A 143,573-nucleotide genomic window follows, 5' to 3' on the forward strand; every position below is an offset into this window, starting at 1 on the left:
AGTTCAGACTCCTTAGGATGGTGTTTGAGGAGGTCCTTTCCAACCACCCAGTCTTCCCCCCCAAGCATGTCATGACCTCCCCTTCCTCTGCCCATGTGACTTTCCTTCTAGGCCCTTCCCCCATCTCTTCAAGACCAAGCTCATCCTCTCTGAAGCCTTCACAGCCATTCCAGGGAGGGTTAGTTGCTCCACCCTCCGAAATTACAACGAATTATGCCGTGTTGTAATTGTGGGGTTATAGCCCTTCCCTTTACTGAATTTTGAGCCCTTCCAGGACAGGAACCACATGACTTACTGGCTTTACCCTAAACCCTCAACATGGTGCCTGGGATACAGTAGAGGGACAAAACTGTGTTGATTGAATGACTCAGTGACTGAATTTGTAAAAAGCAAAAGAGGAAATGCAAGTCAAGGGCTTTTAGTACAGTGCCTGACACATATACTAAGGATTCAAAAAAAAAAAAAGAAAGCTAACAAGGCACCATGGTTAAATCATCATTAGAGCCTAGTTCTTTCATGTAAACATCTTTTTTTGCATCCTCTGTTTTTTTTCAACCTGAGACTTTGACCACAGCTGAAATGTGCTTACATTTATGCAGAAGGATGAAGAAGGGATCGTGGAAGAGCAAATTTATCACTTCTCCTAGGTTTTTGTTTTCTGTCCCCTCTTCCAGGACCTCCCACATGGGATAGTGGCAGAGCTTACACAGGTTAGGAACATGTGTAGGGCTGATAAGGAGAAAGGTGTCTCTGAAAAAAGCAGTCTATGCTCCTCTTGGGACTCATCCTCTATTTTACAGTTATCACTCATCAAATGGATTGTTTTCTCTGCTGGTCTGTAAGCTCCTCCAGGCCAGCATCATGTCTATGTCACTTTCCAGAAATAAAATTTGGACCAATGAATGACAGTTGATGGGCATCAGATTTCTGATCAGTGTAAAAGAAGAGGCTCCTAGGACTTCGCTCGTGGTCCAGTGGTCCCTGCTTCCACTGCAGGAGTGAAGGTACAGTCCGCATTTGAGAAAATTCCACATGCTGTGGAGTGAGGCCAAAATAATTAATTAGAAAAAGAGGCTCCTCACAATTAGAGGATAATGAGCTCCACATAATTGGAGATACTTGAGCTAAACTGGATGTTCACATGTTGAGGATGTTACAGACAAGATTCCTCCTGCTCTCCATGGGAGACTCGGTTCCGGGTGTGTGGTTGCTGGCAGCTCGACTGAGCAGGTGTAAGAATTCTTTCTCTGGTTCAAACAGAGGACAGTGGGTCGATATGGACCAGAGTTATTTAAGAGTAGGTGTCCGTGTATCAGACAAATGGATCAGAGTTCTTGGATTGTGGAGATTGTTCTGTTAGCATCAGTGTTTGCAAAACATCAGCGTCCTGTGTTCCATTGAAATTGATGAAGATTATAATGGATACAGTGTAAGACCCCCAAATCATCCTTAAATATGATAATTAGGGTAAAAGTCTGAGGCCTAGGACTCTTGCCCTTAGTGTGTGCCTTGATAAAGCCACCTGCTCTCTCCTGACACTCTTAACCACATTTCTTTGTAATATGGCCAATATCACTTGGTCTCCATGTAACTCAAGAGCAAGACGGAGAGCTACATAAGGTTAAGTGCTGCCTTCTGGATCTGGGGCAAGGAGTGTTTGCTTGGCTGCCTATGGTAAGGCCCAGATCACTACTGGGATCTTACCTATTTGACTAGAATAGGGGTTCATAATCAGGGTTTCATAGATAAGCTTCCTGGATCCAAAGATTTCCTGAAATTGTGTGCAGTTCATGTGCCTGTATGCATTAACCTGGAGAGAAAAGTGCATCCTTTTATAGGATTTTCAATAGGGATCTTGACCTCAAAATGTTTAGGACCATTTACCTTCATAGTTACTATCTGCTTAGCAGTCAAACTGCAAATATCCCTGGGAGATGCGATCATTATTTACACTTTGGCATTAATGAAAAAAATCTGAGAGTTTCATAACGGGGTTAGGATGAGCTAACTAGATGGGATGTTCTTGTTTTCTAAGTAAAGAGGGAACCTTTATGTTCAGAGTGAAAGGGGAATTTGGGGAAAATGAAGAAGCTGCGCCCTCTACCACATCCAACTTCTCTGTCCATCAGATAGCGTTACCCAGACCAGACCCCAGAGCAGAGTCTCATTGATCTGAAAGTGCTATGTGTAGCACCATGCAAGTCTCCAGTGGCGCCTGATTTCTGTTCTCAGACTGATTATTTAACACCTCCCAAGGGCGTCTCCACGATACCATCGCAGGCGATAACGGTGTACCTCTCGGCTCTGGGGAGCCTGCCAAGGGCATCTGCAGTATCTGGGAGTTTGAGACTCAATCAGCACCTGGCGGAGAGGGAAAGGCGTGCCCGACTTTGATGGGTTCAGCAGAGTCCAGATCTGCGAGTCTCGAGTTCCAATTTCTGCCATTTCTGAGCTTACTGACCTGAGGCAGGTCACTGTCACCTCTGAGCCTCAGTTTCTCCATCTGTAAAATGAGAAGGCTGCAAGACGCGGGTCCACCCAGAAGCCATCTCGGCCTTTAAGGTTCTGCCCCTTTAAGGAGGGCGGGGTAGCGGAGAAGGTAGCCGCGCCCCCTTCCTCTCCTCGCGGAGCCCTCCCGACCACCTGTCTCCGGCCTCGCCCCGCCCCCTAGGGGAGGGGCTGGAGCCAAGGGGGCGGGGAAGGAAGACTGGGTTTACCTTGCGGGGCGGGCGCGCGGCGCATGCGCACGGCCGGACAGGTCCGCGGCGCCCTCACTTCCTGGCATTCCCCCTTCCCCCTCCTTGCCGTTACCCTGTACATCCGGGTCATTTGCCCTCCCCGCTCGGAGGAGCCGCCACCGCCGCTGCCGCCGCCGTCTGGCTCGTCGCGGCTCCGCCACAGGGGCAGGTGCGGAGGGGCTCCCGGTCCGGCCGCCGCCGCCGCTGCCCCGCTCCGGGCCCGGGGCTCCCCCTAGCGCCGCTGAGGAGCCGCCGCCGCGGCTCGAGGAGGGCGGAGGAACGGGGCTGAGAGAGAGCGCCTGGAGGCTCGCGCGGAGGGTGAGTGGTTTATTTTTTCCCCTTTTCTCCGCTTCCCTCACACCCCTGGCTCGCCTGCTCCGCGACCCCATTTTGGCGGAGAGGCGGGCGCGGTGGGGCCGGCGCGGGGCTTCCTCATCCCCCTCCCCACCACCGTTGCCGGGGGCCCGCCCCGGCGCCCACCCCCGGCGCTGCGGCGGCATCTCCGCGGGCGCCCCGGGCCCTTCCTCCGCGCGCCCCGGCGGTCATTCATTCGGCTCTGCCTTTCTCCGCCCCTGCCTCCTTCCACTCGCGTCTCCCCGCGCGTGCTCGCCGCCCCCTCCCGTGCCCAGTTCTGCCTCCGCCCGTGACCTTTGGCTCCTGGGCGCTTTCCCCTCCCACGTCGATAGTCGCCCCCCGACCCGGAGCTCCCACCTTCCTTTTCTATCAGCGGCCGCCTTCCCTCCCTCCTTCTCTCCCAGTGCTGGTCCCCGGATCCACACCCCCTTTTCTCGGACTCCGCCACGCCTCGCCCGGACACGCGGCCCTCCTGGTCACCTGCCTTGAAGTTGGTGCCCCGATCCCTTACACCTGTGCCACAAGACCGTCCGACTCAGGTGCTGCGTGGACCTCTGATCCTTAGCATTTAAAGTCCCGGTTCTCAGTCCTAGGGTGTGGTCTTAGCTGTGTTTCCAAAACACACGTTTCTACTATAATTATCCAAATGCATGACCATCAAACTGTAGTGGAAGTGGCACTTGCTGTGTGTGTGTGTGTACATCTTGGTTATTCTGGGTCACACCAAATACTTTCCCCCCGACCCCCGCCGCCGGAGGAGCGTGTGACTGATTTGCTCTAAATGTAAAATTTGGCCGAAGATTGTTACTCTTTCAACTCCTCCACATTCCTTCTCCCGCTGTTCCATGACTTATTTGCAACATTACCTGTTAATACTGTTTGTTGGTGAGGCTTCTTCTCGGCTCATCTGTCACCAGCAGTTACTGAATGTCCCCCAGTGTGCGGAATACTAATGAAATAAATGCCTGAATTCTTGCACTGCTACAAAATGCCATTCTGGTTGAAGACAGATTTGGGACATTTGTTTCCACTTTTTCTCCCCCCACCCCCCGTAAATTTATTGAGTTTGAAATCTTTTTACTCCTTCATGTGTAATGTGGAGAATGTGTATCATTTGTGTGTACTTATAGTCTTGCCATTTGGAAGACTGGCATTCCAGAGGAGTGTTTTGTATAGCTCAAGGAATTTCAGTCACTTGGGTGTTCAGAGACTTATTGCAGATCGTTTTAGACTAATGTATCAAGAAAAATAAACTGATCCTTTTAATTCTTTAATTATACTTAATAATAGAAACACAAGTTCTGTGTCTGGAACAACTTGGTAATTGGGGCTTATTTGATAGCCTGCTTGTAAAGTGTTGCAGTTAACTAAAACTGCCTGATTCAGCATTCATAGAATGAAATGACAGCAGTTTTTCTAATGCGACATTCATAGTTCATAATAATGAACTCCAAGGAAGGTACTTAGTCCTGAAGTGCACCTTCCTGCGTGTCAGTTTGATACAATTGCTGTCAATATTAATAGCATTTGTCTAACAGCCCTTTCTCCTGGAGAGGTGAGTACTAAAAATGTGGTTGGCTGTTTGTCCCCTTTCAGGTTTTGGATGACCACTTTAAGCACTAAGATTACTTTACTTGGGGTCAAGATTGTATTTTTTTTGCAGAGCAATTTTGCTGGGTAATATATATATTTTAAATTCTTTAAAGCTTTAACAGTTATGTAGCTACTTGAGAAAACTCTCGTTTTGTAAAATGTAGGATAAAAATTGATTTGATAATTGCATCAAGGGTAGATTTTTCTCGCCTAAGAAAAAATGGTTGATCAAAGGAAGGCATGATTAGTAAATTGACCCTAGTCGCCCCAGCAAAAAATACAGTTTCAGATGCTGAGTAAAACTGAGTGAATGTAGTTTATTTCTGATAGATTCCAAGTGACATTTAACAGCAAACTTAAGATTTATTTCTCTAAACTTTACCCTTCAAATGGGTGAAAAATAGTGTCATTCTTGAGGTTATTTGACTCATTTAAAGTGGTCATTTACCTTTACTTAGTAAGTAATTGAGCAGTAGAGACGGATGCTTTATTTCATTTAATCCTCATCTCCTTGGGGAAAATATTGTACTGTCACTTTTATGAGGTTACTTAACTCATTAATTATTGATGCATTCAACTGTTAGAACATATAATTTGCTCTTTTCACTGTTTAAGGAAAACAAAATTTCAAAATACTTAATTATATTAGTGGCATGCCCACTGTTACTTTTGGTCTCTCCTTTTCTGTTACTATAACAGGGTTTAGCACAGTGCCTGCCTGGTGCACAGTGGATACGCAATAAATGTTCTGACTAATTGAGTGAATGGTATGTTTGGAACAGTTAGACTGTAACATCATTTTGTAATTATGTAGCAAAAGTTTTAGAGAAAGATGTTGATTGCTCTCAGATGCAATTTTCTCAGGTAGCTTGTACATTTTGAGGATTGCTATATATAATTATTTTAACATGCTTTGAAATCTTTGGGGAGAAACTACAATAGACATATCAGTTTGTGATATGCTTTAGTTCAGTGAAGGGATATGTTCACTGAAAATGGATATTTGATGTATGTATCTTGTCAATATTCACGACCAATGGTAATTCAGATAATTTCTAGTATATTTGAAGTTTCTAAAAATCAGCGTAAAAATTGAGTGTGTGAGCTCATCCTATATTATTATCAGTTCACTAAATAAGGTTAATTTTTAAAGGAACATTTTTTCATATAGTAGAAAAGTAACGAATCTGATAATGTGGCAACGTTGACTTAAAGTTTCAGTGGTGGTGATGATAATGATGTTAATAGTAACTAACACGTACCTAGTGTGTGCTACTTGCCAGGCAGTGTTGTAAGACATTTAGTCTTTACAACACCCTAAATCTAATAGGTGGTAGTATCACAGACTAGGAAACTAAGGTTAGGTAACTGAAGGGACACAGAGATAGAGGACTGGGTCTGTGCCCTTCATTATTACTCTGTAATAGTGAACACCTCTGTGCCACATTCTCCATAAAACCCTGCAAGGTGTAGGTTAATTCCTAGTTGATTCTTAAGTAGCATTAGGAAAGTAAGGCTCAAACTGCTTAGGTAACTTGTCCAAGTAGGATCAAGAAGGCTGGCATTTCAACCCAGGCCTCTGTGACTTGTAGTCTTCACTAAAATTATTTCAAAGTACTAATTTGAGGTCCTGTATTTTCTGTTGTATATTTAGAAGGCATACTTACTTAAAACAGTGAGTCTCCAAACGTTTTCACCTGCCACACAGGATGGATAATGTTCATTCTTCTCTACTGTCTGTGAGCATATGTGTTAACGTGTCAGTTGCTCAGTCGTGTCTGACTCTTTTCAACCCCATGGACTATATAGCCCACCAGGCTCCTCTGTCCATGGGATTCTCCAGGCAAGAATACTGGAGTGGGTTGCCATTCCCTTCTCCAAGGGATCTTCCTGACTTAGGGATCCAACCCAGGTCTCCTGCAATGCAGGCAGATTCTTTATGGTCTGAGCTACTGTGATCATATACAGGATTATAATTTCCTGTCCACTGGCTGTAACTTCACCCCTTTCCCACTCACACAAGTATACTGGAATGCAAATGAGTGACATTTGTAAAATTTTTTAAACAAGGAAATCATTCTTAGAATTTTGATCCTTTAACTGTACGCCATTTCTTGTGACATGCCCCACATCCTGATTGTGGTACTTACCATGGGTGAGAATGGCTGTTTTCAAAGACTCTGGGTGATTTTATTTCAGTAGAAGACCTAATGCAAAGATATATTTCTGTAGTTATTTTAGTTTATTTTGAAAAGATGATGTTCTGGTACTATTGTATACAGCATTCAGAAGCTTTCAGTCCTGTACAGTCATTTTCTGCCTTGTGAGTAATCTCTGTTTGATGTGTTCTAGTTGGTGCATTATGTCAGCTCTGTGCTAAATCTAAACTGATAGACACCTTTCACTGTGTCTATCTACACTGTGCCCCCAAATCTTTCTCTCAGTCATAAATTGGCATGTTCTCAGATAATCCAAATTACACTGAATACTGAGGTCAGTTTCAGAAAACATCAGAAAAAAAAGTCATATTCCCAGATATTATTACTTGGGATTGTTGTTGTTCAGTTGCTGAGTTGTGTCTTACTCTTTGTGGCCCCTTGGACTGCAGCTCGCCAGACTTCCCTGTTCTTCACTGTGTCCTGCAGTTTGCTTAGATTCATGTCCATTGGGTTGGTGATACCATTCAACCATCTCATCCTCTGCTGTCCCCTTCTCCCCCTGGATTCAGTCTCTCCCAGCATCAGGGTCTTTTTCAGTGAATCAGCTCTTTGCGTCAGATGGCCAGTGTATTGGAGCTTCCAGTAGGTTAACCCTAACCCTATTAAGCTTCAGTCATTCCAATGAATATTCATGGTTGATTTTCTTTAGGATTGACTGATTTGATCTCTTTACTTTCCAAGGGATTCTCAAGAGTCTTCTCCAGCACCACAATTCCAAAGCATCAATTCTCCGGCACTCAGCTTTATTTATGGGCCATCTCTCACATCCATGCAATTACTACTGGAAAAACCATAACTTTGACTGTATGGACCTTTGTTGGCAAAGTGATATCTCTGCTTTTTAATATGCTGTCTAGGTTTGTCATAGTTTTCCTTCAGGAAGTGTCTTTAATTTCATGACTGCAGTTACCATCTGCAGTGATTTTGGAGCCCAGAAAAATAAAATATCTGTCACTGTTTGCACTTTTCCCCCTTCTATTTGCCATAAAGTGATGGGACTGGATGCCATGATCTTAGTTTTTTGAATGTTGAGTTTTAACCCAGCCTTTTCACTCTTCTCTTTCAACCTTATCAGTAGGCTCTTCAGTTCCTCTTTGCTTTCTATCATTAGAATGGTATCATCTGCATGTGAGATTATTGATATTTCTCTCTGCAATCTTGATTCCAGCTTGTAATTCATCCAGCCCAGCATTTCATGTGATGTAGTCTGCATATAAGTTAAATAAGCAGGGTGATAATATATAGCCTTGACATACTCCTTTCCCAATTTGGAACCAGTCTGTTGTTCCATGTCTGGTTCTAAATTACTTCTTGACCTGCATACAGGTTTCTCAGGAGACAGGTAAGGTGGTCTGGTATTCCCATCTCTAAGAATTTTCCACAGTTTGTTGTGATCCACACAGTCAAAGGCTTTAGCATAGTTAGTGAAGCAGAAGTAGATGTTTTTCTGGAGCTCTCTTGCTTTTTCTGTGATCCAGTGAATGTTGGCAGTTTGATCTCTGATTTCTTTGCCTTTTCTAAATCCAGCTTGAGCATTTGGAAGTTCTTGGTTAATGTACTGCTAAAGCCTAACTTGAAGGATTTTGAGCATTGCCTTGCTAGCAGTGTGAAATGAGCACAATTGTACAGTAGTCTGAACATTCCTTGGCATTGCCCTTCTTTGGGATTGGAATGTAAACTGACCTTTTTCAGTCCTGTGGCCACTGATGAGTTTTCCAAATTTTCTGGCATATTGAGTGCAGCACTGTAATAGTGTATCTTTTAGGATTTGAAATAGCTCAGCTGGAGTTCCATCACCTGCACTAGCTTTGTTTATAGTAATGCTTCCTATATTTCTATATTTGGGATTATTTATGCCATTTTTCTGTTCTTAATGTGGGTAGTGGAGAATTAAAGGCACTAATTTAAATGAAAACGGAGATTGGCTACATCTTGAAGTGGACTTTTGTAGTTTGTTGACTTGTACTCTTCTTTTTGGCTACACCATAGGGCTTGTGGGATCTGAGTTCCCCAATCAGGGATCAAACCCAGGCCATCAGCAGTGAAAGCCTGGAGTCCCAACCACTGGACGCCAGGGAGTTCTTGACTTGTGCTCTTATTGGTAGTCTCCATGCAAAATTTTAGTATGTATGGACAAAAACATTTAAGTCCTGATTTGCTCTTTCCTGATAGTGTTAATATTCTCAGATTATCTGTAAGATATGAATAATACTATCTTTGCTACATGCCTCCCAACACTGTTGTGAGATTTTTGTATTTATTTCAGTGCTGCATAATAGGGGAGGAAGAATGTAATTTTATTGAAGTGATGCATTTTTAAGTTGAATGATCATTAAAATTTTTTTGTTTTGATATATTTCTTTTACACGTGGCACAATATGTGGTATATGATTGCTATTGATTTACTCAAATAGTTATTGATCACATAAGCAGGGTTATACAACAGTGAATAAAATGTTAGTGGTCCCTTTTTAACAGTAGAAGCAAAGACAGGAGAATAGACAGTATGAATTTAGCAGGTACCTCATCTTATGAGTGTTCTTGCCTGGAGAATCCCAGGGACAGGGGAGCCTGGTGGGCTGCCCTGTATGGGGTCGCACAGAGTCAGACACGACGGAAGCAACTTAGCAGCAGCAGCAGCAATGTTATGAGCCAGGATAAACACCCATCTTGTAATGCCATCTAAACTGAGATCTGAAGAGTGGACCATTAGTCAGTCTGGCAAAAGGAGAAATGCATGGACATAGGAAGGAGAGGCCACAGCCTGGAGATGAAAAAAATCCTGTGCATCTTACAAACAGTTACTGGTTCTGTGTGGCAGTACTGCAGGGTATGAAGGAGATGTGGGAAAGAGGTGGACAGGAAGTGTGCTCTGAGGCTGGCTGGCTGAGTCATGTTAACAGGTTCAGGGCAGTTTGGACCAAAGGCCACAGGAAGCCATTATAGGACTGTAAAGGGGGTGAAAAATGCTCATTTATCTTTTCAAAAGATTGTTCTCAAAGCTTTTGGGGAATGGATTGAAGGTAAAGTAAGACCGAATACAGTTGAGCAAGTTCAGAGGCTTTTGCTAGAGTCCATGAAAGAACTGATAGTAATCAGTGCTCAAGTACTGACAGTGGATGGTCTGGCAATACAGGGTTTATAGATGTGGGCTCCACTGAGCCCATAACTTTGTGTCCAGTGGTAAAGTAGAGGATGAGTTTCCCCAGAGGGCTCTCCAGCTCTTGTTCATATAAAGTTGAGATGTTGTGGAGCTAAGGCTATCCAGATATATTCTCAAATATGCATTTTCAGTTGACTCTCCATCTTGTTAGTCATTGAGTATGAGCTGACCCACCCCAAAGTAGAAGCATCAGACTGGAACTCATGAAGCCTCTCTGAGTCAGGCTTTCTGTTTCCTCAGGAGCCCAGTAGCCAGCTGCTTAACAAAAGCAGTTGGCCTGATAGCTGTGTCAGGGAGGCAGAAGAGTCCATCCTCCCAGGGGCACCTCCAGGTAGCACCTTTATCAGAGTCTCCAGTCAATAAAATCATGAGTCACATAGACTTGTCACCAGAAATGGTTCTTAGGGCTGTGAAGCCCGAAAGGTCCTAGCACTTTCCTGCATGCAACCCTTCCTGATTGGGAGAGCCCCCCTGGGACGTAGGATGGGGAAGTTCATCCTATACCATAGGATGGATGTAGAGGCAACAATAGGAGGACTTTGAATTGGCCCAGAGAGCCTCAGCCATAAGTCACTGCATTTCCCGTCCCTACTGTAAATGCTGCCCACACCCTACTCACTGAATTGGTATGGGACGAGATCAGAGAGTGACCACGTGGGTGTCTGTATCCAAGAGAGCCGTAAAACTTGAGTTATTCTCTAAAGTTTCCTGGCCAGCTTTTGAGGGGTATGTGTGGTTTTCTGGGGGTCAGGGAGACCTCAGCCCTATCCCTTATTATTTTCCTCTGTAAAGTAGAGTTTGGGAGGAGGAGTAGAGAGGGAGAGAGAGAAGGGGGCATGTAGCGGAGAGCAACTCTGTACCAGTAGTCAAGGCTTTGCATTCACTTTTAATCATTCCCTTGTAATTCCGCCAAAGGAACTTCTTTCTAGTCCATCATCCAAAGCTCTTTATTTTCAGCAAGGTAGTCTTTACTTAACGCAGTCTATTTTAGCTTTGGGGACTCTGGCTCAGCAGTCACAGCTATTCACCTGGAGACTCAGGACTTGTTTGCCCATTGTCATGACACATCCCTTCCTCTGCCAGCCCAGGGTAGAATTGAGTAACAACCAAGTCATCATTTCAGTGCCCAATTTTGACCCTACTTCTCACTGCTCAGTTTTTAAACATGAATTCAACTCTTTTCATTAACAGGACAGTGGATTCTTATTCCTGCCTTCTCTCCACCCACCACTAGAATAACTCTGAGATTCCAGTGTGTCTTCTCATTTCCCAGAACTCTCCCCTCAGGGACCTTTATCCCCTCTCCTTAAGTGCTGGCTCTGTCAGTATCCCATTCATGTTGCCAAAACTGCCCAGAATCATGACCACCTGAGATCTTATCCTGCTTGCAAGCTAGTAAGTTTCGCTGTCACATTTTCATGGATGCTGGCAGAAGACAGGAGTCTCTTGGGTAAGAGCTGAAGGATAGTGGATTCCTCTCTGTTATTAATAGCAGTAGGCAGAGTATCGGCCTTTGTAATAGTGTAATTCCCTGATCCTCGGGTACCCATAGTGGCCTATGTTATTGGAGAGAAGCCCTTCATTGAGGGAACCCAAATCTTTTCTAATGAGCAGTAAGCATGCCTGTCCTTTGCTCTAGAGGGAGTCATTGTTTTTATCTCTCAAGGCTATTTGTTCCACAGATGTCCTTGAAAATATAGTCCAGAGCAAAAAGACAGTCATTACCTCTGCTTGCAGCATGTTAGAAACACAGAACTATAGAAAGTTGTTTCCCAACATATGTAAATTGTATTTCAGTAAATCTGACTTTAGAGAGGTAGCTAACATTTAGTAAGAACACAATATGTATATTTGTTGGTGTTCATTTGGTTGACCTGTTTTTGAGGGCAAACCTCTATGCAATGACTTCCTTGAATTTTGGGATTAATTTTCCCCAAGGTAAGTTGCTAACTAATAACGTTTACTTAAAAAGTAATGTGTAACATGTTCAGATACCTTTTGATTTTGGGGAAAAAATTACTTGTGATCTTTAAGGATTTCAGGAATGTTTAAGTGAAATGTGAGAAAACTGTTGTAGATTGATGCAAGGAGTGGGGTTACTTTGCTTTTGTTTATATTTAATTGTATTACAGTTCAGTTCAGTCACTCAGTTGTGTCCGACTCTTTGCGACCCCATGGACTGCAGCATGCCAGGCTTCCTTGTCCATCACCAACTCCCAGAGCTTGCTCAAACTCATGTGCATAGAGTTGGTGATGCCATCCAACCATCTCATCCTCTGTCGTCCCCTTCTCCTCCTGCCTGGAATCTTTCCCAGCATCAGGATCTTTTCCAACGAGCCAGTTCTTCACATCAGGTGGCCAAAGTATTGGAGTTTCAGCTTTAGCATCAGTCATTCCAGTGAATATTCAGGACTGATTTCCTTTAGGATGGCCTGGTTGGATCTCCTTGCTGTCCCAGGGATTCTCAAGAGTCTTCTCCAACTCCACAGTTCAAAAACATCAATTCTTCAGGGCTCAGCTTTCTTTATGGCCCAACTCTCACATCCATACATGACTACTGGAACAACCATAGCTGTGACTAGATAGGCCTTTGTCGGCAAAGTAATATTTCTTCTTTTTGATATGCTGTCTAGGTTTGTCATAGCTTTTCTTCCAAGGAGTAAGGTCTTTTAATTTCATGGCTGCAGTTACCATCTGCAGTGATTTTGGAGCCCGAGAAAATAAAGTCTGTCACTGTTTCCATTGTTTCCCCATCTATTTGCCATGAAGTGATGGGATGCCATGATCTTAGTTTTATGAATGTTGAGTTGTAAGCCAACTTTTTCACTCTCCTCTTTTACTTTCATCAAGAGGCGCTTTAGTTCTTTTTCACTTTCTGCCATAAGGGTGGTGTATTTATTTTTTGTTTGTTTTTGTTAATATGTTTGATTTTTGAAAGGGGAAACCTTCCCTACACCCTCAACTGTATATGCTACTTCCACCCCCTGGATATCCTATATGTGACAAATGCTGATGGCATTTCCATCGCTGATAGGGTTAGACAAAGTGGTATCACTACCACTGATGTTATTTCGTGCTTCTAGTGTGACAGAATTTTTGCTAAGAGCTTCACAAAATACTTGGAGCCCAAAGAATCTGTCCACAATGGGGGAGACCTGGGTTCGATCCCTGGGCTGGGAAGATCCCCTGGAGAAGGGAGAGGTTACCCACTCCAGTATCCTGGCCTGGAGAATTCTTGCACACACGGTCACAAATATTATTAAGTGAAAGTGAAAGTTGCTCAGTCATGTCCGGCTCTTTGCGACCCCAAGGACTGTATAGTCCATGGAATTCTCCAGGCCAGAACACTGGAGTGGGTAGCCTTTACCTTCTCCAGAGGATCTTCCCAACCCAGGGATCGAACCCAGGTCTCATTTCAGACGGATTCTTTACCAGCTGAGCCACAAGGGAAGCCCAAATATTATTAAACTTAATTTAAAAACTTGCCCCAAAACCATGAGTCGTAGGTGATCTTCATTATCACGGATGAAGAAACTGAGGACTGAGAGGTAGATATGATTGCTTAAGAAGATACAGCTAGAAAAAGTTGAAGTTTGGCTTGAAGCGCAGCCCTGTAATTACTCCCTGCCAGCTTGGGTCGCAAACACACTGTTTGTAAGTGAGGCTTCTTTTTCTTTAGATTTTGAGATAGTGTAGTTATAGGAGAGTGAGAGGCCAGTGTAGTTAGTTGGAGAGAGGCTTAAACTTGCAGTTTTCATATTTGTTTTGTTGTTAAGTGGTAGGGCTCCATTTTATCAACTTGTAATTTCTAAATCGTCCTTTTCAGTTATTTTCTGTCAACAAGCATTCTTGTGGAGTATTGAAAGCTGACTTTCCTTGCTGAAGATTGTTACGTTTGAACTTCTTTTAACTTAAGTATTTAATGTGTTCTGATATTAACTAAGTATATTTACCAAGTTGTTTTTGAAAGTACAGAGAAATCGGCTTCATATATTCCATTCGTTTGTCTTAAAGTGTACATGAATTTAGACTTGGAAATGTGGAATGATCCGCTAGGCATGTTGGCACTAGTTCTGAGTTGGTACTGGGTAAAAGTAGGTTGATGCCTAAAACTGAGAAGCTGAAGCCTTTTGGAAATAGGCTTTGGTAAGTGGGACTTCCTATATTAAAATGTGAATATAGTTAAACTAAAACTTCTTCTCTTTATTTATAGAACAGTATGTTGAAGCAATAGTCAAAATATGTAGCCTGGGGTTGGCAGCCCTCTGAAATGGGTGTGCCGAAGTTCCACTGCAGTGTGTGTCGTGGTGACAACTGGCCAGTGCTCTGGCTTTGGTATGCGTCCCTGACCCCTTCTGAGCAGTCCATTAGCATAGTTAATGTGTGCTTTTTAACAACTTCATTTTAGCTGATTTTCAGTGTTCTTTCTTTACAAGCAACTTTTTAAAAACAATAGTGTATCTTAGTTTTATTAAAATCAAATTTAACTTTTCAAACCATTCTCAATTTGCCTAGCTTGGGTAGGTGGACAGTTTATGCATTTAAATAATTTTTTAAAATATTTAAGCACTTCAAAATTTCTTCCTAGTTTAGGTATACAAGCAATGCTTTTTGTGAAGTCCTTTTACGGCCTCTGGTCTCTCAGACCCCTTCTAAGGTCTTATTTGGGCCTCACAAGTGAGAGATGGAAAAACAGTTTTCCAAAAAGTTTGACTGGTTTATGGCATTACAGGAAACTGTCCTCAAGTTATGAAATATGGGTTAAACAGGTGCCCTAAGACAGTCTATCGTAGGTACTTGTTCCCCCCTTGTAGCAAGGTCACATTTTTTGTACATCAGGGCTTCTTAACTAATTCGCTGTGCCTAATCTTTGTATACACTTTTTTCCTTCATCTCTGTAAAATGGGAACTCTTAAGTAACCTTGTCATGAGTTAGTTGAGGATACTGGAAAAGACTGCTTGAAATTATTTGGTGAAAGTTCTTGACTTAATAAGGGAAGAAAAAAAAAAAACTTGTCTTCTGAGGTTGCTAAAGATCTAAGGTAAGAGCAGATCTGTCTGTGAAATTGTGAAGAAGGAAAAAGAAGTTTATGCTGTTTTGCTGTCACACCTCAAACTGCAAAAGTTATGGCCACAGCGTATAAGTTCTTAGGGAAGATGGGAAAAGGGTTAAATTTATACAATAAGATACTCTGAGAGAGACAATATTCACATAACTTTTATTACAGTATGTCGTTCAGTTCAGTCGCTCAGTCGTGTCCGACTCTGCGACCCCATGAATTGCAGCATGCCTGGCCTCCCTGTCCATCACCAACTCCCGGAGTTCACTCAAACTCATGTCCATCGAGTTGGTGATGCTATCCAGCCATCTCATCCTCTGTCATCCCCTTTTCCTCCTGCCCCCCATCCCTCCCAGCATCAGAGTCTTTTCCAATGAGTCAACTCTTCGCATGAGGTGGCCAGAGTATTGGAGTTTCAGCTCCAGCATCATTCCTTCCAGTGAATACCCAGGACTTATCTCCTTTAGAATGGATTGGTTGGATCTCCTTGCAGTCCAAGGGACTCTAAAGAGTCTTCTCCAACACCACATTTCAAAAGCATCAATTCTTCTGCGCTCAGCTTTCTTCACAGTCCAACTCTCACATCCATACATGACCACAGGAAAAACCATAGCCTTGACTAGATGGACCTTTGTTGGCAAAGTAATGTCTCTGCTTTTGAATATGCTATCTAGCTTGGTCATAACTTGTCGTTATGATTGTTTTATTATTGTTAATCTCTTACTGTGCCTAATTTATAAATTAAGCTTTATCATCAGTATGTGTATATAGGAAAAGCCATGGGTGTGTGTAGGTATTAGTACTATCTGAGGTTCCAGGCCTCTCTTGGGAGTCTTCGAGCATCTCCCCTTTGGATAAGGGGGACTGCTGTACCTACTTTTTATCTCTATAGATTTTCCTCTTCTGGACATTTCTTATAAGTGAAACCATATAATACATGCTTTTTTGTGTGTCTGACTTTGTTCACTTAACATAATGCTTTTGAAGATCATTCATGTTTTTGAGTATAGCTAACTTTTGAACTATGTAGCTGACTGTCTGCACAATTGAGAATCTGTAGCGTTACAGTCTGCCCTCTGTATCTTCAGTTCTGCATTCTTAGGTTCAGCCAACCTCATTGTGTAGTACTTACTGCATTGCATATTTAGAAAAAAATCCACATGTAAGTGGATCTGTGCAGTTCAAACTCATGTTATTCAGGTGTCAGCTGTATACACCAATAATTCGTTCCTTTTTGTTGCTGTGTAGTATTCCATTATATGGATACACTACATTTTTTAAAAATCCATTTACAAGTTGATGGACATTTGGATTGTTTCTACTTTTTGGTCACTGTGAATAATGCTGCTATGAACATCTGTGTGACTGTATGTTTTCATGTCTTTTGGGTAGATACCTAGGAATGGAGTTGCTGGGTCATAGTAAATTTGTGTTTGTTTATTTATTTTTGAAACTTCTAACTAGACTACCATATGAGAGTTTCAGTTTCTCCAAATCCTCCCAGCACTTTTCATTGTCTTTTTGGATTATAACAATTTTATTAGTTGGTGTGAAGTGATACTTTACAGTGGTTTGGATTTCCATTTCCTTAATGACTAATCTTGAATATCTTTTAAAGCCATTTTTATATCTTTCCTGTGAGATGCTTATCAAATCTTTTGCCCATTTTTTAATTGGGTTGTCTGAGTTGGAAGGATTCTTTACATAGTCTGGATCCAGGTTCTTCATTGGATACATGATTTGTAAGTATTTTCTCCTAGTCAGTGGGACAAAAAGACAAAGAAAAATTGTCTTTTTATTTTTTTCATTGTCTCTTTTGAGTTGCAAGGCTTATGAGTTTTAACAGGGTCAGTTTCTCTTTTCTTTTTAGATTTGTGTTTATGGGGCTGCGCCCAAGAAATCTTTGCCCAATCCAGGGTCATGAGATTTACTCCTCTGTTTTCTTCTAAAAGTTTTTTTATAGTTTTAGCTCTTACATTTAGGTCTTTGATCCATTTTAAACTAACTTTTGTGTATAGTGTGAGGAAGATGTCTAAATTCATCTTTTTGTATATCATCCAGTTGTCTCAGCACTATTTGTTGATGAGACTGTCCCTTCCCCCTGTTGAATTGCCTTGGCGTTTTTGTTGGTAATTAATTGACCATAGATATATGGCTTTATTTCTGGACTCTCATTTCTGTTTCATTGGTCTGCATGTCTCTCCTTTTGCCAATACCACATATTTTGATTATTGTAGCTTTTCATACCATAATAATATAGCATTCTTCTTTTCTTGTAAAAAAAATACACACTCTTAAATAAAGAAACTATATAGAAAAGTCAAAGAAGAAAGTAGAAATCACTATCTAAGTGGTCACTGTTCTGGTGAACGTGTTTGCAGACACCTCTGCGCATATAGGCATGGTGCGTGAGTGCACGCACCCTCCGCAGTTGCACAGAGACATGTCAGTATTTGCCCACACTCCTTGTTCTGGTGCACTTCTTGAGTGAATGCCTCTATTGCCAACTTTAGGAGAGAAATGATGATTTTTCTTTCTTCAGGCACTTTTTAAATTCTGTGAGTTTTTACTGACATAAACTTTTGAGAAGAGTGAAGATGCTTTGGGGTGAGAACTGTGAGTGTTGTTTTCTTGGTCTCATGTTAAATGGAATGTATTTCTCACTCATCTGCCAAAAGATGGCCTTCAGACAAAATTTTAAGTGTGTGCTCTGTGAATGGATGGCAAATTATGTGTGAAACTTTGAAAAATTAATCCCCAGATCCAGTTTTAAATAAATTTAGTTTGCAGAAATCTCCTGTTAAGTATTAGGTAAACTTTTTGGCAGTTGTGACAGTGAGTGTAGAGCCAATAAATTACATATGTATGTGCAATGATAGTTGTATTTACAATCATGTGGGGGCTGATCCCTGCTGCAAGCTTGGTTTTTACTGAGTTATAAAGGAGTAGCATATTTGTGCTTTTGTCCTTGGTGATTTCAGCCTCATAGACTTGATGAAACTGGGTCCTTTGCTACTTTCAGTAGCCACCAGGGAGCTGACCAAATTCATCTGAGTGTAGATCCACTTCCATGATCAGAAACTCCTCTGACATTCACATTTTTCTTGCAGTATGATTTTTCTGTGATGAATACATGGTTTAAAGTCACATTTAGAGGTGTTACAGATGTAGGAGACCATACAGATTATGCTTCATTTAAACAGATTGTAATTTAATTTTGGCAATAGGGAGCCATTAAAGAGGTTTTGACTTTGGAGAGTGACATAGATAGACAAGTTTCAAAAAGCCACCCTGCACGTTGGTTGGTTCAGTGGAAACTTGGTGCTGGAAAATGTCATGCTTAGTCTATGGCCATATGACCCTGAATGTGCCCAATCTCGTCTGAGAATGTCATGCTTAGGTTATGTGGGAAACTCAATGAAATTATATAAATGAGTGCTTTTTTTTCATGATTTTTAAAAGTTAAAACTTGAAATAAGAAATTTTCAGATGACAAATAGACTCTACAGAATGAAAACCAGTCAGCAGTGACTAACTGGTGGGATTATAGATTTTTCTTCCTGCTTTTCGTGGAAATTTTAGAAAAAAAATATTAAATATATTATGTAATAAGATGTTAAAATGAAGCTGTTTTGTTCTGAGTTTATCTCTTAAGTCAGTAGATGCACATTTCTGAAATGAGTTGTAAGAACACAATGCAGGTCCTGCAAGAGAAAGAGCCAGAAAATGGATCTTGTGACTTCTAACACCTATCCCATCTGTTGGTATATAAAGATTCAGGAAGTTAGAAATTGGAAGAGTTTTTGAACCAAAGATTTAATGTGAGTTTCTTCTGACTCCCCGTCCCATCTCAGTGTTCCCCTCACCCCAAGTATGGGTAGTGACTTGGAGAGCTTACTCAGCAATTGATTCGGTTCGGGGGACACAGTGGGTTGATGTCTGTCTCTCTCATGCCTGGGTGAAGGAGAGGCTGTTTGCTCTGGCAGCACATGAAAAGGACCTGTGTGGGTTCTTGTTCTTTGGGGCAAGGGTTACGTGATTCCTGTGGATCCTATGAGGGCCACTAGTGAGAGAGAGCCCATTGGAGCAAAGTGGTGTGGAGTGGAGCAGGGAATAGACAACTGGATGCCCAGAGCAGATACAGGTTCTTCATCAAGGGAACGCAGTGAGAGATCTCAAAGGGCTAGAGTGGCTGAGAGCGTGCCAGGACCCTGGAAGCAGTTTCTCACAGGTTGGCTCTATGCACTTGTGAGCTAAGAGAGTGCCCATGTCCTACGGGGACCCTTAATTGCCTCACCCAGGGTTACTAAGGTGGAAGGAAGAGGGGTAAAGCGCAGTCCTCTAATAATGCCTGCTAGCCTGGTTTTGGGGGACGGCGGAGCCTGGTGGGCTGCCGTCTCTGGGGTCGCACAGTCGGACAGGACTGAAGCAACTTAGCAGCAGCAGCAGCCTGCTTTTGGAGAAGGAAATGGCAGCCCACTCCAGTATTCTTGCCTGGGAAATCCATTGGGGTCTCAAAGAGTAAGAAACGACTTAGCGACTAAACAGCAGCCTGCCTTAGGCAGAGCCGGGCATAGGGGAGAAACTGTAACCTTGGATGAAAATTTTGACAATTATATAGTGCTGAACAGGGTCTGTCAGTTTCTAAGCTCAGTTTTTAAAACTTGACCAAAATCATCATAAAAGTTCAGGGGCAGTATCAGCAAAGATAGTGAACAGAAAGTTGCTTTTGTGGTTACATCGCACAGGTTCTACTTGTTCGGGGTAATGGTTATTGTTGTTGTTCTAATAAGAAAAATAATCAGTGAAAACAAACTTTTATAGGAAGAATGAGACATTTGTTATGGGTAAAACACTGCCTGTATGGCCAGGCAGATCTGTGCTTGAGTCAAACCAATGCCTTGTTAGCACTTACATGAGGTAAGTAAACCAGTTTTTGAGGTTAATTTTCATCATTTACTTTTTATAAAAGGGGTAGAATCATCTGTTTTCCAGTGTTTTCCAAAGAGACGATCTATAGCAAAATTCATGGTACACATAAGTACTCACAGATACTACTAGCGCTCTTTCCTCTCTGAAGCAGATGTTTCCTATAGCTTTAAATGTTCTTACTCCCCTTCACATATGTTTTACTTCCTCTAAATGTACTTCTTTAGCATACCAAATGGATTAGAGGATTTAAATGACTACTGGATACTACTATCAAGGATGTAAGAAGTATGAGCTTTTAATATAGCTAAAAATTCAGTTTTGAGTTGAATCGTGAAAGGTTTTCAGAAACAGTGAAAAGTAGTTTTACTTATGTGTTAGTTTTTAGTGAGGAAATGTATGAAGTAGGGATCTAGAGAAAAGGTAGACCCAGCTGGAGAATTGTTTTCATTACTGTTCTTGGAGCTTTTTTTTGGGGGGGGGGTGCACCGACTTAGTTGCTCCTTGGCATGTGGGATCTTCCCAGGTCAGGTGTTGAACCCGTGTCTCCAGTATTGGCAGGCAGATTCTTTACTACTGAACCACCAGGGAAACCCACGGTTTGGTTTTCATAAAGCAAAAAGAAGACTTCTTACCCCAGCGAAAAAACTTTGTAAAAACCAGTATCATTCTAGTGTTCCTATTTCCTCAAAACATGCATCAGTGTTTTCTTTTTCTGGAAAGCTATTTTAGTTTTTTATTTGATTGATACAGTTTAAAATGTTCCTTGTGTTTTGTCATCTCTTCTTTCTGGATGTTCCTATACTTTAGTGTTCAAATTTTGTACTTTGAAACTTAAAGGGTTATTTTTAGTAATACAGGCACCTCTTAAATGTCTCAAAAAGCTGATTTATGTCACTTTTAATTTCATAATATCTTTATAGTCTGCATCTCAGAGTTCCATTTGTAACATAGTTAAGATTTGTTTATTTATAGGAATGGCTTTAAATTAGGAGGGAAGTTATAGTTAGCTTTGTATTTGAGTCCAGAATATTCATTATAATTCATTCAAGCATCTTTGGTCGCAGCGTGCAGAAATTGACAGGGCAGTTTGGATGGAAAAGGAATGTATTGGGAGGCTGGCAAATAACTCACAAAACTTGCAGAGAGACTAGGAATGCAGCCTCAAAAAACTGACCAGCAGTGCAAGGAGGGCGAGCCCCAGGAAAGCCCAGCCCAGGTGGTGGTCGTCTGGTTGAGCCACTGGCACTGGGCTTTTTTGCTGCTGCCAGCACGAGTGACTCCTCAAGTGTCCCTCTCTGGATCAGTCGGGAGCCACGGGGGTGGAGGTGCAGTGTTTGTGGGCTGGCCTTCCGTGACCTGCATACTTGTGCTCGCGTGACTTTCTGAGTTTTTCTTTGGAGGCCCTTGACCTGGCACATTTAACATGAATGGAACTCTTGCTTTTTTTGTGACCTCAGTGGTAAAGAATCCACCTGCCAATGCAGGAGACACAGGCTTGATCCCTCATTTGGGAAGATCCCCTGGAGGAGGAAATGGCAACCCACTCCAGTATTCTTGCCTAGGAAATCCCATGGATGGAGGAGACTGGTGGGCTACAGTCTGTGGGGTCCCAAAGAGTCGGGCATGACTGGGTAGCTGGGCATGCACGCACGCACCTGCTCCTTCCCACCCAGGCAGGTGGTCTTAGAGGTTGTTCTGTAATTTGAATTTTTCTGTTTTATGTCTCCTTATAGATAGATTGAGGTACAGCAAATTTGACAAGTATTTTACAGAGGGTAGTATTGAGGATGTCCCCATGTATCACATCAGGAGGCATACAATGATTGTCACATTTCTTGATGATAACTGAGTTTGATCCCTCATTTGAAGTAGTGCCTACCAGCTTTTTCTGTTTGTTTTTTCAGTCTAAAGTACGTATGTAAAAATGACTAATGATACGAAAGTATGAATTACGGCAGTTAGTTTTGTGTTGCAATGATACATTCATTTGGTTTGTGGATATTAACCTGTTAAATTATTTAAACTAAGTTGTTTAAGTCTAGAAAATAAAGATAAAACAGTACTAGCTTTTTTTTTCTCTGCATAGGCTGGAAAAGTTTTATTGATTTGTCTTCTTGTGTTTATACTAATGGTTGAGAGCAACACTCAGATACACTGCTGTTAGCATGTACCACAAAATGGTATGTGTAAATGTTGACAGGAATTTCAGGCTATGACAGTTCCTCTCTACTGCATAATAGGCAACAGGAGGTAATATACTATGTATGCCAAAATGTGGAAATATTGATTATTTTCCACTTACATATCTCTGCAAAGCCTCTTGAAGTTAGGAAAAACAGAATTCCATTAAGAAATTACCAGCTGTTTTGAGAAATTAAACTGTATGATGCGACGCTTTTGTATTTGTGTGTATTGATGTTTTGTATCTGTTAAATCCATTAGATATCATATGACTGCTTTCATTCCTAAGAGAAAAGCTATAAGATATGTAAGGTTTTTTTTGTTTTTTTTTTTTTAAGAGACAATAGACACAGAAAAAAAATCAGTTTTATCTTAGGATGTGTAGCATGTTTGGACAGTGTTTTAAACGTAAAGCTTTAACACACACACACACTTTGGTCATTAAAGACTAATTTTTAGAATAGTACATTTTTTTTCCTTATTCTTTGTTTATTCCAGTTTTCCAGTTTTATTGAGGAATAATTGCCATACATCACTGTGTAAGTTTAAAGCATATACCATGATGATTAGATTTCCATATATTGTGAAATAATTACAATAAAAGGTATGTGTCCTTTTTTGATATGTTTCCCCCTTGTTGTAAATTCAGACTTGAAGAGCCAATATCTGAAATTAACTAAACTCTCCAATAAGTGGAAATAAAAGACAAAGTTTAAACATGCATAGCAAATGGGATAATAATTGTTGAAAAAATTGGCGTAATTTTTGTTATTTAGTGTGACTGAAAAATCTTATCTGTTGTTCTGTGGGATTCTTGATGTTGCCTCAGTCTCAGTTTAACAAAGCTTTTTCTTAAGGACTTCTGCATTAATCTTTTCTTTGCCCCTTGTTAGGAATCAGGTGGATAGCATTTAAAATGCCTCTTTTAGACACAGATGTATAGAACAATCTTTTGGACTCTGTGGGAGAAGGCGAGGGTGGGATAATTTGAGAGATGGCATTGAAACATGTATGTTACCATATGTGAAATAGATTGCCAGTCCAGGTTTGATGCATGAGACAGGGTGCTCAGGGCTGGTACACTGGGATGACCCAGAGGGATGGGATGGGGAGGGAGGTGGGAGGGGGGTACAGGATGGGGAACACATGTACACCCATGGCTGATTCATGTCAATGTATGGCAAAAACCACTACAATATTGTAAAGTAATTAGCCTCCAATTAACATAAGTTAATTAAAAAAATAAAATGACTCTTTTAGGAGGAAAGAATATTCTCCTTTTCTAGGTTACTGGGTATGCTCAAAGAAATCCTGTAAAAATGTTTTAATTTAAACTATCTAAAAAATATCTTCAGAAGTTGTTAGTGGTGGTGGTGGTGTTTTTAAACATAAAAGGCAAAATCAAAGGTCATCACTTCTCTAGGTTTCTCTAACACTGTCCTCTAGGCATAATTCAATTACTTCTTCATCTGTTTTCCTAAAGGATTTTATCCACAGAACTCTAGCACTGTACTTAATTACACTGTATGGTCGTAATTTATTTACCTGTCTTCTCAGATTGTGAGCTGCTTGAGGACAGGTCTTATATTACTCAGTGTTTTATACTCTGCCTTTGCATGTGACATCCGGTGTTGGAAGTCCTTTTCTAATCTTTGTCAAATTGCCATTACTAAACAGGTTAGCATTATTTTTTAAAGAAGGTTGTGTGACAAAGCATTTTTTAATGATTTTGAAAAAAAATCTATTTGATGATTGCTTAAACAGTTGTGAAGTAATATTACATATCAGGTATACAGTAGATCTTCTAAGTGGTTATTTGCTTGCTGCAATTGAATTATTTTGTTAGCTTGGACGAACCATTATCTATAAAACCATGGTGCCCACTTGAGAGTATTTTAAGTCTTTTTTATTAGTTTAAATAGGGGAAATAACACGTTTTTCTAAATTTTACTAGTTAGCCCATTCCTTTTTTTTTTAATGACCTCTCCTTATCTCTCATTTTTCTAAAGAAATCTTTTTGGCAGAACGGCCAATCTTCTGAGGCCATAACTCTAAATAAGCCACACTTACTCTGGTACCCTTAAATCATTTATCATGTTGTTTGCTTAATTGACACACTCTCTCAGCCAGCATATACACATTGGAAACTACAATGTATCAGGCATTATGCTTAGTGCAGGAGATACGATAACAGTAAACAGGCTTGCAGTTCTGGAAAAGAGCCAGACGTTATGATTAGTGATATGATGTGTCATGGGGCCCATGAAAAAAAGAGTATTTCGGAATTTTCTCCAAATTTCTATTATAATTGTGATCTGTAACCGTGATCTAGTATGGACAGAATTGTTAAGGACTTGTTACTTTTTACATATGCGAGTATCGTTCCCACAGGAAGTCGTTAGCCTCTTTCAGGATAAAGATTGGCTTATTTCTTTGTGTCCCCAGGATGGCTGGGGACAGATGTTGAAGGGACAAACAGAAACTCTCTAACCTGTGGTGCTGCTTAAACTCTTTGGGCCTTGAAAACTACAAGAACAGCAGTGACCGCATCTCTGCACAGGGAGTGCTCTTGGCCTAATGTGACAGGTTAAGCCCTGGGAAAAGAGCCAGACAGTGGAATAAGTGCCCCTCGAACTTTATTTCTAGGTCGCTCAATTTTATGAATACATATTATAGTACTTTCTATAGATGAAGAAATGGAATCTGAGGGATTTAAGATTCTTGCTTCAAGTTTAAAAGCTGAGGTTTTCTTTCTGTCAAATTACCTTACAGGTGGATCTGTATTTCTGTCGGGAAGATGATTAAATGTTTGTTTTGGCCATAGAACTCTCTGGAATTAGGAGAGCACAGTGTGGCATCCCAGGCACAGACCTCTCTGACGCTCACAGGCCCAGCATGAACAGGTCTTTAGTGTGCTGCTGCAGCCCACGATGAATGGCGCACTGGCTTATGTTGTTTGTAAGCAACACAAATTACCTTTTACAACAGCCAGAATTTGCCAGTTACTTCACTTAATTTTTAATGTTATGTAAGGATTAAGCAATTTTAAGAGTGAGTTGTGTACATTTGATTTTATTAGTGGTTCCTAGTTTTATTTTGCATAGATTGTTTTTTTAATTCTAGTGTATGGAATAAAGGTTCTTTTAAAAATTGCATAGATGACTCAGTATAACCATCGGTATTTTGAAACGTATGGTATTGCAATTCAGACCCAGAAGTTTGAGAACACACTGCACTTAAGTACATACTTTTGTAGAGCATTATCTCAATATTTGGCACTCTGGGGATATTGCTGCTAAACACTTGCTTATGTTGTATATTTCCAGCAGTAGGAAAAATGGTTAGAGAAAATTAAGAAGTGGACTTAGCCTTGGGACTTTGGATTTTCCAGTGGTGGACTTGTCTCTGATTCTGTTACTGTGAAGTGTGGTTTTCAGAGGTACTCGGTGAACAGCCAGTTGTAGAAAGGGACATGAGTGGATGGACGTTGTGTTCTTTGCTTCCGAAAGACCATTTTTTTTTTTTGCTAATGTCGGTTGTCGGTTCAGTCGCTCAGTCGTGTCTGACTCTTTGCGACCCCATGAATAGCAGCACGCCAGGCCTCCCTGTTCATCACGAACTCCCAGAGTTCACTCAGACTCACGTCCATCGAGTCAGTGATGCCATCCAGCCATCTCACCCTCTGTCGTCCCCTTCTCCTCCTGCCTGCAATCCCTCCCAGCATCAGTCTTTTCCAGTGAGTCAACTCTTCGCATGAGGTGGCCAAAGTACTGGAGTTTCAGCTGTAGCATCATTCCTTCCAAAGAAATCCCAGGGCTAATGTAGGTTAGCCCTTTTGATATTTATGTGTTTTTACATGGATTAGATCTATAATATTTGCTGTAACTGAAAGTGTGAAATCACATGCCTTCCCTCCCCCTTGTGGTATAGCTTGCAATATGGAGTATCGTTTTTATGCCTTGGCCAAATTGTCATACTTGTAGGTCTGGGTCAGCTTCCAGCATTTCATCCGTTGCCTTCTTGGTGTCATAAGACACACCCGTGAGTTCTTTCAATGAGAATTTTTTTGCTGGCATCACTTCCTGTGGGACATCTTCATCCTTTTCTTCACGACCACTTTCCTCACTCTCGTTGATACATTTGTCTCCACAGAGTTCCTCTGACTACATATTAGTCTCCTTAATGGTGACAAGTGTCAGCATTCTTGGCAGTCAGCTATTTTTTTCTATAACCCCACTTACGTTCTATTAGAATTTGACTTCTGACATTATCACTCCCGTTTCTTTAATTTTATCTTTGTTGGCAAGTTCTCTTGTTTGGGTGTCCATTTTTGTAAAATGTCCCATGGGTTTGTCCCTGGGAGACAAGGAGGAAACACTGCTCTGTGCTTTGCAGTCTTTGTGTGACCTGGATGGCAGACGGTCACAGTGACCAACCACTGATGGGCTGTGCGAGAAGTGTTGTGATCGGGCACTGATAATGATGTGAAAGATGGGCACAAAGTCATGAAACTAAAAATATAAAGCATTCTGTTTCCATTGTCTTCATTTCTCATTACATTTTAAAGAGGCAACCAGATGTTTTAGAAAACATCTCTTTGTGGGTATGGTTTATACAATAACAGCAACAGCATCAGCTTACACTTATAGGTTACTTATATGTCAGGGACTGTTTTAAGTGCTAAGCATATATTCATTTACTCCTCACAATAACCCATTGAAGTAGGTATTACTGTTCGTTATCCCCTCTACAGATGAACAAACAAAGTCAGAGAGAGATTAACTTGTCTGGACCTCAGGCTGACAGTTTGGCTCCAAAGTTCATGCTTTATATGTTATACTTTGTAAACCAACACTAGTTCATAAACTGTTGCCAATCTGCAGAAAATTGGGATTTGTATTTTGTAAATCTTGTAAAAACTTTATTTTTTTAAATTTTTTTAGTATTTTTTTTTTTTTTTTTTTTTTACCTCTAGCGTGCTAGTATTCTGGGTTTTTTCCCTTTTGACAATGATGGGTGGAAAATTTAAAAATGAAACAGCTGTCCTTCACCACAGAGAGCTTGAAAAATCTCAGTAGGCTATGCTGGCAATCTTGTTCAGTACTCTAGAAATGACCTGTATTCAAAGAACGTGTCTTGGTCTTCATAACAGGATTAGCTGATGAATGTGCATATATATTATATCTATCTGAAGAATTTTTCTGAATTTAACAACTTCTGACTCTGATTATTCTTGATGGAGAAAAGAGGGATTTTTACTGTAAACACCTTAGAAGGAGGCAAGACTTATCTCAAAAACTTCTGCTATTTTGAAAGTGGAGCAGGTTCCTGAGAGAATAGTAAATTGTACCATTTTGGCTTTGCGTGTAGATTTGTTGTTTTAACACCGATCGGAGAAAACATGCTTGTTTCCTCTCACCATAAGCGTGTGACATGCAGATTAAGAATTCACAGGATCATTTTACCTGAACTATCTTACGTTGTGCTTCAACACTTCATATGTGAAAGATAAATAAGTTATAAATTGTTAATAAGCATAAAGTGAAAGTTCATGAAGTCACCACTGATGAAGATAGAGGAAGCAACTTTGTTCCTTCCCTATACAGTCTCCCTGCTGCCCCCTAAAGGAAAATACTTTTCCTGAATTATGTGTTTATCACTTTTATAGCTTAAAAAAAAATCACAATTGTCGGTGTCCCTAAATAATATGTATTTTAATTGTGCCGTTTTTGAGCTGTGTAAAAACCATTATGTAGTCTTAAGACTTATGATGAGTTCATCAGTTCTGAAATCCATTCATATCCTTCTGGGTGACTGTGGCTCCTTTGTACTGCTCTGTAAATTTTCATTGTGTGAAAAAGCTACAGTATATTCATGTTCCTATCATTGAACATGTAGGTTGTTTCCAACGTTTCGTTATTTTTTTTCCTTGGTAACAAATAGTGCTTCTCTGAGCATGCTTGTACATTTCTCCTGGCATACATATACAAGAGTTTCTTTAGGTATATACCTGAGAGTAGGATTGTTCACTTTAACAAGATAATGCCAAATGTTTCCTAAAGTAATTGACAATCACTTAATTATCGCCTAAAGTGATTATCAATTGAGAATCCCACATTCTGGGTATCTGAGTACCTGTTGATAAACATTTTTATCAACATTCTTATTAAAGCTCTTAATTTTTACTAATCAAGTGGGTGTAAAATGGTATTTTATGTGGTTTTAGCTTATAAATGTCAAGACTGAGGATTCAACTTTCGTGTTTCTTTTGATTGAAACGCCTCTTTATGACTGTGGTCCATTGTTTGATTGATTTCTTTGTCTTGCTCTTACGAGTTTAACAGTTCTTTACATATTAGATACTGATCCTTTCTCTGTTATATATGTCATCAATAGCTTTCTGTAGCTTAGTGGTTTGTATATTCAGTTTCTTTAAAGTGTCAATAAGCAGAAGTTTTTGATGCTAATATAATAAAATTTATCAGTCTTTTCATTTGTGGTTAATACTTTCAATATTTTATCTAAATTGAGCTCTCCTTCCCTACCTTGGGATTATAAAGAACCACTTTTGTGTTTTCTTCTAAAGTTTGAATTTTTGCCTTTCAAATTAAAGTCTTTAATTCCATGAGAGTTGATTTATGTGTGATATAGGATGGAGATTTTACTTTCTTCATGAGCAGTCAATTACCCTAGCCCCACTTATGCAGCAGTCTCTCCCCAGTGATCTGCAGTGCAGTCCCTCAGGATTTGCTTCCTCTTCATAAAGGTCTGTATGTATTCCTGGGCTGTGCATTCTGCTTTTCAGCTGCACTGTCATTTGCCAGTTTGTCTTTGTTTAATTTCATTCTGTCTTAATTACTGTTGTTTCATTTTATATCTTGATGTCTGAGCAGGTTGTCTTGCTTTGAGTCCTTGAGCATTTTAACTGTTTTGATTTTTGCTTTTTTATGTAAAGTTTAGCATGAACATATTAAGTTTTATAAAAGAATACTTTGGGGATTGGGGTTGGAAATGCATTGACTATTAATGTGGATTTTAGAGAGGATTGACATTTCTTATAGTATTGTCTTCTTATTTAGGAACATGATGTCTTTACATTTGTTTATGGCTTTCTTAAAGTTTTATGATTGTTTTCCATGCAGAAATTAAAAAGCTTTTGTTAGGTTTATTCCTAGTTACTGATTGCTTTATGCTATTATGAATTGTGTCTGTGGGGAAAATTCTCTTTTGTTCTTTTTACTGGAAAATAGAAATGCAGTTGCGATTTTCATGTTGATAAAAATATTGTTACCTTGCCAAACTCATGAATTGTTTTTTCCTTAAAATTTTTTTAACCTTTAATCTCTTTCTCTTAACTTATCAAGTTGGCTAGGACCTGCATACAGTGTTGAGTAGAAGTATTGATCGTGGACATGTTTGTCTCATTTTGATTCTAAAGGGAATATTTTAACAGTTCTTCATTAAGGACTATTTATTATAGGCTTTGGTAAGGGTAGATATCTTTTATTCTTTCTATTATTATTTTGCTAAGGCTTTTTTTTTTTAATCACAAATATTGCTTCATGAAAAGCTGTTTCTGAATCTTTGACCTGATCATGCGTCAGTCCTTTTTGCTTACATCTTTTAATGTGGTGAAAAGCAGTTCTAGGTTTTCTGACCCAACTTTGCTTTTCTGAGATGAGCCAATTTTTTTTTTTAACATTTTAGTTCAGACTAGGGCTAGGAATGGAAAGAGGGGTGGTAGTGAGAGGGGTGGAGGTGATGAAGCAAGGAAGAAGCTGGAAAGGATGGTCATTTCAGTACTAATACAGTGACTGATTATTTTGGAGCCTGTATATTCTTAGGAGGATGTGTACTTAAATGAGTAGATATTTATTTGATCTTTTCCAAAATTGGCCATGGGGAAAATGGTATTTTCTTTATATATAGAATTGTAATTTTTTATTTTGCCTGTATTATCACTCTTATTTATAATTCCTTTAAAATTTAATCATATGTGTAAATTTTATAATGGATTTTGGATATATGAAGTAGATAAAATAAACCACACTAAAAATTCATATCTTTTCTTTGAAACAAACATTTATTTTAAAGAATTTGAGTTTTTGCAACTGCAAAATAGGTTATGTATTTGTTTTGCAGAATGTACTTAAGCCTGTAGAATCTTTAGGTTGGCATGATCACAGTGCCTGTTGCCCACAAATCCATCTTACAGTATGTTTATTGCTGTGTGTTCCAAAGCATACCTGAGTTTAGGTCTTAGAGAAATCCCATTGTAGGAAGTCCAGTCATCAGGACTTGGTGATGACAGCAGCCAGATCAGTAAGAAGGTTCTGGACAACATTCCTAAAGCCTAGTGATCATCTTTATGAAGCTACTGCCTCAGGCTTTCCAGTTATGCTGCTGTGGTTTATTCTTTAAGGAATCGTTGTAATTTTACAGAGGACGTTAATGGGAAAGTAACATTGGGTTGCCCAAAAAGTTTGTTCAAGTTTTTCCAGAAGATGTTACAGGAAAACTTGAATGAACTTTTTGGCCAACCCAATATTTACTTTACAGAAAGTCACAGTTACACAGAGGAATATTATAACTGTTACTACTTGTACAGTTTCCTGAAAAATAATTTTCCCACTCATTCCCTGCCTCCCTTCCCTTCTCCCTCTCATGTGACTCTGGGCAAGCTACTTCACCCTTTAAAGCTTCAACAAGGAAAAGAGGCTAATAGTTTTAATCTGATTTGATTGTTAGTCTTCAGTGAAATAAATCATGCACAGTGTGTCTCAAAGACAGTAAGTGCTTATGAAATGGCAGCCGAGTAGATCGTTTTTGAAGACATTGTCTAACTTTATCGTATGCATTTTTACAGTGTCTGATCTAGGAGTTCAAAAGTGACAGTGATCCTCTTAAAAATAAGTAAGACCTTGATAGAAAAATGAGAAAGGACTAGTTTTACAAATACAGAGTAAAAAGAGTCAACATTATTTAGTAGTTCAATAAAAACACTGAAAGAAGGCACCGTATTGCATGTGTATGTGCAGAAACACACCGCAGTGCACACCTTATACTTTTTAAACAATGAGGTTCCTGTCCAGGATGCATGGTTCTGATGGCATTATAGATTGAGACATATCTTTGTAAAGCAATTTGGCATTAGGTTTCAAGACCTCTACATATCATAAAAAATTTTAACTTATATCAACAAAGATTTGTGTTGGATATAGCCAGGATAATTCTTCAGATTGTCCTCTGCAGAGAGGGGCCACATCTGTATGTCAGGCACAGCACAGAAACGTCACTCTTGGGATCACAGGTGGGTGTAGGGATCAGGGTCTTCTCGCCACAGTGGAGCAGCGGCAGTCTGGTGTATAAACACATAGCAGCCCCGGTGGCCCGTCTGGACCCAAGTGCTCAGGCTCCACAGCCACACTAGTGTATGCAGCAGTGTCTTTTTCTTTAAGAGGTTAAACTCTTCTCTGTCTAGTCTATGTGGGCTGAGAAGGTTGTATCTTAGTTTAGTGTGGAGTGACTTCATCACGATTTATTAAAGTTTTCTTTTTTCATTGCCCTGTGATGATTATACATTCCTCACATGGAATGTTCTCTTTGTACCTTCTACCTTTTCCTTCTTGTCCAGATTGTATTCATTTTCCACAATCTGCTTCAGCTACCAGAGCTCTATAGGTTCATAAAATCTTTCCTAATACCTGATTTCCAGGCTCTACTCCGAGCTGGAATTCCGTGATTGCCGCAGCACTCTGTGTAGCTATTTCTCATGGTACTCGTTTTCACCTTAAATATTTTAATTGCTATGCTAAGACTAGACATTTTTAGAGTGCACAGTCTTTTTCATCATAGTATCTCCTGCTGCTACTGCGGCTAAGTCGTTTCAGTCATGGCCGACTCTGTGCAACCCCATAGACGGCAGCCCATCAGGCTCCACCGTCCCTGGGATTCTCCAGGCAAAAACACTGGAGTGGGTTGCCATTTCCTTCTCCAGTGCGTGAAAGTGAAGCCACTCAGTCATGTCCGACTCTTTGCGACCCCATGGGCTGCAGCCTACCAAGCTCCTCCATCCATGGGATTTTCCCAGCAAGAGTACTGGAGTGGGGTGCCATTGCCTTCTCTGATATTATCTCCTAGGGTATCTCTTTTAGTGGTATATACATAAACAGACTTTGTGATAAATATTTGGTGTTGGGTTTTTTCTTTTTTCAACATGTATATACAGTTGGACCTATTCTAATTTCTAATCTCTTCCCCTCACTGTATATCTATCCCAGGGCCAAAATATTTTAATTACTGATGAGTAAGTAGGATGGATCCATCTCATCTGTTCTTCTGTCTCTCAAAAAATTTTTACAGACTTGCATGTTTCCTTTTTCTCAAATAGACACAGAATACCTTGTCCAGTTCTCAGATTTAAAACTTATCAGATATTTGTTGGAATTATGTAATAATGTACTTTCTGTAATATTGTCTGATCTGTGAGTATAATCAGTAGGCCCTTTATTTCAAGTGCTCTTTTCTAAGAGAGCTTTTTAAATTGCTCTGTGTATGTTCAGGGGAACTTAAAAAAATCGAATTCAGTTAGGTTTTATCATATACCCAAGTGGAGGAGAACTGCAACCTAAGTGGAAAAGGTTGGACTTTTCCATGGGATTATTTCAACACCATTTATTAATGCAATTAGATATATGTACCATCATTTGAAATACTGTAAAGCTGTAAATGTGGCTGACAATGCTCTGAAGTCATAATTCTTCTATTTTATGTTTTGTTGGAGGCAAAGAAATTTTAACACTTATTTGAAGAACCTCTAGGTTTATAGATATAAGATGCTGGATTGTCTAATTTACATATTATCTAATATTCACTACTTATGACTTGATGTTTGATTTCAAAGGGTGAAAACAATTACAGATGTTTTGTTATTTCTTGATTTATTAAGAATTAAACAGAATCAATAGAGCTTTTCCCCCATGGTGTTATGTAAGTGGCACTGGTCTTCCTTCTGTGGTTTATGCAAGTGGCCAGCCAAGCCGCTTGTTTTATTTCTGGGTGGCTGCAGTGGGTCTTAAGGAAGGAGTTTTCCTTTGGCAGGAAAAGCAAAAATGTGTTTATTCATTCCATTTGTAGTAGCATTGATCCACAAGGAGCTTGTGAGGAAAACCAGAGTGGTTAGGCTTTGAACATAAGTAGCTCCCATTCATCTCCTATCTGATCGAGGAAAATATAACAACAGATTAAGGATTAGTAGTATGGCAGCAATTAGAAACAGTACGAAGTTCTGAAGCAGAAGTTGCAAACTGATGGTTCATCAACCAAATACAGCCCTCAGACTCTTTATTTTGGCCTACTGAGTGTTTCCAAAACTTACTCAATTACTTCATAACATCTCAAAATGGTTTCATATGAGTACCTAGTAGTGGATCACCTGCATTTTTAGCCTGACCTGTTAGTAACTGTGGCACTCTATAGATGAAGCCCCAGCTAGCACTTCCAACATGATGTCAGCATCTCACTTTGCACCACCTGTTCTGGAGGCTCTTGAATACAGAAGTAATAGTAGATCTGATGCTGTTAATGCAGCTCAGCCTTCAACAGTGAGTAAATAGGAGGTAGAATAGAAAGCATGAAGATTTTAGGTAGTGAGAGTTTTAGTTGAAAAGGGATATATGAGAAAGAATAATTGCAGAGAAATCCAAGGTTTTTAACTGAGCAACTGTAAGGATAGAAGTGTCATCAAATGATGGGGGAGACTACGGGTAGGTCAGGCATGGGGAGTGAGATGAGAAGTTCAGTTTTGAACATGTTAAGTTTGAGCTATCTGTTAAAACATCCTAGTGGAGATACTGGGTGGGCAATGCTGTGAAAGTGCAGAGATGGAGAAAAGTGTCTGGACTGGATAAATAAATTTGAGCAAGTTTTAGATTTTGCTAAATTTATATTCAGAAAGTTATGAGATAGGATGAGGTCACAAAGAGAGTGGAGGAATTGCATCTGGGTCCTGGGACATGTCACGTTCAGGGATTTCAGAGGAGTTCAGCACAGGAGATGAAGAGGGAGCATCCAGTGAGGTGGGACAGAAAGGAAAGGAGGTGTGGTGTCCTGAAGGACAAGTGTCTAGACCTGTTTTCACCTCCTAAAGCAGAGCCTGAGACATGGCCTCTTCAGACAAGTGATTTCTTGGGGGAAGTGTTAACAAGAAACAAGTTGGAGAACTGGGGCAAGTGAAACAGAAAAGGAAAGTCAATTTAAGGTGTTATTGACCTGGTCACTTCTGTGAGCATTTGGGCTTTATCTTGAAGAAGTCCCCTGAGAAGTATGAAGAGTATGCCTACTGGTGGGAGGAAGAGGGTGTTTGTCTACCAGACTTCATCTCCCCAGTGGCCAGTGATTGCCCAGGCTCTTGGTATTAACACCTTCATACTTCCAGGTTCATTATGACTCAGGATGGCCTAAGAGTTCCTGTAGGCGTCTCTTATTGCAAAGCCTCTGAGCAGGAAGTGAGCCCCACCAGTGCAGGAAGCAGCTAAGGGGAGGCGCCTCAGCTGGAGTGAAAGCGAGAGGCGGGGCATGAGGGTGTCCTGTACAAACCACCACTAAGTGCTTGCAATTTAGTTCCACCTATTATGAAGCTTTCAAGATGGTGGCTGACCACAGTTTTTACATTAGACTTAGGACGGAAGGGTTAGTGGAATAATGTTCATTAGTTCAGCAACTACTAATTTTAGATTGTCCTCACCTTCAGCCAGCACCCTTCAACAGTCTGAGGCATTTTCCTAGTAGAGTGACCCAGACTTCCTTCCCCCAGGATCAGTACCTGTGGTTACTTTATCCTTTCTGGGCTGTGGTTGCTATAGCTGTCTATTTGCAGTTGTCAGTGGGCAGGGCTGCCTCAGTCCCATCCCATGGGGTCTCTGTCTGCTGCCCCTTATGTAGAAGCTGCCATAACTCCTCATGGTTAGGGGTCAGTTTACAGGACCCTCCCCTATTATTCTCCTGTTGGGTATTGCTTCAGAATTCTTCCTGCATCTCCTGACAGAAGTGCCTTCCCTTTTCCCCTAGAATCAGAACTTTTAATTCAGTGGACCCTAAGGTTGCCAATCTACTGTTCATCTTTTGGTTCCTATATATGTATAATTTTTTTTTTCCTCTGTCAAAGATAGCACCACATTTCCACTTTGGGAAGAGTGTGTCAGATCACATACCGCTTGGAAAACTGTGTGTGATTCCCTCAAGATGTTACCGGTGTTTTATACATAGAAAGTTTTGTTATATTGGTTACTCTCAGACTCTTGGGTTATACCAGATAAATAGGGAAAGGAATCTTCTCATAAAAGTTATTAGTCACATTAGTCAAATGTTTCCCCTCATTCTATGTGAATTCAGCTAGTCATATGGCTACAGTTGTTCTTAGTTACAAAGTTAAACTCGTTCTGCAAACTTTATTTCACCTAAAATTACTTAATAAGGCTTTGAAATAGTAAAACCAGTCCTCGAGAGGACTTTGTGGTTCAGTGAGTTTTGTCAGATGTGCTTCTGGCATTATTGTCATGGAATATAAGGATCTTAGTATTCGTAGTAAAACTGATTTTCTAATACATTGAAACTGAACTTAAACTGTGCTAAGAATATAAAAACATGCCTATTTTGATAATTTTACAAGAATAAAGAGGAATTCCTAGTTTTTTCTCTTGTCATCTGAATAAAGAATTTATTTTTTTTCTCGTTACCTCCTGCTTCATAAGCTGTGATGAGAACTGAGTACTTGGCACACCTGTTTGTCTTTGAATATCTTGATGGTGACAACTAGAGTATACCACTTACTAATATTTCTGAGGGCTTAAGATAACGCCTTAGTAAGTCCTCCATAAATAGTTGTTGAGTTAACTCAAGAGGGGAAAAACATGGCTTATGCATGTGATATATGATAGCATTGATGAACTTTGTGGTTAAAGTTAGTTTTAATAAAATTAAACTTTGTTTTAAATTATAATAATGTTTTAGACTGTCTTCCTTTTTCCTTTTTTTAAACAGATAAGAGGGACACGAACAGAATCACCAGCACTGGCTGAAGGTAAATATGTCTTTGGGGGAAATGATTATTCAAATACATGTGAAAAGTTATGGTTTAAATGAAAAATGATATCTGCTAAACATAATTTAAGGAAAAGGTTCTGTGCATATTATTGAACTGCTAAAAATGTCTGTAGGAAAAACCCTATATTGTTTAGTTTCTGGCTTAGAATGGGAAGTAATGTAGATTAATTGGAACTTTTTTTTACAGCTTCCTTTCAATAGGAGAGGTATGTGTTTTTCCTTGAATTCCTTTCTAAGTCATTTTAGCTATCACCAGTATAGCTGAGTAGGAAAACTCTAAGGCATAGTTCTAGTAGTTAGAAATAAAATGTATGCGTATATTTTGAAGCTAGCTAGAAGGAAAGACATTTTTACATATTTTCTTAAATAAGAATTCTACCTGTAATGGATTTTGGTCCTTTTATAAAATTGTAAATGTAGAGAATGCAACAGCAACAGTAAATAGTCACTGTTAAAGGGCCCTCAGTACCTTACTATTTACAGTCCTTGATTTTTTTAATTATAACAAGTTAAAAGGTATTTGAAAATTAATTTTTCTATAGGTATACTTTGTGTTGTCTAAGTTAAAATGATCAGTTTAAAGTCCCTTTCTGTGTTTTTTTCCAATCGTAAGCAGATATTTATATTTCAAAGCTTGCCTGTCATTTTATTAAAATGGATATGATTATGACAGTTATTGGAAAAGGCAATGGCACCCCACTCCAGTACTCTTGCCTGGAAAATCCCATGGATGGAGGAGCCTGGTGGGCTGCAGTCCATGGGGTCGCTAAGAGTCGGAAATGACTGAGCGAGTTCACTTTCACTTTTCACTTTCACACGTTGGAGAAGGAAATGGCAACCCACTCCAGTGTTCTTGCCTGGAGAATTCCAGGGACGGGGGAGCCTGGTGGGCTGCCATTTATGGGGTTGCACAGAGTCGGACATGACTGAAGTGACTTAGCAGCAGCAGCAGCATGACAGTTATGGTCATTCTTTGGAATTGTAATCACCTCACCTACACTCTCTGTTATAGGGCAGGAGTTACCCCCCTTTTATTTTGTTGTTGCTTCATGAATTCTAATAATGATCCATGATTTTATGAAGTAAAATGCATAGAATTAAAAAAGAAACCAGTTACTATTGAAATACAGTTAACAAATATTAAAAATACAGATTTTCGATCATTATATATGTTTCTCACATTAGAGAATAAGCTTTAGTGACAATTCTGTTAAGTACTGTAATTTTAAATAATGATGAATTTGCAATAATTGTAATATGAAAATACTTGTGATTTTTATCAATGGCACATTAATAGATATTTCTAATCCTACTGTGGCTTGTTGCCTGTAATCCTATAAGGAATTGCTAAATTTCACATAAAGGTTAGTCAGAAGTTTCACATCCAGGTTCACAGATCACTGAATTCTCTCTCTGAACCTCAGATAAAGAACTCCTATTACTGAAAAATCCATTAGACCTTTCTTTGTCCATCACATTTGAGTAAGTGTTGTTTTTTATGTCTGTGTAACTAATCTTAAAGAAGTAGAGTTACACATCGATTCCTTAAGCAATATCCTAACAGAAATAGCTTTGAAAAAACTTATCTTTGCTAATCAGTAATCACAGAAATAACAACATAGTCTGTAGAAAAGGGAGTAGAAGATGAGTTAAACCTTGGAGAGATCCTGCTTGCAAAGAACTCACATTCTAGTTCAAGGAATATGAAGTAAACATGTAAAAAATAATGTATCAGTTTGAGATACTTAAAGTTTAACACAAGAAATGTCATAATTGTCATAGGGAGGATGTGAATAGTAAGTGCTCTGATGCTTGTGTTATGGAAGCACAAAAAAAAGTCAAGACTTGTAAAATGTCACTGAGTGTCTTCCAGTTGCTTGCTTTGAATAGAACATTTGTGGGGTATATTTTTTTGTTTTTTTTTGGTTGTGGTCCTTTGATTCTATCATTGTAATCTGACTCTGATACCATATTGTAAAGATGTTCTTAAAAGCGGCACTGTCAAGCAGCACAGGGGTTGTTTGGTTAATTTGGTTCTAGGAGGCGGGTGAAAACTGGGACCAAGGAGAAGTTAACAAGTTCCAGCTTCATGCATGTTTTGTGTGGTGGTTGAGGGTGGGGTTCATGTCAGATTAAGTGTGTGTCATTTGATTATTGTCTGAAGTTCCTAAAAAAGTTTTTAAAAATTGACTCACGTCTAGAAAGGTGTCATTTGAAAACAGAATGACTTCCTCTTTGGATGTACTCACGCAGAGTAAAGTATTTAAGCAGAGACTCGATTACAACTTGGCATAAATAGATGTTGTAGAATACATTCTTACTAAGGTTAGATGGTCAACCTTGAGTCTTCCATTTTAGTGCACGTCTTAGTTTGGGCTGCTTTAACAAAGGGCCACCAACTAGGTTCATAAAAAACAGAAATTTATTTCTCACTGCTTTGGAAGCTTAAAATCAGTCCAAGGCCAGTGTGAACGGTCCCTTCCTGGTCTAAGATTTTCTTATTCATTGATGATTGGATATTAAGCCTTTAGTCCATGGGGTCGCTAGGAGTCAGACACGTCGGAGCGACTTCACTTTCACTTTTCACTTTCATGCATTGGAGAAGGAAATGGCAACCCACTCCAGTGTTCTTGCCTGGAGAATCCCAGGGATGGGGGAGCCTGGTGGGCTGCCGTCTATGGGGTCGCACAGAGTCGGGCACGACTGAAGTGACTTAGCAGCAGCAGCAGTCTGGTATCTTTCACTCCTCATGGTGACTGTTAACATTATGGAGAAACCACAGGGACGTCCCTGGCGGTCCAGTGGTTAGGAAGAGTGCTTCAAGTGCAGGGGGCAAAAATTTGATCCCTGGTGGGGGAATTAAGATCCCATGTGCTACATGGTGCAGTCAAAAAACAGAAAAAGAAACCACAGTCCCCTCCCCCCCCCCCCAAAAAAATGGAATTCTTGCTTCAGAGAATATTTTTTAATTCAAATTATGAGGGAAAGTGGACAATTTTTTTTTTTTTAATGAAAAAAAAATTTTTTTTTTAGCTGTGCTTTATGGCATTCAAGATCTTAGTTCCCCAACCAGGAATTGAACCTGTGCCCCCTGCAGTGGCAGCGTTGAGTCTTAACCACTGGACCACCAGAGAAGTCCCTGAAGGACAGTTTTTAAGAGCCTCTTAACCATTGCAGTCATAATGTAGTAACTAGAAATTCTTATTTGTGTATATCAAATACTGGCAGATTTCTTTGAGCTTGGAGGTCTCCTGTTTTCTCCCTCTCCTTCCTGCTCTGTAATCTTTGAGGGAAAAGAATGATGGTGGGTTCGTATTTCCTCCTTTTCACCACCTTGAGACCTCCTTACCTGGGAGTGAGGCTCGAGTTCCTTTCCCTTTCTGCTGTAGTTTGGTGGCTGGGAGAGAAATCAGAGGCTCTCATTCTTGGAGAATGAGGCAGAATGTGTATATGTAGTGGATGAGAACGTCTCTGTAGCCCTTAACCTCCCCGCCAGGATATGTTAAAAGGCGATTTTTCTGAGGATAAATGTTAGGTTTTAGGATCAAGATTTTAAGAATTTTGGCTCTCACTGCTGTAATGCATAAGAACATGAGAAATACCAATGCATATTTGTTCAGTGGTGATTAAGAGTGTTGTGGGAAAATATCTTTGCTGTCTAGACCAGCTTTAACATGCTAGCAGTAAACCTTTGCCTGTTAGCCTTGCGCTTAATTGAGTTTCTCAGCTTTTGTGGATTTAATTCAACTTATAGTTGAATTACTCCTTTGTAGGTAGCACATTCCATAAGCTTACCGCCCACTTTGTAAAGTTGCAGTTTGTTTCATCTGACCTAAAGCTGCACCTTTCACGGATGCCCTTGGTGTAGATATGTTCTACTTTGATGAGCAAGCTTTTTTCACTTGAATTTTAATGCATTCATTCATTCATTGTTTATCGAGTAGTGACTATATAATAGAATGTTTGCCAGAGGCTAGAGTTTATTTAGGAATTTAAAAGCTTAAAAAGAATCCCATGACTCTACTAGCCATTGAGCGACTAGAGTATTTCCTAAGCCTTTAAAGTTTCCCAGTCCTGTGGCTCTGTGCCTTCCCAGAGATAACCAGTATCCTAATTGTGTTTATCATTCCCTTGCATTTTAATATATGTATTTTTACCACATACAGGTATTGCTATATATAATTTTTTCATGATTTCAAAATAGTGGTAGGTTTTAAGAAAGTGAATTCAGAATACTGTTTTTGTTCAGTGGTCATAGTTTTTAAAGAGAAACCTTCATAATAAATCCTTATAAAACAGATAATTTTGAGTTTCAGAATTTTTTTTTTCATGTTTCCATCATATACTATCTTATACACTCCTAAGTCACTTACCTTAGAAATTGGTACTAGCCCTTGTCATATCCTGTGTCTGTCCCTGAATGCAGGACACTTGAGCAGGAAGCATTTCTTTGCTTTCTTTTAAATTTGCAACTCAGGCAGCTAATTTGCATAGTGGTTTAATTTTTAATGGCTGGTGTATGGAAGAGTACCCGTAATCTCTGAATCGGATTCAAAGATGCCAGGACAGTCTGATGTAATACTATTTTATCATGGTTCATTTTCAGTTAAGGAGCAATATTGGTCTCCTAATTTATTGTACTTATTGCACATAACCAGGCATCCTAGTGAGTCCTTTACTTAAAATAGCTTAACTAAGATTATTCATTTTTAAATGCTAAATTTAAGTGTATCCACTAGATGTCAGCCTTAGGAAAGGTGTATCGTACCTCATGTAGAATCACAGCCAGAAGAAATGTGAGAGGTCGGGTCTGAGTAGTAAACTGGCTCATGTAAGGTCACGTATTTTGTGATAGAGTCAGAACTAGAAATCAAAATCCCCCAATTTTCTTTCCATTCTTTATGTCACATTTCTTTAAGGCCAGTAACTTAACTCTATGTAATTGCTAGACTAATAAAATATATTGATCTTGACATGTGCTTGTGAGATTTTAGTACTACTATAATGATACTGTAGCTGGGCACCCAGAAACACCTAAGATCCTGCTTCTCGGTCTTTATATTTTTCAGAGTAAGGAGAATCAGTGTCACTTTACTGGGAGCTACACTACCTGGTGATGCTAGATTAATAGTATTGGTAAGGTTAAGAATTAAGTTATTCTCTTTGAGTTCCTCTGTATAAGTCAGATTTCAACCAGGAAGGCAGAAACCTTGCTAAGTATTTTAAAACAGGAAATTTAATATATGGTTTTATTTACACAAGTGTTGGGAGCCCAAGCAAAATGATGCTGGGGTCTGTGTTTTTATATACAACACTTCTGTCACCAATTCTGGACTGTTTTCCAACACCACCTCTGACACCAAATTTGTGGAGTTTCTCCCTCACACCCACCAATTCCCCAACTCTCCAGACACCATCTGCGTGTCCTGCACTTCATTTTGATTCTGACATTAATTGTGTGAAGTGAGCATACACCTCACAGGTTAAGGGCTCCATGTCTTGAGACTGTCCCCCACTCCAGATGCCAGGCACAAGTCCCTGGCCTCCTCTACCTCTCACCAACCCCCATGAATCAAGGCTTCCTACAACCCCCTCCTCACATTTTAGTGATCTGCTTTGATCAGTGACTCATAGAACTCAGGGGAACACTTTACTTGTTTCAGTTTATTATGAAGGATTTTATAAAGGATACAAATGAACAGCCCAGCTGAAGAGGTGCATAAGGTGAGAGGTCTGGAAGTATCCTGAGCACAGACGTTTCTGTCCCTGTGGAGTTGGGCTGTCCCACTCTTCCATTGGGTAGCTGCATTTACCAGCCTGGAAGCTTCATTACGCTAGCCTGACTAATGATAAGTCACTGGCCGTTGATCAAACTCAGTTCTTTTTTTACAATTAAAAAATGTTTAATGCCACCCATGACCCTTCCTTTACAGAGAATAGAGAATATATTCATTGCAAAGAATAAAATTCCTTAACCTAACATCCAAGGCGCTCTCTGATTCAACATCAACCCAGACTTCAGTAGAGCGGAGTGGCTAAGGGCATGTGGAGGTGGGCCGCCCCCGGCCTGAATGCCGCGAGGTCAGGAGATGGGGCTGAAAGTTGCAGCTCTCTGGTCATGCCTTGGTCTTCGTGGCAACCAGTCCCCATCTTGAAGCTAACTAGAGGCTTGCCAAGAGTCAGCTACAAAAACAAAAGAGGCTCCTGCCACCCTGGAAAGCCAAGGTATTTAGGAGCTCTGTGTAAGGAACTGGTGATAAATATATATATGTGTTATATCACATGAAGTAACTTAGATATTAATGGTACCTAAAGGAAGTAGCCATCACTTCTAAAGCAAAAGGCAAGAGGTGGATTAGGAAGAATTTAGATGCTTGAAGGAGGAAGACTGGATGCTTAGACCTCTGAAGGGGGCGGCCAGGCCTTTCCCTGCTGCCAGGAGTGCCACAGAAACTAGAACTTGGAACCACAGCTGCCTTTTGCTCACAGGAATTGCTAACAGAACTTGAAAAACAGAAAGAAGGACCTTCTTTCTCCCCACCTTCCAGTTTTTTTTTTCATGGCTCCCCCAGACAGAATATACTGAGCATTCAGCTAACAAAGTAGTCTAAGACGTGACCTTTACAGCTTCCTAGTCCCAACATCACAAAGCAGATTATAGAAAGATTGGCGTGGGGAGTGAGAAATAGGTGAATAACCATCACAGTCTACCTCTGACTCCTCAGCACTTGCTTATCTGTGTTGCATTAAGGACCACAGTAACAGCAGTTTCATGCTTCCTCTCTGAATTTTTGTTCTTGGATAGCTCATGCTCTAAGGGTTCAGGTGGGAGGGGGAAAGGTTCTATGAATCTAGAGTCACAGAGAGAATGAGGAGTCTTCTTATTTTCCAAGTTTAGTGGAATCAGACATGGGGAGAGACTTGCAGTCCTGGGAGCTCAGGTTCTGCTTAAGCACATTTACCACAAAAAAGATCAGCAAACAGCAGGGTCAGGAGCAGAAGGAAGGTCTTGGTTGTACCATGTAACGAGCAGGTATTTGTCACTGTCATTGTCATTGTGTCAGAATGATTCTGCTGAGCAGCTTCTCTTATTGGCAAGATGGCGGGGAGGACAGGGGAGAAGTAGGAACAGGAACGTAAGTGTGTGATGTACATTTGCAGTGCCATCAGGAGAGCAGACAGAGTAACGTCATGTTAATTATTGCAGATGCTTTATTGGCAGACTTGCTTGAGTTGGTTATTTCTCTCCATTATACTGTTGATCAGAGAAGGCAATGGCAACCTCCCATGGACGGAGGAGCCTGGTGGGCTGCAGTCCTTGGGGTCGCTAGGGGTCGGGCATGACTGGGCGGCTTCACTTTCAATTTTCATTTTCATGCATTGGAGAAGGAAATGGCAACCCACTCCAGTGTTCTTGCCTGGAGAGTCCGAGGAACAGGGAAGCCTGGTGGGCTGCTATCTCTGGAGTCGCACAGAGTCGGACAGGACTGAAGCGACTTAGCAGCAGCAGCATACTGTTGCTCACCTATTGGGGTGCAACTTCTCAGCTTCTTACATAAAACTAGTGTGTTTAATAGCATTAACTGCTGTGTTCCTAGTTTGAATTGCAGCTATATCAGAAGCTAAGAAGGAATTGTGATTATACCTCTCCTTTAAGCCACTGTGTACCTAACTGATCCTTTAAATTAAAGAAATACCGTTGGACTCACCTGTTGACAGTCATTAAGTTAATTCATTAGATATTTATTGAATATGAACCCTGTCTTATATCGGGTATTTCCTTTGGCTTTCCTCATAGCTCAGTTGGTAAATCATCTGCCTGCAATGCAGGAGACCCAGGTTCAATTCCTGGGTCAGGAAGATCCCCTGGAGAAGGAAATGGCAACCCGCTCCAGTATTCTTGCCTGGAGAATCCCATGGACAGAGGAGCCTGGCAGGCTACAGTCCACAGGATCACAAGAGTCGGACTTAGCGACTAAACCACTACCACGTTGAATATACATTTGGCGAATAATTAATACTCAGCTAAGCGCAAAAGTGAATATCATTATGAGGAAGATCCTCTAGAGAAGGGAGTGGTTACCCACTCCAGTGTTCTTGCCTGGAGAATTCAATGGATAGAGGAGCCTGGCGAGCTCCATGGTATTGCAAAGAGTCGGACATGACTGAGCAGCTGACACTTTCACTTTTCAAAATTCACCTAAGGCCAAAGCTGAAAATCATTGTAGAAGAAACTTCTGAGATAGATGAATAAATCTGAAAATTTATCAGAATTATATAATGTTATTAATTGTAATAGATTTAAAAGTTTGACCTGTTGAAAATTTTTTATTCTTGTACTATTGCCAGCTGCTAGCTTACTCCTGGAGTCACTTCTGCTGTTCATTTGCAATATTAAATTGGCATTTGCTTTCAAATGGTGGTGATGTTACAGTCTAGAAGCATGTCTACAAACAGAACTTTGTGCAATGTTTGAAGAAGATGGTGCCTGAAAATATTTCAGAGGCAAGCATGCCAAGTGAGATTGTTGATATCACTTGAATTATTTTCAAGTTTCTACTATTTTAGCCTGTACTTGCTGCTTTGTGTAATCTCTTGAGAAATGCTTATCCTTAAACCTTAGACCTAGAAATATTGCACTGTAGTTATGTGATGGCTTTCAAGATAGCAAAGCCCTATGAGTTTCTACCTGCCTTTCTCTTTTTCACTCACCAGATTGCAACATTTTCTGTGTAGTAGATTGATCAGAAGGCTTTTTTCAGTGTGTGTCATTTCTGTAATTACTCTCTTAGATAGAGCACGTGAATTTGGTTATTTCTTCAACAGGCTCCAGCAGGTGGAAGTTATTAGTGTTTTTTTTGTGAAGGTGTTGTTAATTATCTTCAGAGTACAATATTGATACTTTTTACAGTAAGGCAGACTTTTAAACATGTAATAACTTGTAATAACTTGAATATAGTCACAAAACAATTCCAGACTCTCTTTTATCTCTGGTAGTTTGTCTTTGGAAGGAGAATTATTACAGGGATTTATTATTTTTTGCTTGTACAAGCTACAGTTTGTTACATTACTTTGTGTAATAGTTTCTGAATACACAGCTGAAGAGTGTGAACAAAATGTAAGCTTGTGACTCGAGTCATTCCTGGCCTTCATGTATGTACCATTGTTACTGAACATGGTGTCATATTTTTCATTGCTGATTTTCCATTCAGTTAATACTGCTTCAGAGTCATGGTACAGGTTTTATGAGAATCAAAAATTTCTTGATAGACAAGTAAAGCAGAAGCATAGCTGAATTCCATACCCACCATTTTGTTGATTTTAAAGATTTTCAGAGGTCTTAATAGCTGTAAGATCGAGAAATAGAGTATTTAATATTAAGTAAAATTTTATATGCAACAGAATATAGTTCAGGAACATTGTATGATAATATGTAATCCTAGGCAAAAGAAGACCTTTTTGCCTAGATTTCCGAGCTTGGGTAAATAAAAGAAATTTGTCTTTAACACTAAAAATGGTAGTCTCTAGTGATCATTTTGACAAATTTTTTTTCACATTTATGCATTTTTAGTCACCATAAATTAAAAGAAATGGGATGATACTAAAGTATTCTTATGAAATCGATTGTTTTTAAGTTTTGTTAGAAGGAATGAACTATTTTTTCAGTATCTTTTTTCTCTTAACACTTCATATTTCTTTGTGTTCCTTATTCATTTATTGAGTTGATGATAATGGATATTGGCTTGATTTTGGAATTTGTCCTCGTAAAATTTTGAGGGGGCACAATTAACACTCTGATTTTAATTTTTTATCAGAAGATGTGAAGAATTCCCAAATAGGAGTTTCTTTGGAGGATATATCGTCTAAAGGAAATTAACATTTAAACCCATACCTTAAAGCTTATTACTGTTTAATGTTATGAGTGAAGTTCAGGTTTATAAAGATCAGAATTCTGATATTGGCCAGTCTCCTTTATTTGTATTTTGGAGCCATATTTATGGCTGTGGGAAGATATTAGGCTCTTTGTAAGTTATCTTGGCAAACTGTAATTTTCTTGATGTTCATAGTATTTGACTGAGAAGGGAGTAAGCTTTTCCTAAATTCTCAGGTCTTTTTTTTTTTTTTTTCCTCTCTTTTTTCAACTCAAGAGTTTTCAGTGTTTATTTTGGTATTTGTTTTCTCCTCTTTGGAATACTCCTATAATTTTACAGACAAATTTTAATTTCTTGCCCACCACCCACCAAAACCACTGCACTGCGTCATTGCTGCTCACAGCTCTCTGGTTGCAGAGAGCAGGGGTACTCTTTGTAGCAGCTGCGGTGGCCTCTCTTGTTGTGGAGCACAGGCTCTAGGCACGGCCTTCGGTAGTTGTGGCTCCCAGACTTAGATGCTTCTCAGCACGTGGGATCTGCCCAGATCTGGGGTTGAACCCATGTCCCTTGCCTTGGCAGGTGGATTCTCATCCACTGTACCACCGGGGAAGTTCTTTGTGCGTTTTTAATCATGCAGTTATTCAACAAATATTTATTGCTACCTGCAACATTCCAGGCTTTATTCTGGATATGGGGGATAGAGTAGTATACAAAGCAAAACTGCTGTCTCTTTAGAGTTCACGTTGCAGTTGAAGATAGGCTAAACAGATATTCAAAGGAATGATTATGTATTAGATGGTGATAACCATCAATTTGGGAAGGGGACAGAGAGGAGAAAGAGAGAAGAGGCATGATGGACAGGTTGGTGAAGGAAGCACTCTCTGAGGTGGTCTAACTGAAGTGACGACCGCAGGAAGTGCATGCAGTGGCTTCTCACTTAAAGAAAGGTCTGTGGGCAGAGCATCCCAGGCCAGGGCGAAGCAAGTTCAGAGACTCCAAGGAGAGAGAAGTCTTGCTGTGTTAGAGAAACTGCAGCAGGCTGCTGTGGAGAGCGATGAGAGCTGAGGCTGGAGTGAGTCAGGGAAAAGTCATGTCGGGTTTTGTACGACCTGGTAAGGAGTTTGGATTTTATTCTGTGTAGGAGTAAGCCATTGCATGTTTTTGAGTGGAGTAGAGATGTCCATTTGTATTTTTGAAAGATTGCTTTACCTCAGAGATTGTAGCAGGAGGCAAAGGTAGAAGCAGTTACGAGGCTTTTAAAGGCATCCTGGCAGGAGGTGGTGGTGGCAAGAAGCAGGCTGCTGAGCAGTGAAGGAAGTGAGACGGGGCATCCTTTAAGCTAATGGTGAAAGTGTATTAAGGAGGGAGTGTCGGTTATGTCAGATGCTCCTGACAGGTGAAATTAGGTGTGGACTTGAGAGCTGATGATTAGAGTCAGCAGTGGGTGTTACTTGATGACCTTACCAGAGCAATTTTGGTGGTACAGGATTGGGCAAAAGCAAGGTTGGAGTGGACTTAACAGAGGAATAAAAGACACTGAGTGCAGGCAGCTCTTCCTAAGGGATTTTCCTGCACAGAGACGCTGGGGATAGAGTGGGAGCTGGGGTGGGAAAGAGTATCCGGATGAGTGTTTGCTTTGTATTAAGATGGGAGAAATAGCTGCGTGTATGCCAAAGAGGAGCATATAGAAGAAGAATAGCCATAAAGCAAGAAGGAAACTCAGGTGAGTGTATTACCCTAAATGTCACGTGGAGAAAATGTTTCAGGAAGGAGCAAATAATAAATTGGGTCAAAGGCTATTGAGAGGTCCAGTGAGTTGAGCTGTGAGAATTGGCCTTTGGATTTTACCAGATGCAGGACTCAGTGAGCTTAACAGAGGACCAGCTTCCCTGTAGTAGTAGTGGGCGTAAAAGCCAGACTGGAATGAGCTGAGAGAATGAAAGGTAGAAAAATAGGAGGACAGAGTTACAGACAGCTCGTTTGACAGGTTGCTGTAGGGAGGATGGGCAGGATGATGAGATTGCAGAGAGGATGTGAAGGCTTGCTTTTCATATAGAGAGGAGAACAGGCCCCCGAGGGCAGGGCGTCTGTCAGGAACAGGTGCAGAGGTAAAGCAAGTGATTGCTAATGAAATAAGGGGGTAGAAAGGACAATAGGAGTTTGCTTTTCTTGTTTTTTTGTGGGGTAAAAATATAAGGAGGTCATTTGTTCACGTGAGGATGGGATATCCATTGGTTGAGGTTTGAGGCGCTCTTTGTTAAAAGCCTGTGGAATAGTCAGCTGGTAGAGGTGAGGAGAGGAGAGTAGGGTTGCTCAGCTAACCTGAGAGCACGCTTCATGTCCATGGTCATACGTTAAATGCAGTGGCTCTTACCTGGGGGCAGTTTCGCCCCCTGGGGAATAGTTGATGATATCTGGAGACCTTGTTGGTGGTCACAGCTGGGTGTTGGGGTGATACCAGGTGTCTAGTGGATAGTGGCCTGGGATGCTGCTAAGCATCCTACAACGTAGGGAACAGTCCTCAAACAAAGAATTACGTGGTTCAAATGTTAATAGTGTCAAGTTTAAGAAACTGTAATTTATAGTGAATCTTGTCAGTATGTTTGAGTTTTCCTTCCTTCTTCCCCCACCAAGAAGTATTTATTAAATTTATAAACTGGATGTGAACAAAACTGATACTAACCAGAGTCATTCAGAATATGTTAGGTGTGCTGAAGGAGAGAGTTGGCAGTGTGATAGAAGATTACCTGGGCAGCGGTGCAGCTACTGTCGGTAAGGTTGGGGACGAAAGCCTCTCTGAAGAGGGGGCGTTTGAGACGAGGCTGAAGGGTGAGGGTCTTCCCCACCAGCTCAGCGGTGAAGAATCCGCGTGCAGTACAGTAGCTGTGGGAGACAGAGTTAGATCCCTGGGTCAGGAAGATCCTGGGAGGAGGGCATGGCGACCCACTCCAGTATTCTTGCCTGGAGAATTCCATGGACAGAGGAACCTGGCAGGCTACAGTCCATAGGGCCACAGAGAGTCGGACACGACTGAAGCGAGTAAGCACTCGCACACGCTGAGGGATGAACAGAAGCCAGCTGTGGGGAAAACCCTTGAAAGTAGCATTCTAGCCAGAGGAGACAGCGTTATAAGACCCCCGCGAGCTCCAAAGGGTAAATGAGGTAGCAGCATCTCTTGGGGATTTTCTGGAAAGAAGGATGAAATAGCACATTAACTGTACCACGTAGTTGTGTTTCCAGGGGCTTCTGTTACTCTAGTTAAGGAAACTTCTTTTCAAATGTTGTATGGGAAAATGGTCTGGTGTATTTATTAAGTGCATTTTGTGAGCTCAGAAATACATTTGACAGACTACCAGCCGGGAAAAACATGCTCCTTTCCAGATAAGCTGCCAATTTTGAAACAAACATATAAATGAGAGCTCATGGTCACAAAATTCCGCCAGAAATCTTGCAAACACTTTAAGTAAACTATATGTGATTTCTGCGTATTAAATTTCTTCTTAGCTTGTTTAGTAAATATTTATAATGTTTAGTTTAAATCCAAGAATTACAATAAAAAGCAAGTCAAAAGGAAATTCTTTACTTTTTCCGCCCAATTCAGATTGTCAGACTTACAGTTTAGCATTGTAAATAGTAATTTTTATTATTTAACTTTGAAATAGTGCCTCTCAAGTCTGTCAGTATTTTGGACCAAGTTTTATATAATGTGAAAAATCTTTTACGTATTTCGTATCAGGTTCATTTATTCATCTGAAATTCAGAGATCGTATTAGAACTCTTTTAGATGCAAATGACAGAGATTCTGCTCAACTAAAAAGGTAAAAGGGACATTGAAAGAAGCTAGGATGTATTAAAACCAGAGGAAAATCTTGTAACTGAACTGAGGCAAATGGCAGCAGCTGAAGCTTCGGGATAAATAGAATGAGAAAGGAAGGACTTGAGGACACGTCGTGTGACTCTCAGCTACGTGTTGGCTTGTGACAGACCGGCCTCCTCAAGGGCAGGAAACTCACGGGTTCCAGAGTCGCACGTGCGCAGGTTCTGCCGCTGGGAACAGACCCTGTGGGTCAGTCAGATCGCTCTGACAGCACCTGGAGCGGGGCAGTGGCTGCTTTGCTAGGCGTGGTCCTGAAGGTTTTGCTTACACTGCATTAACCCATTTAATGATTTTATGAACCCTCTGCAGTGGAGGTGGTTATTATATATGTTTCACAGATGAGATGGAGAAGGAAATAGCAGCCCACTCCAGTGTCCTTGGCTGGAAAATCCCATGGACGGAGGAGCCTGGCAGGCTACAGTTCGTGGGGTCATGAAGAGTCAGTTATGACTGAGCACACACAGATGAGTAAACTGAGGCATGGAGAAGTGAGGAAACTTGACAAAGTCTCAAAGCTTAGAAGTGGCAGAGCCGGGGGTGGGGGTATTAAACCCTGGCAGTCTGCTACCTGACAGAACTGACAGATACTGTGACGTCATAGTCATTGAACTCAGTCCCACTGGGGAGATGGAGAGGACATGGCGCCGACTCCAGGATTCTTGTCTGAGGCATCACATAGAGGAGCCTGGTGGTCTGCAGTCCACGGGGTTACCTAAAGTTGGGCACCACTGAGCAGCAGCAAACTCATAGGTATTGAAATCGATCACACTGGAGATGGAGAGATTTTTCTTTTTTAACTGTAAACTATGGAAGACAGCAGGAATATGGTTTTAATTTTTTTGTTCATTATTAAAAAATAATAAGCTTCCTGGTGGCTCATATGATAAAGAATCTGCCTGCATTGCAGGAGAACCCAGGTTCTCTGGGTTGGGAAGATCCCCTGGAGAAGGGATTGGCAATCCACTCCAGTATTCTTGCCTGGAGAGTCCCATGGACAGAGGAGCCTAGCGGGCTACGGTCCATTGGGTCACAAAGAGTCGGACAGGACTGAGTGAGTAAAACTTTGACTTTATTAAAAGATAGTGTGTAGTGTAGTGTTAAGTTACTCAGTCGTGTCTGACTCTTGGCAATTCCACAGATTGTAGCCCTCCAGGCTCCTCTGTCCATGGGACTCTCCAGTCAAGAATACTGGAGTGGATTGCCATTCCCTTCTCCAGAGGATCTTCCTGACCCAGGGATCGAAGCAGGGTCTCCTATGTTGCAGGCAGATTTTTTACTGTTTGAGCTACAGGGAAGACAAGACCATTAAAAGATAGGACAACTGATAATATTATAATGAACCGTTTTCAGACCTTTGAAAAATTCCATGGGTTTTTGTTCAAAGAAACACGTGATGTGTGTTGCCTGCACAGCCTCCTTCCTGTGTGCTGTGGAGTTTGCTCCCTAGGAGACATTTGCTGCTCTCCAGAATCATTTCTGTCTGTCACAACTTGTGTGGTGGGTTAGTTAGTACTGGCATCTAGTGTGTAGAGGCCCAAGGTGCTGCTGAAGACCTTCCAGTGTGAGACAGACTCCTCTCAACAAAGGCATGAAAGTGAATGTCGCTCACTTGTGTCTGACTCTTTGCAACCCCATGGACCGTACATACAGTCCATGGAATTCTCCAGGCCAGAATACCGGAGTGAGTTCCCTTCTCCAGGGGATCTTCCGAATGCAGGGATCAAACCCAGGTCTCCCGCATTGCAGGCCGATTCTTTACCAGCTGAGCCACCAGACTTGACCCCAAATGTTAGCAGGCCTGAGGCTGAGAAACCTGTACTAGATAAACTGGGCCATTTTCTAACTTAAGAGTCACTGTTCGGGATGAAGATGTAAAAAGGATTCTGAATCTTTGTGTACTTGTGAGGAGTGAATAGGTCAAGACCAAGTATGATGCAGGGTGAGGGGTGTTAGTGTCAGGTTAGGCTGGGGTGCCTCGAAAGAAGGACTAAGTAGTGGAAGAAATTTACTGAAAGAGTTGTAGAAAAATGGAGCAGAGAAACTTGGCTAGTTTCGGTGTTTTCCCTGAGGATCAGCTGTGTGCATCCAAGTACTAAGGTAAGGAAACTGAAGTCTCCCTTCTCCCTCTCTTCTCTACCTGGTGGTGGTCTCATAGGACTAATTACAGCGCAGCATTTTAGCAGTGTTCTTGACAGAAGTGAGCCATGAGTTTTGTGATTTATAAAAATGTAGTTTGTATTAAACAGAGCCATTATTTTTTTTAAGTTACTTTGTGAATTTTGGTTTATAACACAGGGAACATTTTAATTGGATGCTTTCTGTGTGCCATACACTGTGCTAATAAATCTGTATTTTCTTATAATAACCTTTTAAGATGGTTACTATGAAATGTGTATTTTACTGAGGAAAATCAGTCCCAGGAAAGTTGACTACTATTGTCAAGGCAAACAGCTCTTTAGGTAGAGTTAAACTTTTGTTTTGATTCCATAGATAAAGCTCTTTTAACAACAAATGGCGTGCTGCCTTTTCCTCTTAAAGACAGTTACCGTCCTTTCATATGCTGATTTTCCATCTATGGTTGAAGTTTTGATACCAGTAGGTAATTCTTTGTATTGCTATTGCTAAGTCACTTCAGTTGTGTCTGACTCTCTGTGACCCCATAGACGGCAGCCCACCAGGCTCCCCCATCCCTGGGATTCTCCAGGCAAGAACACTGGAGTGGGTTGCCATTTCCTTCTCCAGTGTATGAAAGCGAAAGGTGAAAGTGAAGTCGCTCAGTCATGTCCGACTTAGTGACCCCATGGACTGCAGCCTACCAGGCTCCTCCATCCATGGGATTTTCCAGGTATATTTGGTCTTAGTTCTTATTAGTGACAGAATTTATGTATGTTTGGAAACAGATACTCCATGTATATTTGAAAGGTTTTGAAAGTTGAATCTGTGAAATAGTTTTTTCCCAAATGTTCCTAAAAAGTTTATTGAATAGATTTCATAATACTTTGAGGTCATTCTTTGGATGTTTTGTTTTTTTCTTGTATATAGAAGCTTGGTATTATTAAACTTTTTACAGTGTGGAAGATGATTAAGGTGAAATATTTCTCTTTTAGTTTTAATCTCAGACAGTCCATCTGTGTCATACATTGTACAAAATCCTTTCAGTGAAATTCTGTGTAATAGGAATTTTAGTATCAAAAATTACATAGATCCCTGTTGCTGCCTTAAGGGCATTATTTTAAGAAAGGGGTCCTTTCATTGTTAACCATTGCTGTGAATAAGCTAAATTGCTCTTAACATTTCTAAGAAGTGTACGCTAGTTCATCAGATTTTGGTCTGTGAAGTGAATAACCGTTAAACGCTTAGGAACATATGCCAGTGTCCAGAGAGCCGGTGGAGGAAGGGAGCACAGCACAGGACGCCAGGTGCTAACTCTTTTCAGACTTTTTTATAATAGGGGTCGAGTAATAAGGTGTTTTCTTTCGTTGATAAAAAGATTGTTACTTTGCATTTCACTTCATTGACCTTTACCAGAGCTTCCATATTTGGAGAAAAAGCATGGAGCTTAGAGGAGAGGAGGGGAGGGGCTGTTTGTGGTGCCTTAGACTGCCTTCCCTATAGCTGCCACATCTTTAAGGTGTGAATCTGATTTCCTGGAGGATCCTGACCCCTCCTTGCACTTTCATCCCCACTGAGTCATGGCAAATTCTTGGGCAAGGTTTATATCAGTGCATTATTTTTCCTCTGCAAACTTAAGGAATTTTTTTTTTTTTTGCTGTGTTAACTCCAAAGTGACATACTTTGTGTACAGTTGATATTATTGAATAATTAACCTATGAGTTAAATAATAAAAAGTTTGATTAATCTTAGAAATGTAGAAAATGTAGAAATACTGGTCTATGTATGGTAAAATTTTAAAAATGAGTCATTAATTGGTATCTCCTTTCAGTCTTTAATGGTTAAGTGTGGTTTGAATACTGTCTTCCTTATACTCCTAATAGGATTTGCTTCTACAAGAGGGAAAATATCCCCAGTATTTAAAAATAATGGTCTCAGTATTTCCTTAGGTGAGAAATCTATTCTTAATTTAAATTGAGAATATATGCCTTAAGCATTTTAAAGGAGTAACACTAGCATAGATGTTAATGAAATGTAACTATTGTAAGCTAAATGTAAAAATCTAATTTTTCTTTCCAGTTTTGCTTTATGTAAATTTTTTGATATGTGGAAAAGAGGGACAAGGGCTATAAACTCAGAGCCAAATGTGCTTTTGTTGTTCCAAATTTTCAATGCCAGAAGCATATAAACCTGCACCTGTTGGTAATTATGAGCAAGCCAGCCTTTGCCGAATCCCAGGCCTCTGCTTAAAACTTTTTTTACTGGAACTAAACGATGTTGCCATTTTTATTTTTAGGTTTGCTGGCATGGGTAATCTCATTAAGGTGCTAACCAGGGACATAGACCACAATGCAGCACATTTTTTCTTGGACTTTGAAAGTAAGTCTCTTAGCCCCTCATGGCTGGTGCATAATGGTAAAGGTGAAAGATAAATTAATACTCACACCGCAGTGAAGGCCAGCTATTTGTTAATAAAATACGGGAATCACACAAAATTTGCATGACTTTTTTCTTAATCGTAGGCAAACATCACCATCATATGTATAATTTAGTTTTTCATTTGCTGAATCATGTCGAGTGTGTAGCCAGTGCTGTCCTTTCATTAGTCCATGAAGCAACTAGCCTTATGATGAACATTCTAATAGTATGCCTCAGTGACTGCCCAGCAATCTGGTTGCTTATAATCCTATCATAATTCTATTCATATGAAGAATCAGAGTTGTGCTGCATATCCAGAATTAATTCTTTAAATAACTTCCACAAATTATTGAGAATCCAAATTCGGTTAGAAATACATGCTTTGTTGAACGGCATACAGGAAGTAGTCTGATATTCTGCTACTCTTAAGATGAAAGCAAGGTGAGCTGTGGCCGAAACTCTAAACATTTGGCTTTAAAATAAATTGTTGTTTCAGTGCAATATTAAACAAGATTACCTGTGAATAATTATGATCAGAAATTTCTTTTTCAGAATACTAGCACTATTGGAATACTCAAAGAATTTTTCATTATAAGGCCATTAATGAAACTTGGGAGAATTTTAAGAAGAATTAGAGCAACAGTTGTGCCATTGTGTACAGGAAAACTACATTTCACCTCTAGGTCCTACATATCAGCACCTGGAGAGCCCGCTTTGCTGACTGCCCGAGCACAGTCTGGGTAACCTGAAGGACGAATTCATGGCCTAATGAACATTTTCCCTGTTACGATTTTTTTTAAGTTAAATTTCAGATGTTCTTTTTTATAAAGGGATATTTTCTCTTTTCTCATTCTTGTCTTGACAGGTACCTTAACATGGGGAATCTTCTTAAAGTTTTGACTTGCACAGACCTTGAGCAGGGGCCAAATTTTTTCCTTGATTTTGAAAGTGAGAAGATGATTTTATATCTATTTTTCCTTGCCTGCAGTAGACTGCGTTTGTCTTGCACTAAATGAATGTTTCCACTTTGCCATCTTTTTAACTTTTGCTTTGCATGACTGAGCTATGAATTGTTTGAGTAAAACTTCTTGTGCCTTCTAGAACTGGAAGTCATATTTTATAGATTAAATTGTGATAATATTTTTACTTGAATTTTTATAAGAGATTTATATCTCTTAGTTGGACATTAATTTATAATTTGAGATCTCTAGTAAAAACATTTGAGATGCTCTGAAAACATTTTTGTGAAAAGATTTTGATGGAAAGGATATGCTTCTTCAAGATTTGTTCATTAGAAGCAATATTTGGGGAAAATTTTACTGTAGTTGAGAAAAATTGATTAGGTTTCAGTTACTCTGTGTACGTATTGAAATACTTTGAATACAAAATCTGTTCATGAAGGCCATTCAAAGCTCAGTAATTTGGGCATAATATTAAAAGGTAAGTGTGAACCTTAATTATTTAATCTTTGCAGCTAACTGATTTTAAAAGTTAAATTTATTAAATGTATTTATTTCAGGAATTCATTTTTTTTTCTGACTCTAAATAAAAAGAAAAATAATGGGTTCACAGACCTTTAAGTAATTTGCCTTCTGTTTGTTTTATGTTGCATGACCTATTGTAATATGGTCTAAGAGTGGCAGGTAAGTGTCATTGACCTCTGTGCATGTTGAAAGGCTTTTGCTTTTTTGGCTGTCAGTATTGCTTTAGCTTTTCTGGTTGTCAAATTGGGAACAATGATATTCAATTGGTGTTTTAGTGTGAATGTTGCTATTTTAACTGATCATTAGAAAATTGTTAGGAAAGGGTGAAGAGCCTTTAGGTTATAAATCACATTACCACTTGCATTTTCATCTGAGATTAAAACATTTGAACAGATTTTTACATACTTCAGACATTTTATGGTTTTTAAAACAAATCCCTTAAAATAAATCCTCCCAGAGATGTTGCATTTTTTCCATCAACTTCAGTTTATGTGATATTATACAGTTCATTCTAGTTTATGAATAATTTGTATTTTTTTTCTTTAAACGAGGACGGATCATATGAGCACATTAATATATAGTTTGTCTCCATTTGATGGGGCCATCTGTGGTCTCTGATATTTTTCCACTTTTATTACATTCCTATTGATGTTTCATACTGACCGTTTGCATACTCTATGCAGGCTAGTGAAGAGTAGTAATGTCAACATCAGGACCATATTGTTTGGTTTTTAGGGAACGATGTTATTGAATGATAGTTTTCTTGACCCTTCTCAACAATTTAACAGTGCTATTTTAAATGCATGTTTAGCATGAATTTTAATCAGCTTGGGGATATTGAGCAATTTGCTGATTTGAGGATTATTCTTTCAGATGAGGCAGCTTACATTAGAGCTGTATTTTAGTTTACTTGCATTTGTTTCAAACTTGCTGTTGTATACTTTTCTGCTATTCTGTCTCCTTATTATCTTTGTCTCAAGTCCCTTACATTTGCAGAATCTTGGCTTTGATACAGTCAAGATCTTGTTCAAGACTTGGCACTTGATCTTTTTATAAACCTAGCATTATGTTGTGGTCAAGTGAGAAGCATGAATTTACTGTAGTTTTCAAAAGATTATTTGATCTTGGTTTCCTAATCGGAGGGTTTGGATCATGATCCTGAAATTTTAAATAGCTAATGTAGTAGCAGGAAAAGGTTAAAACTAATTACAACAATAACCAACAGTGAAGAACTACATATAAAGTGTTAACTTCCTAAAGGCAGATGTAAAATAAGTATTTGTTGCTTATATCAGCCAACGTAAAACTTTTGACACTTACTGGTAACCTGTCAATGAAATGTAGTGAAAACAGACTGCAAACTAGGTCAGAGTTTGTCCCTGTTAGTTATATTTTGTAAATATGTTTTCTTTTGAATCTAACATCAGAGTTGTCTTAATCAGTTTTATCTCTCATCCATTTGCATATTTATCTTTTTGGAAATGTGCATTTGTAAAAGTGTATTTTATCATTCAGCTACTGTAGTGACCCCTTGAAACTTCCTTTCTTTTTAACTGTTTTATACCAGATTCAAAATTGCCAAACACAGTTGATTCGCCAATTCATAGGCTTGTGAGATTAAAGTCATATTCTGTTATTAAACAATGTTTAATACCTTATTTATTTCTAGATAAACTGTAATATTTAGGTTACCAGAATAATTTAGCTTTACTCTTACCATCATTTTAATTGGTTTAAGCCTACCTAGTTCTCCAAGGTTGGGCAGCTATAGAAACAGTACCATACAGACAGATATATTGGCATTTTGCATCAAGCTGTATAAAAATTAACTATTCTAGTAATTTTGAACTATGATTTAATGGACCCCTATATTTTACAAAATGAAGACTTTCTTTAAAGTACATCATTATCCCTTAATATATGTGCTTGCACACACACAGTTTTTCGCTTCAGCTTGCCTCGTGTGTGCCAGCCAATAGATACTAGGGATGCCAAGATAACTAACAAACAACCCTTCCCTTTGGGGAGTTCTCAATCCAGTAGAATAGATAGAAATGCAAGCTAATTATTTACATCATTCAAAGTATATAGGTCAGGAAAGGGATTCCCTTTACCTATGAGTGGGTTGGACATGATGAGAGAATTCCTGACGGTGATAGTAAGTTGGGTTGTGAAGGGCGATGAGAATGGTTCATGCTAATTTAGTGCAGGGTGTTTTGGAGAAAAAGGAACAACATGTGTTTTAAAAAGAGCCTTCAGGCATGAAATGACATTCTGTGTTCAGTGAAGCGTATTATCTACTTGCGGTACTAGAAGGAAGGTCTTTTTCTTAAAACAAATCATCCCTATATGATCTTATTTTAAGAATAGTGGCTTGATTGACATATGAAAGTCCAGGAGTTGCCCCATAAGTTTTGCCAAGTTGTGCTAATGCCAGCATATTAAAAGCACTGAATCGGGGCCTATACAGCCTCTGCTAGTTCTTAAAGTTTCTTACTTTATAATGACATTGTTAATTTATAGCTCACTCTAATGACAGACCTTCAGCCTGAGTAACTATAACTACTGTGTGTATCAGTTCACGCAGTTGTCTCTTTCGAACAGAGGGACTTGTATTTTTATGTCCCTTCCCAACCTTAGCAAGGTGCTTCATGATCACAGAAGTTCAGTATTCATTAGTTAACCTTGATTTGTGTAACTCCAGGCAGACCAAATAGAAGAGTAAATATAGGTGGTTGTTTGTGAGAAATAGACTCTTACTTTTTCTAATTCTTTGTTATAGAGCCTTTCCACTTAGTCATACATTTCTTCGAATTCTTGTCTTTTGTGTTTCCTGTTCCCCTCTCCCCCAAGTCAAAAAATAATTTGATAGTACCCACTCTCTTAGTCTTTTGTTTTTCCATTTTACCTTTTATATATTTTCAGTTGCTTTTGCCCTGTACTTGAAATTTCTGATGGCATTTTCTTATATTTATTTTTCTAAAATGATGTAGGGTAGTTTTCTTTAGATATAAAAATGCACAATAGCCTTCTTTAACACATGCTGAAGGCATATTTAAAAATCTGTACCTTCTCATTCATTCAACAATTATTTATCATTGAAAATCTACTAGGTACTAAGTTTATATACTGAACAGTGGTATATACTGTACATACCCTGCCTCAGTGGGATTATAAATATTTACTGCATGAATGAATGAGATTAAAGCAGAAAGACCTCTTATCACAATTACAATTTTTATGTGACTTTAAATTCTTTTCCTTTTGTAGCTCATCTTTGCCTCTGTACCATAACAACGTCAATTTTAGCAGTTACTTTCAGTGACTTTTCAGTAGGAAACTGGTGTGAAATTATTAAAATAATTAATTCTACTTTCCAATAGTAAGAGCAACTGAAACATGCTTTAATTTCCCGTGAACAGCTTTTAAAACTAAGCTTGATGAGTAATCACTATGCCTACTCTCAGTAGTAGATAGCATTTCACAATCAAATGAATGTCCTTTTGTTAATTGGCTAAGTGATATGTTTTTCCTCAAGTAATTAAATTTTTCATTTTTTTGCTATGAAAAATCAAAGTGACAAGTCTTGGTTGACCCCATTTTGGGGAAAAATGCCTTATCTTATGCAGTCCTGTCCCCCTCCCCCCCCGCCCGAGTATTTCCGCCTTTTGCATGACTTGCTGTCAGTAACGCAGTGCTCACCTGTCTGCTCTTTTCTGTCTGTCTTCATTTCTGCAGCAGTCTTCAGCAGCTTTCAAAATTATCAATGTGACTTTCCTGTGGCAGTCTAAAAAATGTTTAATCAGTGTGGTGCTGGGTATTTTTTCCACCCTGAAGGGAAACTGGAATCTTCTCCTTTATTTTTAAATTTCTTGGTACTTATTAAACCTTTAATAATGATTAACCATTTCCAAGGTCTATTTAAATCTCCTTGATAATATTTCTTTTGTATATATTCTCAGTGTCATGTTTTTCTGTTAACAGCTAGTCACCACACCCAAAATACATAGTTTAGTATTTTCAAACTTCACAAATATCTTTTAATATATAATAGTCAAAATATTGTCCTTTGTCATGAATTCCCACTTCATGAATTCAAAGTATGATACGTGTCTACTATTGATGTTATGTCTGTAGTTTCATAATTTCATATGGAAAGTATAAAACTGCTGTTTTTTGCATGTAAAATTTTTCTCTACTGCATCTGGTGTAAGTATAAAAAATTATAACTGAGGTGTACCTTTTTTTAGTGTGTGTCTAATGACTGGAGAATATGGTCTGGCTAAATGAAAAAATATTACTGCTAAATGACAAACTCTGATTTTTAAAAAATCATTTAGCTATAATATCAGTATTTGCTCCTGGTAATACCTTTATAGCTTTGGACACAGTCTTTTAAATTTTTGAGTCGATTCCTCTTGTGTAATTTGTCATAGCAGTTTCATTTTTTAAAAAATACATGATTTCTGAAAGGAGATTTTCAAAATAAGGAGATAGACTTGAGAACACAAATTCTTAAGTTGGCTTTGCATGTGACTGTTACTCTTAGTGTCGCTGTAGTACTGTCTTAAGTGTGTTGGAATTAAAGTTTGGTACTGTATTTGCTGATTTAGAAATATAAATGATATATTTTTGACTAGTTGGCAAGTTTAGTAAAGGAAATTGAATTATGACTTGCCTTAAGCACAAAGTAAAGTTCCAGGTTTTAGGCACCTGGACTCCTAGTTTCATGTGTGAACTAAGTTTTTAAAAAATTTTTAAAGAAAGGAATAAATAGATCTTTGTGTATTTATGGGAAGGTGGAGTATGTGCAGAAAATGATTGGTAAACAATATTTATGAGAAATGTTCTTAATTCATATTATAAATTTGGTCTGCCTCCCCTACCCTCCAGAGTATAAGAGAAAATTTTAACATGGAGGAATTCTGACACCACAGTTGCTTTCTAAAACATTATGGTAATCATAATGTTTATTATTTTAAGTGCTTTTTGCCTTGTCTGTAGTCTTGAATATAGTCTAGTGGGAAAGATTTATGAAAAACTCAGATTCCTCACAGAACATCCATTTCCCTCATTCCCCCCCCACCAAAAATCAAATGTATTGAATAAAAAAGATTTATCCGTAGCAAAACAAATGACCAGGGTATTAAAAACAGGATTTTTGTCACCTCGGGCCTTAACAGAGAAATCTAGAATTACTCATCTATTAAAACCTATGTTTTGTGGCTAACACCACACATGGTGGACATGCCCGTATGTTTGTGTTCCTAACTATGCTTTTTATAATTCCCCCTTCATTTTTCTTCTCACTCAGTCTCAAGTATATAGAAACTCAGTTTTTACATTAATATTTCAAAATTTCAGTGATAATATTGTATCTTAAAGTATCTAGTTTTTATTAGCCTAGTAATTCTGGAGTCCTTTCTTAACTCAAACTCCTTTGCATAGTAATCTGCACCTTTTGTTCATCAGCAGAGAAGTTCACTAGTCAGAGTATAAAGTGGTTTTTAGAACCACTGAAGTCTTTTTTCTTAGTTTCTAATTTTTTATATCAAAACTCAGTCATTACATTGAACTTATAGGAAAGTAGTTTATGTCTTAAACTGTAGATGAGCCAGGTACATCACATTTCATTTCTGTTGAGTTAAATAGGTGACTGTTCATGCATTTTCAGTCATTACTGTTAGTGGTGAGAATAGTAGAAGCAGTGAGTATACACTGACAATTAAAATTTTTGAGTTGCAACTCTCATTTGTTTAATTTAACATGTCATGATTTGCAACTTGAATAGTAATGTTTGATGTTCCTTGCTTCTCTATGATACCAACTTGAGGCTAGTTATTCAAATGCAGAACTGTGGGAAAATGATCAGTCTTTTCTAAGAAGTGTGAAGTTAGCATTGGAAAAAATGTTAAGTCAAACCAGCTTTTTAGAAAATTGGATTATTTAATAATTGAGTTATTGTACATGTACTTTAAAAAATCATGTGACTGTAAATTTTCTTGTGCTTTCCTGCTGTTTAGATGCCCAGCCGACAGAGTCTGAGAAGGAAATTTATAACCAGGTGAATGTGGTTCTAAAAGATGCAGAAGGCATCCTGGAGGACTTGCAGTCATATAGAGGAGCTGGCCATGAAATACGGGAGGTGAAAATTCCTGTCACTCTTTTTAATCTTTATTGTTTCCTGTATTGCATTGTCTATTTCCATAGTCACAATTATTTAAAGGAAGATCACTTGCATTATTTCAGAAGTGGTTGCAGTGATATAAGGGTAAACAAACCAAGGTTCTATAACTACGTAATTTATATACATTAAAGAGAATTCTTTTGGTGTACTCTCGTACCTGAAATATACAGTATCCATGGTGGTGCTGTTCATACTGTTTTTGGAGGGGAGACCATCGAGCATTCTATGGCTTTTCAGTTCTGCCAGTCTATCTTTCTGCTCCTCCTAAGCTTCCTAGGAGAAAACAAAACCATCTCTGTGGTCTGGATCCCCTCAACTGTGTCTGACGCCACCAGAGAGCAAATGTATGGTGTGGTCTCCCTCAGCTTTCTTCTCCCAAACCTCTGAACTTATCCAGGTTTTCATCCATCTTTTTTTCCATTTCTTTTATTGCCCCCCCCCCCCCCCCCAGAAGAAGCCGTGTCCTTACTTCTTACCAAGACCAACTTCTCTACCTTTGTTCTCCACCCTCCTCTGAAACTTTACTCTTTGAATTTCCTTCTCTTAATTGCATCTTTTTCTTTTACTGAGTTCTTCCCCATGCATGCCCACATACACTCGGGTGTCCTGTGCTACCCAGAGAAACTCCCTGGCCTCTGGACCGTCTGTCTCTTTTTTCTCATTATATTTCTTGAAGGCATAGCTCACACTTTGTTGTTTCATTTTTTTCCTGACCTTCTACTTCTGTTCTTCTTCTTACCTCTCCTACACTGGACTGCTGTTTGTTTCCCAAATGTCTTGCACATGTACAGTTCCTTGCCTTTGTTCTTGTCTGGAACGTGCACTTCTTTTTTTCTTTTCCTGCTCAGTTCCTATCCTTCCATCAAATCCCAATAATCTTCTGCTTCCCTGTACTCTTCTGCCATAGCACTTTGCACATTTTTTTTAAAAATCACTGATATATGATGTCTATTTTTTCAGCCTTCTAGCTTGAGGAAGGTTTCTTTCTTATTTTTGTGTTATCAGCACCTAGTACAGTGCTTGGTAAGCAGTTAGTAACTACTGAAGAATAAATGCAAGAAGACTAATCTTGCCAGTATCATTGGCTTGAGGTAAAACCTTACGATTTCAGTAAATGAAGGCATGTAACCATTTCTGTGAATTTCAAGTTTTCTAAACATACCAAAGCTGAATATAAATCTAATGTATAAAGAACAAATGTGACTACTGAAACTGTCATAGGTCAGTGTGAAGATTTAATTGACTTAGTAGAACAACTATTCTACCTTTTGAGAAGGCACACAATAGAATAACAAAGTGTTTAAAGTTTAATGGAGGTTGGTTTATGAAGAAACATGTTTTGTTTTGTTTTTAAAGAAACAGTCTTAATCAATGCAAGTGGCATTGTAGAATCCTTGTCTTTTTGGAGGTCAGTTTGACAAGGTGTAAAATCAGATCTATAAAATTATCTGTACTCTTCTGTCAGATACTTAATTTTAGAAGATTCTCTCCAGAAGGCTATCATTCAACGGGGAGATAAATGTAAAAATCTTTATGGCTGCCTTATTCATCATAGCAAAAACTTGGAAGCAATTCATAGAGTTGTTTTGAGGATAAAGTTAGATAATCTTATCAGAAGAGACAAATAGAAGCTGACACAGAACATAGACTGAGAGTTTACTGTTATTACTATGCTAATGAGGTGAATTATTATATGTATTTGTTTAAATAGCACTTTATTAAACACAGCTCTGAAGGTGAATAAAATTTGATTTAAGACAGAATCTAGGGACTTCCCTGGCGGTCCAGTGGCTGAGACTGTGCTTCCAGTGCAGGGGCCTGCGTATGATCCCTGGTCAGAGAACTGGATCCCACATGCCACAGCCAAGAGCAAAGATCCCGTGTGCTGCAACTGACACCCAGTGCAGTCAAATAAATAAGATACTTTTTTTTAAAAAAGAATCTATTAAATAAACAAAGCTTATGCTCTAGAATAAACCTCTAGAGAGGGAAATAAGAACTTTCTGCTAATGTTTTGATATATCAAACATTTTAACATTTTTGAAAATAAGAGTTATAATGCCTACTCCACGACAGCCTCACCTGCTTCTGTTCTCTTTACCTCTCCTACACTGGACTGCTTGTTTCCCTGATGTCTTGCACATGTACAGTTCCTTGCCTTTGTTTTTGTTTGGAACACGGCACTGCTTTTTTTCTTTTCCTGCTCAGTTCCTAGCCTTCCTTCAGATCCCAATAATCTATTTCCCTGTACTCTTTTGCCATAGCACTTCGCATGTTATTACTATATTTTTTAATGGTGGCCATCACTTTTTTTTAAAAAAGCCTTGACATCTCACTAAGTGCCATTTTCCACATTGGACTATGATATAGGTGCTATGTCAAAAGTGTTATCTAACAGCGGTGGAACTGCTCTGAGAGGAGAGTCACAAGTATAAGGTGAACCATAAACAGTTGTCATAGAAGAGCAGCCAGTGTCTTCGGTTCTGAATCCAGGCAAGGCACACCCAGGGAAATAGTTAACTCTGTTCAGTCTTGACAGTGGGTGACGTTTGCTGGAGCATTTTAATATTATGAGAATGAGTTGGTATTTAGAAAATCGTGTTTAAATCCTTGCAAGAGAGATTGAATAGGCTTCTGAAGAGAAGAAAATAAATTTTAAATTTTTATGTTTGCTTATTCCCCAAATAATAAAATGAACAAGTTTGTACTACTTGATATAAAACCATTGAGATTTGGCTTAAAGGCTAAAAGGATTGTTTCGTGCACATCAGAATAATATCACAGTCCCTTTGAAATAGTCATATTAACAAAATGTGAAATAAGGATTGTTACATGTTGTAAACTCCAGTTTTCTTTAACATAACATTATTTCTAGATAGTCATATAAGTGAGGTTCATTTCAGACTCCTATATGTTTATGTAAAAAAAGATTGAATATAATCACAAACTTATAAAGCAGTTTGTTTAAACAGTGTATATAGCCCACTTATTTAGCTTGTCGCTAATTTATTTGAAGCATCTTCTAAATCTTTAGTTTCAGTTTTATTTGTTTCTTTCTGGTTTTGTGTGGATGGAGTCAGAGTACTAGTGTCTTGGGAAAATCTGAATGTGCCATTATCTTCTGATGATATTGTAAACAGGCGCTTCACCTTTCAGATGGAATGTTTAGCTCATGTGAAGATGTTAGAAAAAGCAGACCAGGTTATGGAAAAAAGGTGAAGAAAAGCCATCTATAAGTGAAAGAAAGATAAAATCAATAATATACATTTCTTTGGGAATAGCCCTCTGTACTTACAAATGATTGCTCAATGACTTGGAAGACTGGGCAGGGAAAGAACATATTCATATTTACAATAGAGTCTCTAGATTATGTTTTATTTTCTCCCCTTTCACATGTGAAACTTTTTCACCTTCTTCAAGAAAACCTAAAAAATTTAGATTCCAGAATAGGATTTTAGTTATAGGGAAGGGATAAGTAACAATTTCTAAATCACATTTTTTCAGGTTGATTTAGGTTCTTCAGTATTTGATAGCTTTTTTTAAGCTAGGTTGAACCTTGGAATTTGAATTATTGAGAGTTTATTAGCCTTTTCCCCAGAATTGGGTCTTATTTCACTTATCACCTGCCTTTTTTGTTCCTTTTATCCACTAAAACAATTCTTAAAGAATTTCTAAGAAAGCTTATCTGTGATATGGGAAAAAATATAAAATGGTATCTTTATTTGGTTCTAAATTTGAGAGTCTAAATTTTAGACTCTAACAGGTATCAGGACATAATATACCTGACAAACATACATTGTGTCATTTTTTTATTCTCTTCTATCCATATCCATTGCAAGGGTGATGAAAACTATTATACTAGGTTTAAAGTACCCCTGGAGTTGAGAAGGCCAGTTTCAGCTCTCCTGGATCCATTATACTGAGTTTCATAGACTATACCAGGATTTCCTATGTTTGCCAAAACCTGTATTTTAATGTAAAAATAATACTGTTATGATTTTAAAATAAATCTTGATTATTTTTATTCTTTGGATTTTGAAGGCAATCCAGCATCCAGCAGACGAGAAGTTACAAGAGAAGGCATGGGGTGCAGTTGTTCCACTAGTAGGCAAATTAAAGAAATTTTATGAATTTTCTCAGAGGTTAGGTAAGTGAAAAGTTTTATCATTATGACTTCCTCAGTGAAAAAGGAGTTTATTGATATTGGAAGCTATTTACAAGATTTCATGTTCACACTGCTAAATATATATGTCTCATAGGTAAAGCAGCTTGGTGGACTCTAAGATTATATAGCTTAATGTTGCTGTCTTCCTTTTCGGCTAGGTCTTTTAAGTTATTTAGACCATTTTCCTCAACAAATTAAAACTTCTATAAGAAGATTTCTGATTTTTTGCAGCCTAAAGTGTCCTATTGTGTGAACTGCTGGTAGAATTCCTTTCCAGCTCTGGAGCAAATCCTTCCCCATGTGTGGGAACTAATCCTCAGTCTCCTCAGTGATTTAGATTTTTGTGTTCCTAAGATTGATCAAATCCATGTACCTAAAACTGTACACGATGAGAACTGGGAAGCTAATGGTATATGTGAAGTTACCGAGGGAGTTATTAAGTAAAAAGAATTCGGAATGGTATGCTTTTTCCCTTGTATGGGAAAAATTATTCCAAGATCAGAATTGTGCCTTTAATACAGTGAATAAGTAGAATTGGAGTTCTTTTTCTTGAAGAAGGAAGAGACACCAGATAAGATTTAGCCATTTAGCTGCTTGTGTAAATTGGAAGAGGTTTTACTTTGTGAAGTTGGGAGCGTGGGGTGGGAACTGGTGTAGATTGTGTTAGAAGTTTGAAACATTTCAGTTTAAGTTTTTGACATGTGTTTATATAGTTGTACTTTTTGAATCATATAAATATGTTATATATCCTAAATGAGTACATACAATTTAATAAGAAAACTAGTACTGTAAGATAGAAGCTGGTCGTTCAGTTGCTCAGTCGTGTCCAACTCTTTGTGACCTCATGGACTGCAGCATGCCAGGCTTCCCTGTACATCACCATCTCCTGGAGTTTGCTCATACTCACCTCCATTGAGTTGGTGATACCTTTTGGGGGCTTATAAGCTAAATTTAGACCCGAGATATGATTTGTTTTGCCCATGTGGTTTTTTAAAACTTCCTAATTAGTTGCCACATTTTAAAATTGGTAATTGTTTGTGTTTTGTGTGTATGTGTCTTAAGTCTTTGGTTGCTTTGGAAAAATCAGGAGCTTGGGCAACAACTGATCAATTGATCTTTCCTCCAGTTGGGGAAGCTAAGTGGCAAACTGACAGTGTCCATTAGTTAAGGCATGTGCTTTCTAGTTGCCGTGAGTCCCTACTGCATCCTGCTTTTTTACATCTTGCTCTCTTTATGTCTTTAAATAAACTACTTGGCCATTTGTGTCAACCTCTGCTTCAAAGTTGAAATCCTGTTTTTTTTTAAATATCCGTATTTTTTTAAAAGTAGGAGAATTGCTATTTTTCCTTAGATGCAGTACATGCTGTCAAATGCAAAGACAAGTAATAGTTGAGATAGAAGCATTTGTGTAAACTGTCCTTTTCTTATAGAAGGAAGAATTATAAATTATTTTCCTCAAGCATAGCGGTCAGTTCTTTCAGTCAGGTATCTTATGTAATCCATAGCTTTGTAACCTCAGGGGGTCTAGGTGTTTTCCTCTTGGTTATCTTCACTGCTACTTTAAATAAGTAGTTCTACTTCTTAGTAGTATCACTGCTACTTTAAATAAGAGTTTTCTTGTGTGTGGCTGGTTCCCAGCTGCTTTTGAAGTTAAAATGCTTTTGTTGCTGCATAGATCCTTCTCGCGCTCATACTGGTCTCTTAGCATTTGCCAATTAAAAAGGAATAATTATAAAATAGGTCAAACCAGGCAGGCTTACACGTTCCTATTTTAACTACTGGAATTCTATCAGGTGAGTGGTGTGTGTTTTGGCACAAGTGCTGTGTTCCATCTCACCAGAGGTTGTAACGACACGGATAGTAGCAAAAAGCTCTGGGGTTTTCATCCTGTCGTGTGGAAGCCTTGAGCCTTGGTTGTGTAGGCTAGGACTTCTGTAAAGGTGCGAACGAAGGACACATTTAAGATCTGGTGGTTCACTCCTCATCTCTTGGCTGGTAACGTGGTTCGTGTTTCCAGTTGCGTTGCTGACGGGATGCATACCCTTGCTTGCATGTGATAGGAACTCAGTGTTGAACGAGTGAGCGAGTGATGGATTAACGAATACATGTGTCTGATATATCAAATATTTGTTGGTATTTAGGATAAGCAATAATAGTAGATTTCAGGCTTTCAAGGCCTAATGGCCTGTGTTTGAATTCTGGTGTTGGTGGTTATTAGCTGTGCGCTCTTGGCTCCATCATTTAAATTCTGTGAGCTTCAGTGTCCTACTTGGACCTCCAGTGAGTTGAGCCCTCTGCTTTAAGTGCACGTAACCTCTGTTGTCTCTTCTCTTCCGCGCTGTCAAGCCAGAGATGAGGATAAACACCGAACACAGCACCCGGAGCACCACACAAACTGTGAAGATCCATGTGGTCCTTCAGAATTTCAAAGAGAAGGCTGCTTGGCTCGAGTACTATAGATCAGCCATGGGCTGGACTCCAGGAGAGGGATCACTTGACTAATTCAGAAGATACTGAGCTTTCCAACATGGTTTAACCTTGCTGACCTAAGAAACATCCTGTACTTGCTTGTTTTGGTCAGAGGCCTTCCCAAGCGAGGCAGCTGTCTAAGGGAAGGTTGTGTGTCCAGACAGTACACAACTGCCTTGTGTCTGCTTAGTCTTCCTCCCGTTGCAGGGGCTGACAGCGGCCACCTCCAGAGATCACAGTGAGTGAGTCTGTCCAGCACGTTGACTCCTCTTTAGTGAGCTAAATTCACCAAAACCTGTTTAGAAGGTTCTGAAGTACACAATAATGGTGGTTATCTCTCTTGGCTGTTTCAAATCCCCTGCAGTCCGTATCCTTTGGGTTCTTTCCTGAGGATTCAGACTGGTCTTTGATAGTGGATGCCTGGCAGTAAGAGACTATATGGCTCTGGTCTCTGAAGGGGCCTCCTCTTCCTAGTCAGGCCTTGTTCCCCCTTCTGGATGTACTTTGTGGCCTGATCAGTCATTATTTCTCCACTCGATAAGTCATCCATACTCCCACAGTCTGTTCTCCATGCTGCAGATGAAGTGGAGTTTTTATTTTTCAATTATTAGTTTTTGGCTGGGTCTTTGGTCCTGCTTGAGAGCTTTCTCTAGTTGAGGTGCCTGGGGCTTCTTGTTGCAGTGGCTTCTCTTGTTGTGGAGCACAGGCTCTGTGTACCCAGGCTCAATAGCTGTGGCTCACAGGCTCAGTAGTTGTGGCTCACAGGCTTAGTTGCCTGTGGCTTGTGTAATCTTCCTGGACCAGGGATTGAACCGGAGTCCCTTGCATTGGCAGGCAGATTCTTAACCACTGGACCACTAGGGAAGTCCGAAGTGAAGTTTAAATGCTAATCTGATGATGTCACTACCCTGCTTAGTTTCTCTAGGGATGCTAAGATGGCAGGGCCAGGGTGCTTCGTGTGGCCCACAGATGATGTGCATATGGTTTTAGTCTTAGGTTCCTCTCCTCCTTGCCTCTCTGTTCCACCTGCATTGTTGTCTTGCAGTTTCTCTGCTCGGTCGTGCCCCTCTCCGTTCAGGGTTGGGCTCCCTGCCCTGTCTGTCTGCAGACTATTTCTCATCCTTAGCGCGCGGTCCAGTCTTGGTCCAGGTGTCATGTACTCAGGCAGGTTTTTCCCTGAGTCTGCAACTGGGTGAAGCTCCATTTTCACACCTTTCCATGGTACCATACCCTTCTCAGTATATATCCCAGCTGTAGTAAGTTGTCTGTCTTCTCTCTGTATAATTAGTCTCTGTGTGTGTGAGCATAGGGTGTGTCCATCTTCATCAGTGTACCCAGTGCTTGACCCGTGTTAGACCATCAATATATTTTGTAACTTACTATTAAAAAAGCCATGATAACTATCATTTGAAGTTACTGTGTGGATTACAAATAGTGTCTAGCTCAGTACTTGGCACATAATAGACGCATAAAGAGTACTTACTCTTGGTACTCATCAATAATTTAATCTTAAAAGGTTATGGAAGGCTAGTTAGAATGTCATTTTATATGCAAAACAGCTTATTATGGTAGAAGTAATAGGGCTGTGAAGCCAGAAGCACTTGGCATTTATGAAATATACCCTTGGGGGTCTGACCTCTTTGAAACTCAGTTTATCCATCTGTAATGTCCATATCATAGTTGACAGTGAAAGTTAAATGACAGACTAGGTTAAGTACACAATTATGGGTATTAGTTCATAATTGGGTAGATCAAATCGAAAAAAAATAAATGGTAGAGTTGGTAGTTTTTCAGCTTTTTAAAAGTTGATGTGAGATAAATTTGTTTTCATTAATATCTTTATTAATCTAGCATTTATTCATAAATGGCAGACCACCATCTAACTCTATAAACTTTGTTTTCTCTGAATAGAAACTAGCCTTGTTGCATGATTCTGTAGTATGTAACAGTATTAGTTTGATTTCTGGGATTTTTTTGAAGTGGAATCAGTATTTCTATATTTTTATTATTTTTATTTTTTAGTATTTCCATTTTTAAACACAATATTAGTCTGGCATTCCAAAAGTAGCAGTTGTTTCAAGGGACAATTTTATTTGTGTAATGAATTAGAATGTTTGATATTATGGCCCTGAGATAGCGAGCTATACAACACTCAGGAAGCTACTTATTAAACCACATATTAAATAAACAGCACAAAGTATGTGAAGTTGGTAATTCATTCATACCCACATACAGTTATGACTGACCATAGTTTCACCAAAAAAGACATAGTCACAGTTACCATTTCATAAAAATCAACACTGTGTAGAATGTGAAAATCATGTAAGATTTGTCCTTTGATCCTGATATTTCATTCAGATTCACATTCTTCATGATTCTGAATTTGGGTTTACAGAAATTGAGTTAGTCACTTCAGGGTTTCTATTGTAGTGAACAGTACTCAGTTTGAGTGTTATGTTTAGGTAATCTAACTTTTAAAGAAACCTTATTTTTATGGAAATTGAAATCAAAATATTTTAAAAATGCTCACTTTTTGATAAGTAGATACAAACAACATCTTAATGTTTTGTTCTTTAGAAGCAGCATTAAGAGGTCTTCTGGGAGCCCTGACAAGTACCCCGTATTCTCCCACCCAGCATCTAGAGCGAGAGCAGGCTCTTGCTAAACAGTTCGCAGAAATTCTTCATTTTACACTCCGGTTTGATGAACTTAAGGTAGGATTGTCCTGCTGGTCCTCCTTGTTATAGAAGAAAATCATGCGTCTTTCAATGAGTACTAGGAGGAAATGCCTGGAGCCCTTACTAAAATGTGGTGGCATGATGTCTGCTGTTCCTCAGCAAAAGTGGAAAACTGGATTTAAAAATTATGCAGGCTTTTTGGTGTAGCATAGCAAACAACAAATTGCTCAATATTCAGTTTTCATTTAGCTTCATTTTAAAAAGTATCTCTGAAACAATATTGACATCTTCTAATATTTTTTTCTTTTCTGCTCATCCCCAGTTTTTCCCCCAGCATTCTTCTGTTAATGTATAACAATGTTGATTTTTCTTTCTCTCTCCTACCCCTCTCTTTCTTTCCTTTCTTCCCTTCTGTCTTCTCTCTCACACCCTCCCCTTCCCTGCCTCTACTTATTTACATCCTTTTTACTAGAAGGAGTGCATTTAAAGAAAGAAGCCTTAAATTCCATATCAGGAGACCTTAATTCCATTTCTATCATAGTAACGAACAATGAGGCAAGTCCTCTGACTTTGCAGCACCCCACGTACCTTGTTTAGAAAATGGAAGAGCTGGATTCCTAACTCCAGCATTTTATGAACATTATATCATAGACAGCTATTCTCCTTTATTCATACTTTGAACACAAATGGTTTGTTTATAAAATTTTAGTCTATTTGACGACTGCCCTCTATATTAATTGTAATAACCCACAGTGAGTGGCTACACATTCCTTTTTGTTTTTGTCTATTTGGTAATACCATTTTTGGTGAGCAGCCTTTTCATCTGGTACCTGAAATTAATGAGAAGAAAGAAGGACAGTGTACTGACTGTGACTGAAAACCAGTGTGCACAGTCTTCTGTGTCCATCATGAGACAGTTAGCAAATCAGTGCAGTAAGCACAGTGTTACATAATGTAAGTGCAGATCGTCATCTTGGATGATAACGGTTTTAGTTCTTAAAGTGGTATTACAAATTCAATAATGTAAATTAACTAATTTCAACTCTAATAGATACTTTATTTAATTTTTATACTAATAACTTTTTCTTTTATAAATGTTTTCTTTAGATGACAAATCCTGCCATACAGAATGACTTCAGCTATTACAGAAGGACATTGAGTCGCATGAGGATTAATAATGTTCCAGTAAGTTAAAGCTTGAATTATGGCATGACAATAATAATTCAGATCTCGATTTGTTCAGTTTGGTCTTTTACTCATTCATTCATTCCCTCATTCATTCAGATAAAGCTAAAGATAGTAGTAAAGTTAATAATTACAGGCATCCACAGCTGTGGGAAAAAAGAGAAAACTGTAGCAAGCCATATGGTATTTACCTATTTTTGTACTTGGTTCCACAGCTACTCCAGTAAAACTGCTTTTTGTCTATATAACATTGATAAAAAATTTCTCTTTGTTTTCTTGTTTTAACTGCAGAAAAGTTTCATGAATTAGTGGTTATGAGTTATTTGTCCCCATGTTCTTAGATTGGAAAACTCTTGGGGAGAGGTTGACCTGGAATAGGAACAGCACTAACTCTGGCAGGAAGGGGAGCGGGGTCTTGGACCCCAAGCACGTCTGTGTGACACTGTCGTGTGAGAAGACGGCTCTGAGCCTGTTGGTCGGCTAGCATAGCATCTCTTCTGGCCTGTTAGCCTCTCGACCTCTCGTTTTAATTAATACTCTTTTCTCCTAGACATCAAATGCCAACCTTAAGTGTGAGAAAAATACTATCTTTTTCTCTGGATATTTTGTGGACCTATATTGTGCTGATTTGTATGGGAAGCAGAGAAAATTTCTAGGATCATCCCTGGCCTCAAGTAGATAGTTTAATGAAGAAATACTATGTAAGTTTGTAAGGAGTGTTAAGTGGCATAAAAGGTTAAAAAACCAAAAAGGTCATCAGAGACCACCACAATACTGTAAAGCAATTGTCCTCCAGTTAAAAAAACCAAAGAAACAAGACCATTGAGTAAATATTTCATGAAGTCATTGCTCTTAAGACAGGCCTGGATCAGAAGAAAGATTTCTTTTAGTTAAGCATCTGTTACATGTATTTGTTTGGTTTTGCATAAGCCAGTTTATTCTGTGAGGCTGACCTTACTGTCTGTCTTTTTCATACTCACTATGTAAAATAAAGTAAAATAAAATGACCCAATTTTCTGTTATAGCCATCCTGCCATCATCCAAGACCAAAGGCACTGAAATCTTGCTTGGTAGTGCCTTTTGCTGTCAGTAATTATAGGTCAGTTCAGTCGCGGTCAAGTGCCATTTTTCTCAGATTTCTTCACTGCCCTGCCCCCCTTCCCATCTCATCTCTTAGTACTTCTGTCCCAGTTGAGAGCCTAATTCCCACTGTTTTTGGCAACTGTTCTGTAGCTGCAGAACTTATTTTCTGGCACACTATCTCTCTCTCTATTTTTGGTACAGTCCGCCATCAATAGTTAACTTTATTTTGAAGATTGGCTTAATTGTTACCCCTTTCTTCTAACGTTGAGTGGCTTCCCATTAGCTACAGAAGAAAAATATGACCTGAAGCTAAGATTTAGTCTGACCCCAGCTTTCCCTTCCAGCTTTCTTTCACTGGTTGCTGTCCCTTATTACACTGACCTATTTGAATTTACACTCTGCCAAGTCATTTGAAAGCATATTCTGCCCCCTGTCTGGTTGAAATGCCCTGTGTACCTGTTTATCAACATCTGCCAAAGCCTAGCCCTTCCATGCATCTGTTTAGTTCCTTCCAGTCTTAGTCCTCCCCTCATCCCCCACTTTATTCCTTGTCTCTTGGCATGTTACTAAGATAAGCTGTGTGGAAATTTGCTTGCTCCTAATAGGGTGTGATGTCATAGGCATCTTTCTGTCCTCTGTGGCATTTAGATGGTCTCTTGTGTACAGCAGGCAGCCCATTCACGTTTCATTTAGTGGCTTAATATCATTTAAAATATTTTTAAAGAAGTTAATCTTTAAAAAAATTTCTTTATATTTTAATCTTTTTCTTGTTAAAGATAATGTAAGCTTTGTGTACATTTGAGGGTCTAGAATGTACGCATTTATAATTAATAGATTGGCAAGCATTAGCTAGGCACCTTGGCCTAGGTCCGTTTATAATATTATTTTAATAACTTAAGAAGCTGATATTAAGTGTCCTTCTTTTCCACACAGGCAGAAGGAGAAAATGAAGTAAATAATGAATTGGCAAATCGAATGTCTTTGTTTTATGCTGAGGCAACTCCAATGCTGAAAACCTTAAGTGATGCTACAACAAAGTTTGTATCAGAGGTAGGCATTGCCTAAGAAGTTATTCTTTGTGTCATTTTTCTTCAGCCTGTGTTCAGATAGGATGGGCTCAGTGAGTCCACTACAGACCCTCTAAGCTGATAGATGCGCCTTGTGCACTGAGTCTGGTCCTCTCCCCTGAGACCCACGTGTACACACCTGCCACCTATCGGCAGTCACCATTAGGATGGATAGTCGACACCTCCATGATCTGCTGACCACAGTGAGGTCTTGACACTGTACAAGCAGATAACTTAAGGGTTTTCATCGCCAGTTCCTTTCTTTATCTCACCCCTACATCAGTCTTACTGGTTCTTCTTATTAAAGTGTACGCTGAGTCTGAGAACTTGACTCTTTACTACTACCTCGAGCTACCTCTCCGTAGCACCCCACCTCTTCCTACCTGGATTTCTGCATTCATGCTCTGACCCACTGGGCCTGTCTCCTGAGTGTAGCCAAGTAGTCTTCTTAAGACCCAAACCACGTTCCCTTCTCTGCATAAAAGGTTTCCAGTTTGGGAAGTTAAAGAGGGAGGGGGCGCATGTATACCTATGGCAGAAGCCAACAATATTGTGAAGCAGTTTTCCTTCAATTAAAAATGAATAGGTTTTGGAGCGGGGAAAGGTCTCCAGTCGACTTCCCAGGGCCCTTAGGATCAAATCCACGTGTCACGGGTCTCTTGGGGCGTCGTCTGCATGTCGTGGCTGTTCCCGCCCAGCTCTCAAATGTAAGGGCTTCTTGAGAGATGGGCGGATCTCAGCTGTCTTGCTCCTAGCTGTGTCCTCAGAGCTTAGAACAGGGCCTAGAATCTAGTGCATTTTCTTTTCTAGTGCATTTTCTAAAACAAAATTTAGAGGAGAAATCAGATTTTAAAGTTGATAATTTTTCATGTTATGGTAGGTTTTAAATTTTTCGTAAGTAATAGCTGTTCATCACTCTTTTGTTCTCTGTACACTTTTACAGAATAAAAATTTACCAATAGAAAATACCACAGATTGTCTAAGCACCATGGCTAGTGTGTGCAGAGTCATGCTTGAAACACCGTGAGTATTTGCTGATCTTTTTCACTTTAACAGTCCTGTTGAAATGATTGACAAAGATATGAATGTCATATTTGGAAGGTGGAATTAAATATATCCCAAGTATGTAATAAACAAAATTAAAATAATTACGCAGCTTAATGTAGGTTCTGGTTAAATGTGTAAAGTACATATGGTTTTCAGGTTCATCAGACCAGTCAGATGCTTCAGAATAGGGGTTTTGTGTGCTTTTGAGAGGATAGGGGAAGAACTTTAAAGCTCATCTGGTTATGCCTCTCAGGTATTCTCTTTCCTTTTCAAAGAGCACTTTGCCTTTTTGCTAGAGGGCTAGAAATATTCTTAAACGCTTATCCCTTCCTCTCAGCTTTAGTTATTAGTCCTAAGTCTTCTTTGTTGTCCCCAGCACTGACCTAAATTCTCTTCTGGGTTTCTCCTCGCTGTCAAACCATTTGTAACATATACCACAATGTTTTCTGTCTGGATTTTCCTGTCAGCAGGCGGAAAGAATTCTTCCTATATTCCTGAATAGTATGATTTTATTATATAACTTTAGTTTTTTGGAGCTTTTTATTTTCCAAAACAATTTTATATACTCATCTTATTGGAAAACCTTTTGAAGTAAGAGAGCAACTGCTTACCCTCAGACCGTTGTCATCCTCATCTAGGGGAGCAGGGTCCTGGGGAGTGAAGGGACTTGTGCATGGTGACTGGCCTCACACGCATGCTTGGGTGTCTCCATTGTGGTCTGGATTCCTTCTGCTATGCCATACTGCCCTCCTTGTAGACGAAAAGTGCTGTTTCCTTTTTCCCATTTGAGAGAAGACTGTGATTGAATTTTAGAATATTAAAAGCCTGCAGTATAGTAATATGTTTAGATCAAGTTAATGTCGATAAATGCCAATACTTTCTCTATTAAGCTAGTGGCTTTTCTCATCACATTGATGATGACAGCCTTTCTCAGAGCACCTATCCCCAAACTTTTACTTTGGGGCTACTTTTAATCTCTCTAAAATTGTCTGATCTCTACTGAGCAGAAGGGGCAAGATACCAACATGCGTATGAGACCAGGATGTATAAGTGATAACTGTTCCGCCCCCTTATTTCTCTGGGAATCTCGTTGCAGAGAAGGTGAGGGTATAGTCTCAGCGTCCCTTTTATATATCAGCAGGAGATAACTTTGAGCATCAGCCAGCTCATGAGTCTGTGATGGGCCTCATCCACCTTTATGTTTCCTACCCTCCAGGGAGTACAGAAGCAGATTTACAAATGAAGAGACAGTGTCATTCTGCTTGAGGGTAATGGTGGGCGTCATAATACTCTATGACCACGTGCATCCAGTGGGAGCATTTGCCAAAACTTCAAAAATTGATGTAAGTTGTATTTGTTTTTTATGTAATTCCCAGTAATTTCAAACATAAGTGGAAACCATAGACTTTTATTTAAAGAGCTGGCCGGCTACACTTTGTCTCAAAATTTAGTTTTATAGTTTGTGATAATGGTATATTTTGGTTTTCTCTTCTCTCATGCTATTTCTTATACAGGTGGAATAGAATGACTGAAGGTAACTGCACTGTTTTAGAGTATCTCCTTGTGGGGAAGCCTCATTCATAAAGTGGTACTTCCACATATTTCGCAGTATATGTAAATAAATAATGAAACATTAAAAAATCTTTTTATTGTCTCGTTTCGTTCCTTCGACCAAAGGCCATTTTTAAACAAAAGACTTGCTTTCACGTATAGATTAAAGGTCAGTAGAGGTGCCCCAGTGAAGGAAGCTGAGGACCGTACACTGTTCCTGCTCCTCCCAGTCGTCACGATTTGTGGTCGTAGCCTGAGTTTCTCTGCTTTCTAATTTCTTGCCTTACTCTCACGTCGGGTTCATGAGAATTTTAACCATTATTTTCTGAGAATTGTCTTTCAGTTACCCTTTGACAGACTCTTGGCATTTCATGTATAGAGAACTGATGATTTATCAGTCTTGTCTTCATCTATCCCATGTAAAGAGAAAATCAACATTTTTTGAGTCATTACTGTGTCCCAGGAATTTCAACATTTGCTCTCTCATTTAACTTTGAAAATACTCTTAGGATGTAGGTGTTATTTCCCCTGTATTAATAGAGAAAGAAAGTTTAGGGAGATTTCTTAATGTAATTGCTAGTGAACGGTACCTGGATTTTGAATCCATGTCTCCATGGCTTTCGAAGCCTGTGGTGTTTCTGCCATGCTATGCTTTCTCACAGTAATCGGGCTCATCTTCCTTGCGGATCATTTTCATCAAGTTGTTCCCTTTCTGTGAAGCCTGTGACAAGTCTCTGCTGCCATCCCCATCAGTTCCCCATGAGTCCTCCTGGCTTTTGAGGCCCTCTGTGAACTGCCCTGTGCGATTCACCTTAGCCCTCTGCATATGATGAGCTTTCTTACTTTTTTTATTGGGTTCGTCTACCTGGAATGCCTCTTTTTCTTACCAGTGTGTCCATTCCATCCTTTAAAAGGCTACTCAACAACTTTTCCTGAATGTCCTACTTTAGTAAACCCTTAGTTTTCTCATTAGTGTGCTGGGTATGTTCTGTTCATCTGATTTGGTTTCCAAAAAGTTTTGTTTGATTGACAAACTGAAAATAACACTTGGGTAGATTTTTTCCCCCATTCTAAGAATAATTGTTTTGACATTTGTAGTGTGTAATTTCTCATGAGTGCCATAGTTACAGAGCTGGTTTAAGTATTAACTGTTTTGAGAATGAATGTTAGATGAAAACTCAATGTTTCACCTTTTCTGTTTCATTTTCTACATAGATGAAAGGCTGTATCAAGGTTCTTAAGGACCAGCCTCCTAACAGTGTAGAAGGTCTTCTCAATGCTCTCAGGTGGGTATGCGCACAGGTACATGTGGATAGGGTGGACGTGTTAAGATGTTGTTTCAGTGTGTGAATAACACATAAATGTTAGAAATGTGAAGATCTCATGTTGCTTATTGGTAGTCTTGCTTTCAAATATTGGTCACAGTATTTTTTATAATGAAGAATGTGTGTGTATGTGTCCCACAGAAAATAGCAGCTTCATTTCTTTGCCGTGGAGTATGGCTTTCACTTTTCTGCCCGCCTCAAAGGACACACTGCTTTTTTGTTTTTTTTAATAAAAGCAATTGTATAAAACTCAGAAAACATGAAAATTTTAAGAAGAAAACACAGAACCCGCACTATTTCGAAATAAACCACTATTCACATTTTGATATATACCCTTTCAGTTTTTTTTTTTTAACATGATGCATATCCTTCCAGAGTTTCTTTTTAAAATACTTGTATATAGTCATAGCTTTATATAAAAGTTACCTTTTACAAAATAATATTATACAAACTGTTTTATAGCTGAACTTTTCCCTTAGTATAGTATAATTATATTTCTGTGTTCATACTACAGATCTTTATTACTTTTGTGCAGTTTTTATAATGAAAATAAAGCAGTCATTATTTGATGTCTGTCTTCTCAGTTTAGACTTACTTGTTTAGTTACTAAACAAGTTATTTACTTATAGTAGTTACTAAAGCTCCTTCGAATCCTGGACTATTTTTAAATGAAAATCTCAACCCGTTACAGAGTCTTGACTACAAAGATTTAATTGGTAGTTATCATTTCCCTAATGTAAAAGATGATTTGCTTGTTACTTGATTGTTTTGTGTTTGAACACAAAACTGTGAATGCAGATATTTATTCAGTGACTTTTTGAAGTCATAGGCTATTGTAGTGCATTGTAATTCACGTAATAGAATAAACTGATTTCCAATATAGTATTACTTTCCTCACATGTTTCGTAAGCAAAACATTGTTTATTCTTTTTGGACACTTAGTCACATCTGGTGCATCATTAAGCAGAATCTAGGCTGTGTCATTTCAGCTGAGTGGAACCATGAAATTATTTTATTAAGATGATGAAAAATATTCTATAAGCAGTGACTGTCTAAATAAAGATGATCTGTTCTGGGGGTGGGGGTGGGAAGAAGGCTTAAGAGGGAGGGGAGATATATATATATATACGTATAGTTAACTGATTCTCGTTGTTTGGAAGAAACCAGCACAGTGTTGTAAAACAATTATCCTTCAACTAAAAAATAAATAAAAAGAAGATGTATTCTAAGTGAAAACCCGAATGATTAAGGAACATAACATAACAACCAAAAAAAAAAAAATCCTTAGGTCAAACTGTTTCAACCATAAGCCTATCAGAAACCTTAAGTTCTTTTAATTTTTTACTCTGGAGACTTCTCACTATCAATATTTACAGTATTGTGATTCTTGCTGCTTGATCCCTTTCTGAGGATTCCCCATGTTGCAGTCAGCCTGAGCTCTTCTCCCAAGCCCTTTCCTTTCTGATTGGCTAGGCTCTTCCAAAGCCAGCAAGTGACAGGAACACTTTTTTCCCTAAAGTAAGAAATAATAGAGGTCTAGGAAGTTTTAGTGTAACATTTATTTACCCTGACGGGACTGTGCTTCCAATAGTAATGTAAAACGCAAAGTTCACTTCTGTTTTTCACAGTGTGAAAGTAATTTGGTGTGGGACAGAGGAGGGCAGTGGCAGTGAGTATAAAGCTGTTGACGTCCGCCGCAAACAGGCTATGTTTGAGAGAAAGGGGGAGAAGACTCACTGTCTGCCAGTTGAGGCAAGAGCCACCTGGCAGCTGTAGGTTTCCTTTTAAATAATATGATAGAAGTCAGAAAATAAAAGTTCGCTGCAGAGATAATTCCTGAGCTGTTCTTACTCAGAGTGAAACACATATTCTGTGTCCGGTTGTTATTTCCCCCCTGGGAGGTTGTGTGAGGTTAACCAGTATACCTGTTGTGATGTAGTGGTGGTTATAATTAGTAACAGTTTTATATCACCCTACATCTACCATGCAGTTTCATGTCTGCGGCTTTATTGTCTCTTCACCACAGCTTAGTGAAGTAGCTGGTGGGTATGGGCCAGTGGGGGTGTCTCCATCCTGCAGTAGGTACCTGAAGCTCTTGAGAGACTTAAAGATGATACAACTAATAAATGTTGGAGTCTATTTTCAGATTCAGGGTTTTATTCTCAAAATCCCATATACTTGATACTGCATTATCAAGCCATAGGTTTACTCTGAGATGAATCATTGTGCTCTGGAATCATCTGGATGGAAGGGAAATGCAGATTCCCAGGTTACCACCTCCAGAGAGTCTAGTTTCTTCGTTAGGTCTGGAGTAGGGGGGCAGGCACCTCATTTTATAAATAAGCACCCTGTGTGTTGTAGATATTGTTGGTACTTTGAGAAACACTGCTTAAACTAAACCAACCTAGCTCTTGACATGCTTCACTAAAAGCAAAGAAGATACTGTTAAGAAAGCATTTTGGAATCCCCAAAATGCTGTGCAAGTGTTGTTACTTCTGTCTCTACAAAATAGAACACATTTTTGCTGCATTATTTTCTTTTTTAAGGAATAGCTTATTTACTACAGATGCTCACTCCATTCTTTTCCTCGGAATCAAGTTTTAAATAATATAGTTGTGTGTGCGTATATATATGTATATAGTTGCTTGTTTTGAATACTTTTCTGTAGTAATGATATAGTTCCCTCCAACTGACACTATGCAATGAGGAGAAAGCAACGAGCCATGTCTGTATTTTACAGATGGAGAAATGGAACCAGGTTTCTTTGACCATAAGAGAAAGAGAAATAAAACTAGACCTGGGAGTCGGGTTCAGTGCTAGATAGTTACCCTCTTATTCTTCAATAGTGTTAGTAGTTGCTTTTCTTAGATGCTGTTGGCCTTTTCTTGATGAAAATGTGAGGATGAACTGTCTTAAATACAAAGGAGAACAGCAGTTTGCAAGCTTTTCATAAAGGAGCAGAGAATAAGCAAATATTTTAGGCTTTGTAGGCCCTGTGGCATCTGTCACAGCTCTTCAGCTCTGCCCTTGTAGCAGGAAGGTGACCACAGACGATGCTTAAGTGAATCAGCATGGCTCTGTTCCAGTAAAATGTTATAAGCTCTGAAATTTGAATTTGATGGAATTTCCACATTAACGTGAAATACTTTTCTTTTTCTTTTTTTTTTTTTACTTTTTCTCTCAACCATTTAAAAATGTAAAAATATGCTGCTGCTAAGTCATTTCAGTCGTGTCCGACTCTGTGCGACCCTATAGACGGCAGCCCACCAGGCTACCCCGTCCCTGGGATTCTCCAGGCAAGAATACTGGAGTGGGTTGCCATTTCCTTGTCCAATGCATGAAAGTGAAAGTGAAGTGTCTCAGTCGTGTCCGACTCTTAGGGACCCTCATGGACTGCAGCCTACCAGGCTCCTCCATCCATGGGATTTTCCAGGCAAGAGTACTGGAGTGGGGTGCCATTGCCTTCTCCAAAAATATGCTAGCGATACAAAAATAGATGGTAGGTTGGATTTGATCCGTGGGTATAATTTGCCATCCTTTGATATTGGACAGCTATTTTCCTTTGAGAGGGAAGTTATAGATAATTGTTTACTGTAGAATCTCACCAAATCTTTTCAATGAGGTAGTTAGTTCCAAATGAGTAAAACAGCCATTGGATACTCTGTTTGAAGGTAGGAGGAGCATCAGCCAGCAGGGGCTGAACAGGGGTAGAGCTGGACTGAAAGGCATTCTCGCGCAAGACAAGCTCTCCTGGGCAGTTGTTTCTCTTACCGTAATTACAGAACCTGATGCAGGTTATGTTTGTTTGTGTTTTTAACCCCCTAAAATGGATGTTTTGCCCCTCATAGGTACACAACAAAACATTTGAATGATGAGACTACCTCCAAGCAGATTAAATCCATGCTGCAATAACAGTTCTGGAAAAGCACCTGCTGTAGACAGAAGACAGTATTCTGCAGTGACTGAGAATGCACAGTTTTTAGTGATTGCAATTACTATCTCATTTACTCTTGCTTTTTATTTCTTTCCTCTGTTCCTCTCCCTCTTTTTTAATCATGTTCTTGATCTTTAAGACTTCTTTTCTGTGCCAAAATCAGTAAAGTTATACTCTGAAGGGATATTGTCCTTTCAAACAGGCCATCTAAGGCAGCTAATTATGCATCGCATTGGGGTCTCTACTGAGAAAAATTCTGTGACTTGAACTAAATATTTTTAAATGTGGATTTTTTTTGAAAACTAATATTTAATATTGCTTCTCCTGCATGGCAAAACTGCCTATTCTGCTATTTAAAAACCCTCAATGACTTTATTTTCTACTGCCGCTTTTTTCATGTGCAGCCAAAATAAAAATGTTTAAATTAACTGTGTTGTACAAATGGTACCCAACACACACTTTTTTTAAATTAGTAAGACTTTTGTTTAAAGTTTTAAGTTTGCATTTTGACTTTTTTTGTAAGGATGTATGTTGTGTGTTTAACCTTTATTAACTAACGTTAAAAAACTGTGATGTGTGCGTAGAATATTACGTATGCATGTTCATGTTTAAAGAATGGCTGTTGATGATAAAATAAAAATCAGCTTTCATTTTTCTAAGTGTGGTTTGGCTTACTGATGTTTTGATTCTAGGTCTCTAGAGCTTTCCCTATGTGTTTTTTTGGAATGTATGTGTATAATACATTTTTCCCCCTTTTAGGGGAGAACTGGGTCCTTTTTTTATTACTTTAATTGCTTTTAAAATCTTGCTGTGTACAAGACTAGAGGTGGTGGTGGTTTAGCCACCAAGTTTTTGTCTGACTCTTTGTGACCCTTCGAACTGTGGCCCACCAGGCTTCTCTGTCCATGGGTTTCTCCAGGCAAGAATACTGGAGTGGGTAGCCATTTCTTTCTCCAGGGGCTCTTCCTGACCCAGTCATCAAACCCTGCATTGCAGGGGGATTCTTTACCAAAAGATAAGACCTAGTAATCTTGTCACACTTGACTTTTATCCTTGATTTACTCTTGCATGGATGTAGCAACAGAAGGGAAACTACACTTTTGCTTGAAGGGCTGTTCTCAGGAGCTGGAAGGTAGCAACTTGAAATAGTATGTGGAAGGAAGAACTGTCCTGAATACTGGGAGGAGAGAGAGTATACGAGGGACTTCCCAGGAGAAACTGAAGGCCGCAGTGTTGCTAATGGTAGGAAGCTTCATGTGATTATTTAAGATCATACATCGTAACCATAAAGTGTCCTAGTGGGGAGAAACTGCTTAAAGTTTGTCTCGTCCACCCATGCTGGGTTAAGGGTTATCTGGGAGAAAATCCCAGAGAATTCCATCCATGTTTCTGGCTCACTAGTACCAGATGGCCATGCTCACAGCCTGTCATGATAGAATCCCTGCTCACCTCTCTGCCACCCACAGCCTGCTACCAGCCAGGCTCAGCTGCACGCTGCTCAGATTGTTCCACTCAGTGTCACACTTGGGTCCCACTGGTCCCTGAGCCTGTCATCCCCTTCCTCCCTCACGTTCATCTGAGGAATAGCAGCTCTCATCTTTGGAGGATCAGCTTGTGTCATCTCCTTGACAAAGCCTTGGGGATAATAGGAGCCACCTTCCAATAAAGAGGATGTAAGGTTAAATAGTCCCGCTTCCCTGAAGGTAAGTCCACCTGGAACCTGGAGATGCCCCGTCATTTGGAAAAAAGGGTGTTTGCAGCCGACATTAAGTCAAGGATCTGGAGATAAGACCATCCTGGATTACATGGGGTCATAAACTCAGTATGAGAGGAAAAAAGGGGAACTGGATATAGCAGAGGCCGTGTGAAGATGGAGGCGTGAGTGGAGGGAGCCGTGTGTCTGCAAACTGAGGGCCCAGAGTTGCCGGCAGCAATGGACGCTGGGGAACTTTCTCCCAGAGAGCCTTGCCAAAGAAACCAATCCTGCCGACACCTTTGCTTCAGAATTTCGACCTCCAGGACTGGGAGAGAATAAACTTGTCTTGTTTTAAACCACGCAGTTGAGGCTAGTCAGTCATGGCAGCCCTAAGACTCTCTTACAAGTGTCTCATCCAACATTGCTGCCGTCTCACCGGACCACTTTCCTTATCCCATGAAAACTTAAGAGCCTCGTCTGATGTCCCTTAAGCATCCCTAGGATTTTCCCCAGTACCTGGATCTAAGGAGGTGCCAAGTGTAAGTGCTTGAATGGATATAAATTAAAAATCATGTCGTGGCTGAAATAGATAACAGTAATACTGCTGTGGCCTTTGCAGTTAATGTAGTCTGTCGTCTCCGCATCACAGAACAAGTGGGAGTTTCTCTCAACCTCCGACCAGGCCTCAGCAAACTCCTCTGCGACCGTCCTCCTGCCACCTATTTCTGTACAGCCTATGAACTAAGAATAGTTTCTACATGTTTAAAAGTTGGGCAGAAGTCAAAACTATATTTTGTGGCATGTGTAAAATACATGACATTCAAATTCCAGTGTCCATAAATAAAATGTTACTGGAACACAGCCTCACTCATTTGTTTGCATGTTACTTTTGGCTGCTTTTGCATTACAACAGCAGAATGGAATTCTTGTGACAGGCCATATGGCCCTCAGAAAGTTGACCGTTCTCTAGTTCCAAGAACAGGTGTCTTTGAGAACCTCAAAGAAGTTGAGGTTGTTGGAACCACGGAACAACAGCTTCCGTGTGCTGGAAGCATGGGGCTGCATAGTGTTACAAGGAGCCATCTCTGCTTCCGGAAAGTAGGTTTAGTATTTACCGTTCAGATAGTAAGAAGGTCCGCCGAGTCTGATCTCTATTCATGTCTATCCTCAGAAAGAAGGGACTGGCCATGGGCTCATCAGGAAAGAGGACCACGATTTTACAATAAGCAGGTCTGCCCGGTGTGCTGGAGGGAGGTGTGACTCCGCTCTGTGCAGGTGAATCTCCTACCACTCTAAGCCTTTTACCCCCCTTAACCTCTAAAACACAGCCCGGTCAGTATCGCTTTACTCATCCGGTACCCTGGCCCCGGTGCCTCTTCCTTCACGGGATAAACTGTTGCTTCATGCGTTAGACCAGCGACACCCCTCATGATGTGTTCTTCATCCTGTTTCTGCAGCCCTCAACCTATATCTGGATGAGTAGAACTTTTCACTTGGCCGTTTTCCCACTTTAGGGATTTGGATTAAGAAGCATGCTAGACTATTTTAAGATTGTTCCAAGTATTTTAGACTTAAGGCATTTGTGCTCAAACCCAGGTCTTTGAAGTTGAAATGCCATACTGATTCCATGTGAGATGGCAGTAATTGCTACTCCATAAGTTCTTAAAAAATGATCCCTTATTTCACATATTTCACAGTCTTTGCATGGTGGTCCTAGAAGATGGCGGTGGGAAGGTCTGTAGATTAAAACTCAGATAATCCCACCCACATTGCTTCTTTGGAACTGTATCTTCCTCATCAGTAAAATGAGAATGGAGACAGTATCTCTAACGTTTGATTTCATGTCATACAGTACACGTCTTATCTATACTGTCTGCCAAATGCTGCATCCGTGTGAACAGTTAAAACGTAGACTTCCGAGGTGGTGGAGCTGTGTTTAAAACTCGTAACTTTGGATGAGTCTCGTGTGTCCTCACTGATGAAACGGAATACCTGAAATACTTAGCCCTCTACTGTGGCCCTGGGGCTGTGCTGGCTGGTGCTGTACTGTCCGTGTGCACCACGAGTGCTGCCTGCCAGTCTCGTAACCATCATGATGTTTGTATTGTAGCCTGTTCCAGGTGTCACGTCCATGAACGTGTACGGTTCTCCACTTACTCCAGAGTTGTCCCCAGCACCAGTTCTGACTACTTTCCTCAGTCTAGGAGGGTATTATTGGGCAAAGATACCCAATTTTAATGATCTTTAGAGATCCTATAACTGATTAATAGTAACTTAGAGTTGGACTGTGAAGAAAGCTGAGCCCCGAAGAATTGATGCTTTTGAAATGTGGTGTTGGAGAAGACTCTTGAGAGTCCCTTGGACTGCAAGGAGATCTAACCAGTCCATTCTGAAGGAGATCAGTCCTGGGTGTTCTTTGGAAGGATTGATCCTAAAGCTGAAACTCCAATACTTTGGCCACCTCATGCGAAGTGTTGACTCATTGGAAAAGATCCTGATGCTGGGAGGGATTGGGGGCAGGAGGAAAAGGGGACGACAGAGGATGAGATGGCTGGATGGCATCACGGACTCGATGGACGTGGGTCTGAGTGAACTCCCGGAGTTGGTGATGGACAGGGAGGCCTGGCATGCTGCGATTCATGGGGTCGCAAAGAGTTGGACACGACTGAGCGACTGAACTGAACTGCGGTGCTGTGTGCTGTTGCTAAATCGCTTCAGTCTGGTTCAACTCTGTGCGACCCTATGGACTGCAGCCTGCCAGGCTCCTCTGTCCATGGAATTCTCCAGGCAGGATTGCTTGAGTGGGTTGCCATTTCCTCCTCCAGGGCATCTTCTAGACGCAAGGATTGAACCCACACCTCTTAGGTCTCCTGCACTGGCAGGCAGGTTCTTTACCACTAGCATCACCCGGGAAGCCAGAACTTACTGTGTGTGCTTAGTCGCTCAGTCATGTCCAACTCTTGGGACGCCATAGACTCTAACCTGCCAGGAGCTTCTGTCCATGGGATTCTCCCAGCAAGAATACTGAAACTAACTGTGAGGAAGTGCCATTTCTCTAACTGGGCAGGTGATTAACTGCCTATTGGAAACCAAAACTAGCAGCGTGATTATTTTAAACACAGCACTCTGGTCTAGTGGTAATTCCAGCAGTGCTCACAGCACATTCTGGTGTCAGCAACCTTAGTACCTATTCACAGCCCACCTAGACAGTGTCCTGGGACCAAAGATGGGTGCCGAGTGGGGCTTTTGTGGAGGAGAGCAGCGGGTTTCTGGGTGTAAGAAGAGGGCGTATGGGGAGCAGAGGCCACCAGTGGGGAGGGCAGAGCTGCAGAGGCCACCGGAAAACTGGCTTTCGGTCTCCTCATCAGCAGGCTCAGAGCGAAGGAGTGACTGGATCTGATGTATCTGATAAGGTTCACTCCAACTGCTGTGCCAGGAACAGAATGAGGTGAGCAGGGACAGGCGGGGAGGCCGGGCGAGCCATTGCGCTAACAGGCAGAAATGATGGCGGGTCATTGAGTGGACGCGGTGAGCAGGGACCCGAGCCCCCAGGGACCCTCCACAGACCGGATGTGGGTGTGAGAGGAGTCCAGGGCCATCCTGGCCTGGGACCTGAGCCACCCGGGAGGACGGGGCTGGGGGCAGGTGCCAGGAGCGTGCCCTGCAGAGTGAGGGGTGGTTTCTAGGTCCCGAAAGCATCGGCTCCTTGCTCCAGGCAGGGCTTCTGCCCTGAGCACCTGGCATTCGTTGGTCTGGTCCGGGGTTGGGGTGGGGGTTCTCCCGGGAGCATTTGGCTGTGAGAGGCTGGGAGAAGGGGTAGGGCTGTGGAGGGTGGACCGCCAGACAGTCTGTGTAGGGGAGTCTCCACTCTGCAGGTTTGATCCCTTTCTGCCCCTCTCTTGCTTTACGACTTCCCTGGGCCCCGCTTTCCCCATCTGTAAAAGTCAATCTCCACGGTTCCACCTCAGACCCGGAGTAGCTATTGAGCCAACACTGGCTTCTGGGGTCCTGAGAGGGGAGAGCTGCTCCCAGGGGTCAAAGGCGGCGGAGGCGCCTGTGCCCAGACCCCCAGGGCTGCGGGGCAGCTCACCTGTCCCAGCTCTGTGGCCGGCCCCAAGCTAACACCTCCTAGAGCCCCAGACTTAGCTGCTGAAAGGAGAGTTCAGACAAGAATCATCCTCTCAGGGCCGGTGGATGGGCTTGCTAGTGGTCCTCCAAAGGGAGGAAACCACAGTATGTAAGCTTGCTATTCAAGGGGTGCAAACATGAGAAGACATGTTCAGAGAGGTGAAGAAACTTGCCTGAGGTCACACAGCTACTGACAGGGCCAATTTTCAGTCAAAATCTACTGCCCTTAGAGCCCTTGCTCAACATATTATTTTTCTCCAACTTTGATGACAGAATCCTCACTTTCTACAATAGAACTAGTTTGATTTAATTAGTACAGTGTTGGTTCATTTATGACCACCTCTCATTTGAGGCAAAAGCTATTTTTCAAGAAAGTTTAACTTAAAGACATATAATTATGGAAGAATATTATGTGCTCACCAGACTACAAGAGAGCAGGCTTTTGTTGCCACTGGACATCCACTCCCTCCCCTGCAAAAGGGAAGACTTTTGCTGGGAGAGAAGACTGGCCAGTTTGTGTGATGAAGTTCAGAGAGGGAAAGAAAGGATTTTCATGAAGATCATGTATATGGACTCATTTAATGTCCTTTAAGACACACATGGGAGAAGGCAATGGCAGCCCACTCCAGTACTCTTGCCTGGAGAATCCCATGGACAGAGGAGCCTGGTAGGCTGCAGTCCACGGGGTCGTTAAGAGTCGGACACAACTGAACAAATTTACTTTCACTTTTCACTTTCATGCCTTGGAGAAGGCAATGGCAACCCACTCCAGTGTTCTTGCCTGGAGAATCCCAGGGACGGGGGAGCCTGGTGGGCTGCCGTCTATGGGGTCGCTAAGAGTCGGCCATGACTGAAGCAAGTTAGCAGCAGCAACAAGACACACATGAGTTAAACATTAATCCCTTTAAAATTACTTGTGGCTCATTAACTTATTAAAAATGTGGGCCTCACTGAGCCCACAGAGCAACAATGCAAAACAAGAGGCTTGATTTATTTGATGGGCTGGACGATTCTGGCAATGTAGAGTGAAAAGTGTGTGTTTTCTTGTTTTCCCCACAAGGCGGAGCCCCTGTCCACACTCCCTAGACAGAATTGAGGACACTCAAATGTGGTGAAAGCGTGACATTGGTGCATTGGTTCCAGAAGAGGGCCTCCCAGGGGTTAGTATGAGGTCTGTGAAGATCCTCTTGCCTGAAACCTCGCTTCTCAGGTTACAGAGACTGTAACTGTAACTGATTGTAGCACGCAATATACTACATTTTTTTAAAAAGTAAGTGTATAAAACTAAGTTACTGCAAGATAATTTATATGAGTGATGGGAAAAATACTGAAAGGATAAACATCAGAATGTCAATATTGGTTATTTCTGAGAAGTGGAATTAAGGAGATTAAAATGTTCTTCATTCCTTTCTGAAACTTTTGTTTCACAGTGACCACTGTTTTGATTGTCAGACAAGTTTCATCGGTAGAAGAGAATATATAAAGTGCTCCTGCTGAGTGATCGCCCTGCCTCTGAGCGCTTACTCGTTTCCCTCTGGGTGGGCTCTGCTAGGAAGAGCACGGAGCTGGGAGTGGGGAGACCCGGTCCTGGCCTCAGGCTCTTCCTCTGCTCCCCGTGAATTGCCTGAAACACACACATGTGCACACCCACACTGCCCTCTGCACACACGAACACTCACAGCCCTTAGCCTGCACCCCGGTCTGTAGTGAAATCCCTGAACAGTGCCGCTGGGTGACAACGGAGCAGTTTGACCCACCGCTGTCATTTTACAGGTGGGGAAACAGGCTGAAGGAGAGCGGCAGGGTGCTGAAATGAACGGGAAGCTGGCCAAGTCCTTTGTGAACCTGGAGAGAGGTCGAGCAGCTTCTTCCACGACAGCGATCCCATTCTTAATGACATGGCACAGTAATAGCTGACACCCAGGCACTGTGCTGAACACTTTATTTACAACTTTTAAAATTTTCACTACAATCCTACGAGCTAGGAATTCTAATCACCCCATTTTATGGGGGGTGGTGATTTTACAGGAGAAAGAAGCACAAAGAGGGCAGGATATGCCCAGAGCTACCCAACTGTCGGCAATGGGGAGGGTGTTCTGGTACCAGCCTCTACAGGCCCTCCTGGAAGAATCCTGATCCAAGGTAGGACTCTAGCCTTACTGGGGCCCCCACTGCCCCAGACCTGGATGGGCAACTGAGGTCTGGGGGCTGGTCCTGAGAGGGAGAGAGGAGTGTGAGCTGAGCTGGGTGGAGCCCCACCGTCACCTGGGGCCACCTGTGTGGAGGCTCTGGGCCAGCCGCTCCCTGGAGTCAAGGTGGTGGGGCACCCTCCTCAGGCATCAGCCTGGAGGGCCGTGGAGCTGGGCTCAGCCAGAAGCTGCAGCCCCGAGAGGGACGCATAGAGCACAGACAGCTGCGGCACCACCTCAGGGTCCCTGGTGACTGAGTGGCCAGGGCCCCGCAGCTCCAGCCCACAGCTCTCCACCAGGCTCCGGGTGAGGGCTGCGTCCTCATGGTGCAGCCAGGAGAGGACTTCTGGGTGCAGCGAGAAGCCTGTTTCCTCCATCTGGTTGTAGTTCGGCTCTAAGATGCTCGTCACCTGCCAGGAATCACCCAGGGTGAACACACAGGCCTCCCAAGGCTGGAAGCAGTGGGACCCACCCCTAGGGTGGGAGCCTGGGGCCTCTGATCACTGACCCCCACTCCGCACCCCATCTCCGCCGCCACACCTGAGCCTGGGGCCTTGCTCCCTGCAGAACTGGGGCTCCAAGGACCATGCCCCCAAAGCGCGCCCTTCCCTGCACTGCTTGGGGCCTTGGTTCCCAGCACTCCCAGGGCTCCCAGCCCCTGCATACACTGTTCTGCCTGGAGACCCACCCCATCTCTTCAGCCATTAATCCCTGAGCTGCGTGGAGGGGCTCCCTTTTGGAAACACCCCTGAGCCCCCACAGCTGCCAACATAAGCTACCCAGTGCGTCTCCTGTTCCGGGCACTGTCTGTGATCACCTGTTAGAGTCTCCACTTGACCAGCCTGTGTTCTGAAGCCCGAGCAGAGGGCCCAGCTCAAGGCAGGAACCCAGCCTAACCCCTGAGTGAGCCTGCCTGTGGCTGCCATAGTGGTCTGGGTCCACAGGGGTCGGAGCCCAGTGCACCCCCCTTGCCCCCTCCCCAGGCTGTCACCAGCTCCAGCTGCTGGGCCAGGACCCCTCTCTCCAGGCACTAGGCCAGCAGGCAGTGTTGGGTGGGACTCAGCGCTGCGGGGAGGCAGGGGTCAGGGCCACCACAGACCTGCAGCTCCTGAGCCTCTCCTTGGGGACCTGGCAGCCCCAGGGAGGATGGGCTGGGATATTGGAGCCCTGAGGTGGGGACATGCCCCCCACCACCTGGGATCTCTGGGGCCATCTTTCCCCAGAAGGTTCTAGAAGGCGGGATCTGTGCCTGCCCTGGAAGTGCTGTGTGGCCTTCAGTAAGACCACTCCATGGCCCTCCTCAGTTTTCCTAAATCACAATCCGTCGAGAGTGTGTGGTGGCCTTCACTGACCAAGAGCGTTCGTGTGTAGTAGCTCACTTCCGGGACCGGTGGCTTTGCGAGGTGGTTACTAACCGGGAGATGGTGAGACCGGCCTAGGCTCCCCCTGCCGAGCCAGCACAAGAACCCGGCCCTTCCTCCAGCCCCAGCCCACAGCATCCTCTTACCGACCAGTGCTCTGAGAACGCAGAGGATGGCCCTTCTTCTCAAGGGTGACAGACCACCCGGAGGGTGCTTAGGATGAGGCCCCTGGGGCCACCCAGCTGTCCCGGCACCCCGGTGTCCAAGACTTGCTCCAGCTGCAGGGGGGCGGCAAGGAAGAGCAAGGAGAGGCAACCGTGGGTTCCCATCTGTCCTCCGTCCATGCACCCGTCCCCACACCCTGGAGCCCCAGCCCCTCACGGTGCCAGGGAGGCTGGGACGAGCCTGGGTTCAGCGCCAGCAGCGCTGGACCACAGTCTCTCCTTAGGGTTCAGAAGGAACCTCGCACAACAGCTGGCGCCCAGTGAGCGGGGCCCCAGGAGGTCATGTGCCACCAAGACCCAGAGCATCTCGTTCCTGCCACTCATCACCCCCCGCCCCCTCCCTGCCCTGACCACCGGGCCCCTCACCCTGTCTTTGAGCTCCTGCAGGGCCCGGGGGCTCTGAAGCAGCTCCCGGAGGGCACCCAGCAGGGAGAGCCGCGGCTCTGGGGGCAGCCTGGCCAGGGCCTCCAGCTGAGCCCCCGCCTGCCTCCTCAGGTCCTGGAGGCCAGGCCCCTCGCCAGGGGCCCTGCCTGTGGGGGGAGGTGTTGGCACTGCTGCGTCCTGTGCTCAGACTCCTGCCTGGTGCCAGCCCTGCCCTGATCAGCCCCCAGGAAGCTCCGCGTCAGGCAGAGTGTGCCTTGATGTGCTCACCCCTCCTGCCTTCCCTGGTACACCGTAGGCACTCAGCATGTTCTGAACGCCTACTGCATGCCAGGCACTGCACACCCTCACCTTATCCTCACCTTCCGCCTTCCACCATCTCCCTCTCCTCCTCCTCCTCAGTCGCTTACCCTGCCTAGGGCTGATGCTTCAGCTCAAGGAGAGGCCACTTCTCTGCCCTGCTCTGTTTGTTTCTCGGATCCCTGGACTGAGCCCCCCTCCGCCCCATCGCCCCTCCGGGATGGCTAAGGCGGGGCTTCTCAGGGTCTCAGCGCCCCTGCAGAGGCGGGTGCGTGGGTGGATCTGGCAGGGTGGCCAGAGGGCCCTGCCTTCCCACCCCTGTTTTATTAACCATTTAGGCTGCCTCCGGAGAGCCTTCCAGGTACCCAGTGCTGCCCAGACATCACCACCGATCTTCCCGACCTGGGAAGAAAGACCCGCCTTCCCCTTGTGAGGTTGGGAGACACAGCTGGACCTGGCCCACGAGCCCCGTGCTCACCGTCCTGCCCACAGCCTGGTCCTGGGGTTTTGAGCACATCTCCATCCCCCCGGGGAGAGGACACAGGGCCCTCCGGGGCCCCGAGTGACACATGACGACTGCTTGGGGCAGGAGGGGGCCTGACGACGGGGTCAGGGCCTTCTCCAGAGAGGCGATGATTTCTGGCTGGGTTCCTGAGCTCCTGGCAGGGGTCACTCACCTCCACTGGCATTTCTACAGAGCTTCCCTTCAGGCAGGTACAGAACAGCTGCGTGGGAGCAGGGGTAGAGAAAAGAGAAAAGTCCCTGGACCACTGATGAGAGGCCCACCCCAGTCCACGTGATTTTCTTGTCTCTCCCTTCTTCAGGTCCAATGCCCAGGCCCCGTCCCCACACCTCCGGGCAAACTGGGCACAGGCGGGATGGTGGGGCCTCCCTGAGATCTGGCCTGGAAGCCCACTATCAAAGCCACCTGAATGCTCAGGCCCACGAGGAAACAGCCCCCCTCTCCCTCTTCCTGCCCCTTACTCAGCAGCTGCCCCCACCCCCACCAGTTCCTCTGGCCTCTACGTGCCCCAGTGATCCTCCTCATCACCAGCTGCAGCACCCTGTAGGCCAAGACAGTGCCCTGTGGGATGCCCACTGCCTTCTTCTTGGCCACGGTGCTCTGACCTGCAGCTGGGAGGTGGGGGGAGAGACTCTAGGACCTGCAGGATGGGGTCTCAGGGCTAAACAGGAACAGAGGATGGCGGGCACAGGGGGAGGGGCTGCAGGAAGCCAACATGATGACCAGGGGCTGTTGAGGTTGGAGCAGAGAAAAGTGCAAAGGCAGGGGTCACTTGGGCACAGCAGGAAGGCACTCTGCAAAATACATTACACATGAGACATTTCCAAAAACCCCAAGGCTTTCTGGGGTCAAAGCAATCCACGGTGGCATGGCAAAAGCGCTCAAAGGTCCCACTGCAAAGAAATGAGTTTTGTTTTGCCTCACTAGGTGGTGTTCAGAGTTTGGAGGGTTCACTTCGGGAAGGGCTGAGCTGGAAGCCTGGGGCGTGGCAGTTTGAGAACCTCCATAGGTCGTCCTCTGTCAGTGGGCAGCTGACGGAGGGGCTCTCCAGAAGCTGGGACTCCCGAGGTGGGACCAGTGGCGCCACTGTCAGCACCAGATCCCACCGGAGAAGTGCTACCGAGAAGCAAGAGAACTATCCTGAGGAATGGATGAGACAAGAGTATGGAGACCGTTCTGTACAATGTCTGAGCTTCCGGACCATATTCGGTATGGTGGCCTGGAAACTGACCTCCAGGTGACCGGCCCTCACCTGCACTCATGGGGATGGTGAGAGGTAGGGCCCAGAGGTGATGCTGTGAGTGCAACTCGGGACCCTGCCTCCCCCGTCACAGTGGGGACCAGGGGCAGCCCATGGACGCTGCATGGCAGAAGAACAGAGCTGGTGAGGAGCAGGTCTGAGTCTTGAAGGCCCGTCGAAGGAACCCTGCTGGTCCCTGCCCTTAGCACATCCCGGGCACTCTTCTCATATCGCTGCAGAGTCTCACCCTGATTCCAGCGCAGCTTCATGGACCAGATAAGGCAAGCTCAGAGGGCCAAGTGACTTGCCCAAGGCCACACAGCCAGCCAGGGGCAGAGCTGGGGTTCGCAGCCAGACACACCCAATGTCAAAGCTGATGCAATACGATACTGCACTATGATACTGCTCCCCAGCAGCAGGTAAGACTCACCTGGGAGAGTCAGAACACCAGCGACTGGGTCCTAGTCCACACCAGTGAAAATTCTGTGTGTGTGTGCGTGTGAACTGGTATTTTTAAAAAGTCAAAACCCAACAAGACACCTCTCCAGGTGATTCTAAAATGCAGAGTTGACACAAGGGCCCAGGGACTCCACACTCCTGGGTGAGATGGGTGGTTCGCCAGGAGGGAGGGGTGGGCTCCTTGGTGGCTTTCAGCACCCGGCACACCAGGTTTGTGCCCCCAGGGCACCCCCTGCACCTGGACGTGGCGCAGCTGGAGGAGAGATAGCCGCCCGGCTCCTCTGCTTGGCTCTGAAACGTGGCGTCCTGCACGGCCTCCGTGGCCTCGGTCACCACATACAGGCTCTCCTTCTCCTTCCAGCTCTGCAATTCTTGGAGGAACGAGGGTCTTGGAGTCCTCAGTTTCCTGCCGGGGGTGCCGGTGGGGGCAGGAGAAGAGACAGAGCTTGGGGGGTGCTCTCTAGGGCTCCCCTGCTCTGGGGCCTTCCGCAGTGGGCAGCCTGGACTCTGTGCTGATATGGGCGGGGGAGTTGGGGGTGGGTTACAGCGAGGGCCTGGCCTGTACTCAGGACTAGAATTCAAGGTCAGGTGGGGGTGGTTGGAAACATCCACCACCTGAGACATCTGTCTTTGGCAAGACATAAAATGACCAGCCCAGGGGCTGCCACTGGGCTTCTTGCCAACTGAATCGAGCAAAAGGCGTATGTTCGATGGTTCATGTGGTGTTTAAAAATTTTGAGATAACATTGAAATTGGTGGTAGTGGTGATGTAGTCATTCAGTTGTGTCTAATTCTTGCGACCCCCTGGACTGTAGCCTGCCAGGCTCCTCTGTCCATGGAATTTCCCAGGCAAGAAATACTGGAGTGGGTTGCTATTTCCTTCTCCAGAGGATCTTCCTGACCCAGGGGTCAAACTGCAGTCTCCTGCGTTGCGGGCAGATTCTTGACTGAGTCACCAAAACCCCAGTTTTAGCTTCTTTCAAAAAAAAAAAAAACAACCCAGTGCCACGGAGCTCACATTCCCACCTGGCAATAGGCAGGCGCAGCTGTCGGCTTCAGCAGGCCTGTGTCTCCCAGTTTGCCGGAGTCCCCACCATGCCCTGTTGCCTCACCCTTGGTAGCTACCCCACTTCTGTTTCTTTTTCTGGCCTTAAAAACAACCAAGGGTTTGAAATCTCTGACTTAACATGAGTCCCTCTCACTGCCAACTCTCTCTTCCTCGGGGTGGGGGGGCCCTGCCCCTGGGTTTGCTGCTAATAGTGGACATCCCCCCATGCCAAGCTACTCCTCAGAAGGCTTCTTGCCAGACCCTCAAGTGGCCGGGGCCTTGGGGCTTTTGCCTCCTGGCCCCCGGCCCCGGGGACCTGGGCCCACCTGGCTGATGTACCCACCTCTCCCCCACCAGAGTCTCCCAGGTGTGGGGGGCACCCTGAGCATCTGCATGGCCAGCAGGGAGCTGCGGCTCAGCGCGCCGCTGCCCATTGCCTTCCCCTGCTGCCCGGTGCCCAGGCTCCCGCCCCTCGTCACGGCTCCCGCCACCGTCTCCTTGAAGCAGATGGGTACACTGCGGCTCAGCTCTGTGGGGAGAGGTGTCCAGGCGCGGGGCCTCAGGCCCCAGTTTGGCCTCCACCTCTTACCGGCTCAGTGTGACCCCAGGGCAAGAAGCCCTCAACTCCCAGAGCCTCAGTTTCCCCATGTCTAAAAGGGGCGGAAGAATAACAGGGTTTTCCCTCCAAGAGTGGTGGTCAGCATTTATCAAAGAAATTGCCAACAGGGTCCCTACCACCCAGTAAGCACATGGTGCGTGTCAGCCATTATGGCGATTAAAGTGATGATGATGAATACTCATTAGGGAGCTGGGACAGGAGGGAGGAAAAGGTGCACCCTTCTCCCCATGGCAGGCACATGCTGTCTGGGGGTGCCCCTGGCACATGCCTGGGCTGAGAGGGCATCAGCTTTCTCCCCCAGGTGGACCCTTTATCAACCCGCCCCGCAGTCCCCTCCACTCTGCCAGCTGCCAGCCCGATGGGGGAGCTGGGCTCCAGGGTATCCACAAGGGAGAAGTGCATGGGGATGAAGGGGGGTGTCCCAAGGCCAGAGGGGGCATCTGTGCTTCTTCCTCACCAGGCAGAAGGGGTGCAGGCGCAGGGTGCTGGCCAGGCTGTCCGTGGGCACCAGCTCTCCCTTCCTGCCCAGCTCTCTGACCTGGCCCTCGGTGTCCCTTGAGAACAGTGATGACATGTTCCTTGAAGGGTGAGAAGGGAGGGTGTCACCCAGGGATGTGGGTGTGGGGGGTCCTGGTGAAGCTTTCAGCCAGTTGAACTTCTAACACAGTGAGAAGGGGGGTGCCCTGAGCAGAGGGCCCCCAACCCCCATGCCTCGGTGCTAAAGTCAGCATGTAGGTGGAAATCACAGGTGGTCAGAACCCCCTGGAACCATCCTTCCAATCACCCCACCACCACCTGCCTGCATGGGACCCTGAGAAACTCCAGGACCAAGGATGCCTCAGTCTGAACAGCTGTTCCCTTGGGAATGTTACTCTGTGCCTTGTTAAGTATATACATATTTTCATAAAATATTTATGTGTGCTGTGCTTAGTCACTCGGTCGTGTCTGACTCTTCGCGACCCCATGGACTGCAGCCTTCCAGGCTCCTCCGTCCACGGGATTCTCCAGGCAAGAATACTGGATTGGGTGCCATTGCCTTCTCCAAGGGAAGCCCATATTCATAGATTATTATTATCTATAACAATACCTCCTCTTGGGGATTGTGACCAAGACTAACGCGCTGCTTGTAAAGCGCTTGGAACAGGGCTGGCACACGTTGATAAGCTGTCCCCTCGGGGATCTGGCCCATCTCATTCTCCCAGGTAGTGGGGCCCAGACAGGGTCCAAAGCTGGGGTGGGGGGTGGTTGGGGGGTGAGCAGGTGGGGGCAGCAGCAATTTGCTTAGTCTTTGCTAGCACTTGCCATGGCGGTGGGCACCTTAGCTCTGAGGGCGCCGGGGAGCCACAGAGGGCTCTACGCAGGACAGCGAGAATGTACACCAGCGCGTGAGTTTCAGGAGGAGCGCCTTGACAGCCGGGAGCACAACCGAGTGGAAAGCGGAGACTTGAAGAGCTTATAAGTACATCCAAGGGATGTGACCGTGGGCTCCAAACCAACAGGACAGGTGTGTTCCCAGCTGGGGCCTGGGGGAGAGTGTAATGGGTGGAGGGAAGTGAGAGGCTTACTTCTCCATTAGGCATGGTGCCCAGGGCCCCACAAAAAATATTTTTAATATGAGTAAAATCAGAAGAAAGAAATTTTTAACTCTCAAAGAATGTCATAATACTTAATATTAGAATATTTGTCTGTATACGAATACACTTAAGACCAAAGAGAAATGTAACATATGGTTGGGAGTGGGCCAACACAGTCTTAAATGGTAATTTTAGGTTTTTTTTTTTTTTTTTTTCGTGGGAGTGTTAAGGACTCTTGAGTCTGGGAGGCAGCATCTCAGTCATATGAAATGAAAAGATGCTTGCTCCTTTGAAGAAAAGTTATGACCAACCTAGACAGCATATTCAAAAGCAAAGACATTACTTTGCCAACAAAGGTCTGTCTACTCAGAGCTTTTTCCAGTAGCCACGTATGGATGTGAGAGTTGGATTATAAAGAAAGCTGAGCACTGAAGAATTGATGCTTTTGAACTGTGGTGTTGGAGAAGACTCTTGAGAGTTCCTTTGATTGCAAGGAGATCCAACCAGTCCATCCTAAAGGAAATCAGTCCTGGGTGTTCATTGGAAAGACTGATGTTGAAGCTGAACCTCCAATACTTTGGATACCTGATTCAAAGAGCTGACTCATTGGAAAAGACCCTGATGCTGAGAAAGATTGAGGGCAGGAGGAGAAGGGGATGACAGAGGATGAGATGGTTGGATGGCATCACCAACTCGATGGACATGAGTTTGAGTAAACTCTGGGAGTTGATGATGGACAAGGAGGCCTGGCATGCTGTGATTCATGGGGTTGCAAAGAGTCGGACATGACTGAGTGGCTGAACTGAACTGAAGTCTTGTCAACTCTTTTGACCCCATGGACTTATGTAGCCCGCCAGGCTTCTCTGTCTATGGGATTCTCCAGGCAAGAGTACAGGAGCAGGTTCTGAGAAAACTGCTCCCAATTTTAGTATTTTTAGGGAGGAAGGTGACTTCATGGCCGGCTAGGGGTGGCTGCAGACGGTCCCACTCAGTGCCTGCAGCCGGGCGCTGCCCGAGGGGACCTGAGAATTTGGGCTGCAACCGTTGAGAGGACCCCGGGGGGACAGTGTGTGATACGCGCCACCCCAGCTCATGGGGAGACTGAGAGAGAGAGAGAGAGAGAGAGAGAGAGAGAGAGAGAGATCAACCCCGTTGTCCCCCAGGACCTGGGTCCCAGCCCCCCCAGCCCCTATCTGAGCTCCGAGTGACGGGGGTGACTGTCCTGAACCCCAGGCTGTGCCCCATTCAGGAGCCCTCTCGGACACCAGCCCAGACCACCAGGGTCTCCAGCCCGGCTCATAGTGCCCGGAGTCTTCCACTGCTCCCTCTGACCCCTGACCCTGACCCATGGGGGAGAGTCTCCGGCTTTCAACAAGGGTGCTGTGGATGTACACTAATAAGCATGCTGTTTTTCTTTCATGTGATTTAAAGAATCAAACTGTTCCCAGGTTTGTAATTGTTTTTAAACCTCAGATGGCCCCTTCTCCACTAGCCCCTCACCCACCCCCCAGCTCCTCCCCAGAGATATCACTTTGAACTCTTTTTGTGGTTGTTTTCTCTCTTTTTAAGGACTATATTGAGATGTAATTCACACACAGTTCACTGTAATTCACACACACTTCAATGTCCAATTCAGTGACTATGAGTACATTCACAGAATTGTGGAGCCGTCACTGCAGTCAATCTTAGAATATTTTTATCAACTCCACCCCCCACCCCCACCCCACCACAAGAACCCCATCCCAACCACTAATGTGCTTTATGGATTTGCCTATTCTAGATATTTCATATAAATGAGATTATACAAGATGTGGTCTTTTGAATCTGTCCTTACTTAAATAATAAGCTTGCTCAGTTGTAGGCATTAAACGTGGACTTACACCTGGGAAAAGGAATTTAGGGCCCCTCCCGCTATACCCGCAAGAGTCCCATTCTTCCTCTTGAGTTATAATTCTCTTTGTTCTTTACTGTTACTGTAACTCTGTAAACTCTACTCAGCTATGAATAAACTGTAATTATTTTTTATTTCCAGGAAGATTTGGATAGTTTCTCATTGTCCTTTTTTTCTTTTCTATTTTCTATGTACTTATATCTAATTAAATCCAAACTTCGCCAAATGCTTAAATCTCCTTGTCTTATGCCCAGGTTCCAAGTATTGTATCAGTTTCATACTCCTGGAGAAATCTCTCCCCAAGGCCTCCTATCACTTAGATGTATCACATCCTCTTACAACTTTCTGGAAAAGGGAACATGGGCAGTAATTATTTAAAAAAAATTTTTGGTTGAAAATATCCTTATTCTACCTTCATGATATAGACTACTAAACCGGAAATAATTTTCCACCAAAATGTAGGAAGCCCTTGCTCCATTGCCTCTAGTCTGCAGTGGTTGTATTTTAACGGCATTCTCATGTCTGATCTTTTGTAAATAACCTGTTTTTCCCCATGGATTTTCACTTCGTCCCACACGTTCTGAAATGTCCCTGAAATGTTGTGGTATGAGCTCATTTTCATGTATAAATATTTGTGTTGGGCAGTCAGTGGGCTCTTTAAATCTTGAAATTTGTGTCCTAATTATGGGGTATCTTCTTGAATTGTTTTCTTGACGATTCCCTGTGTGTGTTCTCTTTTGGGAAAAGGGGCCTGTTTTATCCAAATGTTTGCCTTCCTAGACTGCCCTTCTAAATTTCTTTTCTCATTTTTATCCTGTGGCTTTTGGCTCTACTTTTTGGGAAATTTCCTCAACTTTATCCTCTAATCTTGAATTTCATTTCTGTGATAATAGTTTTAATTTTTAAGAGCTCTGTTTTCTCAATGTTCCTTTTAAAATTTTGTTGTTTAGTTGCTAAGTCATGTCCAACTGTTTTGTGATGCCGCTGTTGGTAGCCTGCCAGGCTCCTCTGTCCATGGCATTTCCCAGGCAAGAAAAACTGGCATGGGTTGCCATTTTCTTCTCTAGGGTATCTTCCTGTCCGAGGGGTCAAACCCAGGGTTCCTGCATTAGCAGGTGCATACTTTACTGACTGAGCCCTCAAAACCCAAGTTTTAGTTTTTCTCAAAAAAAAAAAAAATCACAACAAAAGCGGTGCCGTGGAGCTCACATTCCCGCTTGGCAGTAACTAGGTAGAGCTGTGGCACAGCTGCCAGGTCCAGGCAGGCCTGCATCCCTCTTTCCTTCTCCAGGGACTCTTCCCAACCTGGGAACTGAACTCGTGTCTCCTGCATTGGCAGGTGGATTCTTTACCACTGAGCCACCAGGGTGTGGCCCTCCCAGTTGCTTTTTGTTAGTTTTGGCCTCATCTGTTTCTCAGATATCTGATGATGCTTGTCAGCTCCCATTTTGGGGGACGGGCGTCAAAAATCAGACTGGAAACTCTGAGCAGTGGGTGGAGCTTAGCGACTGAGCTTCACTGGCAGGCAGCAGTGCTCAGCTTGGTTGCGTGTTAGAATCAGCTGGGGAGCTCTCGAACCGCCCGACACCTGTTCTCACTGCGAAACAACTAAATCAGACTTGTGGGGGTGGGACCCGGCATTAGCAATTTTTAAAGCACCCGTTGATTTCTGTGTGTACCCAACGCTGAGGACCTCTGCTGTGCCTTTCTTTGTGGAAACCGAACATCTACATCAGTAGGACTTTCTCTTGTGCCAGGTCCCCAGGAAGAATCCTCTGGTCTCCTTCCTGGCCAAAAGGAGTCAGTCAACTGGGAAAGACTGCGCTCATAACTCCCAGCTGGGAGAGAAGGTGAGGCAAGGGTTGACCTGGAACGTTCCATGAAAAAGAGGCTTTCTCTGGCCACTTGTGTACCCCTCTAGTGACAGGAGAGACTTCCGGAATGTATCCTTCTGTTGTCTTTTTGCTGGGTGGAAAGAGAAAAGAGAGCAATAGGCACCCAGAGTTAATTATCATGACATTAACAAACAAACAAAAAACCCCAAGAACTTTGCAATACCGGGAAAACAACAGGGGGAGGCTGAGGTACCTTGCACCGCTTTACGGGCTCTGAGCCCAAGGCCACAGGTTTATTTATTTGTCTTTGTCTGCGCTGGCGCCTCTCCAGCTGTGGTGCTCAGGCTCGTCTCTTGTGCAGCACCGGCTCTAGGGCCTGTGGGCTTCAGTAATTGTGGACCTTAGGGCACAAGCTCAGTGGTTGTGGCGCTTGGGCTTAGTTGCCCCACAACATGTGGGATCTTCCTGCACCAGGGATCAAACCCATGCCTGCTGCATTGTCAGGCGGATTCCTTACCACTGAGCCACCAGGGAAGTCCCAGAGTTTTACAAAATAAATCCTTCATTTTCATCTGCTTGGTTGAGACCTTGTAGGGAGGGGAGATGGGATGGGGAGGAGAAGACGAGGCATTGCTTCTGGGAAGAGGGGCTGACCCTGAACACAAAGAAGTGAAGCTATATTAATGAGAAGAATAACCACACCTGTAGCCAGCTCACCTCTTCTTCCCCAGGCAAGCCGGGTGAACTCTCTCAAGGAAGCTAAGACTCCTGAACCCCTCTCCCACCACACCCTAACCCCTCTGAAGATGCTGGGTGTTCTGTGTGAAGAGACAAGCAAATGCCTCTCCTGGGCGCGGGAACCCAAGCTCCGGGCATTTAGTAAATCCGTACAAGACAGGACAGAGTCCAGGCCAACCTTGCAGGGCTTCTCAGAGCCCAGGTAAGTTCTTTCTTTTTTCACTCCAGTAGAAACAGGCTCCAAGCAGTCTTTTGTGTTGAAAGAGACACTGGTCTCAGTTCAGGTGGTGTGGAAGAAAGAAAAACTTCCTACCCTCCATCTTTGTGCAGAGAGCAGGTTTGGACAGAGGTGCTTATGCTGGTGTTGAAAACAATTTGCACAAGGTGAGAGCTGTGATTTAGGTTTTATTTGGGGGCAAAATGAGGACCGCAGCCCAGAAGACATGCTTCAGATAGCTCTGAGAAACTGCTCCGAGGAGGCAAGGGAGGAGCTAGGACATATAGGAGCTTTGCAATCAAGAGCAGGTGGTCTGAACATCAGAAGATCACCGTTAATTAGAGAGACCAGATATGTCAAGTTAAGGAAGTTAGCGCTTTTTCTATGTATGGAAAGATGTAGTCTCGGAGAAGGCAATGGCACCCCACTCCAGTACTCTTGTCTGGCAAATCCTATGGACAGAGGAGCCTGGTAGGCTGCAGTCCATGGGGGTCGCGGAGAGTTGGACACGACTCAGTGACTTCACTTTCTCTTTTTACTTTCATGCATTGGAGAAGGAAATGGCAACCCACTCCAGTGTTCTTGCCTGGAGAATCCCAGGGATGGGGGAGCCTGGTGGGCTGCCGTCTGTGGGGTTGCACAGAGTCAGACACGACTGAAGCGACTTAGCAGCCGCAGCAGCAGTCTGGGCTCACTGAAATCTTTCCTTTCATATGCATCTCGGCTATGTGAGACCAATATCCCATGTTTTCACATTCTGCCTGGGGACGAGCAAGATGAATTAAAAAAAGGGTTATGTGGCATCTACGCAAACACTAGAGGAAAGAAAGACAGCAGCAGAATCCATTCGGGTAGAGAAGTTAAAGAAGAGCCCACAGTGTCCTTAATTATTTTGTATTGAAGTGAAATAATCTCAGTAAAACAAGACCTTAAAGATGAGAAGAAGAGACAACAAGACTTAAGCCAAAAGGGAGACTGCAAAGCTAAGGGACCAAATTGAATATCAGGATGACAATTTCTGAGCTAAGAAATTAGGAAAGCAATAGAATGATGATTGAAGTCGAGGGCTGACTCACAAGCATTGAGGAAAGACCTGCCATGATCTCAGAGAATGCAAAAGGGAAAAGGAGAGATTATAGCAAATAGACAAGGTAAAATGTATTTAGAGGACCCAGAGGACATTTGTGGGCTTCCCAGCTGAGGCTGGAGAAGGCGATGGCACCCTACTCCAGTACTCTTGCCTGGAAAATCCCATGGATGGAGGAGCCTGGTAAGCTGCAGTCCATGGGGTCTCGAAGAGTCAGACATGACTGAGCGACTTCACTTTCACTTTTCACTTTCATGCATTGGAGAAGGAAATGGCAACCCACTCCAGTGTTCTTGCCTGGAGAATCCCAGGGACAGAGGAGCCTGGTGGGCTACAGTCCATGGGGTCGCAAAGAGTCAGACACAAATGAGGGGACTTAGCACAGCACAAGGACATTTGGTGACTGAGAAAGAGAGAATTCAACAAACAGAATGTGTAATGTGTTTAGTGATATGAGTGAATCTTCCTTAAATGAAGGAAGAACTGAACCCACAGCTCAGAAGGCACTGTCTGAAAACTCCCAGGCTGACTGATAGAGGCACAGGTATAATTGTGTGTGTGTGTGTTGCACGGTGGGGGGGAGGTAGTTATAAGTTTGAAACAATTCCAGACATACAAGAACACTTCAGAATGAAAAATAACTCTTGTTTTAAATATTTTATCACATTTCCTTGATCACATGCTTCTCTATCCATCCATCAATTTCACCTTATTTTCTAATATATTTCCAAGTAAGTTACAGATGTCAGTACACTTTACCCAATGCAATTCAGAATGCTTATTCATGAGAGTTCAACCTTTGTGTACATTGCTTTGAAGTAAAATTAACATGCAATGAAATGCTCAGATCTTTAGATACTATTTGTTGAGTTTGGACAAACGCATAAACCTTTAGCAAGATACAGAGTTACAGAGTATTTCCATCACCCTAGAGTGTTCCCTCCGGTCTTTATCGATCTCTGTCCACCCAAACTGGAGTGGCAGAAGGTGGGGCTCCATGTTCCCTGTGCACTGAGGATGCTCACAGCTAGACCAGGGTGCAGCCAGGCCTCTCTGGACTCAGCGCCCCTGGGGAGGGCTCAGGCCTCAGCCAGCTGCTGCAGCACCAAGAGGGACACGTACAGGGCAGACAGGGGCTTCTTGGCCTCCAGGTCCCAAGTCCCCTTGGGGTTGTCGGGTGCCACCCTCAGGCCACACTCCTGCAGCAGGCCAAAGGTGACGGCCAACCCCTCTTCCTGCAGCAAGGCAAGGAGCTTGGGATCCAGGGTGAAGGGAATGTTCCAGGGGTACCGGAAGTTGGGCTCCAGGATGCTCTTCACCTGGAGGAAACAGGGTCAGCTGTTGCAGGCCAGCCTTTGAGGTTGGGAATCAAGACCTTCTCTCCTGTGAGCCAGGGCCTCTCAGGGTCATAGGAGAAGGAGAGCAATGGAGTCAAGGGGCCCAGAACGCTCATCCTATTCTGACCTGTGGTCAGGGTGAGCTTGGATATGTTTCTGAAAATTGTTGAGCTTTGGTTCCTCAGCTGCCAAATAGTGATACTAACATCGACCTTGCTAAATAGTGTTATCTGCAGTTACGTGTATATGTGTATCTGCAATGTGTGCATGTATGTGTGTACATCTGTACACACATGTACTTACATATACATATATGTGGAGGAAGACAATTTGCAAATGGTAACCATATGAGAAAAGCATGAGCCCCCAAACGTGCATTCCTGTGTGGCTCTTTTAGAACTGTGGGAACCCTCTGCTGGGGTTGCCATGGAAATGGAGACCCTCCTGAGGTGGACCCCATCCCCTGGGCCTGCTCCCCAGAGGGAGAGGCAGCCAGGGAGTTCCCAGGAGCCACACAGCTCTGTCCCCAGTGCCAGCAGGATCCTCTCTTTCCTCAGGATCATTCTTATCCCCGGTTCCCTCGCCCTTGTCCCAGGACGCTGGCCTGTAGGGGTTGATTTCTCACCAGCTCCTGCTGCTGGAGCAGGATCTTCTTCTCCATGGACCAGGCCAGCAGCTCATGTTGGATGTCACTCAGCACTGGGGACAAGGGGACATTTGGGGAGAGAGAGTAATGAGGAGTCAGTGCTTTTTACCTCACTGTGAACTAGGGGACCCCAAGAGAGGAGAACCCTGAGGCAGAGGAATAAAACCCGTTAGGCATGAAGGTCAAGTTCCCTCCTGCTCTTGGGATGGTCTCCAGGATGCTCTGTAACACAGTCCAGACTGGAGCCTGGAATCGTCCACACCCAGTGATAGGTTGGATGGACTTGGGCTGGTCTTTCTAGGTCTGGGCTGGTTCTATATCCTATGGTAAATTTATCTCACTGAGCTGAGCTCTCCTGACCTTGCAGAGACGTATGATGTGAGATGAAGGTCATTAGAAAGATTTTAGAGAGGTGTGTGTGCATGCGTGCTAAGTTGCTTCAGTCATGTCCAACTCTTTGTGACCCATGGACGGTAGCCCTCCCCACTCCTCTGTCCATGGGATTCTCCAGACAAGAATACTGGAGGGAGTTGCCATGCCCTCCTCCAGGGGATCTTCCCCACCCAGGGATCAAACCTACATCTCTTATGTTTCCTGCATTGGCAGGCAGGTTCTTTATCACGAGCACCACCTGGGAAGCCCTCATTAGAGAGGTGGCAGATGGCATCTAATCCCTTCCTTTTGGGTCTAGAGGCCAAATTTATGATGTTCCCACATTTCCCTCAAGTCCCTCTTACCCAGTAAGGCTTCAAGGAGGTAAATGATATGTTTTGACTCAAGCCACACATTTCTTGAGTCTTCCTGCAGCTCACTTAGCAAGCTGCCCGTATGAATCCAAAGGTTCCCATCCAGCTAGAGGAGACCCGTATAAGTAGTTAAGACAACAACAACAATAATAGTAATAGCAATAGATATTGTGGTACAATTCTGCCAGTATCTTTTGAGTTTACAAGTGATTAGCTCAGGCAGGAGGGGGAGGGCTCTTTACCAGGAGATTCCAAGCAGCTGCAGCACGTGGGCTGCATGCTCTGGACCTGGTCACTGTGCTGGGCCAGTGTCTGGGGTCCCCTCCTCAGCCCTCCTTCCCTGGGTATCTCAGTTGTCGACCTCCTAAACTTGCCCCTTCAGAGCTCTGATCAGCCTTAGGGAGAGTGGGACCCCCTTCTCACCATGTCTGTGAGGTCCTGCAGAGCCCCTTGGTCCTTGAGCTTGGCCAGGATGGTATGGAAAAGAGCATCTCGAATGTCCCTGGGGAGCTCGGCCACTGCCTCCATTTCCCTGGAAACCTCATTTTGTAGGGACTTGAAATCTGTCCTCAACATCAACATCAACCAGAAAGTGGGGGACAATTCTTTGATTAGAAGGTTTGTGGTGTGATAAGCTGGGCACCTCCATCCCACTTATCTGCCAACCAAAAGCATTTCTGTGGATGGCGTGTTTGAACTCTGAGGATGGAGCTATCATAATAGGCTAGAAAGGTGGGCGGTCCTAGTGCTGAGAAGGGGCCGGGGGGTAGGGGGTGAGGGGAGTAGAAGGCTTGGAGGCGAGAAGGAGATTCTGGAAAGAGGTCACAGGAAGTGGAAGAAAATTACCAAGTGCTCAGTTCTGGGTCATGTCTAGAACAACGTGGATTCCTGTGATGGGCTCTAGAGATGAGAATCCTAGGTGCTCTGGGCCCAGTTTCCACATGTATTGAGTGGGATGTTATGTGGATTACATGTGTTTACTAAGTAAAATGCTTGTGGGGGTAGCACCTGGCACGCATAGATTATCCATCTCATCGTGTAACTGCCTGTATCATCTGTGACCACAGACACAATCAAGGCATGGTGTTGGGGGTTCTCTGCTTCTCCTAGGAGACTTCAGGTGGCCTCCAGATGGTCTGCTAAGAGGAAGCAGTCCAGTGAGGCAGGAATTTCTGTTTGGCCCGTGGCTGTATCCCCACTGCTCAGAATAATGCCTGTTGCTAGAACAGTTTTCAGCAAGGGTTTGTTGTGTGCATGCATCCGTGTGTGAGTGAATGAATGAGTGGGGCTGTACAAAGCGTCAACTGGGAAGAATAGCTCAGTTTTGTAAGTTCATGCACATCACCTTTTGGGTACTTAGCTTTGCATTTTCCACCCAGGAAGCCCCAGGTTTCTTCATAAATACTGACCTTGGCAAATGGGTTCCTGTATTCTTCCTGGAAAGAGTCACAAGGGATCATCTCCCTTTCTCATTCCCCAGGTTTACTCTTGAGACGTTTTAGAGGGTCGTGCCCTCCTAACACCTCCTTCCTTTTGTTTAACCTCTTCCTCCCCCCATTCCAGCCCATCCCTCCACCTCCTTGGCCTTCCCAGACCCTTCCCATTCCACAGAAACTAGGGCCAGGCCCCAGGGCAGTGGTGGCAAAGGCAGGGGCCATCTCCAGACGTGTATTTGCCATTAGGACCCCACCCCAATCCCAGCAAACACACACTCACCAATTGGGAGGATGAGACGTCTTATGGTGCCTAGAAGGGAAATTTAATTCCCCATCCAAGAGTTAGTCTGTGAGGACACTCGGTTTCTCTGAACTTCTGCCCCTTACTTGCCTGAACCCCCCGCTTTCTGTCCACCCCTTCTCCTTGCCCAGGCGCCAGAGCCAGTGCCATGGGTAAGGACAGCAAAGGCAAGCACATGGGACTTGGGTTGTGACAGGAGGCTTCGGGAAGGGATCGGAGCCCACTCTCCTGGCTGTAAGATCACCCACTCACCCATCGCTGATTGCATCTGCCATTTCTCTGGAAAGATAAGCAGAAGGGATCATTCGCCAAGAGTTAACCTCCCCTTCCCCAAAACACACACAAACACAAACCCCCATTAGCAGTCCTGGTATTCAAAGGAGAAAAGTGGCTTTCTCTGTGGCCACAAAGGTCTATGGCTTGTGAAAGACAGAAAAGATAGCAGGCTATGGAGGAAGGAGGGTAGTTTTCCTCTGGGTCTGCATTGCAGATTAACACCTGGGCTAAACACCTTGCACTGCTCTTATTAGCATCCAGAGAGGGTCAGGGCTCAGCAGGGCCTGGGGGCTTGGCAGAGAACCTGCCCCACTGAGGAACTCGTCATCTTCGGAAAAGGCTTTCTGCTTGTCATCCTCTGAGATGGAAAGAATTTCTGGATGGGGAAGAAGGCAGGTCAGGAGAGCCCAGGTTATTCCTGGTGGAAGGGTCCGATCCCAATTTCCTGGCTCTAAAATGACTCACTTACCTAGTGACATCCGCAGCTCCTGCAGTTTCTTACTGAGGTGCTTTTTCTCCCCTCCCATCTCCTCTCCCTCCTCCTCCCAGCCTCTCTAACTCCTCCCTGTTCCCCCTTATTTCTCACCTCTCAGCTGACACAATGCCTGGAGACAGGGAAACTTGGCAAGTACCGTCACCCCCTCCCCCACCCCCAGGACTCTGCTTCAGGATTCAGAAGAGAGAGGTGGCTGTCTGCGGGGCCAAGGGGCCTGTGTCTGGGTCAAGGGCAGGGGAAGAAATGAGGAGGTGGTGGAGGACCTGGCTGGAGGAGTCTTTCCTGTAGGACTGAGTGCCTTGTGTGGCTGCCGCCTTGAAACTGAGGTCTAGGCACAGACCCCGCCCAACTCAGGAACTCATCTTCTGGGAAGGTTTTCCGCTTGTCATCATCTGAGATGAGAAGAATGGCTGCAAGGGGAAGAAGCCAAGTCAGGAGAGCTCAGGTTATTCCTGCTGAATCCTTTCACACGTCTGCACCCATAGCCCTCTCCCTTCACCCTCCGGCCTGAAGGGTGCAGAGAGGCCCTGCACGCCCCCTCGTGGTCAGGGCTGTGATGATCCTCTTTCTCCTGAGTCCCAGTGTCTTTGGTTCCTACCGGCTAATACCTAGAGATCTCTTCAAGAAAATTAGAGATACCAAGGGAACATTTTATACAAAGATGGGCTCAATAAAGGAGAGAAATGATAGGGACCTAACAGAAGCAGAAGATATTAAGAACAGGTGGCAAGAATACACAGAAGAACTGTACAAAAAAGATCTTCATGACCCAGATAATCACGATGGTGTGATCACTCACCTAGAGCCAGACATCCTGGAATGTGAAGTCAAGTGGGGCTTAGAAAGCATCACTATGAACAAAGCTAGTGATGGACTTCCAGTTGAGCTATTTCAAATCCTGAAAGATGAAGCTGTGAAAGTGCTGCACTTAATATGCCAGCAAATTTGGAAAACTCAGCAGTGGCCACAGGACTGGAAAAGGTCAGTTTTCATTCCAATCCCAAAGAAAGGCAATGCCAAAGAATGCTCAAACTACCGCATAATTGCACTCATCTCACATGCTAGTAAAGTAATGCTCAAAATTCTCCAAGCCAGATTTCAGCAATACATGAACCGTGAAATTCCAGATGTTCAAGCTGGTTTTAGAAAAGGCAGAGGAATCGGAGATCAAATTGCCAACATCCGATGGATCATGGAAAAAGCAAGAGAATTCCAGAAGAACAGCTTCTTCTGTTTTATTGACTATGCCAAAGCCTTTGACTGTGTGGATCACAATATACTGGAAAATTCTGAAAGAGATGGGAATACCAGACCACCTAACCTGCCTCTTGAGAAATCTGTATGCAGGTCAGGAAGCAACAGTTAGAATTGGACATGGAACAACAAACTTGTTCCAAATAGGAAAAGGAGTACGTCAAGGCTGTATAGTGTCACCTTGTTTATTTAACTTATATATGCAGAGTATATCATGAGAAACGCTGGGCTGGAGGAAGCATAAACTGGAATCAAGATTGCCGGGAGAAATATCAATAAACCTCAGCTATGCAGATGACACCACCCTTATGGCAGAAAGTGAAGAAGAACTAAAGAGCCTCTTGATGAAGGTGAAAGAGGAGAGTGAAAAAGTTGGCTTAAAGCTCAACATTCAGAAAACGAAGATCATGGCATCTGGTCCCATCACTTCATGGCAAACAGATGGGGAAACACTGGAAACAGTGGTTGACTTTATTTTGGGAGGCTCCAAAATTACTGCAGATGGTGATTGCAGCCATGAAATTAAAAGACACTTAGTCCTTGGAAGGAAAGTTATGATCAACCTAGATAGCATATTTAAAAGCAGAGACATTACTTTGCCAACAAAGGTCCATCTAGCAAAGACTATGGTTTTTCCTGTGGTGATGTATGGATATGAGAGTTGGACTGTGAAGAAAGCTGAGTGCAGAAGAATTGATGCTTTTGAACTGTGGTGTTGGAAAAGACTCTTGAGAGTCCCTTGGACTGCAAGGAGATCCAACCAGTCCATTCTAAAGGAGATCAGCCCTGGGTGTTCATTGGAAGGACTGATGTTGAAGCTGAAACTCCAATCCTTTGGCCACCTGATGTGAAGAGCTGACTCATTTGAGAAAACCCTGATGCTGGGAAAGATTGAAGGCAGGAGGAAAATGGGATGACAGAGGATGAGATGGCTGGATGGCATCACAGACACAATGGACGTGGGTTTGGGTGGACTCTGGGAGTTGGTGATGGACAGGGAGGCCTGGTGTGCTGCGATTCATGGGGTCACAAAGAGTCGGACACGACTGAGCGACTTAACTGAACTGAACACTTAGAAAACATGTTTTTGAAAATGAGGCTCCTTCTCACCCCCTCCTAAATAAATAACACTTCGTCATTCCTCATGCTTGTTAATAACACTACCATCTCCTGATCCCCTCTGCGCAGTCTCTGGTCTTTCTCTAAATTAGCCGTGAATCCCGTCTTTGTCTCTGCTCTCAGTAGGACTGGCCGTTTTTCTGGAAGCTGAGGTCCTCTGACCCCACGAGACTGGAGAGCTCGATTCTTTTCTACTGCTGTCGACAGGCGGCGACTGATGCCCGCGCCCGGCCTTGATGAGATGCTACACAGAGGGTGCTATAGCTGTGTGTGCGTGTGCAGGTATTGAGGGCATCCTCTCCTCTTGGACCTCAGCTGTCAGGACAGCGTGTGTGTGTGTGTGTTGAGGGCAACTTCTGCCCTTGGACCTCAGCTGTGTCAGGATGGCCTCTAGCTGGGTCTCAGCATTTGAGAGAAAGGACACCAAGGACGCTGAGCTGTGTTCCCAGTGCTCACCATTCCTCCTGGGTGTGTGGTTGATGTTTGATGACACTAGTTCACTGATGTGAAGTCAGAACCCAAAGCGAGGGTATGTGGATTGGGGGCTGTGCACTTTGAGGCTAGTGAGGGAAAGACATATTAATAGATAGATTCCTGTGTTCTGTTGTTGGGGTGTCCCTGGTGGCTCAGATGGTAGAGAATCTGCCTGCAATGCGGGAGACCCGGGTTTGATCCCTGGGTTGGGAAGATGCCCTGGAGGAGGAAATGGCCTTACATCTGCAGTTGTGTTTCTGACGAGCCACTGTGTTATGAGCTTTACCTGGGCTTACGGGGCTCTGCGGCTCCCCCAGGTGAGCTGCCGAGAGCGGCAGGGCCTTGAATGCATAGACTTGGTTGGGATCGGGGCTGCTCTTTGCCTGGTGCTAAGGACACCCCGCGTTGGGCCCCCTTGTGTCCGTCTCCGCGTGGGACACTGCCTCTGGGTCTCTGTGTGCTCATGGTTCACTCTTGCCGGCTTGGAGGCGGCTGTGGGAGGCTGAGAAACCGTGCTCCTCCCCTCCCCCAGCAGGGAGGGAAGCCAGGGTGGCCTCTGGGCCGTCTCCCACTCCCCCCCACCCCTTTCAGGCCCTGCTCACCTCGGCCATTCTCCCGGAACACCAGCTGCTTCCTCTTATAGGCCATCACGGTGCCCTGGGGCAGAGTCAGCGTCCTTTCTCTCACTTTGAGACCCGACCCATCTCCTGTGCTCTGGGGAGGGAAGCCAGGCAATACGGTCATGTGTGCGTGAGCTTCTAAAAGCTCACGAGCTGAGGACCCAGCAGCCTCCTGCCCTCCCACCCCCCATCCTGGTCCTGATTTCTGGTTACCCGTTGTTTTTTCTTCTTTGGTCCAGTATTTACCTTCACGTCTCTCAATGTCATGTTGTTATTGCATGTATATGGGCGCCCTGTGGACCAGTCAAGCTAACACACAAAACTAACTGTCACATGGAGTTATTCCTGTATTCTAGGAGACCCGGACGCCGATTAACATATATCCTCATATGACCTGGATGAGTGGGATGGTGGGGGGCTGGGAGGGAGGCTCACGGGGGAGGGGATATATGTGTACATGGCCAATCCAGTTCACTTACGGCAGAAACTAACACAGCATTGCAAAGCAATTACACGCCAGTAAAAAAAAATGTATCATCATAGCTCTTTGTAGATGCTATTATTTTAATTATTTTGGATCAGGGAGCTGTTCCTCAGAAACACACACAATGTCTTCAGGCAGCCTCATGAGTCACTGGCTCTCCAGAATCAGCTCTGTGCTTTGATCCCCCAGGATGCCTGCAACCCTCGAGTTCCTAAGAGAGAGTCCAGTGTAGACCAAGGCCATGGGGAGCTCTGACATATTGAAACACAGGCGGTACCAGGCAAAACTGATGCGGCCGTGAATCAGGGTGAGAAGCAAGCTGTTTTAACAGCATCTCAGCCCCGGAGCTGATATTTAGAACCTTGCTGGACCCTGTGAGCAGTTGTGCTATGTGAAAGGATACTGGTTTTCTCTTATTCTCGCAAAGTCCAGTTGCCCAGCCCAAGCAGATGGAAACCCAAAGCTGAACATCAAAATGTCCTTCAGATTGGAGTCATGTTTTATTTATTTCAGGTTTCTTTGGAATCAAATGATGCAGGTGGGATCTGGCCTCTCCCAGGACAAATTAACCGATTTGGGGAAAGCTAGTTCATATTTCAGGTTTTTTTCCCCCCTTTTTAGTTCCTAAATCTCTTAAATGAGGACAACTTACACACAGTATATTGCATAGAAAACACGTTATCACACACACAATTTCTTTATCTCCGTGAATCCTAGCTGATATTGCATACATATTTGATATATTAATTTGTCTAAGTCAATTTTGAAAGATTATAATTGGCCATCATGAGTGAGTTGTGTACATCATATGTGCTTGAATGTATTTAACTCTGAATCTATAAACTTTCTGCTTCAGGTATCACAGTATTTAGGGTGTTTGAACTGCCAAAGTTTTGTTTTGTGTTAATGATTCGTTGGGCTTCTCAGGTGGCTCAGTGATAAAGAACCCGCCTGCAATGCAAGAAACACAAATTCGATCCCTGACTGGATTGGGAAGATCCCCTGGAGAAGGAAATGGTGACCTACTCCAGTATTCTAGCCTGAGAAATCTTATGGACAGAGGAGCCTGGTGGGCTACAGTCAGTCCATAGGTCTCAGAGCTGGACGTGAGCTAGCGACTAAACAATAATTCCTTGTTTCCTCTAGCAAGCCACACAGGAATATAGTACAGCGACTACATTTTAGTAATTTCAAGGATCTATCATTTGCCCAAAGCAAAATATAATCCCAAATAATTAAATCTATTGCCCATTTTATCACTATGGAATAATCCCTTGTACTGAAATACTAAAGGGGGGATGTTAGATGGACTCTCAGGTCAGGGGTCAGGCTTCCTCAGCACATGAGAAGTGGGGAGTAATCCCACTCACCCCACCCACCCAAAACCAGGTCCTAAATAATGACCCCATTCACCCCAGCCCCTGAAAACAGGTCCTAGGAGGGCCCAGGGTCCCTGGGAAGGGATGCTGGGCTGGCTGTGCTCTTGGGGCCCTACCCCTCTTCAGGACAACACGATACCTTGGCATAAAAACTCCAAGGGACAGAGAATTTGCCCGCGGCATTCACACTGCTGCTGTCCTGCAGGACGGTACTGTTGCTCAGTTTCACAGCCTCTGTCACCACATACAGGTTGTCCCCTCTGGTCCTGCACTCCTTCAGAAATGACGGCTCTTGATCCAACGCTTTCCTAGTGGACATAAAGGAGGAGGAGGGTCAGAGTGCGAAAGAGATGGCTTCTCAGGTTTCTCCTCTCCTTAGGACCTGAAGCGTGCAGAGCCTGTGTGGAGCCCTAAATGGTGGGAAGGTTCTGGCTTATAGGCTAAGAAGGATGTCTCTGGCATGCATGATGGAGAGGCCCCCTTCTCTTATGGAGGGATGGGTGTGAGTATGCAAGCCACCTTCCTAAGGCTTTCCAAAATTATGTTATTGCTTTTAGAGGGCAGTTTATAGATCTCCAGCTCTAGGGCCTCTGACCAGAAGATCCAGAAGTAGACAAGTCTAGATGGTGAAGAAGAGTCCTTAGGAGATCCTGCTGTCAAACCTGGGGACCTCCACACCCACCCTTGTCCAGAGACATAGTCAGGGTGGGATGTGGAGCACACAGGTAAAGTATGATGACGCTGGGAGGATTTTGGATGATTTTTTTTCTTGACTAGTATGGGTAGGTGTTTATGGATTGAACATCCTTGGTAGGTGGGTAGGCCTGGCTTGAAGATGTAAGTTTGGGTGGGAGATGCGAGCGGTGTGAAGTCCTGAAGACAAATTTCATCTCCATTTCATTTCTGAGACTCATCTTTGATTCCACTCAAGGCCCCTACTAGGGGTGGTGCCCCGGATACCGGCCGTGTGGAAGCCTGAGAAACTCTTAGATTGCTTTTCAGTGGAGGGGGTCACTGAGGATCCAGGGCTGAGCTTTCCCATGGCCTTTGGAGTGCAGTTCAAGCCACTTGTTTTTCAGTTGCTAAGTCATGTCTGACTCTTTGAGATCCCATGATCTACAGCTTGCCAGGCTCTTCTGTACTCCACTGTCTCCCGAAGTTTGCTCAAATTCTTGTTCATTGAGTCGGTGATGCTCTCTAACCATCTCATCCTCTGCCGCCCCCTTCCCCTTCTGCCTTCAATCTTTCCCAGCATCAGGGTCTTTTCCAATGAGCTAGCTCTTCTCATCAGGTGGTCAAAATATTGGAGCTTCAGCAAGAGTCCTTCTGATGAATATTCACAGTTGATTTCCTTTAGGATTGACTGGTTTGATCTTGTAGTCGAAGAGACTCGCAAGAGTCTTCTCTAGCACAATTCGAAAGCATCAATTCTTCAGCACTCAGCCTTCTTTATGGTTCGACTCTTACATCCGTATGTGACTACTGGAAAACCATAGCTTTGACTAGATGAACTTTTTCAGCAAAGTGATGTCTCTACTTTTGAATACACTGTCTAGGTTTGTCATCACTTTCCTTCTAAGAAGCAGTCATCTTTTAATTTCATGGCTGCAGTCTCTGTCCTCAGTGATTTTGGAGCCCAGGAAAATAAAATCTGTCACTGTTTCCACTTTCCCCCCTTCTTTTTGCCATGAAGTGATAGGATCGGATGCCATGATCTTAGTTTTTTTTTAATGTTGAGTTTCAACTCAACTTCTTCACTCTGCTCTCAAGCTGCTTATCTGGTGTCTAAGGGCTGTGTTATCTGATATCTACTTACTTCCTGAGCCTCATTTTCCATCACCTTCATCTTGGTTGGCTAACCTGCAGCCTCCCCCTTCCAACATCTTGACAATACCCACCTCTGCCCTGCCTCATTGCCTTTAACCCCTCCTCTGGATCCCTTTCATCCTGCTCTTGCTTGCTTCTTTTATTCTTTAGGTCTGAACTCAACTCAGCCCCTCCGAGACCTAAACAGACTACCCTCCCTCCAGGCATTCTCTGTTGCTTCTTCTTGTCTTACCTTCACAAGACAAGATGTGAGCCCCCATCACAAACTGTGATTACCTTTGTAGCTGAAACACGTTGCAGCCTCCACATGCCATTTATTAAAAATCTAACTGCCTTTATATTTAAAGCTTTGATCTCAGACTTACTTATCTTACTTGAAACTAGCTGATACAATTTATTCTAGAAATTTTCTCTTTATTCATCAAGGAGAAAAATGGTTTTTATTTTCTTAGTTCCAGAAACCCAGATATTTTCCTGCAAGACAGTCTTTGCAGATGCTATTTCCGATAAGGGCTGGCAAGACACAAGGAAGACAGAAATTGGGCAATGCCCTGTCAAAGTAACTTCTGTTGAGTTTCTAGTTGCTTCCTTAACACGGGCTTCCACCTTTGTTGCCATCATAAAAATCTATTTAAACTGGCATCTCAGTTTTTAAAAGGTGTAAAGACTTAAGTTCTTTGTTAAGTTCTTAGAGATTCATTGGCTATCCATCTTTGCCTATATGCATGGAGGTAAATTAAATCACTGGACACTTGCAGAGTTTAATTAAACAGTCTCAGAGTCTTTGTCTCATTTAAATTAATATTTTATTAATTTATTTTTTATTGATTATTTCCTCACTCCCTGTCCTTTGCCTGTCTACACTAATTAAAAGTGGCTTTCAGTTCAGTTCAGTCGCTCAGTTGTGTCCAACTCTTTGCGACCCTGTGAACTGCAGCTTGCCAGATCTCCCTGTCCATCACCAACTCCTGGAGTTCACTCAAACTCATGTCCATTGAGTCGGTGATGGCATCTAACCATCCCATCCTCTGTCATCTCCTTCTCCTCCTATCTTCAATCTTTCCCAACATCAGGGTCTTTTCCAATGAGTCAACTCTTCACATCAGGTGGCCAAAATATTGGAGTTTCAGCTTTAACATCAGTCCTTCCAGTGAACACCCAGGACTGATTTCCTCTAGGATGAACTGGTTGGATCTTCTTGCAGTCCAAGGGACTCTCATGAGTCTTCTCCAACACCACAGTTCAAAAGCATCAGTTCTTCAGTGCTCAGTTTTCTTTATAGTCCAACTGTCACATCCATACATGACCACTGGAAAAACCATAGCCTGACTAGATGGACCTTTGTTGGCAAAGTAATGTCTCTGCTTTTGAATATACTGTCTAGGTTGCTCATAACTTTTCTTCCAAGGAGTAAGTGTCTTTTAATTTCATGGCTGCAATCACCATCTGCAGTAATTTTGGAGCCTCCCAAAATAAAGTCAACCACTGTTTCCGGTGTTTCCCCATCTATTTGCCATGAAGTGATGGGACCAGATGCCATGATCTTCATTTTCTGAATGTTGAGCTTTAGGCCAACTTTTTCACTCTCCTCTTTCACCTTCATCAAGAGGCTCTTTAGTTCTTCTTCACTTTCTGCCATAAGGGTGGTGTCACCTGCATATCTGAGGTTATTGATATTTCTCCCGGCAATCTTGATTCCAGCTTGTGCTTCCTCCAGCCCAGCGTTTCTTATGATGTACTCTGCATATAAGTTAAATAAACTGGGTGACAATATACAGCCTTGACATACTCCTTTTCCTATTTGGAACCAGTTTGTTGTTCCATGTCCAGTTCTAACTGTTGCTTCCTGACCAGCGTACAGGTTTCTCAAGATAGGGCAAAGATATTTATATCTTGTTATTATTCAATACCCAGCACGTAATAGCACAGTAATAGGTAACTACTGTTTTAATAAGTGTGTATAAGATAATGACCATTAGTTTCATGAATGAGTGAATGCATGAATATCTAAGAAGAGCACATGATATGGGATGTCATTTTCTTCCTTCTGAACCTCAGCAACAAGCTCTGCTGGATGCCTCCTTGCCCATGAGGAGAGCCCTTGGGGCTCCCTGACCCGTTCTTCCTCTCCCCTGGCCTCACCTCTTCTGGAGGTCTTCCCAGTCGCATGGTGAGATGGTGACAGACTGAACCTCCAGGGAGCATTCATAGGACTGGTTAGCCTTCCCCGACACACTCACTTCTAGCCCAGCAGTCACATCCACCTCAGCTGCCCCCTTCCAGACCATTTTGTCAATGAAGACGAATTTTTCTGTTACTACAGGCACTGGGGATAGAAAAAGATGACCTTAGTTTTAGCCAAGAATTCACTCTGGAACAGCCGGTGTGGGAAATAGAATAACTGAGTCCTCTTTTTATCCTAATCCTCTTAAAAAAAAAAAAAAATATATATATATATATATATATATTTGTGAATTTTTATTTACTTAGCCACCCCCCATGGGATCTTACTTTCCCCATCAGGGATTGAACTCGAGTTCTCTACAGTGGAAGTGCAGAGTCTTAACCTCTGGACCACCAGGGAAGTCCCTACCCCATTCCTCTTACTCATGTAAATCTCAGTGGAGAAGCCAACTGATCAGTTAAAGTCTTAAACGTAAATTACTGCTGAGGACAAACAATACATCTCCCCAGGGGTTGGATAGCAAGGGACGGTGTCCTGATTCCAAGAAGGGATGGTGTCACTTGCATGCAGATCCAGGAGAGCCCGAGCACCATCTCTCCAGGCATTGTGTCAGCCCCATGGTGCAGCACACCGAGCAGAAAATGTCTGGGGTTTAGAGCCAGGCAGACCTGATTTGGATTCCAGTTCTACCAGCTTCTAGGTGTGTAACTGAACAAGGTATTTTGTAAGTTTCAACTTGAAAGTGAAACTGAAGTCGCTCAGCCGTATCTGACTCTTTGAGACCCCATGGACTGCAGCTCCATCCTTGGGATTTTCCATGGCAAGAGTACTGGAGTGGGTTGCCATTTCCTTCTCCAGGGGATCTTCCCCACCCAGGGATTGAACCCGGCTCTCCCGCATTGCAGGCAGCTGCTTTTACTGCCTGAGCCACCAGGGAAGTAAGTTTCCATTTATTCTAATGCAAATGGACCTATTAATCCCAACTTCAGAGGCTGCTGTAAGGATTCAGTGCACTAAAAACGTGCCTGGGTCCAGATAATTAGATTCTCAAAGAAGCGTGGCTCCTTGCCCAGTGCCTTGAGACAAGGCTGGTTTGGTATCCACCTGTGCAGGTGTCTCAGGGGTTTCTTGGCTGCTCGACTGTGAGCACCCTTGTGTTTCACTCCTTACCTCCCTCACCTCTGGTTGACACTACCTGGGACTGAAGGGCTTGGCTCCAGGATGTCTGTGAGGGTGCGGTCAACTGGAACATCTGGTCGTTCCCAGAACTGAGAGAGGGTCCTCCTCTTCTTCCGCAGTAGCTTCAGCTGACAGAATTTGTTGGCACTCAGCGGGTTTTGGACAGGCCTGAAGTCTTTGTCGCCAAGCTCTTTGACCAAATTCTTGCTAGTACGCCCAAACAGGGAGGGCATGATGCTAGGAGCGCAGAGGTGAGTACAAATTTCATTTGGGAGAAAGGGGGCAACCTCTGATAGAACTTTGATGTTTTTCCCCAAAGGAATGGACATGATAGGAGATGAATTTAGGTCTTAAACCAGACACAGAAGGCCAACTACTACAAAATCTTATTTATATGCAAATTTTAAATAGCTAAACTCATGGAAGAAGCAGAGAGTATGATGGTGTCCGGGGGTTGGGGGGCGGGAAATGGGGTGATATTGGTCAAAATGTTCAAAGTTTCAGTTATACTGGATGAAAAAAACATGGAGATCTAATATACAGAATGGTGACTATATAGTTAACAGTATTGTATACTTGAAATATGCTGAGGATGTATCTTAAGTGTTCTCATCACACACACAGTAAGGGGAGTATGTGAGGTGGGGAAAGTGGAAAGTATCAGATGCTCAGTTGTGTCCTCCTCTGCGACCCCATGGCTTGTAGCCCAGCAGGCTCCTCTGTCCATGGAATTCTCCAGGCAAGGGTACTGGAGTGGGTTGCCATTCCCTTCTCCAGGGGATCTTCCCAATCCAGGTATCGAACCTGGGTCTCCTGCATTGCGGGCAGATTCTTTACAGTCTGAGCCACCAGGAAGCCCATGTGAGGTGGTGGATATGTTTATTCGCTTTATTTTGGTGACCATTTTACACTGTATGTATGTATATCAAAATATCAAGTTATAAACCTTAAATATATAGAATTTTTGTCATTCATACCTCAATAAATCTGAAAAAAGGATTAAACAGATTTATAAAACAGCACAAAAAGGAAGTAAATCCCAGGCAATAATGTAGATGGAGCTCAGAGCCAAGAACTGCCCTGGAGATCCAAGTGTTTGAATTATTGGAGATCCAACCAGTCCATTCTGAAGGAGATCAGCCCTGGGATTTCTTTGAAGGGAATGATGCTGAAGCTGAAACTCCAGTACTTTGGCCACCCCATGTGAAGAGTTGACTCATTGGAAAAGACTTTGATGCTGGGAGGGATTGGGGGCAGGAGGAGAAGGGGACGACCGAGGATGAGATGGCTGGATGGCATCACGGACTCGATGGACGTGAGTCTGAGTGAACTCCGGGAGTCGGTGATGGACAGGGAGGCCTGGCGTGCTGCGATTCATGGGGTCGCAAAGAGTCGGACACGACTGAGCGACTGAACTGAACTGAACTGAACTGAAGTGGTATTACCACTTCCTGGTGTAGGACTTACTTATCACTTACTACTGGTGTAGTAAGGATGCGTGTGCATGCTCAGTTGTATCTGGCTCTTTGTGACCCCACAGACTACAGCCCGCCAGGCTCCTCTGTCCATGGGATTCTCCAGGCAAGAATACTGGAGTGGGTTGCCATGCCCTCCCCCAGGGGGTCTTCCCTACTCAGAGATCGAATCCAGGTCTCCCGAATTGCAGGAGGATTCTTTACCGTCTGAAAAACCCAAACAAATGCACCTCTGTTCATTTCACAAATCTACCCTGAACATTTCTGTCTCTGGCCAGAGTATAATATCTTCTCTTCTTGTTCATCCCCTGAGTCTCCAAATAGAACTTACCAGATTGTGTATTGTTTTGCCTTGTAGAAAAGATTCCAGTTGAGTAGAGTTGCTTCAGACCTCCTGATGTCAAGCCGAGTTTGACAAACTTCAGAGAGTAGATACATGTGACTCTACTCACTGATTTCTCTCCACCAGTAAGTCTCTGACTCAATTTCCAATGCAAAGTCCTGGAAAAACAAGCATACGATGGGCCCTCTTCTCTTCCAGGAGACTAGGGCCAGAGCTGAATTCTGGATCATGGAATCTAACCTTCTTAAGTTCTTATCAGCCAAAAGTCTGCAGCGTAGAATCAGGCAGTGCTTGGTTCTATGTTTACTAGGATGTCTTGGAGCAGACTGGACAGAGATATTGGGAAGTGATACTTTTTCCCTGGCACAAAGAGAACTGGCTGAATGTCTTTGATTTATGCATTTATTAGTCATTGTGACTGTAATAACACACCTGGCTCACATTTTATCTTAAGGGTGCTGTATGTAAAATGCAATCCTGGATCAGCGAGGAAGGGCCAAGAGTCAGCAATGCTGATTTACTGCAGATTTCAGAGGAGGGCGAGGTGGGGTAGAGGCATTGCACAACCCAGGTTAGTTTCTTAAGAATCCTCCATTAGTCATCTTTTGAGAGGTTTTCACGCAGATCTTTCCTCTCAGCCCCTCCTTCCTCCTCCCGACTCACGCCTGTGCCTCTGTCTCTCCCATTCCTGTTTCTCCTCTCCTGGTCAAGGTCTTGCCTGTTTCTGCCATTTCGCTTCTTGGTCTCTGCTCTGTAGCACATTCTCTCTTCTCTTTCTTTTCCGGGGCAACCTGAGCTTCTCAAAGCTCTCCCTCGCTGAACTACTCGGTCAGCAAACAGCTGCTACCTGCCAGCTACAATTTCTAGTCTCTGGGTCTACATTTGCTTACACACTGTCTGGACTCCAGTGTTAGGGGTACAGAGGTTAGAAAGAAAGAGTGCCTGACTCCAAACACTTACCTTTACTGCGGGGGAGATGGACAATACCCATTTTAAGATTGGTGAAGTAAAGAAGATGGAGAATAAGCGTGTCCTGACAAGTGCACTGAGAGCATGTCTGTGGCCAAGGGCGTGTATGGTTTATGCTGAGTTTGCAGGCCGGCTGCCCTCTGTCTGCCAGGATTCACGGTTCCTCCACCTCGCCCTCTTGCCTCTTCAGCATCTACTTTCCCTTAACGCCCTGTGCTTACCTCACTCCTTTGCCAGGATTGTCCGAACAGTCCCTCTTGGAATTACCTTTCTGATGTATACATGGCACTTTCCCGACTCTTTCCAAGTGTCACATTTAAGAAGCCAGGGTGGGCACTTAGCCAAACCCCTCTTTTTGTCGCTGTTGGTTCTGCCTTCACAGCAGGCCTGGACCTGAAACAGGAGGGAAGGGGCAGGGCACATTTGAAAGAATGACATTGCCACAGGACATGACACGAACCGGTGAGGACCGACTAGGTCTAAGGAGGTGGAAGAGACTGCCGGTAGCCTCAGTATATGCTCCTTGTAGGGGATCAGCAAGCTAAATGACACACCCACAGGGGCCATGGCAGTTCCAAGTCCGGCCGTAAAAGGTCAACCAGTGGGTGGTGGACAATTCCTGGAAATCCCCTGCCTTTTCCTCCAAACAGCTGGACTAATTCTCCTACTCATGAGCCTACAAAATTACCCACCGACACGAGATGGCCCACACTCTGCGAGTGGAGTGTGCTCCTCCCTTAATCAGTCCACGTCTTACCTGTCATCTGTTTCTCACTGACTACTTCATCAAGAACCTGAGCTTGAGTCCTGAGGCCAGACGTGTGATCTCAGTTAAAAGACCACGGGTTCAAGTCCCAGTCTGGGACACATGGGTTCCGATCTGCTCTCTTGCTATCAGTTTCTGAACTCTGGCCCGGTGACCATCACCTCTCGCCTGCGTCCACGTAATCCTCTCCCAACCAGACTTCCTACTTTGGCTCTTACCGTGTCTGTTGTCAGCATAGCAACCACAGGCGTCTTCTCAAAAGATGCAGTGATTTTTTTTTTTCACTCTCGAGCTCAAGCCCTTCCATAGCTGCCAATCCTACTTCAAGTCCAAACCAAGCTGTAAGAATGACTAAGCATGGGCTGCACCAGCCTGTCCTCACTCTGATGAATCCTCACACGTGCTCTTCCGCTTTCACGCCAAGTATTTCTCCTTTAGAGTCTTAGCACTTCCTGTGCCTGCACTATCTCCCCCCGCAATGGCTGTATGGTCCACTTCCCGTCTTATAACCATTTAAGTCTTTGTTCAAAACTCCCTTCTCAGCGAGGCCTTCCCGGTCAAATTGCCAAGCCCACCACTGCCTCTCCCGCTGCTCGTGGATTTCTACCATTCCCAGCCCTCTATCTGGCCCTGCAGTGGGTGATAGTTCTGAGCCTCCCTTGGGTCTTCAGAGCATCCGTGGTGGGAGTTCAGGAGATACACAGGCTGTCCAGTTGGCCCCAAATGGAGGTCAGTGTTCAGCAGGGCCCTCGGTCTGGGCAGAGAACCCCCCAGCCCTGAGACTCGCCTCTCTACAAGGGTTTTCTACCTGCCATGATCTGAGACGAGGAGAACGGCTGGATGGCGAAGAAGCCAGGTTATTTGTGCTGGGTCCTTTCATGTCCCTGCCCCTCAGTGTCCCACTTCCCCCTCACGCCCCCCAGCTCCACCCCAGGCCCGATGCAGAAACTTTTCTCAGTGTGGCTGGGAACCCCCGGCATCAGAATCCCCTGGAATGATCATTCAGGCTCAGAATTGCTGACCTTACGCTGGCTTCCCTGGTGGCTCAGATGGTAAAGAATCTCCCTGCAATGTGGGAGGCCCAGGTTTGACCCGTGGGTCAGGAAGATTCCCCTGGAGAAGGAAATGGCAACCCACTGCAGTATTCTTGCCTGGAGAATCCCATGGACCAAGGAGCCTGGCGGGCTACAGTCCATGGGGTCGCAAAAGAATTGGACATGACTGAACGACTAACACTTTTCACTGAATCAGACTTTCTGAAGAGGAAGCTGGGGCCTCTATTTTAGTTCACATTTTATTTTTTCCCTAGCTTTATTGCGATATCGACCTATAACATGTACAAGGTTAAGGTGTCCAATGTGATGATTTGATGCATGTATATGGTGCAAAATGGTTGCCACAATTAGGTTAGGTCACACTTTCATCTCCTCATATAATTACCATTTTTGGGGGTAACGTTTAAGATCTCCGCTCTTAACAACTTCAAGTATATGATGTGCTACTGTTTTTTTAATTCCTGTGAACTCATTTATTTTTGGCTGTGCTGGATCTTCGTTGCTGCATGGGTTTTCCTTCAGCTACGGCGATCGGCAGCTACTCCATAGTTGCGGTACGCGGGGTTCTCCTTGCAGCGGCTTCTCACGGTGCGGCGCACGGGCTCCAGAACGCAGGCTCAGTAGCCGCGGTGTCTGGGCTTAGCTGTTCCGCGACATGTGGAATCGTCCCAGACCGAGGATCGAACTCGTGTCCCTTGCATTGTCAGGCAGATTCTTAACCACAGGACCGCCCGGGAAGTGCAACCCAGTATTGTTAATGACAGTTGACATTAGATTCCCAAGACATATTCATCTTAGAATTAGAATTTGTACCCTTTGACTGATGCCTTCCCATTCCCTCCACCCCCCAGGCCCTGGCAGCCATCACTCTACTCTCTGTATGACTTTGGCCTTTTTATCTTCCACACGTAAGTGAGATGACACGCTGTTTGCCTTTCTCTGCTGGTTTGGCTTGCGTAGCATGATGTCCTTGGGCTCCATCCAGTGTTGCACAAAAGTGGCATGGCACCTACATGTTAAATGAACGCCTCCAGGGCGATTGTATACTGCCTTACGTGATTCTGGGCTTCCCACGTGGCACTGGTGGTGAAACATCTGCCTGCCAGTGCAGGAGACGGAAGAGATGTGGGTTCGATCCCTGGGTCGGGGAGATCCCTTGGAGGAGGAAACGGCAGCCCACTCCAGTATTCTTGCCTGGAGAAACCCATGGACAGCGGAGCCTGGTGGGCTACAGTCCCTAAGATCGCAGAGAGTCAGACATGACTGAAAACATGATATTAGACTGTAACATTCAATCTAACGTATACATTACACCACCTTTAAAAGGAGAGGAAATCGGTGTTCTAGGGGTGCCCTCTAGGGTTGTCTTCCTGTTCCCTGTTATCTTACTCTCCTTGAAGCTCCTCCCTCACCTGTCTGTATCTAATTCTACCATCACCCTGGGTGATTTCCAATTTCATGTAAGAAATATACAGAGGCCCTAGTCTTGCCTAAGACCAAACGTTAAGTGTTTGTCAGAGGATGAGAGCCCAATAAGGAAGCAGAGTGGAAATGGTCCCATATATGGAGACCCCACAGATCACGGTGTGGCAGAGTCTGGGGAGAAGAGAGTTCTAGGAGGGAATGATCAAGTGTGTGTCCGTGGTGGTGCACGCAGAGTACATTCACTAATGGACAGTGCAGTAGGCTGAGGTGTGGGTGCCGGGGGTATAGGAGATCCTTAAGGAAGTTTCTATGAGGGGCAGGTGGGTGGGACGAGGGGAATCACTGGAGGAGGGCACTTGGGTGAAGGGCTTTACGAGCTGGCAGAGGCCTGATCTGGTCATCAGGTCCTGGGGAAGCACTTGGGTGACCTGGAGAGGGTGAAGATAAGCTTGTGTCCATCACTTCGCTGGACACCTTTCTCTAATCATCACATCAACTCTGAAGAGAAGGTCTCTGTACAAATGGGAAGGCTGTGTAAGAACAAACACAAATTAAAAATAAGCTTATTTCTCCCAGTTGACAGTCAGGGGAGAGATTTCCCTCCTCTCCTTTTCCTTAGACTGTTTTAGAAAACTTGGGAGAAAATAAAAAGTCTGCACTGTCTCCTGCCTTGGAAATGTATATAAATTGTTTTGAAAACTCAGCTTTAGGACCCAGGAATGTCTTTCTCTAGGACCTGAGAAGTGCTCTTTGAATGTAAACACCTAGTATCACCCCTCCCAGTTCTGTGGAAGGGCAGGACCTAATTTCCATGGATACCTGCTCTAGGGCACAAACTTATTCCCTGTTGTAGAAGGTTTGTTTTTCTTTTTGATAAAAGCCAATTAACTCACAGGTGTTCACACAATGACCAGGTAAAGTCAGGATAAACTACATGTGATAAATGGTAGTCTTTTATTTATCTTTCTGGGAGAAATATCAACAACCTCAGATATGCAGATGACACCACCCTTATGGCAGAAAGTGAAGAGGAGCTAAAGAGCTTCTTGATGAAGGTTAAAGAGGAGAGTGAAAAAGCTGGCTTGAAACTCAACATTCAGAAAAAAGAAAATCATGGCATCCTGTCCCATCACTTCACTGCAAATACATGGGAAAAAAGTGGAAACAGTGACAGATTTTATTTTTTTAGGATCCCAAATCACTGCAGACAGTGACTGCAGCCATGAAATTAAAAGACACTTGCTCCTTGGAAGAAAAGCTATGAGAAACCTAGACAGTACATTAAAAAGCAGAGACATCACTTTGCTGAGAAAAGTCCATCTAGTCAAAGTTATGGTTTTCTTCCAGTAGTCACGTGCTGATGTGAGAGTTGGACCATAAAGAAGGCTGAGTGTCGAAGAATTGATGCTTTCGAGCTGTGGTGTTGGAGAAGACTCTTGAGAGTTGCTTGGACTGCAAGGAGATCCAACCAGTCAGTCCTAAAGGAAATCAACCCCAAATATTCACTGAAGGACTGATGCTGAAGCTGAAGCTCTAAATAAGAATCTGATGCAAAAAGCCAACTCATTGGAAAAGACCCTGATGCTAGAAAAGATGGAGGGCAAGAGGAGAAGGGGGCAACAGAGGATGAGATAGTTGGATAGCAGCACTGACTCAGTTGAGATGAGTTTGAGTGAACTCAGGGAGACAGTGGAGGACAGAGAAGGCTGGTGGGCTGCATGCAGTTCATGGGGTTGCAAAGAGTTGGACATGACTTAGTGACTGGACAATCTTGAAAATAAGAACCATGTGTTGAACGGTTCTATGAAGACCTACAAGACCTTTTAGAATTAACACCCCAAAAAGATGTCCTTTTCATTATAGGGGACTGGAATGCAAAAGTAGGAAGTCAAGAAACACCTGGGGTAACAGGCAAATTTGGCCTTGGAATGTGGAATGAAGCAGGGCAAAGACTAATAGACTCTTGCCAAGAAAATGCACTGGTCATAGCAAACACCCTCTTCCAACAACACAAGAGAAGACTCTACACATGGACATCACCAGATGGTCAACACCGAAATCAGATTGATTATATTCTCTGCAGCCAAAGATGGAGAAGCTCTATACAGTCAACAAAAACAAGAGCAGGAGCTGACTGTGGCTCAGATCATGAACTCCTTATTACCAAATTCAGACTGAAATTGAAGAAAATGGGGAAAACCGCTAGACCATTCAGGTATGACCTAAATCAAATCCCTTATGATCATACAGTGGAAGTGAGGAATAGATTTAAGGGCCTAGATCTGATAGATAGAGTGCCTGATGAACTATGGAATGAGGTTCGTGACATTGTACAGGAGACAGGGATCAAGACCATCTCCATGGAAAAGAAAGTCAAAAAAGCAAAATGGCTATCTGGGGAAGCCTTACGAATAGCTGTGAAGAGAAGCGAGAAGCCAAGGAGAAAAGGAAAGATACAAGCATCTGAATGCAGAGTTCCAAAGAATAGCAAGAAGAGATAAGAAAGCCTTCTTCAGCGATCAATGCAAAGAAATAGAGGAAAAGAACAGAATGGGAAAGACTAGAGATCCCTTTAAGAAAATGATAGATACCAAGGGAACATTTCATGCAAAGATGGGCTCGATAAAGGACAGAAATGGTATGAACCTAACAGAAGCAGAAGATATTAAGAAGAGATGGCAATAATACACAGAAGAACTGTACAAAAAAGATCTTCATGACCCAGATAATCACGATGGTGTGACCACTCATCTAGAGCCAGACACCTTGGAATGTGAAGTCAAGTGGGCCTTAGAAAGCATCACTACGAACAAAGCTAGTGGAGGTGATAAGACTTCCAGTTGAGCTATTTCAAATCCTGAAAGGTGATGCTGTGAAAGTGCTGCACTCAATATGCCAGCAAATTTGGAAAACTCAGCAGTGGCCACAGGACTGGAAAAGGTCAGTTTTCATTCCAATCCCAAAGAAAGGCAATGCCAAAGAATGCTCAAACTACCGCACAATTGCACTCATCTCACATGCTAGTAAAGTAATGCTCAAAATTCTCCAAGCCAGGCTTCGGCAATACGTGAACCGTGAACTTCCTGATGTTCAAGCTGGTTTTAGAAAAGGCAGAGGAACCAGAGATCAAATTGCCAACATTTGCTGGATCATGGAAAAAGCAAGAGAGTTCCAGAAAAACATCTATTTCTGCTTTATTGACTATGCCAAAGCCTTTGACTGTTTAGATCACAATAAGCTATGGAAAATTCTGAAAGAGATGGGAATATCAGGCCACCTGACCAGCCTCTTGAGAAATCTGTATGTAGGTCAGGAAGCAACAGTTAGAACTGGACATGGAACAACTGACTGGTTCCAAACAGGAAAGGAGTACGTCAAGGCTGTATATTGTCACCCTGTTTATTTAACTTCTATACAGAGTACATCATGAGAAACGCTGGACTGGAAGAAACACAAGCTGGAATCAAGATTGCCGGGAGAAATATCAATAACCTCAGATATGCAGATGACACCACCCTTATGGCAGAAAGTGAAGAGGAGCTAAAAAGCCTCTTGATGAAGGTGAAAGAGGAGAGTGAAAAAGCTGGCCTAAAGCTCAACATTCAGAAAATGAAGATCATGGCATCTGGTCCCATCAATTCATGGTAAATAGATGGGGAAACAGTGGAAACAGTGTCAGACTTTATTTTTTTGGGCTCCAAAGTCACTGCAGATGGTGATTGCAGCCATGAAATTAAAAGACACTTACTCCTTGGAAGAAAAGTTATGAGCAACCTAGATAGCATATTCAAAAGCAGAGACATTACTTTGCCGACTAAGGTCTGTCTAGTCAAGGCTATGGTTTTTCCAGTAGTCATGTATGGATGTGAGAGTTGGACTGTGAAGAAGGCTGAGCACCGAAGAATTGATGCTTTTGAAATGTGGTGTTGGAGAAGACTCTTGAGAGTCCCTTGGACTGCAAGGAGATCCAACCAGTCCATTCTGAAGGAGATCAGTCCTGGGATTTCTTTGGAAGGAATGATGGTAAAGCTGAAACTCCAGTACTTTGGCCACCTCATGCCAAGAGTTGACTCATTGGAGAAGACTTTGATGCTGGGAGGGATTGGGGGCAGGAGGAGAAGGGGACGACCGAGGATGAGATGGCTGGTTTGCATCACTGACTCGATGGATGCAACTCAGAGTGAACTCCGGGAGTTGGTGATGGACCGGGAGGCCTGGCGTGCTGCGATTCATGGGGCCACAAAGAGTCGGACACGACTGAGCGACTGCGTTGAACTGAATTGCTTACATGGCTTCGCAGGTGGCGCGAGTGGTAAAGAATCCACCTGCGAATGCAGGAGATACAAGAGACCTGGGTTTGATCCCTGGGTTGGGAAGATCCCTTGGAGGAGGAAATGGCAACCCACTCCTGTATTCTTGCCTGGGAAATCCCATGGACATTGGAGTCTGGTGGGCTGTAGTCAGTGGGGTCACAAAAAGACATGACTGAGCATGCATGCACACACAGTTGGTTATAACTGCAGGACTATATGTAAATAAAGGGTGAGTTTTTTTTTTTCTGTCTTTGTAGTCTCTTAGCGGATTGCTGATGACATGCACCATATTCTGGTTTAATGCTTATTCAATGATAATATTATTTTTTTTTTTTTACTACCTTTGTGGACAGATTTTCTAGGTTGGGAGATTCTAATTATACTTCCCCCACAACTGAAACATAGCAAGTGCTATGGCAAATGATAGATCTTTTCTGCCTGTTTTCTTTTTTAGTTTGTCATGAGGATGAAATTAGTTCAGGTAGGTCCAGTGTTTACTGCATTGGACCCATTGTAATGTTCCTTCTCTTTGGGCTTCCCTGGTGGCTCAGAGCTTAAAGAGTATGCCTCCAATGCGGGAGACCCGGGTTCAATCCCTGGGTTGGGAAGATCCCCTGGAGAAGGACATGGTAACCCACTCCAGTATTCTTGCCTGGAGAGTCCCATGGATGGGCCTAAACTGTGTAAATAAGCAAGCCCCCACCTGGTGGTCAACACAGGACGTGCAGGCACTTCTATCAGGGTTCTTGTTCAGTTAAGTAGTGTCCTTTGGATAAATGTCTATTTATTTGTTTAACAGTTTGATGATGGAATGAATATTTAGAGCAGAGCAAGAGTGGGTAAGGGATCTGATCTAATTGGGTTTGAGTTTCTGGCTTGTGCCCTGGGTTCTGGTAATGCTGTGCTTTGAGAAGTAATGGCTGACAGTCAGGCGGCAGGAGATCTTTTATTAATTTGGTGAAAGTGAAAGTTGCTCAGTCGTGTCCGACTCTTTGTGACCCCATGGACTATACAGTCCATGGAATTCTCCAGGCCAGAATACTGGAGTGGTTGGCCTTTCTCTTCTCCAGGGGATCTTCCCAACCCAGGGATCGAACCCAGGTTCCCGCATTGCAGGTGGATTCTTTACCAGTTGAACCAAAATGGAAGCCCAAGGATACTGGAGTGATTAGCCTATCCCTTCTCTGGATCTTCCCAACCCAGAAATCAAACTGGGGTCTCCTGCCTGGCAGGTGGATTCTTTACCAACTGAGCTGTCAGGGAAGCCCTATTAACTTGGGGGCATGCTGCTGCTGCTGCTAAGTCGCTTCAGTCGTGTCTGACTCTGTGCGACCCCATAGACGGCAGCCTACCAAGCTCCTCCATCCATGGGATTTTCCAGGCAAGGGTACTGGAGTAGGGTGCCATTGCCTTTTCCAACTTGGGGGCATATTGAATTGGAAAAGTCTGTGAGATCTCCCGATGAAAGTGTCAAATAGGTAGCTTGAAATAATGGTCTTGGAGTTGAGAAAGTTGGATTGATGATGTGGATTTGGGAGAGACTGCTCTATAAATCAGAGAAGGCGATAGCACCTCACTCCAGTACTCTTGCCTGGAAAATCCCATGGATGGAGGAGCCTGGTGGGCTGCAGTCCATGGGGTCGCGAAGAGTCGGGCATGACTGAGTGACTTCACTTTCACTTTTCACTTTCATGCATTGGATAGGGAAATGGCAACCCACTCCAGTGTTCTTGCCTGGAGAATCCCAGGGATGGGGGAGCCTGATGGGCTGCCGTCTATGGGGTCACACAGAGTCAGACACGACTGAAGCGACTTAGCAGCAGCAGCAGAAGCAGCTCTATACATGGCCATTAAAGGCATGAGAATAGATAAGGTTGACTTTAAAGGCAGTATATGGAAGAAGAAAGGTGTACTTGAGACCAAGTCTGAGGTTTCCTAACATGCAAAGGTGGTTGGCTGGAGAAGGTTGAACCAGGAAAGGCAACTGAAAATGAGGTGGTATGGTGGGCAGAACTTTTAGCAATGGTTCCCAAGGTTCCACGCCCTGGTCCCCAGATCCTGTGTCTTCACTCATGTGATTATATTCTATGGCCCAACTGGTCTTAAAACATGGAGCTATCCTGATGGATCTAACCTAACCAAAGACATCCTTGAAAGTGGTGTGTTTCCGTCAGCGGATGTCAAAACAATCTGGTGAAATTCCAAGTGTGAGATGGATTCCACATGCTGTTGCTAACCTTGATGAGGGAGGGGTCATGTGAGAAGCATTATCGGCAGCCTTCACGAACAGAGGATGAGGCCCTCAGCCGAGGTTGGCAAGGAAATGGGGATGGCAGTCCTACAGCCTCAAGGAACTGGGTTCTGCCAACAAACTGAGTGAGTTTGGAAGCAGATTCTTCCCAGAGACCCCTAGGACCATGACTTCGACCTTGTGAGACCTTCAGCAGAGAGCCCAGGCAAACTTGTCTGGAATTCACATCTAGAGACCAGGAGGTCATTAAATAAATGGTGTTTAAGCTGCCAAACTGGTAGTAATTTGTTGAAAAACAACAGAAAATAAATGCAGGTGGCTGAAGCCAGGAGGAAACCCTAGGGAGGAATCACCAACATTATGGAAGGAGTGTTCTCTAAGAAGGAGAAAATGGCCAAAAGATTTGAATGCTGCTGAGAATTTTTTAAAAATGGATTAAACGTTCACATGGGACTTAGCTACATGGATGTCATTTGGGGAGGTTAGCAAGATCTATTTGTGTGGACTGATGAGTCCTGAAGTCTCATGGCCGTGAGTTGAGAAATGAGGCAAGTGTGAAGTGAAGTGAAAGTTGCTCAGTCGTGTCCGACTCTTTGCAACCCCACGGACTATACAGTCCATGGAATTCTCCAGGCCAGAATACTGGAGTGGGCAGCCTTTCCCTTCTCCAGGGGATCTTCCCAACTCAGGGATCGAACCCAGGTCTCCCGCGTGGCAGGAGGATTCTTTACCAGCTGAGCCACAGGGGAAGGAAGACCAAGATTGTTGGAGTGGGTAGCCTCTCCCTTCTCCAGCGGATCTTCCTGACCCAGGAATCGACCTGGGGTCACCTGCAAGGCAGGCGGATTCTTTACCAACTGAGGTATCAGGGAAGCGAGGCAAGTGTAGTCATTGCTTAAATTCCCTTCTGTTAATGGTGAAAGAAGATTGTTATAAGGCAGTAAGTAACTCGAGGGGGTTGGAGGGTGGGATGAGAACTTCTTCATTTGAACATGATTAAAAACTGATGGCGGGGGGTGGGGGGCATCTCTGGTGGCTCAGTGGTAAAGCATCCGCCTGCCAATGCAGGAGACATGGGTTCCATCCCCGATCCAGGCCATGGAGCAGCTAAGCCCGGGCACCACAACTGCTGAGCTAGTGTTCCAGAGCTGGGCAGCAGCAACTACTGGACTCTCATGCCCTAGAGCCTGTGCTCCGCAGGAGGGGAAGGCATGGCAACGGGAAGCCCACGCACTCAGCTAAAGAGGAGCCCCCACTCTCCGCAGCTAGAGAAAAGCCTGCGTGACGACGAGGACAGTACCGCCAAAAGAAATAAATAAAAACCCGACGCGTTGCATCGGCGCAGAGGGAGACGCTGGAGACACAGGAGAGATAGGGATACAGGCGAGTTACTCTGTGATTTTTTCTTTCTCTTTTGAAAAGTGAGATTTTTTTAAAACAATGATTTCTAATTGTTTCTAATGTGCTCCTGTTCTGATTTATCCACTTTATTTTTAGCTAAACTCTCACGCGTGCTTTGGCCTGTACAAATCTTTGGGAACTTCCTTGTGTTAAAGTCAAGCTTTTTGTATTCTGTTAGCATGCTCTCCTCTCTGTGTCTCCTCAGATACATTCCAAGGACTCAGCAGGGATGTGCTCTCTCCAAACACTCTAGGGGAGAATCCTAACTCACCTCTCATGGCTTCTGGCAGTCGCCAACAATCTTTGAAATTCCTTGGCTTGCGGTTTCATCATTCCAGTCTCTGCCTCCTTCTTTGCACAGTCTTTTGGCTCGTGTCTCTCTCTCTTTTTTTTTTCAACCACATGGCATGCGGGATCTTAGTTTCCTGACCAGGGACTGAACCCATGCCTCCTGCAATGAAAGTGCGAAATCCCTGTGTCCTTTCTTATAAAGACTGGATTTAGGTCCACTCTCATCCAGGATGACCTCTTCTTAACTTAACTAATCGCATCTGCAAAGATTCTATTTCCCAAATACTGTCGCATCTGGTGGGAGTCGGGGGGGTGGCGGTCCATGTGAATGTGAATTTCTTCCCCAGCTCTCCTGAGTTCAGGGAGCACGTGGATAAATTAACCTGTGAAGGAGGGGTGTGTGCCTGTCTGTATCAGGTATGCTCAGGGGGTTACCAGCAGCCTGAGGACGTAGGAGGTGCCTTCCCCATAGTCATTTCAAACACTGCCCTGGACATGCCCACACACATCTGAGCTGCTGCAAATTGGGCTTGCAGGCTGCCAGCTGGGGATCTCTCCTGGGCCAGAGTAACACTTTGTTCCAAGAAAAATTCGTTTCCAAGTTAAGAGTCAGTGGAAGCTTTGGCTGCTGTTGGGGGAATAGTTTGGACGGGGGGGCCACCATGCCTAGGAGGAAATAGGGAGACCGTTGAAGTAGTTTCTCTAATTGTCCAAGCACTAGATGGTAGGAGCTTTAAAAAAGAATTATACTGAATTATAGTTTAAACAGATGCCAGGGAGACCTTGGAGCATAATTTTGTTTTTATAATCTTTATTTGTATATAGGATCTCATCTTTGTAGTTCATCCGATGAGTGCCAGTGACTGGCAGTATTTTCTCACGCATTTCCAATTTAGGCCAGAAGGTGGCAGCATTGTCAAGCAGCTGGAAGCTTGTAGGGGCTGCTTGCAATGCCTTCATTTGCGGAGGGACGGCTGTATCAGGCCTCTACCTTCTCAGTCTCATCTATGCTCCCTCCCTGCCCTCCCCCACTTCTCTCTCCTCTCGTTCCAGTTTCCTCTCTGCTGGGAGAAATGGGACAATGGCAGAGGGCGTTATTACTGGTTTCTTTTCATATCCTGAGAATAGAGTATCCCTCTTAAACACGACATCGATTGGAAACGGCTCTCTTAAAAATCTCTGGATGGGGGGATAAGACCTGAATTACACAGGGAACTTCGAGCTATTTTCAGTGTTTCAGAGAAACTGTGACTTGTAAAATGTCAGCTGCTTATGCTAGGATTACTACGGATTCTGTGGTAAATCTGATTGTTTTCAGGCTGAGCAAAAGCCCAGGTTGAGAGTTTTACGTGCTTCTCAAAAAGCAGGGAAATATTATTTCTAGAGAAATTCAGCCAGGCAATTAAACTTTCTTCTTGGTTAACACATGGGAAAACAGGAGTGTGAAAATCTTGGGATTCACTGTCTTGGTGGAAACAAAGGTTGTCTTCATGTACTTAGAGAGTGATTGTGACTGGCTGGTGGGGTCAGACACAAGAGTCTGGGTTTGGAGTTGGACAGACCACTAGCTTTGTGACCTCTGGTAGAGAATTCAGAGTCTCTGAACTTCAGTTTTCTCATCTTAGGGAACTGCTGTTGGATCTAATTAAATAAGTTGTATAGGATCCTCCCATGCCTCTAGCACATAGCTGCTACTCAATAAGATTTCCTTGAATGGGTGGAAATAAGGGCAGAAGTAACATGAAGTTTTTAAGGCTGTATCCTTGGTATTATGGCCTGTGTTGTGTTTGATAGCTTGGTCGTGCTCGACTTTTTGCGACCCTATGGACTCCGGCCTGCCAGTCTCCTTCTCCAGGTAAGAACACTGGAGTGGGTTGCCATGCCCTTCTCCAGGGAATCTTCCTGACCCAGGGATTGAACCTTCATCTCTCGCATTGCAGGCTGATTCTTTACCATTTGAGCCACCAGAGTGGGGAAAACTCAAAAGCAGAGGAAAGAAGAGAAAGAAAGAGAAAGAAGAGAAAAATGTGATTCTCTATTTTGGGACGTTTAAACCGCTATTTAAAGTTTATAGGTATTCTTGGGTAATTGAGCATATTTAAAAATGTCCCCTCCCTCTGGAGTGGAACCATAAGTAACTGGAGTCAGAAACTGAAGCCACTTTCCTTGCACGCTTCACGTGTGTCACACGTGTGTAGAGCGCACACCAGTTGTTAAAAAGAAGGACGAGCATCACAGGGTCTCTTTACCAGAGTACAGTTAGCCCTCCATGGGAGCTTCCCTTGTGGCTCAGCTGGTAAAGAATCTGCCTGCAATGTGGGAGACCTGGGTTCGATCCCTGGTTTAGGAAGGTCCCCTGGAGAAGGGAAAGGTTACCTACTCCAGGATGGAGAATTCCATGGACTGTATAGTCCACTGGGTCCCGGAGGGCAAGTCCAGCTTTCCATCTGCATCATCCTTGTCATCACCGAGGAAGCAAGACGGTGATTGGCTGCCACCATTCACGCTCTCTTATCTGTGTGCGTGTGTGTGTGCGTGTGTGTGTGTGTGCGCGCGCGCATGCGCGCACTCGCGCTTAGTCGCTCAGTCACGTCTGACGCTTTGTGACTCTTTGGGCCGTAGCCAGCCAGGCATCTCTGTCCCTGGGACTTTTCAGGCAAAAAATGGAATGATCTTGTCTTTCATCTTGATAATCCTCCTCCAGGGGATCTTCCTGACCCAGGAATTGAACCCATGTCTCCTGTGTCCCTGCATTGCAGGCAGATTCTTTACCCGCTGAGCCATCAAGGAGACCCTGTATCTATGGAGGTGTGTAACCTGTTTGCAAGTTGATAGTCTCATCCCGTGATGGTGATAGAGAGCGTGTGAACCTGAATATGGGCAATGCAGGTGTCCTGTCCTTCTCTTCGGTTTACTTTGCACACCCCACCTGCCTCCCAGGTGGGCAGGGAGCAGAGGCAGGTGGGGGTCTTCCAGTTAAGGCAGCTCAAGTCAGCAAGGTACTGAAGGGTTATCTCCTCCCACTGGCTGTTTCTTTTTGTTGTTTCTTTGTTTTTTTTTCAAGAAGTAAATGCTAGATTGTAGATATTTTAGATCCATTCGTATTCATTTTCAACAATCTTTAAGAGCCATCCAACTGGTCTTTGTAAGCTTGAGTGCCCCTGATGACTTTGCTTCAGGTGAACATCAAGAAAATCCCCATGTGGGATCTAAGACCTGAGACCATTGATTCCCTTTCCTTCTCGTGGACTTCTCAGGCTGTTCTTGTTCACTGTTCTTACCTTGGACACACCAAGGCTCAATATTCCTTCTAGACGTAGGGCCCTCCCATCTCATCTCCAATTAGGGGAGGTCGTTGTTTAGTCACTAAGTCATGTCCGACTCTTTTGTGACCCCCTGGGTTGTAGCCCACCAGGCTCTTCTGTCCGTGGAATTCTCCAGACAAGAATACTGGAGTGGGTTGCTATTTCCTTTTCCAGGGGATCTTCCCAACCCAGAGGTTGAACCTGCATCTCCTGCATTGGCAGGCGGATTCCTTACCACTGAGCCACCAGGAGAGACTTTTTACATGCATGCATGCTAAGCCGCTTCAGTCGTGTCTGACTCTTTGCGACCCTATGGACTGCAGCCTGTCAGCCGCCTCTGCCCATGGGGATTCTCCAAGCAAGAATACTTGAGTGGGTTGCCATGCCCGCCTCATGTAAGTATAGGTTTCCATAAAAGATTAAAGGAAAACTTGTCATTAAATGAGCTGCTACCTATGGTTGACTGACCACACACAAGATGCCAGGTGTTGAGGACATAGAGAGAATAAGACAGCTTCAAGGAATGTATATTTTATAAGCTGTCATCTCAGAAAACGGGGAAGAAGATTGTGTTATCTCTTGCTGTGTGACAAATCATTCTGAAACATAGTGGCTTCAAATCACAAACATTTAATGTGTGTTTCCCTGTTCCCGTGGGTCAGGAAATTGGAAGCGACCTTAGCTGGGTGTTTTGGGCTTGTGGTCTTTCATGTGACTGGAGTCTGATGTTGGCTGAGGCTGTGCTCCTCAGAAGGCTTACCTGAGGCTGGAGAATCTGATTTGAAGATGGGTCTGTCACGTGGCTGTTGACAGGAGGCTTGGTTCCATACTGTGTGGGCCAAGCCACGGATGGCTTGAGTGTCCTTACAGTATGGCAGGTAGCTTCCCCCAGAATGAATGAAGAGAGAGAGAGAGAGAGAGAAGAAAGTTTCCAGGCCTCATACAATCTACTCACACACTGTGAATTCTCCATATTGTATTTGTTGAAAGTTAGTCCCTGGGGCTTCCCTTATGGTCTAGTGGTTGGGACTCTGTTTTCAGTGCAGGGGGGTGCATGGGATCCCTGGTTGGGGAGCTATGATCCCACATGCCTCTCACGGCCTGATCTAAGAAAGATATAAATAATGATTGAAGAAAAAAAAAGTCCCTAAGCCCAACTCCCGTTCACGCTCCATCTCGTGAAGTGAAGGGTACCAAATAATTTGTGGACTCTTTTAAAACCATCACATAGATGTATAAGTATGTTTTTATCTACTTACCAATGTCCTGATCCCTTCAGGATTTAGAAGCAGGCCCCGTGCCCAGATATTCATTCATTTAACAAACAGTCATTGAGCGCCCACTACTTGCTCGCGATCCCAACAGTGAAACATAGTTCTATTTCTTCACTGAGACTCTGGAAAGAATTAAGACAATTCTCAGCTTAGCTAAAAAATTTGAAGAGTTATCTTACAGAATACAGGAGGAGAAGGGGGTGTTAGAGAATGAGATGGTTGGAGAGTATCACTCACTCAATGGACATGAGTTTGAGCAAACTCCAGGAATGGTGAAGGGCAGGGAAGCCTTGTGTGTGGCAGTTTGTGGGGTTGCGAAGAGGCGGACATGAATTAGTGACTGAGCAACAGCAACAGCAACAAGAAATCTTATCGAGTAACCAAGAAATAAACCATCTGACCAAGGTAAGGGTGCATGCCAACCAACTGCAAGTCAAGAGTGCAGATGTACTCCAGTCGAGGGTATTCTAGGTTGCTTTTTATTTTGGAAATCCTTCTGCTTTTGTAACGGTTGCCTAGCAACCAGAGCTTTGTTCTCAATTCACACCAGGAGTGTTGGAACAGAGTTGCTCAACGGGATTAAAATTCATTGTGTTTCTAGAGCAGCAGAGAAACTCTGGAGGCTGAGCGCACTGAGGGTCACCTGGCTGTGCACGGGAGGGAAGTTTACCTAGGGTTAGGGGAGGGGTGTGCACACAAGACCGACGTGTCTTCTTACGGATGGCTAAGAATGACATCATTCACATCTAAGAAAGGATAAGACCTGTTTTCAAATGTCCTTGACACTTGCTTCAGCAACACTTGAGTTGAAATGGGAATGATGTAGAAAACACAACGCGGCTTATTTGCCAGTGAAATAGTCTACAGTTTCAGGATTAAAAGCTACACATTTTGGGCATATTGGTACATAGATAGTGCAAAGCCAGCTACTTCTCAAAATTTGCATTAGCCCCAAATCAGAAAATCGTACTTTCCTTTTCTTACATGTTTTGAATTAAATAAAATCCAGTAAACATCTAGCGGGCATACGCTATATGCAAGTCTCTGGATTAAATGCTCCTGAACTGCAAGAATAATAATGTTTGACCTCGCTCATTCATTCATTCAATCAATGAAGATTTATTGAGGATACAGTCTGCCAGTTACTCTGCACGACACTGGTAATATAGACATAAATAAAATTGATATATTTCTTGTCCTCATAGTATTACATTCTAGTGAGGCTCGTGACATAATGGGAAAGAGAAAAACTCATGTAGCTCTCCTGGTGAAGGAGAAGGAAAGAGGACTCCTGTGGGCGTGTATGAGAATTTTGACAGCTACACAGAAATCCCCAAATCGGCATTTCTAGATGTTTTGCTGTGAACCGTGCTCGAGGTGTGGACTTTTTTTTTTTAAATGAAGTATAGTTGATTTACAGTGTTGTGCCAATCTCTGTTAGACCGCAGAGCGACTCAGTTATACCCACCTTCCCCCCACCCCACATGTACATATTTAAAAATATTCTTTTCCATTAAGGTTTATCCCAGGAGACTGGATGTGCTTCCCCGTGCTATACAGCAGGACCTGGTTGTTTATCCATTCTAAACGTGACCGTTTCCTCTGCTGCTGCTGCTGCTGCTGCTGCTGCTAAGTCGCCTTAGTCATGTCCGACTCTGTGCGACCCCATAGATGGCAGCCCATCAGGCTCCCCTGTCCCTGGGATTCTCCAGGCAAGAACACTGGAGTGGGTTGCCATTTCCTTCTCCAGTGCAGGAAAGTGAAAAGCGAAAGTGAAGTCGCTCAGTCGTGCCCAACTCTTAGCGACCCCATGGACTGCAGCCCACCAGGCTCCTCCGCCCATGGGATTTTCCAGACAACAGCACTGGAGTGGGGTGCCATTGCCTTCTCCGTTGTTTTCCTCTACCACCCCCAAATCCCAGCCCGTCCCTCTCCCCCACCCTTGGCCACCACAAGTCTGTTCTCTGTGTCTGTGAGTCTTTTTCTGTTTCAAAGAGAGGCTCATTTGTGCCGTATTTTAGACTGTACATTTAGGTGACACGAGGGTTGTCTTTCTCGTTCTGACTTATCTGTTAGTATGATAATATCTAGTTGTATCCACGTTGCTGCCAATGGCAGTAACTGAAATTAGGGAAAGTTTTGAGAAAAACTGCAAAAGAATATGGCAGATGAAGGAGAGAAGGAGGAAGCCAATAAAATTTGGCATCTTTTTTTTCTTTAATTGCGGCTGCACTGGGTCTCCATAGCTGCGCGTGGATTTTCTCTAGTTGCGGTGAGTGGGGGCTCCTCTCTTCTGTGGCACGTGGGCTGCTCATTGCAGTGGCTTCTCTTGTTGCAGAGCCCAGACTCCAGGGCATGTGGTCTCAGTAACTGCGGTGCACTCGGACTTGGCCGCCCAGCATCGTGTGGAATCCTCCTGGACCTGTGACTCTGTACTGGCAGGTGGACTCCCAACCACTGACTCACCAGAGAAGCCCAGATTTGTCATCTTGAGCCTGATGATTAGGTTGGGAGTGTCCTAACTGAAGTAAGGAAGTCAGGAGAATGGTCTGGAGTAGGGCAAAGGCATGACACCCACTATAGGCATGGTGAGTTGCCAGTGCTGCCTGGGCGTCCAACCTGGCAGTGGGAAACTTGGGACCGCAGCTAAGGAGGGAGACTATCTTTAAAATGTGAGGAAATCATTAAAAACAAAAACATAGTGGGTAAAATTACCAGACGAGAACATGGGGGTGGATACGTTATCTTTCAGCTGCCGTAACAGAAGAGCAGAGACAGAGTGGTTTAACAACAGAAAGTTGTTTTCTCGTGGTTCTGTCTGGAGGCTGGAAGTCAAGTTCAGGTTGCCAGCACACTCAGGCCTCTGGTTTGCAGGCAGCATCTTCTTGCTTTCCCTAGGCGCATGGGTATGGATAGAGACAGGAAGGGAGAGAGAGGATGGGTGAATCTTCCTCTTCTTACAAGGACACCAGTTTTTATCATCATGGCATCTGGTCCCATCTCTTCATAGCAAATAGATGGGAAACACTGGAAACAGTGACAGACTTTATTTTCTTGGGCTCCAAAATCACGACAGATGGTGACTGCTGCCATGAAATTAAAAGACGCTTGCTCCTTGGAAGAAAAGCTATGACCAACCTAGACAGCATTTTAAAAAGCAGAGACATTACTTTGCCAACAAAGGTCCATATACTCAAAGCTTTGGTTTTTCCAGTAGTCATGTATGGATGTGAGAGTTGGACCATAAAGAAAGCTGAACACCAAAGGATTGATGCTTTTGAACTGTGGTGTTGGAGAAGACTCTTAAGAGTACCTTGGACTACAAGGAGATCCAACCAGTCCATCCTAAAGGAAATCAGTCCTGAATATTCATTGGAAGGATTGATGCTGAAGCTGAAACTCCAATCCTTTGGCCACCTCATGCAAAAAGTTGACTCATTGGAAAAGACCCTGATGCTGGGAGGGATTGGGGGCAGGAGAAGAAGGGGACGACAGAGGATGAGATGGCTGGATGGCATCACCGACTCGATGGACGTGAGTTTGCACGAGCTCTGGGAGTTGGTGTGCTGCAGTCCATGGGGTTGCAGAGTCGGACACGACTGAGCGAATGAACTGAACTGAATTTTAATTTTTTTAACCCCAAGAACCTTTTGTATTGGGGTATAGCTGATTAACCAGAGAAGGCAATGGCACCCCACTCCAGTGTTCTTGCCTGGAGAATCCCAGGGACAGGGAAGCCTGGTAGGCTTCTGTCTGTGGGGTTGCACAGAGTCAGACACGACTGAAGTGACTTAGCAGCATAGCTGATTAACAATGTGGTAGTTTCAGGTGAACAGTGAAGGGACTCAGTCATACATATACACGTATCCATTCTCCCCCAAACCTCTCTCCCATCCAGACTGGCACATAACACTGCGCAGAGTTCATGTGTATACAGTAGGTCCTTGTTGGTTATCCATTTTAAATACAGCAGTGTGTACATGACCTTCCCAAAGTCGCTAACTGTCCCTTCCCCCTGGCAGCCAGAAGTTTGTTTTCTGTCTCTTTTGCAAGTAAGTTCATTTGCATCATTTCTTTTTAGATTCCACATGTAAGGGATGTCGTTAAGATAGTACTCCTTCTCTGACTTACTTCACTCAGTACGATTCTCTCTATGACCTCATTTTAATCTTGAAAGAAAGTGAAAATTGAAAGTGTTAGTTGCTAAGTTGTGTCCGACTTTTTGTAACCCCATGGACTGTAGCCTGTCAGCTTCCTCTGTCCATGGAATTGTCCAGGCAACAATGCTGGGATGGGTTGCCATGCTCTTCTCCAGGGGATTTTCCTAATCCAGGGATTGAACCCAGGTCTCCCTCATTACAGGCAGATTCTTTACCATCTGAGACATGACGGAAGTCCAGGAGTACTGGAATGGGTAGCCTATCCCTTCTCCAGGGGATCTTCCCAACCCAGGAATCAAACCAGGATCTCCTGTGTTGCAGGCGGATTCTTTACCAGTTGAGCTACAAGGGAAGCCCCATTTAAATCTTAATTATCTCCTAAAAGTCTTATCTCCAAATATAGTCACAAAGGTACCAGGGCTTCGACATAATGATCTTTAGAGGGAAGCACTTCAGTCCATAGCATGCGTATAAGAAAG

The 143,573-nt window shown here is 43.3% G+C and overlaps 3 protein-coding genes across 5 annotated transcripts; 1 reads left to right on the forward strand and 2 right to left on the reverse strand.

The window, feature by feature from the left end:
• The first annotated feature begins 2,963 nt into the window (after window positions 1-2,963).
• Window positions 2,964-83,567, forward strand: CYRIB (CYFIP related Rac1 interactor B). 3 transcript variants are annotated; one of them, XM_052651851.1, is made up of 12 exons: window positions 2,964-3,056; window positions 36,281-36,320; window positions 55,488-55,570; window positions 62,130-62,251; window positions 66,335-66,440; window positions 71,505-71,641; window positions 72,713-72,790; window positions 74,807-74,923; window positions 75,884-75,963; window positions 77,204-77,330; window positions 78,754-78,824; window positions 82,712-83,567. In XM_052651851.1, the coding sequence occupies exons 3-12, from the start codon at window positions 55,498-55,500 to the stop codon at window positions 82,773-82,775; spliced, it is 975 nt and encodes a 324-aa protein (XP_052507811.1). In that variant the 5' UTR covers window positions 2,964-3,056; window positions 36,281-36,320; window positions 55,488-55,497; the 3' UTR covers window positions 82,776-83,567. The 3 variants fall into 3 exon arrangements, with proteins under 3 accessions (XP_052507811.1, XP_052507813.1, XP_052507812.1); XM_052651852.1 differs by lacking the exon at window positions 2,964-3,056 and adding an exon at window positions 3,600-3,631; XM_052651853.1 differs by lacking the exon at window positions 36,281-36,320 and having other exon boundaries at window positions 3,033-3,056.
• A 7,386-nt stretch (window positions 83,568-90,953) lies between these two features.
• Window positions 90,954-97,539, reverse strand: LOC128059650 (gasdermin-A-like). The gene is made up of 7 exons (XM_052652052.1): window positions 97,423-97,539; window positions 96,727-96,873; window positions 95,433-95,661; window positions 94,103-94,204; window positions 93,754-93,801; window positions 92,762-92,925; window positions 90,954-91,220 (listed from the first exon to the last, which is right to left on the reverse strand). Exons 1-7 carry the CDS (start codon window positions 97,537-97,539, stop codon window positions 90,954-90,956), a joined length of 1,074 nt encoding a protein of 357 aa, XP_052508012.1.
• A 7,847-nt stretch (window positions 97,540-105,386) lies between these two features.
• GSDMC (gasdermin C) lies at window positions 105,387-120,299 on the reverse strand. Its single transcript, XM_052651946.1, has 14 exons — window positions 120,083-120,299; window positions 118,845-119,028; window positions 115,015-115,183; window positions 112,995-113,106; window positions 109,904-109,955; window positions 109,519-109,550; window positions 109,363-109,425; window positions 109,026-109,052; window positions 108,753-108,782; window positions 108,446-108,472; window positions 107,460-107,599; window positions 107,028-107,142; window positions 106,270-106,343; window positions 105,387-105,626 (listed from the first exon to the last, which is right to left on the reverse strand). Exons 1-14 carry the CDS (start codon window positions 120,297-120,299, stop codon window positions 105,387-105,389), a joined length of 1,482 nt encoding a protein of 493 aa, XP_052507906.1.
• Between the last annotated feature and the right edge of the window lie 23,274 nt (window positions 120,300-143,573).

This window comes from Budorcas taxicolor, chromosome 14 (genome assembly GCF_023091745.1).
Source record: "Budorcas taxicolor isolate Tak-1 chromosome 14, Takin1.1, whole genome shotgun sequence".
Lineage (NCBI taxonomy): Eukaryota > Metazoa > Chordata > Mammalia > Artiodactyla > Bovidae > Budorcas > Budorcas taxicolor.

Excerpts from the sequence above, each read along its gene's own strand:
- CYRIB (XM_052651851.1), top strand. The coding sequence starts at position 55,498 with ATGGGGAATCTTCTTAAAGTTTTGACTTGCACAGACCTTGAGCAGGGG. Across the intron at positions 72,791-74,806 it reads TGAGGATTAATAATGTTCCA|GCAGAAGGAGAAAATGAAGT; the intron begins GTAAGTTAAAGC and ends TTTTCCACACAG. Across the intron at positions 74,924-75,883 it reads CAACAAAGTTTGTATCAGAG|AATAAAAATTTACCAATAGA; the intron begins GTAGGCATTGCC and ends ACACTTTTACAG.
- LOC128059650 (XM_052652052.1), bottom strand. The coding sequence starts at position 97,539 with ATGTCATCACTGTTCTCAAGGGACACCGAGGGCCAGGTCAGAGAGCTG. Across the intron at positions 95,662-96,726 it reads TGGCCATGCAGATGCTCAGG|AGCTGGAAGGAGAAGGAGAG; the intron begins GTGCCCCCCACA and ends CAAGAATTGCAG. Across the intron at positions 92,926-93,753 it reads CTGTAGAAATGCCAGTGGAG|GCAGGGCCCCTGGCGAGGGG; the intron begins GTGAGTGACCCC and ends CTCCCCCCACAG.
- GSDMC (XM_052651946.1), bottom strand. The coding sequence starts at position 120,299 with ATGCCCTCCCTGTTTGGGCGTACTAGCAAGAATTTGGTCAAAGAGCTT. Across the intron at positions 109,551-109,903 it reads AAAACCTTCCCAGAAGATGA|TAAGAAACTGCAGGAGCTGC; the intron begins GTTCCTGAGTTG and ends AAAGCACCTCAG. Across the intron at positions 105,627-106,269 it reads TGCTCCAGCAGCAGGAGCTG|GTGAAGAGCATCCTGGAGCC; the intron begins GTGAGAAATCAA and ends TGTTTCCTCCAG.